The following is a 144179-nucleotide window of genomic DNA, read 5'->3' as shown; positions in this document are numbered from 1 at the left end:
AACTGGAGAGCATTATGCTAAGCGAAATAAGCCAGGGGTGAAAGACAAATGGCATATGATCTGCCTGTGTTCTCCTCTAGGACTTTCATGGTGTTGTGACTTATAAGTGGAACCTAATCAACAAAACAAACAAGCAAGAAAAATAAAACCAGCAACACTGAAAGAAAAAAGAAACTGACAGTAACGAGAGGGAAGGAGGGAGGGGGGTAACGGGAAAAGAAGGGGAAGGGTCAAATCAAGGAACACGTATAAAGGACCCATGGACAAAGCCAAAGTAGGGAAGGATTGTGGGTGGGAGGTGGAGGTGGGTGGGGCAGGGGAAAGTGGTGGTGGGAAAATGGAGATAAACGTATTTGAACAATTTAAAAAAAGATAAATAATTAAAATCTTTAAGAAAATAAATAGACTCAGTGGTGGTCCTGAGGACAATGGACTTAAAAGATCACCATAAGCCGCACCTGACACCGGGTTCACTTAGAAGGCTCTGAGTAATTTCACACAGTATGCCAGATAGGGGCGCAGTTCCTCTTCCATGAAGTCCTCATAGCATTTTGTGTAGCAGTCCATGTAACAATCCATGAGCCAGTCTCCATGCCCTCCAGCCCAAGTCCAAGACTCTGAGACTCTCATTGGGTTGATGCAGGAGCCACTCTGGCTTAGAAATGTCATTCCCCACGGGAACAAATAGCCATTGTGACACTCCATAGACATAGCTCATAGAATTCCTGCAAAGGACAATTATAGGAACATACAGGGAATATACATACAGAGAAGCTCAAAGTTATGGTGCCTCCTTCAGATATTTATTCTTCATTTATACTTTTTCCTTATCCAGATGTGATTTTTTTCCATAGCAATCTTGCCTAGTAACATAGTTATCATACCATTTGTTTCAGGTTACCAGAGGACAGGGCTAGAAAGTTAACCCAAGGTCCAGTTGTCACGTAGAAGGGGAAAAGAGTTTTTACCTTTTATCCAGATAGCCAAAAAGCTATCAAAATAGGTAAATGGTTAAATAAACTAGGGTATGTCTATGTTGTAGAACATAATTCAGACATTTTACAGATCTATATGTTTTGACATGGAATAATTCTTAAGGCATTGTGTTAAGCGACAAAGGCAAGTCACATTGCAATGTGAATGGTATGATTCCATTTCTGTGAAGTGTATTTCAGTACACACATGAGAAAAAGTCTGGAAATACATGAAACTTTCAATAGTTATTTCTGGGTATTGAGATTAAAGGGAATTATTATTTTTCTGCTTTTTTTAAAATTACTTCTTTAGGCGACCTGTTTGACTTTTTATTTTATATTTTATTATAATGTTTTAAATGGGCTTCAGAGTTAGATAGGCTTAGACCCAATTTTCCAGCCCTTCACTTACCAAAAATTCTATTTTAGCAAATCACTCAGCCTAGCTGCACCTCAGATTCCTCAGCAGTAGAATGGAAGTAGTACTTTCTATTTTTCAGGATTGTTAGAGATTTAGAGGTCATATATGTAAAGCACCTCACACAGTGCCTGGCCTAACCCAGTGGGAACTCAGTAAATGACCACTGTTAATATCTTTCTTTTAAGTCACAAGCTGAAGATTCTCTTTCTCCTCCCCCTATAGAAGTATTTCACACGTTTCCAGCCTTAAAAGAACTGGAGCTTGCATTAAATGGCATCAAAACAGTCTATGTGAAATGTGGAGATTTTAAGTTGTTGGAAGTAAGTTGGAGGTAGGGAGTTTTTGGTGCCCACCTGCTTCCCTGTAAAGAATGGGTGTAGAGGTCACTCTCTACTGCTTATAACTGTTGAAAAGGGGCTCTCAGGGTCTTTACAGCCAGACCCCTGCTTCAAGGCAGTCCTCTGGGGAGGGTGGCAGGGTTGGGGGTAGTTATGGGAGTAATGGGGTCAGCGGTGGCAGCGGTGGTGGCCGCAGTGGCAAACAGAGGAGAATAAGTTATTCCTATGGCCGTGGTGCATGCTAGGGTGGGCAGCAATGCAGGATGTGAAAGAATTCAGAGAAGAAAGCCCAGAAAACAAACAAAAAAAAATTTTTATTTTTACTTTCCCAAGAGAGGGAAGGGCCGGTAGAGAGAAATGCACCAGCCTGAGGGTTGGGGGCTTTGCGCTTTGATTAGGTGATTGGGGTGGTTGTAGAGCAGGATGTTTCAGCTGGCCTCGTACAGGCCTCGGCCTGTCTCGATGTTATCTTTGGGGGCAGGGTCCAGGCCTTGCGGTCTGGCATGTTTTGAATCTGGCATGTCCTGTTTCGTAAGTTCCTGGAGCCTCTGTGCCTTCAGGGCACTTCCAGTAATTTTCTAGTCCTGAGGATAAAGGTTCAGAAAACAATTAGGGTTAGTCATGCCTTATGGGGCCCAGCTAGTTTTGGCAAAGAGGGCCTGAAAAGGGGGCTTTTGTCCTACTAGTGCATGGTCCAGGGAAAAAAATGCCAAAGTTCATGTCCAAAGGAGTCTATGTAGAAAAGTGAATTTAAACAGAGTATTAAAGGAAGGAGAGCTTGAGGGGAGACCTGGTTCAGGTGGGAGCTGAGGAACCATGGAAGTTAAGCACTAGGTACAGCAGATTGGACCAGCGGAACTAGACATTATGGACGGATTCCTGAGACCCATCCTGGTCTGAGTGAGCCAGATTGGTTGCATCGGGCTTGGATAAAGCAGGGTAAGGCCTAGACCATAGGCCCAGAGATGAGTGTGAAATAAAATAGGACTCCTGTGAGTTCTATAGCAGACTCTTGACATTTGAACATCTGCAGCTGTTCTCTAAACCCCTGATTCAAAAATACAGAAAAATTAGTTTACATTCTTGGCTTTCTTCTAAATTAAATTTCCTGTAGTTATGTATTTTTTTACACATGCTCTTGTACTTCGAGTTATTCATCTCTTCAACTTCCATGAAAACTTTAGTGCCATTTTCCATAAAGAAACAGAGCTTCTGTCACTACCTGAGAGTCACTGTTTACTTGCAGAGTAGAGGACAACACAGCTGGAGCCAGGTGTGGGTTTGGGCATTGGACCAGGCTTCCTTGCTGAGCAATCTCTTCCCCACACATTGGCATTATAGCAGAAGTGTTTTTGATTCAAACCTTGGGGTTGACCCCAAAGAGTTGGTAACTTAGATTATTTAATCTGCAAACATTAGTAGTCAGCCATTCTTCACAAAAGCCCCACTTAATATGGTCTTGCCAGAGAGAGAGAGAGAGAGAGGCCTTACACAGAGTTAATTTTTTAGAAATTTGATGTCCTGTATATGCCAAAGTTTTAAGAAGTTTTAACTGCTTGCTTGGGCCCTGGTCAGGTGGCTCAGTTGTAGCATTTTTCCATACACCAAAATGTTATGGGTTTGATTACCGGTCAGGGCACATACCTAGGTTGTGGGTTCAATCCCCAGTCAGGGTACATGCGAGAAGGCAAACAATTGATGTTTCTCACACCGATGTTTCTTTCTCTCTCTCTCCCTCTTCTCCTCCCCCTCTCTCCCTTCCTCTCTAGAATCAATGAAATATATTCTTGGGTAAAGATTGAAAAGAAAAAAAATTTAACTGCTTGGAAAGGCAAGCTAATAGAAGGCAATCCTCCTATAATGGATTATGTATCCTTGCATTTTTAAAAAATATTTTTACATCCTCACCCGAGAACGTACTTAGACAGGGGAAGGGAGGGAGGGAGGGAGGGAGAGAAACATCGATGTGAGAGGGAAACATTAATCACTTGCCCCTCTCATATACCTCAACCAGGGACCAAACCCACAACCTAGGCATGTGCCCTGACCAGAAATCAAATCCATGACCTTTCAGTCTATGGGGTGATGCTCCAGCCAACTGAGCCACTCTGGCCAGGGCTATCCTTGCATTCTTAAAGTATGCTATACTGAATGTAATGGGATCTTCTCTCTGTGTTTTCAAGTTATATTGAGGATAATAGGGATTTCTATGATTTGGAACAGGAGTGGTCCTCAGAGTTGTCCAGGAAGTATACCTCCTAAAAGTCCAATAAAACAGAGAGAGTAAATTTACAACAACTGATGCAATTTTGTGCTATGTTAAAAACACTTTATACTAGATTTTAGTATAGATAGTGGGAAACAGGTTCCAGATGCTTTAGAGAATCAGGGAGTCATTACCCTGACCTACAGATCTGGGAGCTTTTTACGACCTTCCATTTATTCATTACTTTACTTTTTAAAAAGTAGTTATTGAGCTCCTTTGTGTCATGCCTGGTGCCAGGCATCTTGTCTTCCTTACACCTATTATTTTAAATCCCTATTTCAAGTGCCAGTGTGCTGTGGGGAGGGGACATGACTGTAGGTTCTTACCCCACAGATGACTAGATCGGATCTAGGGCTGATCATAATTGACTTCTTGGAGGCCCTACTTCATAATTTGATAGCTTGTGATGAATAGTATTTATCCAGCAGACTAAGCCTTACCCAATAATAGAGCAAACCCGCCCTAGCTGGTATGGCTCAGCTGGTTGGAGCATCGTTCCATAACCAAAAGATGTGGGTCTGATTCCCAGTCAGAGCACATACCTAGATTGCAGGTTCTATCCTTGATCCTGGGTCAGGTTGCATACAAAAGGCAACAATCGGTGCTTCTCTTTTCCATTAAAATTTCTGTCTCTCCCTTCTTCTCTCTCAAAAAGCAATGGAAAAAAATGTTTTTGAGTGAGAATAAAAAGAGAGAGCGAGCGAGCAGACCAAAGTCATAATGTAGAACATAAATAAGACCAAACGTTTTGGCCAGTCATTTGTTTTCATCTCTCTCTGATTTGCAAGGGCTTGCTAAGAAAAAGAATAAACCTATCACATGTCCTGAATTTGCAGCTCACAGTAATGAATATTTTGATTAGTGATAAAATTTTGATGTGACTCAGCAGATGCAGTAGCCAGGTTAGGAATCTTCTGCCCTTGTTTTCTGGAAAAGCTGCCACCCAGAGTAGATTTCTGTAGGAGCCAATTTAGATAAACTGATTTTTGCCATGATTTGATTCTCTGCAACCAGGTATGAAAAAGGGTCAGCTGGAGCCCTGTCCTGAAAGTCAGGAGAACTTGTTTCTAGTCTTGGTCCTGACACTACTTTGGTGTACCTCCTTAGCCAAATAACTTAGTCTCTCTGGGACTTAAGTTTCCCCCTCTGTATCTCCTGGGCCAGCTTTGAAATTCTGTGATCTGTGATTCTAAGACTATTCATGTCTTCGAGCTGCCCTTAATTCTATGAAAAGCAAATTTGGACCCAACATTAAAGAGCTAAAGCAGCTAGAATAGGGGTCAGCAAACTTTTTCTGTAGGAGGCCGGACAGGAAATATTTTAGGCTTTCTGGTCCATATGGTCATACCTAGTCAACTCTGCTGTTGTAGAAGGAAAGCAACCGTAGCCAATATGTAAACAAAGGAGCAGGGCTGTGTTCCACTAAAACTTCATGATGCTGAAATTTTAATTTCACATAATTTTCATACAATGTTATTCTTGTTTTGATTTTTTCCAACGATTTAAAAATATAAAAAGTATTCTTAGCTCACAGGTCAAACAAAATATGCGGCAGGTTGGATTTGGCTCACAGACCTTCGTTTGCCATCACCTGAGCTAGGTCAGTGGTGAAGCGGCTCAGTAAGGTTGGAATGGAGAGTGAAATACAGTTGAGCGTAGATAGATGAGCCTGGAGAGGTAACAGAAGAGAAACCATGGAGAACCTTAGAAGTCTTGCTAAGGTGTTTGAGACTTATCCTATGGACAATAGGGATCCATTGAAGGCTTTGAAACAGAGGAGTAATAGGGAACTGTACTGTAGAAAAATTCACTGTGGCTGCTGTATGAAAAATGGGTTGGAGGGAACAAGTATAAGAGACATAAAGGAGGTAGGATCCATTTTCTGTTGACTACCCACATATAGGCATGAGGGAGAGAATTTTCCCCACCTTTTCCCATGTTTATCCAAGCCAGCTTTCCAGGTCTTCCTCTGTGAAGGCTTGCTTCTGTCTTTGCCCCTGCCAAGTAGGATCACCCTTTGTGTGAACTCTCAAACCTTGAAATGTGCTGCTGCTGGCAGCATAAACTTGGTACTCATTAGGTGCTTGGCACCTCTCATGGCCTATCCAGTCTTATCAAGCTTTCTCTTAATAACATGGACTCTAATTATAGCCAGACCATTTATAGTTACCAGAACAAGCAAGGCTGCCTCCTGGCTTCTATACATACCACTTGCTGCACTGCATGTTTTTTCGCTCTTAACAGTTTGGTGAATACAGACTAGTCTCTGAGGACAGCTGCTCTGTGAAGCTTGTCTGGACCCCTGGTAGAGCTGACCATTCCTCCTTTTGTGCTTCCATTGGTCTGTGCTCAATATCTATCCCAGCAGCATTGCTGCTTGACAGACACTTATGTATCTAGTTGCCTGACTAGGCGGTGAACTTACAGAGGGCAGGAACTGGCTCAAAGTAAACCTTCAGTATAGGGGGGCCAAGAATGAAGGGATGGTAATGCTGATGACAGCCAACATCAGCTATGCACTTACTGTGTACTAGACTCCATGGTAAAGGCTTTACCTACCTAATTCCTCATAAGAGCCCATTAGTATTTCCACTTCATACATAAGGAAGCTCAGGTTAGATAATTGGCCCAAGGTCACACTATTAGCCAGGACTTAAATCCAGGTCTATAGAGCCCATCAATTAATTACTACAGTGGAATCAGACCAAACCCAGTCCTCATCTGGCAGTTACCTGCAGTCAGTTGTATATGTCTGGCCATGTACTATACTTAAGTGGCTGACCAAATACCTTGCTCCTGTACCAGTTGCATAAGATGCTGAAACTGGCCCTGTTCAACAGGCTACAATGGATGTGTGTAGGTGGAGAGGAAGGGAAGGGAGTGGACTTGTACATAAGAGCTAAAGTGTGTGTTTAGGGAGGCTCAGAAGAGAGTAAACGAAGACTGTGCCCATTTCGTTGATCTCAATTGCCCTTTTCTTTGTAGAGAAAAACTCAGTTTCCTGACTGGTCTCTGACCCAAGTCACTTCTCTGATAGACTTTTTTTTTTTATGATGGGGTGAGAGGTTGGGTCATTATCCTCATAAGCCATTTAATTTCAGCTGATTTTTCACGTGCACTTACTTAGTACCAGGTCCTAAGCTAGGTTACAAGGATACAGAGACATCGTGGCATGGCCCTTGACCTCAGAGGGTTGATGGTCTCATCCACCACTGTCTGCCAGGACTCTGCGAGGCACATCCATGTGCCACCATCCTTATTCCTCAGACATGTATCCAGCTATTGCAGATAACTGGCCTACTGGGAGAAAGACCCCCAGAGCAGTCTAGATAAAGCACTCAAAGTCAGAGGAGAAATTCCATCTAGCTGGAGAATTAGTAAAGTTTTTGTAAGGAGGCAGCTTTTGCGCTGGTCTTTGGGGGCTTAGATGGAGATACATGGAGAAAGGCATTCCTGGTTGAATGAAAAACTCAAGCAAAAATCTCTAGGTAAGGTGAGGCAAGGAATGGAGAAGAGTCACTTTGGCCAGCACTAAAGGATAAAGATTTGCAATAGGAGCCTAGGTTGGCAAATAGGTTGGGAACTGACTCTAGTAGACCTTAAATGTTAGTACAGAGAGTCAGGTTTGTTTTAGCCTGCGGGTGATTGGCTGCCCAGAAGGTTAAAAAAAAAAAAAAAAAAATCTCCTGCCACCTCTCACCTCATGAGTGAAAATCATTGTCACGCATAGTACTTATGTTCCCCCAACTTGTACAATATCTTTGCACCATAGTTCCTGGACCTTTCCTTCAACAGCCTGACTGCGGAGGCCATCTGTGAGCTGGGGATTCTGCCACACCTCCGTGTCCTGCTCCTCACAGGCAACGGGCTCACCTCCCTGCCACCGAATTTGGCTGTCACAGAGCAGTAAGTTCTACATTCCAGAGTCCATCCCATGCGTTCCCTTGTGAACCTTCATCTGGATGTAAGCACCCAAGGAAATAGTCCAAAGCAGTTCAGAAGTGCATTAAGGACAGGCTGTGAGTGCTCAAAGCAGGGAGAATGCCATTGACCAAAGCTCCCAGTAAAGGCAACCATGGGAGCAGAGCCCTGAAGGATAGGAAGGCTTCAGATGGGTTTCCCCTACTCCTCTGTGCTATTAGGAGAGACACAGGTGTCTGGCAAGTTGCTTTACCTGCCTCTTATGGGTGACTGGTAAATTGTGGATATTACTCTCGCCAAACATTCTTCATGAACCCTCTTTACATATTCCCATTCTGCACATTTGCTGAGGCCATGCCTCCTGGCCAGAATGTACTGGTTCTTCCTCTCTTAGTAATAATAACACATATGTAGTGCTCACTGTGTGCCCAACACTGTACCAAGCACTTAACACATACTAACTCATTTAATCCTCGCAACAACCCTACAAGGTAGGTATCATATTATTCCTATCTTACAGACCAGGAAATTGAAACACAGCTAGGTTAAATAACTCTCACAGGGTTACAGACCTAGTGAGGGGCAGAGCCAGGATTTGAACAAAACCCATCTGGCTCCAGAGATCACCATTACATTCTCTTCTTACCTAGATTCTGTATATATCCTAAGGGCCTCAGACCCTCCTCTTTCCTTATCAGAAGCCTTTTCATCTCAACATTTTTAAGTATACACGTCAATGGCTTAAGCATATTCACATTGTTGTGCAACCAACACCACCATCCCTCTCTAGAACTCTTTTATCTTGCAAAAATTCCATTAACTTTGATGACTGAACCTGGCCCTTCTGCGAAGAATGCCAGATAATTCTCTGAATTCCAATCATATTCCTTTTTGCCCTCAGGGTATAACAGCAGTGTCAGTCACCCAGCCAATACGGGTAAACTTAAGGAACCCAAGTGGCCAGTAGCAAACTCAACCTCCAGTTAAGTAAAACTATTCCTTTTGTCCTTTGTAAAAGTGTTCCTACTTAGGAAACTAAGACCTCTGACTCAGCAGAGCTCAGCGTTGAAGGATGAGAAGCAGAAATGCTGCCAGTAGGTTGTTAGGTACACTGGTAAGAGGAGCTACTCTCATTTTCATTCATTAATTCCTAGAGCCTTCATTCTGGTTGTGAGGCTTTCTCAGCCTCTCTGCCACACAGCCCTAGTGGAAAAATGGCCCCAAATATTACCCTCATATTTGACCCTCATATATATGAAGTCCTTTGCATCTCTTCCAGATAGTGACCCCTCCACCACCACCATTGCAATTTTTCACAGCTGGTTAGTTCCCAGAAGCCTTAAAGAAGATTGTTTTATATATAGAGAATATATATATACTGTATTTTCTAATTTATTCTCAGGAAGGTTGGCCCACATTATTTAGTCTACAGTGCCATGAAAATTTCCATTTATTTTGGCCCGGTTCCTAGGGGTCTCAAGTATGGAACCAGTTTACACTAAACTAAACTAGCTGGATATTTTCTGAATCATTCTGATGATACATAGTTGGACTACAGTTTTGTGAGAGTACCCTCACTCAAAAGGGGGAGTGTCTGCGCTCCCCACTCCCCTTTGCTGTTCACTCCAAGGCCATCTTCCCCTGGCCCTGGGATGAGGAAATGGGTGTAGGTCTGGCTCACTCTCTCCTGAGGTACATCCCTCTAGGATCCCAGATTCATATAGGGGGTCTCCAGTTACAGGGCCCTCCTTCTGTTTCAACAAGCAAATGTCCTCAAAGCAAAAATGACTTCTTGTGCTTAGTTCCTGTCTCTGGATTTTTAGGTTTTGGCATAATACTCCCCTTACTCTCTTCACATCTCCTACATGTTTTTAAATGATAGATTTTTTTTGTTTGTTTTTTACTTTATTCATTATTCCAGTTGTTTTCAAGACTTTATGTAACACCGCCTCACTACTATGTTCTGAGCTATCAACCCATGTTTTCTGCATATCATACTGGAGGACAGTCTTGTCACATAAAGTAAGGCAAGTCTCTACAACACTACGCTTCTATTTCCTTTGCATATAAGATAAGGAGAATAAATGCACTCTTCCTTTCATCCAGATTATCATTTGAAATAATTGTGCTTTGAAGACTATGAGGCTCCAGACAAATATTGTTGTCATTTTCTTCCCATTCATCTGTCCACACTCCATATGCTCTATGGATTCCTCATCCTCTTCCAACCTCTTAAATGTTGGTAATTCTCAGTTGTCCTCTTTCAACCCACTGTTTTTCTTCATCTTTATACTCTCTTAGTGGTCTCATCTTGTCCAAAGTCTGCCTCTGTAGCACAGGACCCCCAAACCAGGGAGCTGCTTAAGTGTTCATGATATTCTGAAAAAAAACTGGAGGACTAGCAGATATGGACATGCCGTTTATTCCTCACATTACAGGGGAGTGCACCAATGGTGGCGGAGGGTCAGTGTGAGAGAGACCGCACCCCCCAAGTCTGAGGCTCTTTGTAAGGGGTTCCAGACAAAGGCAGCACAAGTCCAGGTTGCACAACCTTCATGAGGCCCGGAGCTACATTACATCAGTGTGGACGTGCAGAAGGAAAAGGTCAAGGAGCAGTCACAGGACTAGAAGGCGCTCCCAAAAGGAGATAAGGAAGGAATTAGGTACAATCCATTCCCAAAACAACACACATTCCCTCTGGCCAGAGACCCTCTGACTAGCCCTCATCACCAGAGGGGGAAGGGCCACGTAGTGACTCCACAGCCTCACTTCTATCTTCTGAGCTATGAACTCATATTTCCTGCATATCATACCAAACTCGTCACACACGTGCCCATGCCATGTGGGCTTCAGTGGTGGAAACTGCTCTCCACTCACTGTGCTGTTGTCCAGGCTAGAAACATGGGCATAGGCCTGAGTTCTTCCCTCCCTTGCCTCACATATCCATTCAGTTATCAGAGGCTGTGAACTGTACTTCCTAAATTTTTCTCCAACTTGCCCATTTCTGTCATCCTCCTGTTTGGTCTCAGTCTCCAGTTTCTTCCCAACTCATCCTCCTTACCATCAGCCAAAGTGGTGTTTCTGAAATGCACTTGTCATTCTACCACCTGCCTGCTTAAAGTCCTTTAGCAGCTCCTCAGTGTGCTAAAGATAAACTCCCATTAACATTGATTCCGAGGCTTTTCATGAACTGGCTCTGCCTACTTCTCCGTCCTTTCTCTTCACCTTTTTTCATTTCACGATATACATCTGAACTATTTGCATCTCCATTTCTCCATAGATCACACTATTCTCTGTCTGGGTGAGTGAGGGGAATCATATTTGGCCTATTGCATCTTTAGAGTGCTCTCATACTTGTTTTGACTGACTGCTGATACTTGAGCTTTCCCAATAGGCCTATTCCCTTTTCCCCTTGAACCACACAAGTTGGCTGTCTTTGCCTTGATCAGCACAGGGCAGAGAGGGATTGTTACCTCCTTTTTTCTAATCCCTGTGTTCCTAACGCCACCTAAAAAAAGCACTAGCTTTTTAGCAGCCATATCATAAGTCCTATTTTATACAAGCAAACTGTTCATTGATGTCTCCCTCATCCTGTGTTTGGCCTGGTGGGTTTTCTGTATCTTACCACATTTGAACAGACCTTTGAGCTTGCTAAATTTTATCTTGTTTGCTGCAGCCCTTGGTTCAGTCTGTTGAGCAAAATTGTTAACCAAAGTCTTAAAATGTAAAATAAAGGAAATCCCCCCTTCACCTTAGAGATAAAGGAACTGACCAGGCCCAGAGACGCTCAATACTAGCTGGAAATAAATGCAGGCAAGGCAGCAGCAGCCGCAGAACCAGAGCCCAGGGCTCCTGATCCCCATTCCCATGCTTCTTCTAAAATGACGCATGAATGCCCGATTCCTGAATTCAGCCCTGGGGGAATACTCTTAGCTTCTAAAGAAGTTGAATCCATCAGATTTTAAATGGTAATAATTCCCTTGGCCAAGAGAAAGTATAATAAAAAGTAGCACCATTCTGAACAGCTGGAAACCTTGGCCTCTCCCGCCACTTCTAAGAGCTCTTCTCCCAAAATTGCCATGGGAAGGGCTTAGTGGGAGAGCCTGATAGTCTCCTCTGAAATCTTGCATCCTGTCCTCCTCACCCACCTATTGACTGCTTCCTGTATTTTAAGACCTCTGTTTTAGGGACAAAATGAAACTTTTCTATGTTTCTATGTTATAATTAGGATGAAAATTTTAAGAGGCAAAGCACTGTAACTTGTCACAGAGACAGGACAGAGCCAGCTTCTCTATTATGCGGTATAAGAGGAATTTTTTTAAAGGCTTGTATCTTAGCTGTTTGATATCTCACTGGAATAGAATAAAGGTTGGCCAACTAATTATAAATCAACAGAGCTGCTGTGCACCCACCTGTAATTGCTCTCAGGTAGAAACTAAAAATTCAGTCTATGAAAATTGGTCCTTTCAAGAAGAAAGGTCATCTGTGACCTTGATGACCATGAAAAAAGGCTTCTTTCCTTCTCTGTTGAGTGTCTCTGGTCCTTGGACATCAAGCCCATTCCACTTTATACTGCCAGGGCTCTTTCTGAAACCTCCTTTTTTAGTAGAGCGGTCATGGTTATAACTAGAACACTGGGGAATCTCACAGCCATGCCTTAGGGACACGTCCTAGGCATTACTGGAAGAGCCAGGAAGTTCTGTCTCAGCTTTCGCATCTGCTCCTCTCTGTGACTCACCTTGTTTTCCTGTACAGGTGAGTTGCCTCTGTCTCCCTGGACCCCGTGATGGGAAACATGACTGTCCAGGGCTTCTAAATATGTTACAGTTCAGCCACAAAGAGATTGCTTTTCTCCCTGACTCTCCCTCTCTCACTGTGACTAAGAGCACAGTATATTCCTTTTCCATGCTTCATGGTTTAGTTAAACATCGCCTTCCCAGGCTCCTCCTCGCCAGAGTCAGTGATTCCCACAAGTGTTGCACCCACTACATGCAATGTGCCCACCTCCTCCACAAGACTAAGCGACTTGCTTTTTGTTCTCTTCGTATTCCCAGTACCCAGCTCCATAAATGTCTGCTAAAGAAATCTGTATCAATGGATGAGTGAATGACTGTTATACGCTCTTTGAATTCACCTTCAAGATATATCTGACTTTATACGTATACTGTTAGAGTTCTTTTCAACTTTTGAACTCATTGCCTACCTTTGTCAAGCTCTCTCTGGCCCAGGGAACAGCTACCCTTCCATCTCCCCACCCTTTAATCCACGTGGGGCTTGAAGATGTGATGTGAGAGGTGGGTCCTCCAAGGAAGGGCCTGGGGTTTCCAGTCAAGTTTGAGCTCTTCCACTTTCTAGCTATGGGACTTTTGGGCAAGTCACTCAGAGTTTGAGTTTCCTCACCTGGAAAGGAAACACCTGTCCTCCATAGTGCTGTTCTAAGATGAAACCTAACACAATGCCAGGCATGCAGTAAGCTCTAAAGAAACATTACTTTCTTTTCCTCTTGTTTTTTGTGGTTTATATGTATATACAGGGTCTGGCACAAATAATGCCCCCTTTTTATTATAAAATCTTTTATTACAAAATCATAAGCATGTAATTCTGCAACAACAGTATCACACTCAAGCACACCATATGACATTTTAGGTGAAATGTACAAGTTAAAACTATAAATTATTATATCCATACTATTACCCTACCAACCACACTCAAGCAGGCCTTACTTCTGCTGGACCCTGCATATGCATTTGTGACTAAATGTGTGCATGTTTATTTGAGTGTATGGAGGAGTTGGAATGAAAACACGATTTGAGTCATCTGCCTGTGTGTACTTAAGAAGAATTACCTGGGCTTCATCCACCTGGGGACAAAAATGAGGTCACATTAATGGTAATACCTAAAATGCCACTTCCTCCAGCCTCACCTGTGTGACTCAGGACCTCAGCCTAGTAAATCTCACTCTTGGGTATTTCTGGGAATCCTCAAAGAATTTAAGTTGAAAAAGAGACTTCTCAATTTTTTACTGATATGTGCATTTTTTGAAGTCACTCTAGCCTCACTGCAGCCCACCTGCCTTGCCCGCCTCGCTCAGTGGCAAAGCTGCAGTCCATTGTGCCAAGGGCATGGTCTCCTGGTGCTCTCTTGAGAGCAAGAGTAACCATCCTTGGGGTGATACAGCATAACTGGTTGTCTTCCCTGACCCCAAAATCGGCAGGGTTCTCCCTGCAGAATGCTTCCCCCAACTTGGTCATGCCTCATTCGCTCTGGTATTTTCCATGAGCGCTACAGGTGCCTAACCCCACATTCTGCCCCAACCCAGTCTCACAGAGCCCATCAGTGAATGCGTGGAACCTTTCTCCATACAGAGGACTGTATGTATGAATAGGGTTGGGGGAGGAAACTACATGTTCTGGTCCTTCTCTAAGGGACCCTTCTTGGCCTCTAGAGAAGTTTCCAAGCTGATCAGACCTCTTGATTGATTCCTTATGATCCCATTCTTCCTGGGGTTGGAGTTTGTCCTCTGCTCATTAAGCAAGATCTTTGCACTCATAGGGAGGCATCTGTAACATCACTGACAAGCAAGAAGTACATCCTGAGGTTCCCAGCACTGGAGACATTGATGCTGGATGACAACAAACTCTCCAACCCCAGTTGCTTTGCCAGCCTGGCCGGGCTTAGCAGGTAAAACCACAAGCCTCTCTCTGCAGGGCTCTGTATAACCCCCAGCCTAGCTTACACAATGAGTTCTGCTCTGGAAGCCAAAAGACCTGGGTTTAAATTCTGGCTCCGCCACTTATATCTGCTATGTGGCCATGTGTAAGCCCTTACTCCCCTCTGAGCTTTAGCTCAGCCATAAAAGTAGGGCATGAGTAAAGACATTTTTGGTCATGTGACTGGATTAGAAGCCGCAAAGAAAAAGCCAGGATAGGAGGAGATATTACCAGAGACAGGATCCTGACCCTGAGAGAGGAGGGAGGAAAACAAGAAAAAAGAGAATCAGAAAGATAAGTTTAACTGAGTTTGGGTTGAGGTAATAAAAATGCTGTCACTTAAATGGATAAACTTTAGCCCTGGCTGGTGTGGTTCAGTGGATTGAGTGCTGGCCTGTGAATCAAAGAGTTGCTAGTTCGATTCCCAGTCAGGGCACATGCCTGGGTTGCGGGCCAGGTCCCCAGTAGGGGGCTCTTAAGAGGCAACCACACATTGATGTTTGTCTTCCTCTCTTTCTCCCTCCCTTCCCCTCTCTCTAAAAATAAATAAATAAAATCTTTAAATAGTTAAGCTTTAGATCCCTGGAAAATTTACTTTAGATTCAGCTACCATTTATTGAACAGTACTTTGTGCCAAGCCATTTACATTGTCTCATTTAATCTTCACAAGATCCTTGAAAGGTTAATAAATAATTATCCCCATTTTTGAGATAGGATATTGAGGCCCAGAGAGGATAGGTCACTGGCTCAAGGTCACACAAGAGGAGTAAGTGTCCAAGACCGATTCCATGTTCCTTCCCTAAAGTTGCTTGATAAGTGTCCCTGAGGTATAATCATTGCTGTGATTTTGTATTCACTTTCCTTAACTGAAGACTGAAGAAGTTAAGCCTGGACCAAAACAAGATTTTCCGGATCCCATACCTACAGCAGGTTCAGCTCCGTGACGGGTCAGGGGATTGGGTTGAACACAGGGGGAGTCCACGGAAAGGGCCCCAATCCATGCTGCAGCCCAAGTCATGGGTGTTTGAGGCCTCCGATGAGCACCCGGATTATACTGTACTGCCCATGAAAAAGGATGATGACCGGACAGGTGAGTGATGCCCCTTGTTCCAAAGACTCTAGCCCCATAGTGGGAGTGCGCTTCTAAGAGTTTATTCTGAAAGTCTGTGGCTCCCTGGGGAGCTGCTGCACTTAAGCTATTGGGCCTGGGGAGGTAGAGCTCTCATAGGAATTATTTCAGTGACTCCCGAACTAGTTCTCAGTTAAGATGCTTTTAAAATCCAATTAAAAGGTGATTTTTTTTAAAAAAAATCTCAACAAGAAACTCAGAGGTAAGACTTCCCAGAGATGGTTAATTCTGGGTGCACCCAGGTTCTGTCACTCCTTTCTCCTGCCATCCTTGGCCTGCTTGCTTGTCCTTGTAGACTGGTTCCCACTGAGGTCTCAAGGTGGCCACCGCAGTGCCAAGAATCACAGCCAGATAGCCACATTCAGAGGCAGAAAAGTGCAGAAATGTCACCTTCATTATATATACTGCTCCACTGTCCTAGTTCTCTATTACTGTGCCATTACCACTCTGGATTTTTTTAAACATTTATTTCTAGAAATAACTTACATAGAGTAAAATGCACAAATGTTGTGTATAACTTGAACTTTTACAAATATACACTTCTTAAACCATGACTCACTCATATTATAGAACATTTCCAGCAGCCCATGCGTTACCCTTCCAATCAATACCTCCTCCAAGAATAACCCCCATTGTGACAATCACGATAAATGAGTTTTGCCTGATTTGAAATTCATGTACAGTTGATTCTTGAACAACAGGTTTGGCTTAATGAACAGAAATTTACATTCTCACAGTTCTGGAGGCTAGAAGTCTAAGATCAAGGTGTCGGCAGGTTTGGTTTCCTCTGCGGTCTCTCTCCTTGGGGTATAGATGGCCACATTCTTGCTTCGTCCTCACATGGTCATCCTCCTGTCTGTATTTTCTGTGTCCTAATCTCCTTTTTTATTTTTTATAGAAAGACCATTCATACTGGATTAGGACTTTGCCTATCCTAATGACCTCATTTAACGTTAATTAACTCTTTTAAAGGCTCTATCTCAAATACAGTCACATTGTGAGGTCCTGGGGTTAGGGTTTCAACATACGAATTTGGCAGGGGTACAGTTGATCCCATAACAAGAAATCTACCCAATTTTACCTTATGGTTTATGCCTTTGGGTTTATACCTTAGGATTCATGTCTTTGGGTTCTTACTTAAGAAGTCGCTTGATTTTCTCACAGTCACAAAGATAGTTTCCTTTGTACATTGCTTTTCATTTACATGTAGCAGATTTTTCTGAGTTTCTAAAATATCCGATATCATTTTAATTTTGATATTATACTTGAATGCTAGTTTGGTTGATTAGAGAATTCTGGCTTTAAAATAATTTTCTCTTAAAAGTTTTGACAATATTTCTCCATTGCCTGCTAGATCTGTTGTTGCCAATGAGAAGTCTGTCTCTCTGTTGGAAGGCAATTTTTGCTCTCTGGAATTTAATATATCCCTTTTATCCTTTGGAAACTTCACTAAGATGCATCTACATGTACAACTCTTTTTGTTTATCCTGTGAGGCACTTTAAAGGTTTTTTCAACCAAAGATATATGGTTCTCTTCATCTTGGGGAAATTTTCATTTTCCCCTTTCCATTATCTTTGTCATCTCCATCTCAAATTCCATCATATGGACCTACCTTGTAGTCCTCTTTTCTGTTGTGCTTGATATTCCTTTGCCTTTTTGCACTGTATTCTGAAGGAGTGTCTCAGCTTAGTCTTTTACTTTATGAATTAGCTCTTCACCTGGGTCTGTTCATTCACCCAGCACATTTATTGTCATCTATTTGATTATCATATTTTAAATTCACAAAACTGTTAATAGCTTCTCTCCCCTGCTTTTGATTTAGGAATGAAATCACTTTTGAATTCCTCAGAGAATACAATTATTCCATTTTAAAGCTTTTATATTTTTTGTTAACTAAACTCTGTTGAGGTTTTTATTCAGATGTTAGTTCTTCTATTTCTCATATTAAATGACTTTGTTTCATAGTGTTAATTCTCCTCAAATATCAGGAGATTCTTAGTGGCGCATGTTTTGTTGAACAATCCCCATGCAGAGCCTTAGGCTGCAGGTTCTGATAGCTGGGGCAGCTTCCTGGGAGTGTGGGGAAGGGCAGAACATGCATTCAGGCAGCGTGTGCGGCAGCTCATCTCTCTGGATGAGGAGTCTGTCAGCCTCCCCAGACGATCACTCCTCAGCACCCGCACCTGCAGCCATGGCCCATCCTTCTGCTAATTCTTAATTTGTTTCTTACACAAACCTTTCCCAAACTCCTTTCCAGACCCTCGTCACAGGTGGTATTCCACCCATATTATTGTTTACTTCATTTCATGTCACCTTTTTCAGTATAACATCCTTACCATGTGGAAGGGGTCTTGTTAGCTGGAGCAAAGGTGAGCAGTGCCTGCACAGGATGTAGTCCCAGCCAGTGCTCTGATTTATTAGGTTGAACCCAGCTGTTTATTGGCTCATCTCATTCTGATGGTCCCAAGAATAAAACCAGCCTGCAGCCTCTTCCCTACTGCTGTGCTGCTGATTACTCTTAGTCTTTCTCCTAAATTCACTGTCTTAACACATTCTATTTCCACTAACATAACAAATAGTACTTTCAAATTCTCTGACAGAATATCTTTTATCTACATTTCTCTCTTCTAAGACACATTGGTTTGTCTTCTGATCAGTAATGCTGACTGCCCAGTAGTTCTGAGGCTAGAAAGAGCTTGCATGTTGCAAAGTGAAAAAGAAGGTCAGTATGGCTGAAATATAGTAAAGGAGGGGTGCAGGGTAGCATGAGATAAGATTGGAAAAGTAGGCAGGGGTCAGGTCAGGCAGGACCTCAGAGGACTTGACAAGGAGTTTGGACTTTATTTTGAGGCAACAGGCTTATTACCTGACAGGTCACAGCCAGCTCCTCTTCCCAGTTAGCATTGGAGCTGAAGACCAGTGAGGACTCTTATAGGAGGCACCCTGCTCTACACAGTGGGTGACAGAGCCAGACCCTGGCCCTTCTGGAGTCACTCCACCCTCTCACCAACCTTTGTTCTGTGTCTCCTTTGTTTCAGAGGTTGTGTTCTCATCATACCCTGGATTTTCTACCTCGCAGGTAGGATCCATGTGTTTTATGTTTGTGTCTTTGAGTTAGAACATTAATTTTAATGAACAGAAATAAGCTAATGGAACCATGAAAGACATTTGTATATGTCACATTGAGGAAGCTGATTCATTGAACAAATATTTCCCAAGTACCTATCACATGCTGAGCACTGCGCTGGCCTGTGGGATGCAACTGTTGGACTAGATAGGCAGGTTCTCTGATCTCACGCAGCCCACAGACTGGCTTTCACTGTGTCCTGCTGCTATGCAGTAGGTTGACGTTGCTGCCTCAACTGATCAAGCTGGGATTGAAGTGAGGCTGCCACCAGGATGAATTTCATTAGCTCCTAACAAGAGTCCCCTAAAGCAAGTGATCCTTGCCAAATATACCACCATCCAAGGTCTAATCCTTGGTGCCATTGGCTTAGACATCTTATTTTTGTTAGCCCAGAATACTGATTTTTCTCTCAATGTAGACACTTACTACCCAAGCTCACAAAGATTGATGCACTAACTTAATGTTGATTTAGTCTTTTACAATATGCAGTATTGTACAGGACACATTAGTTAACCGAGCTTGGAACAGAATCTAGTTCATTTGAACCCAGTCATTAGCCCAACATCTAAATTCCTATGGTTCCATCTAACTCAAGGAATCAGTGAGTGAACTGAGTTAGGCACAGTTAATCCAGCAATTTCAATTTCCTTTTGATCAAACATGTTGACCCCGAGGCAAGCTGGGTTGTACTGAGAGACCATGACGCTGTAAGTTACGCAGACACACATTGTGCCACATTCAGACCCCACGGCCTGCCTGAAGTAATCCAGGACGTAGCTGTTGTTCCATCCTGGGAAGACAAACCTGCACTGTAGGACGTGAGCTAACGCATCAGACCAGGTGTTCAAGGCTCAGGTTACTCCTCTATTTCTCTGCTAGGAAAAGTCCCCTTAATGATGCAAGAGCCTTCCCCTTTGTCCTCTGGAGAAATTTTAGTCCCACTGTATAGAAGGAGGATCCAGTTCAGGATAAGCTGCTGTAGGACAGAGTGTGGGAGATGGGGGGCAAAGAACCTCTGATGTCTACACTTGTGCTGTGTCATCCTTTGGCCTCAGAGAGCTCGAAACTAGAACTTTGGGTGCTGGAGAATTAGCTCACATGTGACCTCAGAGAACTTGGAGCCAGAACTCTGAGCTATCAGAGACATTGTCCTTTATGATCCCACATGTCTCTTTTGGCTGAGCCTCCCTGCAGTGATCATTCTTTCCACCACATGCCATAGGAAAGGTCAGTTGGCCCTGGGCAGCTTTCAACTTCTTAATCATCAAGGCACTCTGACTTTGATTTTTTTTTTTTTCCTACTAAGACAACCAAGGTATGTGCACTTCCTCCCATATTTGAGATTCTTCCTGTGAAGTCACTGAAGGCCAGGAACCAGACGCTGGCCCCACCCTTCCCAGAGCTGAGGTATCTTAGCCTGGCCTACAACAAGGTGACTCTCTGCTTCTCTATCTATTCCCTCAGGGGCCCAGATGGGAGGGTGGGATGCCAGCTGCTCTGGCCTAAAGGCCAGCCCTCTAATTCCCTGCATTACAGGTATGAGGGCTCAATTCTCAGTGTAGGGGGAAGTGGAGGGAGTGCAAGCTAAGACAGGAGTCCCTCCATTCAGTCACAGATATTTAGCACTTAAACCGTGTGTCAGGCTCTGTCTTAGGCACTGGGTATACAGCTGTATGAAGAAAGATCAGGCCTCTGCCCTTATGGAGCTTGTCACCCATAGGAAAGACTGATACTGGACAAATAATCACAGTATAAGCATGTTTGGTGTTATGAAGAAATTCACAGTGCTAAGAAGTATATCATGGGGGTGGGGAGGTGTCTAACCTAATATTTGGGATTAGGGAAGGTTCTAGAGAGAGTAGTGTTTAAGCTAAGACCTGAATCAATGAAGTTAGTGAGTTGAAGAGTAAGGGTAGAATGTAGAAAAATGTCCTAGCCCTAAGGGTATAGCAGATGTAAAGACCATAGGACAGATTTAACATGTTTTTTCTTAACATGTTTTACATTAATATATTTCCCCAATATCAATGTCCTGTTAGAATTCCTGTACACCCCACTAGATGAGCCATCCTCAAGTCTGGCATGTGGGCCTCTTGTAAGGTACTCTGCTTACTTTCCTTCTAAGACAAGCAGTTGGTACAGCTAAACTCCCCAAGTGTTTTCTTCTAAGAGTTTTGTAATTTTAGCTTTGACATTTAGGTCTTTGATCTATTTTGAGTTAATCTTTATGTGCAGTATGAAATGGGGGTTTTCTCAATACCATTTATTGAAAAGACTGTTCTTTCCCCATTGAATGATCTTCGCACCCTGTACAAAGTAGACCATAGATATATTCTTTCATTCTTGAAATTGGCAATTTTTGTCTTTTCTCATATTTTATTGATCCAAAATAATTAGAAGTTATCCCTTTGATTGAATTTTTTATTAAACTAGCTGCTGGTTTCACTGAATTTCTCTATTATTTGTCTCTTTTCCATTTTACTGATTTCTGCTCAACCCTTTATTTTTTGCCTACTCACAATGAATTTAACTTGCTCCTCTTTATCTAATTTCCCAAGTAGTGTAATTTTAGGCCATTGATTTAGACCTTTCTTCTTTTTAATATAAGCATATAAAACTAAATTTCTTTCTAAGCACTCTTTTAACTGCATCCTACAAATTGTGATTTGTGTTTTTATTTTCATTCAATTAAAATATTTAAAATTTTTATTGTGATTTCTTCTTTGACCTCTGGGTTGTTTAGAAATGAGTTAATTTCCAAATATATGGAACTCTTTTACATGTCTTATATTTGTTGATTTCTAATTTAATTCTGTTGTGCTCAGATAACATAAGCTGTTAGGTTTTATTCTTCTGAAATCTGTTTAAGTTTGCTTTATGGTCCACCCTATATTCTATCTTTGTGAACATTCCATGTGCATTTAAAAAATGTGTATTCTGCAGTTTGCGGGGATAGTGTTCTATAAATATCAATTAAGTTCAGGTGGTTGGTAGTGTTACTCAGGTCTTTTCTGTACCGTTGTTTTGTCTAGTTGTTCTATCAGTTATTGAGAGCTGTGTGTTAAAATCTTCAGTCACAATTGTGGATTTTTTTTCTCCCTTTAGTTTTGTCAGTTTTGGCTGCATGTGTTTTCAAGCTCTACTATCAGGTACATATACATTTAGAATTTTTTATCTACCTTATGTGTTGATACTTTCATTATTATGACTGTCATCCTTTGCCTCTAATAATACTCCTTTCTTAATGTTTATTTTGTCTGATTTTAATAGAGATACAGAACATACTCTTACTATCTATTGGCATGGTATGTCTCTTTCTATCCTTTTACTTTCAACTGATTTGTAGCTTTATATTTAAAGCACTTCTCTTTGAGACAGCATATGGTTGGTTCTTGCTGGGGTGTCAGAGCATATATCTGTGCTTCTGCTCTAGCCTCAGCTTGCAGTCTTCCCTGGGTTCCTACACCTGAGGGTTTTATCTCCACACTCTTGTTCTTTCCCCATCAATAGGCTGTTTTTGCCTGTTACTTAGTGCTGGCTAGTCTGCTGGTAGCAAGGCCAAAGGGAGGGTACAACCCTAGTCTTTAGCAGGCTCTGGGTTCCTGTATCTCGAGAATGAGCCTTTCTCAGTGATCCTACCCCTCTCCCAGCAGTAGAATATCTCTAATGTAGTGGACCCCAGTTGGTTTCCTGTCCACTATCCCAAGAGTAGTAAGTTTTAATTTTTTTATCTCTTCCCTCTCCACCACTCCCGCACCCTACCCTCCATGCAGGGCTCTGGGCCCAACAAAGATTGCTGACTTTCCTCAGCAACTTAAGCCTTTTGTTTACTAGGGAGAAGGGTTGGCAAGAATTCCTGCCTTTCCTGCAGAGGCAGCTGCTGAACTCCTCCGGGCCTACAGCCCAAGGAAGCTGTTCTCCAGCCTCCCTTCCTGTGTCCAGTCTTTCACATACAAGTGGGTGTGAATTCTCCTTACGTCTGCAGCCTGTTCTCTTACTCTAGCCCACACTTGGCCTTTTGCAATTATTTAAAACTTTTAGTTGATTTCTTCTTAAATGCTCGTGTGGCACTTGCCATCTCTTCTTCCCACATTCTGCCATAGAAGAGCCAGTGTCTGTGTCCCATGTCTCCTTCAACATGCCCATCCAACTTTAGCTTTCAGGCCATTTGATTGCCCTGAGACCTTAGCTCTCTGTTATACTCAAGAAAAGTGATGATGTAAGTTATTCAGTTTTTTAAATTATATTTTATTGATTATGCAATTACAGTTGTCCTGATTTTTCTTCCTTTGCCCCCCTCCACCCAGCAACCCCAACTCCCTCAGGCAATCCCTCCACCATTGTTCATGACCATGGGTCATGTGTATAAGTTCTTTGGCTACTCCATTTTCAGTACTGTACTTAACATCCCAATGGCTATTCTGTAACCACTTATTTGTTCTTAATTCCCCCACCTCCTCACCCATTACCCCACACCCCCCTGCCATCTGGCAACCATCACAACACTCTCTGTAACCAGGATTCTGACTCTGTTCTTGTTTGCTTAGTTTGTTTTTTAGATTCAATTGTTGATAGGTATGTGTTTATTGCCATTTTATTATTCATAATTTTGATCTAATTAAATAAGTCCCTTTAACATTTCATATAATAATGGTCTGGCAATGATGAACTCCTTTAGTTTTTTCTTGTCTGGGAAGTTCTTTGTCCACCCTTTGATTCTAAATGATAGTTTTGCTGGGTAAAGCAATCTTGGCTATACATCTCTGCTTTTCATGACTTTGAATATTTCTTGCCCATCCCTTCTAGCCTGCAAAGTTTCTTTTGAGAAATCAGTTGACAGTCTTGTGGGAACTCTCCTGTAGGTAACTAACTGTTTTCCTCTTGCTGCTTTTAAGATTCTCTCTTTATCTTTAACCTTTGGCATTTTAATTATAGTGTGTCTTGGAGTGGGCCTGTTTGTGTCCATCTTGTTTGGGATTCTCTGTGCTTCCTGGACTTGCATGTCTACTTCCTCCACCAAATTAGGGAAGATTTCTTTCATTATTTTTTCAAATAGATTTCCAATTTCTTCTTCTTTCTCTTCTCCTTCTGGCACCCCAATGATGCGAATGTTGGGCTTTTTGAAATTGTCCCAGAGGCTGCTTATACTATCCTCATTTTTTTGGATTCTTTTTTTCTTCTTGCTGTTCTGATTGGTTGTTTTTGCTTCCTTGTGTTCCAAATCATTTATTTGATCTCAGTTTCATCCACTCTACTGTTGTTTCACTGTAAATTGTTATTTATTTCAATTAGCATATCCTTCATTTCTGACTGGGTCTCTTTTAAGCTTCTGAGGTCCTCACTAAGCTCCTTGAGCATCCTTATAACCAGTGTTTTGAACTCTGCTTCTGATAGATTGCTTATCTCCATTTTATTTGGCTTTTTCTGAAGTTTTGATCTGTTCTTTCACTTGGGCCATGTTTCTTTGTCTGCTTCTTTTGGCAGCCTTCCTGTGTTTGTTTCTATGTATTAGGAAGAGCTTCTTTGACTCCGTGTCTTGGTAGTATGGCCTAATGTACTGGGTGTCCTGTAAGGTCCAATGGCACATCCTTCCAGGTCACCTGAGCTAGGTGCTTCAGGTACACTCCCTGTGTGGGCTGTGTACACTCTCCTGTTGTAGTTGATCCTTGATTGATGTTGGTACATCAGTGGGAGATATTTAGCCCCAGGTTCACTGGCTGAGAGAACTGGCTGTGACCACTGTGGAGGATCAGCTGTGCAGAGGCTGACCCCACAAAGCAGGACTTATTTCAGCAGAGCTCTGGTGCCTGCTGAGCCCACCCCTTGAGTGTGTCACTTGTGGAGGCAGTTGGGTGGTGCTTCAATGTGGTCTGAAGTTATCCACTGGGTTCACTGGCTCTGTAACCTTCCAGGAGGTGCAGGCTAAGGTCAGCTGCCACCTGTGCCCTGCCCACCCACCATAAACTACCAAGTGATCTATAGATGGCAGCTTCTTGTGCTTGGCTTAGAGGTATCCAGGAGAGGCCAAGCGGCAAACTAAGGCTGGCTGCTGCTAATGCTGAACCTGGGGCCACTTAGTGAGAAGCACAGGGCACACACTAAGGCCAGATGCTGCTTATTTAAGAGGTTTTAAAAAAGTCAGAAGCATAAGCCAAGAGAGGCCATTTGTATGGATAAGCCACTGGAAACAGCTTGGGTGGACCCACAAATTGGCTAAGGCAAGGTCTCAGGGAATTATCAGGGTGGGACAAACAGTGTGAGCCAGGTTGATGGAGACTCAGATATGGTTCCTGCCTGTCAGCGCTGTGTAGGGAGGGGTCAGCAAAGGATCATTGCCTCTGCTTGCACTTCTATCAGAGAGAAAGCTGCCCTCCTAGCTCTCACCTTGAAGCCAGACAATGCAATTCCTTCTGGTATGTCCCTGGTGCATTTTGAGCTGCTTCCCCAGCACTGGAGTTCAGAGCAAGTCCATCAGCATCCAGACCCCTTAAAAGGAATTCCTGGGACTCTAGAGGCCCTCTCTCTCACTCAGCCACAATCCCCACTGGCTTTTATAACCAGAAGTTAAAGGGACTTCTCTTCCTGGCGCTGGAACCCTGGGCTGGGAGGCCTTGTGTGGGGCTGGGACCTTTCGCTCTTCAAGGGGGACCTCCGCACCTGAGATATGCCTCCCAATTTTTATTTGCCAAAATTGGATGTGGGACCAGCCATTTGATGTCTCTACCCATCCTACCTCGTGACTTTTTCTTTATATCCTTAGTTGTAGGAGTTCTTTCTGTTCAGCCAGATTTCAGGTCTACTGAATGATGGCTGTCCCGTAATTTAGCTGTAATTTTGATGCAGTTGCGGGAGGATTAGAGTGCCATATTTCCCTAAGTCACCATCTTGACTGATACCACCACTTTCACTCACCTTTAATACTATTTACTTAGTTCATAAATTTGATATATTAAGTTATAGTCCCTTAACCCAATGAAATTGGGTAGAAATTTCAAGTTGTCATTGCTACCTGAATTTATTTCCAGGGGCACTCAACTTACCCTATAGCGAACAAGCTAGCCTGATGGCCAAATTCTTCTTACATCAGCCAGAGTCTTAAGGCATATCTTTCAGGTGGGACTTAATTTCACAGAAAATTTGATACATGTTCCCTGGGTATCTTTCAACTCTTTACTAGTTTTAATTGTAACTTTTTTCAGTTTTTTAGCCATCTGACTTGGATGGATGGAATTTTGCATCCTGACAAAATTAAATTTTCCATCCCCCATTCTGTTTGACAGCTTCTGGATGACCTGATTTGCGTATAAGAGCTGCACCCTATTTAACCACCATTATATAGTCATTTATCAACACAAATTAGGCATCTTTGTAGTTTCGTCCTCCCTCCCTCCTTTTCTAGTGTCTAGATAAGAATTGAGCAAACTTCTTCTGTAAAGGGCCAAAAATTAAATGTATTACTCTCTTGCAGCTACTCAACTCTGCTCTTGTAGCACAAAAGGTAATATGGAAATGAATGAGCATGACAGTGTCCTAATGGAACTTTACTAAATAGATGGGGACCTAGACTTAGCCCATGGGCTGTATCTGCTGACCCTGGTTTTTGTACAGCCTCCAAGCTGAGTGTGATTCTTACATTTTTAAATGGTTGTAAAAAACCAAAGAAGGATAATACTTCATGACACATTAAAATTCTATGAAACTCAAATTTCAGAGTACATAAGTAAACTTTTGTTGGAACAGAGCCAGCATACTTATTTGCTTATGAATTGTCTATGGCTGCTTTTGTGCTACAACAGCAAAGTTGAATATTTACGACAGAGACTGTATGGCCTGGAAAGCATAAAATATTTATTACCTGGCCCTTGACCAAAAAATTTTGCCAAGCCCTGGTCTAGATGATCAAAGCCCACTCCTAGTTCCTTTTCTTCTCTCACTCTGTACTCTCTCCCTAGGGATGGCTTCACATACCCACTGGCCCATGAACAGTGACTCACAAATTTTCCTCCGGTACAGGCCACTCCCCTCTGCTCCAGTGTACCCGCTGTCTATATGATTCTGTGCTTGGAGGTTTCAAAGGTACCTCCAAAGTACATGTATCCAAAGTGAATTAATGATCTTTCCCTTCAAACCTGATGGCCTTTCATTGTTCCATACCTTAGGGAATAACTCCATCACTCATCCAGGTACTCAAACCAAAGCGTGGTTGTCACCCTTGATACTTTTCTCTCCCTTACATTGCTCTTTCCCACCCACATGTCCTCCATTACCAAATCTAATCAAATTTAGGTCCTCATATTTGTAAAAATTCATCTAATAGGTTCCCCATGGACCTGTTAACTAAAACCTTTGACTAGCTTTAGTCTGGCCCATTCTTGCATCACTAGCCTCATTTTGCAAGAAGCCCCCTTTTTCTCAGCTCTAGTCATACTATTCTTTAAATCCCTCCAGCAGGCTTTTCTCCTCATGGTTAGGACTTTCACACATTGTTCTCTTTGCATGGAACACTTCCTCTGTGCGTTAATTAGAGTAGTAATACTAGCTACTGCAACACACTTTAAAATCTCAATGACTTGACACAATAAAAGGTTATTTCTTCCTTTTACAAAATTCACTGTGGATATTTCTGATTGGCCAGTGGCCTTTCACATGACCATTCAGGGACCCAGGTCCCTTCTGGCTCTGGCATAGTGTCTTAAGAGTATGGTATTGGATCCCGTGCATCTGGTGGATAGGTGGTTGAGAGATGAAGAGGATCATGCAGTGGGTTTTGAATGGGCTATGGCTGGAAATGGCATTTCTCACTTCCACTGAGATTGCATTGGCTAGAACTGAGTCATATAACCACATCTGGCTGCCTGGAAGGCAAGAAGATGAACAGTCTATCTGTGTGCCCAGCAAGTAAAGGAAAGGGTTTTGGTTAATACAGAGGTTTGTCTGCTTCATACTGTATCCTCCACTGCATTCACTAATTACCTTCCACCCATCCTTCAGATCTCAGGAACGCCTTATCTCCCTAACTAGGTCAAATCACCCCAGTGCTTCATGTGCTTCTCTTTCATGGCACTAATCAAAGCAGTAAATCGACTGTCCTTTATGCTACAGTTTCTTCCTTGCTAGGCAGTGCTCTGTGAGGACAGGAGTAATATCTGTTTTACTCAGCTCCAACCCAGTGCTTGTCACATGCAGACATTCAGTAGATATTTGATTGGATGAACAAACATGAAAGACAATGACTAGGTTAATTGCCCATTGGACATGTTATCCAGTGAATCTCCAGAGGAAACCAAGCTGAAGTGCCCTCCTCCTTCCAGCCCTCAGACCTCAGCACTAGAGGGTCTGACCCAACAGCTTTCATGTTTCCAGGCATCTAAAAAGTCACTGCCCCCACTCCTGGCCTCTGTGATACTGATATCTCTGACATTGTCCTGTTGCTAATAGACACCCTCCCTAAGGTTGTCCCCAGATGTTCCAGCCACTCTGCTCAACACAGATGGTGTGTTTTTTGCCCTTCAGAGGCTGTGCTCACAGGGGTGGAGCCGCCTCCAGGCCCCAGACAGCCATGCGGTCTCCCTTACGATGGGCTCTGCCTTTCCCTTAGATAGTTGGGTCCCCCTGACCTCCTGTCCCTGTCCCTCCCCAGATCAGTGCCCAGGACAGGCCCAGTGAAAGAGACTATCAGGAGAGCTGTTGATAGACTGATGGGGTGTGTAGAGGTTGCAGTGAGGAAGGTGAAGTATCAGACAAACTGTATCCTGAAGCCAAAGTCAATGCCCTGCCTCCCTTTCAGACTCATTGCAAGACAAGTGCTATATGTGTTTGTTATTTTTTGTTGTTGTTGTTACCAACATCCTTAAAACATGGGATAGGCTACATAACCAGTATGGAGAAGGGAGAAAAATTTGTAATTCTCAAGCATTCAACAGTGATGTTAGAATTTTGAACAGGAGGGGCAAGGTGTTCTGGGGGTGAGCAGGTGACATTTCAAGGATACGAGGCGGCCCAGCATGAGTCCCGTCCACAGCAGCACCACATCCCCAGCCCCTCCCCAGCCTAGCAAGCATGTAGCCCTGCAGAGGTGAGCAGCACTGTTAACCGATGCTCTCTCCTGCATGCTCACAGATTGCGAAGGAAGACGCCATCCTGCCCGTAGCCCTCTTCCCATCTCTCTGTGAGCTCATCTTTCATAACAACCCTCTGGTGGCCCACAGAAAAGGTATGGTTCCTGCGAAGCTGCCCACCCCCACCCCAGTGCCCAGGAAGCAGTGTGGGGACCCTCATCCCCACTTCCTCGATGCCAAGCCCTGGGCTCTGCTCTCCATCATGGGTGGACAAGGGGGATGGAGGAGACACTGCAGAGCACCTGCTCTACACCCACTCATCCCGACAGCAGCCCCGTGAGGCAGGCGTTACCGGCCCTGTGCACAGGGAGGTCCGTGGTCTACCCAAAGTCACACAGCAAGAAAGAGGCATAGCTGAGGATGGAATACAGGATTATCTAGATCCTGCATGGACTATTTAAGCAATACCCTGCTTGGTGGAACAAGTCTGTCGTGACCTCATTTACCAGTTGGGAGGGTGCAGGGCTGTTCTGTCCCAAAACATACTGAATGCAGTGGCTGCTGTGTCAGCAGCAGAATCCACTGTCCAACATGAGGCGGCAGAAGGCATTTGAGAGTCCTGGGCCCTGGAGGGACACCAGCAAAGTTCTAATCCTTGCTCCACACTATCCTTGTTGCTTTGGGCAAATTCCTTAACCTCTCTCTGTGTCAGTTTCTTCATCTATTGCATGGGATTATGGGTACCTACTTCCTAGGGTTGGTGTGAGAATTAAGTGAGTTAATACGTGTACAGCAATTTGGAAAGTGTCTGGCTCATAGTAAACCCCTCATAAGTCTTAACTAACCATAATCTTATTTTCCCATCATGGCTCCAGGGGTCCCTCCACTGCTAAAGAGCTTCCTCCAGGAGCGGCTGGGGATCCACTTAGTTCGAAGGAGGATAGTGAAGGCTAAACATCGTATTTTGATACCTCGGAAAGCCTCAAGGAAGGTGAGGCTTCCAAGGTGGGACCTCTAAGCCCAGAGGCAGTGGAGCGGATGTCAGCGTACATGGACCAGCCTGGCAATCGAGCTGCATCCCTCCCTGCGCTCCCCGCCCTCCGCCCCCGCGGCAGTGCAGTAGTGTCTTCTCCTCTCCCTGCTCTTTTAATACAGAGAAACCCAGGAGGGATGAGGCAGTCAGAGAGACCCAAAAGGCAGTGTCCGCAGCAGGCTTGCAGGTCATTGCGTCCAACCCCCTAATTTTATGGAGAAACTGAGGCCCAGAGAAGGAGCTGTGAAGATGCGGGGAGAGTCAGAAGACCCCAGCATGAGCCGGGCCCCTTCGTTTTCCACAGCTGCCTGAACTTGGGCACGACTTTCCCTCTCTGAGCTTCAGCTTCTCAACTCTAAAACCTCTCCAAGATGCTGAGAGGCTCGGATGGAGCAACAGATATGGAAGTACGTGATAAACTCCCAAACCCATGCAAGTGCAAGTCATAGTCACCTGTGCAAGCACGGGGGCTGGGTCAGGCCTGGAACACACACCTCCTGCCTGAAGCTTAAGAAGCATTTCCTCAGGCTGAGAGCAGTCGGCTCCCTCTGGGCCCTCCCCAGCCAGTGGTCTTAGACTTGCCTTCTGGGATGCCATAAAATAAGTTAAATCCCTCCTTCATCTGATGAATTTCAGAAATTCCTGTGAAATGCTTCTCCCTCCTGAACTTTAGTCTTCCTATAGCCAAAAGCTGGACTGAGCGCTGCTGGCCCCAAAAGTTAAGTAGTTTCTTCCTTGCCACCTGCTCCACAGTCTGCCTCAGCCCAGCCTAGTTCTTTCTTGTCTGGAGCCCTTATAGGACCAGAGCAGCATTTAAAACCAGAAAAAGACAGACATTCAAAGGGTTTTCATCATCTTCCTCTTGTCTGTTGCCTCCTCCCCGTCTCTTCCCATCAGCAGCTGGGGAGGGCAGAAGTAGAGTGAGCCGGATGCTAAGCCCGTAATCCTCTCTCCTATGCACATAGCACCCCTGCCCAGTGCACAGCTGAGCACATGTGCTATCCCATAATCCTCACAACAGACAAGGAAGAGGCTCACATAGGTAAAATGACATACTTGTTAAAAATTAGCATTCAGGTCCAAAAGAGCCTTTAAGGTTCTGACTGATAGAGGATAAATACAAATCCAGTGGCCAAATGAGAAACAAATCAATGCTTTATAAATCTAGGCAAACACCATCTAACCTCCAATGTAGAGTAGACTGGAGAATGTGGCTAGGCCTTTAGCTAGACTGGAGATGCCAATACGTCCCAGCGGACTCACAGAGATGGCCTGGTGTACGCAGCAGACTCTGGGTCTTTTACTTAGCCAGTTACATGGACAAAGACTGCTGGCCCTCCCTCAGGCCTAGGCCTGGACAGAACTGGGGGAAATGGAAAACCTGCCAGAGCAGGCCCGGCCCCACCCAACGTGCAACCTCAACAAGAAGCTGGGTGAGCCCTCTGCATGAAGAACACAAATGGAAGATCAAACAGGCTGCCCTTGGTGCTGGCCAGTCCAGCTCACCGGGGACATAGGGCCCAGTGCCTGTTAACCTCTAGCCAATTAGCTATCCAGTCTTTCCTTGAGAAGGAGCTAGAAAAGTGGTGGAGGACCAGACAAAGAGCCTCTCTCCCCTCCCCACACTCCACTCCACCCCCCCCATCAGCCACCCCTTCCCCTACCCCCACCCTTACGCCGCTCCAGCCCAGACCTGTGAGAGGCAGGGATAAGGAACTGTTGCCCCTTCCCCACCAGCAGCAAATGATAACACTTGGTGTTTCTTCTGACCTTCTGAAAAAAGACTCTGGGTCCCTAAGCTCCAAGTGTAAACACTAAAGTTTTACATATTTTTGAGAAGGAAACATTGTTTATAAAACAGCCATCCTTCACACTTTTTAGTTTGTTAGGAAGGTTTGCGCACATCGTCTCATTCGGGAGAACACAGGCAGGACAGGGACTACGCTCCCATTTCACGAGAAAGACATGGGAGCTCGAAGATAGAACTGCGTTCCCGCCCATATTTTTCTAACAACAGTGCGTAGGTTCTTTCCACTCACTGCATTGTCTGTCAAAGTGTAGATATAAGTAGACCAAATACCTTTGACGAAGAATAAAATCAACCTACCATGTGACTTGGGAGGGAAGGAAGAGCTGAGCCCAGCTGAGGGAAACGGTGCAACGGCTGTGGCGCATGGCTCCCTCCTGGCAGCTGAGGCAAAGGAAGAGGGTGGAAGGGTAACAGGCTTTTGCTAATTTAAGGAAGCTGAGCAGTTCCAACAGGAAAGAAGTAATTTCCTTGGTCCTGAGCCCTGAGAGAGATTGAGCTTATTGATCTTTATATAAGGTGCGAGGACCCCCTGGCGCTGCTGCCTTCCAGAAAATGCAGGACCATCGCCCCCGTGCCCTCCTGGGCATCCCTGAGGGCATCAAGGGCACTGGGTTAAACCCTGAACAGAGGAATAAGGCTACTGAGGGCCAGAGTGATGTGGTCAGGGGATTAGAGTGAGGCCTGGAGCCCAGAACAAGAGTTAGGTAGTCTAAGCTCTGCCACTGAATAACTCTGTGACGTTGGACAAGTCATTTTACCTCTCTGAGCCCATTTCCTCATTATAAAATGAAGATAATTATTCACTGGGTAGTTCTGAGGTGTAAACAAAACAACGTATGTCATGCGTCGTGCACATCGTAGGTGCCCAGTTAAGTGTCATTTTGCTCCTTTCCTCCTCCTGTGAGTCCTTACCCAGTGCTCTGATCACTATACTAAGTGGCCTTCGGTGGGTGATTCTTAGGAGGAGAGATTCCAATTAGGAAGCAAAACACTTCAGCCCTTCTCCCATGACAGGTGAAAACCCAAGTCCCAAAAGTACCAAAGCAGCCTCTGCTTCTCCATCACCTCCCTGCCACTACGATCAAGTCTCCGTCAAAGGAAATGTCGGAGTCACGGGTGGCTGAAGGGCTGTCCACCACCAAAGACACTTCTCGGAAGCCAGAGATGCTCATCGAGGGCCTGGAAGGGCCTTCCCTGCACCACCGGACCTTTGTGCCACTTCCTCCCATCCGCTCCACCTCCTCTGTGCCTAGTGAGGAGACCACATCTCGCCGGAGCGACACCGCTGTTCACCTCAGCCCGGAGCACCCGTCAGATGAGGACAGCAAGAGCACAGAGTCCATCTTCTTGACACAGGTGCCTGGATCCACCTGCCCCTGCCCGCTCGTTCCCAGCTCCCCCAGATGGCGCAGCCCTTGGACGGCTGGCCTGCTGTCAGCCCCTGGAAGCCAGCACATGGCAGGTCTGGAAGTCCCTTCCAGGAGACCCATGGCTACTGGTAGGGACATCTGTGGGGGCACAGACAACACCTGGGGTCTGGCTGGGGTGTGGTTCTGACCAGTGTTTAGGAAGGGTTGCTGCTGCCTCTGCCTATCTGCCTAATGTCACCTCACTTCTGATGCTGCCTCCGAATCCTGGGAATACAAATGGATGGGACATGGTCCTGCCCTTGAGATGTCCTTCGTCTAATGGGCAAGATGGACGGGAACAGTGCACACAGTCAGTGCTGAGAACGAGAAACCCAGGAGCTGGAAGCCTGGAGGAAGGGGGAATGCCTCTGCCACAGGCCAGGAGGGCAAGCTTCCTGGAGAGGTTCCGATGAGATGAGCTTTGCAGGCTGCGTAGCGGTTAAGAAGGTGAGGGCGGGCATTCTGGGCAGGGTGAACAGCGTTACACGAGATACAGGGGAAGGAGTTAAAATGGCCTGTGCAGGAGCCACGATCGGTAGGTGTCAGTGCAACGGACAGGTAACTTGTAGGAAAAGGGAAATATAAGGCTGGAGGAGTTGGCAGGGTTCCCTTAAACTTTATAATGGTGCCATTTCCCTCCTTGATCTCCCCACCTCCAGTCCTGCCCCTCCAACTGCCAGATCTTTCCAGACTGTACATTCATCCACACGTTTAGGTCTAATATTCTATCCATCTATTTTTCACTCCACAGAGGACTTACAGTGACATTCATATTCATACAGCATTAGAGTATCTTTATGAAAGATAACAGAACATTTTTGGAGTAGAGTGTAAACAAATAAGCATTAATACATAAACAATTTAGAGCATTGTATGAAAGGAAAATAGGGACAGGAAAAGAATGAGTCCGAAGGTAATTCTGTCACTGAAACATGCACATCATGCACTTCTGCTCACAATAGAGGCCTATTGCCTAAAGCAAGCCTGAGCTTCCTAGCAACCAAAGCAATACAGCGGAGTCACCATGACAAAAAAAATCTTTTTTTCCTTGACTAATTGCCAAGGTTTTAACTTCCAGTACAATGATGAGTAGAAGTGGCAAGAGCGGACATCCTTGTCTCACTCCTGATCTTAGTGGGAAAGCTTTCAGTCTTTCACCATTAATTATAAAGTTTGTTGGGGGGTTTTCATAAGTGTCTTTTATCGGGTTGAGAATTTATTTCTATTCCGAGTTTGTTGAGTGTTTGTTTTTGTTTTTGTTTTTTTTTAATCTTGAAAGGGTATTAGATTTGATTACATTTGATTTCCAGGTATTAAACCAGCCTTCCATAAATGGGATAAATCCCACCTGGTCACAGCATATAATCCTTTTTGTGTGTTGCTCATTCAGTGTGCTAGTCGTTTTTTTTTTTTTTTTTTTTTTTTTTTTTTTTTAGGATTTTTGTGTTTATATTCATAGGGATATGACCCTGTAGTTTTCCTTTCTTGTGATGTCTTTCCTTAGTTTAGGTTTCAGGGTAAAACTGACTTCAGATAGTTGGTCGGGAGTGCTTCCTTTTCTGCTAATTTTTGGAAGAGTTTGCAAAGGATTGGTATTCTTTTTTTTTTCTTTTTTCACTCCTATACCAAAAAAATCTTCCCTGAACACACTTGGCTTTTTTTTTATTAAACTCCTCATCTCTGCTGTAGAAAATTTATTTATTTATTTTATTTTTTAATCCTCACTGGAGAACTTGCTTATTGATTTTAGAGAGATGAGAAAGGATGGGAGGAGGGAGGGGGAGAGCGGAAGTGCAGGGGGAGGGAAGGAGGGAAGGAGGGAAGGATAGGTAGATGTGAGAGGGAAGCATCGATCAGTTGCCTCCTGTATACACCCTGACCAGGGACCAAATCTGCAACCTAGGCTCATGCCCTGACTGGGAATCGAACCCACAACCTTTTGGTATATGGGATGACTCTCCAACCAAATGAACCAGACTAGCCAGGGCTATTTTTATTTTTAAATTACATTTTACTTTTAATAATATTTTGTATTAGTTTCAGGAGTACGGCATAGTGGTTAAACAATCATATACTTTACAAAGTGTTCTTCCTGATATTTCCAGAACCCGTCTGGCAACACACACAGTTATTACAAAATTATTGACTATATCCCCTCTGCTGTACTTTACATCCCCATGACTGTTCTGTAACTACCAATTTATGCTTCTTAATCCCATCAGCTCTTTCACCTAGTTCCTCAAACCCACCCCCCGCTGTCAGCCATCAATCCACTCTCTATGTCTGAGGCTGTTTCAGTTCTGTTTATTTTGCTCTTTAGATTCCACATATAAGTGAAGTTATATTGTATTTGTCTTTCTCTGACTTACTTATTTCACTTAGCATAATACCCTCTAGGTCTCGCAAATAGTGAGATTTCATTCTTTTTATGACTTAGTAATATTCCAATGTATATATGTAACATTTCTTCCTATCGAATTGTCTATTGATGGACACTTGGGCTGCTTCCATATATTGGCTACTGTAAATAACACTGCAATGAACAAAGGGGTGCACATATATTTTTTCAAATTAGTGTTTTAGGTTTCTTCAGATGCATACTCAGAAGTGGAATTTCTGGGTCATAAGGCAGTTCCATTTTTAATTTTTTGAAGAACCTCTAAACTGTTTCCTATAGTGGCTGCGCCAGCCTGCATTCCCACCGATGGTGCGTGAGGGTTCCCTTTTCTCCACACCCTCACAAACACTTGTCATTTGTGGATTTATTGATGATAGCCGTTCAGACAGGTGTACGGTGACATCTGATTGTGGTTTTCAATCAGGAAATTTGCATTTCCCTGATGATTAGTGACATTGAGCATCTTTTCATGAGCCTATTGGCCATTTGTATATCCTCTTTGGAGAAGTGTCTATTCACATCCTCTACCCATTTTTTTAAATTGGATTCTTTTAGTTTTATTTATTTATTTTTTTGGTGCTAAGTAGTATGAGTTATTTATAAATTTTGGATATTAATCCCTTACCAGATATATCATTAGTGAATATGTTCTCCCATTAAGTAGGATGTCTTTTTATTTTGTTGATGGTTTCCTTTCCTTTTGTTTGATATAGTCCCATTTATTGTTTCCCTTGCCCAAGAAAATATATCAGAAAAATATTGCTAAGAGAAATTTCAGAAATTTTATTGCCTATGTTTTCTTCTCAGAATTTTATGATTTTGAGCATTACATTTAACTGTTTAACCCATTTTGATTTTATTCTTGTGTATGGTGTAAGGAAGTGGTCTAGTTTCTTTTCTTTTTTCTTTTTGCATGTATCTGTCCAGTTTTCCCAGCACCATTTATTGACTAGACCATTTTTACCACATTTTGCGTTCTTACTTTATGTGTCAAATACTAATTGATCATATAGGTGTGGGTTTGTTTCTGTTTCATTGATCTGTGTATCTGTTTTTATGCTAATACCATGCTGTTTTGATTACTATGGCCTTCTAGTTTGGTATCAGATAGCATGATACCTCTAACTTTATTCTTCTTTCTTTCTCATTATGGCTGAGGCTGTTTTGGTGTTTTTGTGGTTCCACATAAATTTTTAGATTACTTGTTCTAGTTCTGTGAAAAACGCCATTGGTATTTTGATAGGAATTGTGTTGAATCTGTAGATTGCTTTGGGTAGTATGGACATTTTAAGGATGTTAATCCTTGCTGTCCATGAACACTGTATGTGCTTCCATTTATTTGTATCTTCTTCAGTTTCTCTCTCATTCAGTGGTTTATCATTTTCCAAGTACAGGGCTTTTACTTCCTTGGTTAAATTTATTCCTAGGTATTTTTTGATGCAATTATAAATGGGATTGTTTTCTTAGTTTTCCTTTCTGATAGTTAATTATTGATGTGTAAAAGTGCAACTGATTTCTGAATATTAACTTGTGTGCTGCCTCTTTACTGAATTCATTTCTTGGTTCTGGTAGTTTTTTGGTGGAGCCTTTAGGGTTCTCTATATACAGTATTGCCTTATCTGTATATAATGACAGTTGTACTTCTTCCTTTCCAATTTGGATGCCTTTTATTTCTTCTTCTTGTCTGATTGCTGTGCCTAAGACTTCCAGTACTACGTTGAATAAGAGTGGTGAAAGCAAACATCCCTGTCTTGTTTCTGATCTTAAAGGAAATGCTTTTAGTTGTTCCCCATTGAATATGATGTTGGCTGTGGGTTTGTCATATATGGCCTTTATTATATTGAGTCATGTTTCCTCTATTCCCATTTTGTTGAGAATCTTTATCATAAATGGGTGCTAGATTTTATCAAATGCTTTTTCTGCATCTATTGATAATGATTATGTGGTTTTTATCCTTCATTTTGTGTATGTGGTGAATCACATTAATCAATTTGCAGGCATTGTATCAACCTTGCATCCCAGGAATAAATCCCACTTGATCATGGTGTATGATCATTTAAAAAAATATTTTTTACTTATTTATGTTTAAAGAGAGAGGAAGGGAGAGAGAAAGAGAGGGAGAAAAACATCAATGTGAAAGAGAAATATCAATCGGTTTCCTCTCTTACAAGCCCCGACCATGAACTGAACCCACAGTCCAGGTCTGTGCTGTGACCAGGAATTGAACCAGTGACCCTTCATTTTGCAGAATGACACCCAACCAACTGAGCCACACTGGTCATGGCAGTGCACAATCTTTTTAATGTATTGCTGACTGCTGGATTTGGTTTGTTAATATTTTGTTGAGGATTTTTGCACCTATATTCATCAGAGATATCAGCCTATAATTTTCTTTCTTTGTAGTGTTTCTATCTAGTTTTGGAATTGAGATAATGCTGGTCTTATAAAATGAGGTTGAGGGGTCTCCCTCCTCTTGAATATTTTGGAATAGTTTGAGTAGGATAAGTGTTAGTTCTTCTTTGAATGTTTGGTAAAATTAAATTGTGAAGCCATCTGGTCCAGAACTTTTGTGTGTTGGGAGTTTTTTAAATTGATTTTTAGAGAGAGAAAGAAAGAAAGGCTTTGTTGTTCCACTCATTTATGCACTCATTGATTGATAGTTGTATGTGCCCTGACTGTGGATCATACCTGCAACCTTGATGTATAGGGACGATACTCTAACCAACTGAGCTACTCTGCCAGGCCTGTTAGGAATTTTTTGATTACTGTTTCAATTTTATTTGTAATTGGTCTGTTCAGATTTTCTGTTTCTTCTTGTTTCAGTTTTGGAAGATTGTAATTTTCTAGGAATTTATCCATTTCTTCCATATTGTCCAATTTGTTGGCACATAGGTGTTCATAGCTCTTTCTTATAATCCTTCATATGTCTGTAGTGTCAGTTATTACTTCTTTCCTTTCATTTGTTATTTATTTGGGTCCCCTCTCTTTGTCTCTTGATGAGTCTGGTTAAAAGTTTATCAGTCTTGTTTATCTTTTCAAGGACCCAGTTTTTTTATTTCATTGACCTTTTATATTGTTTTGGCCTCTATTTTCTTTATTTCTATTCTAATCTTTATTATTTCCTTCCTTCTACTCACTTTGCGCTTTGTTTGTTGTTCTTTTTCTAGTTCCTTTAGGTGTAAAGTTAGATTATTTGAGATTTTTCTTGATTCTTGAGGTAGGCCTGATTGCTATGAATTTCTCTCTTAGGACTGCTTTCACTGTGTCCCATAGATTTTGGGTTGTTGTGTATTCATCTTTATTTGTTTCAAAGTAACTTTTAATTTCTTCATTGATCTCATTGTTAACCAATTGTTTGGTAAATGTTTTTTAGCCACCATGTGTTTATTTGTTTTTCGGTATTTTTCTTGTAATTGATTTCTAGTTTCATATCATTGTGGTTGGAAAAGATGCTTGATATGACTTCATTCTTCTTAAATTTACTGAGACTCGTTTTGTGTCCTAACATGGTCGATCTACAAAATTCACTTGAAAAGAATGTATATTCTGCTATTTTGGTGTAAAGTGTTCTGAAAATACAGGGTGGCGTAAAAATAGGTTTACAGTTGTGAGTATGCAGAAGACTATTCTTGTTTTATGATTCATTAATATCTTATTTTCCATATGAACAACTGTAAACCTACTTTGCCACACCCTGTATCAATTAAATCCATGTGGTCTAGTATGGCATTTAAGGCACTATTTCCTTGTTGATTTTTTGTCTGGCAGATCTATTTATGAATGTCAGTGGAATGTTAAAATCTCCTACACTGACTGTATTACTGTCGCTCTCTCCCTTTATGTCCATCAAGATTTGCTTTATATATTTCGGTGTGCCTATTTTGGGTATATAAATGTTTACAAGTGTTATATCCTCTGTTGGATTGATCCCATTACCATTATGTAGTGTCCTTCTTTGTCTCTTTCACTAGCCTTTGTTTTAAAGTCTATTTTGCCTGATGTAAAGATTGCTACCCCATCTTTTTTCATTTCCATTTGCATGAAATAATCTTTGTTTAATCCCTTTATTTTCCATTAGTGTGTATCTTTTGTTCTGAAATGGATCTCTTGTAGATAGCATACACATGGGTCCTGTTTTCTTACTCATTCGGCTACCCTATGTCTTATCATTGGAGCATTTAAGCCGTTTCCATTTCAGGTGATTATTGATAGATATGTGTTCATTTCCATTTATTCTGTATACATGTGTTTCTCTTTTTTTTTTCCTTCCTTCTCCTTAAAGAAGACCCTTTGACCTTTCTTGTAATAGTGTTTTGATGGTAATGAACTCCTTTAGCTTTTTCTTGTCTTGGAAGCTCTTTATTTCACCTTTAATTTTAAATGACAGCCTGCTGGGTAGGATAGCCTTGGTTGTAGACACTTGTTATCGTCACATTGGATATATCATGCCAATTTCTTCTACTCTGAAATATTTCTGTTGAGAAATCAGGCTACAGTCTTATGGGAGATCCCTTGTGGGTAACTGTCTTTTCTTGCTGCTTCTAAGATTCTTTGTCTTTAACCTTTGCCATTTTAATTATGACATGTGTTGGTGAGGGCCTCTTTGGGTTCATCTTATTTAGGACTCTCTGTGCTTCCTGGACATGTGTGTCCTTTTCCTTCACCAGGTTAGGGAAGTTATCAGTCATGATTTCTTCAAATAGGTTCTCAATTCCTTGTTCTCTATCTCCTTCTTCTGGGACCCCTATGATGCAGATGTTGTGTTTCATGTTACCCCAGAGGTCCCTCAGACTATCCTCATTTTTTTAAATTCTTTTTTCTTTTTGCTGCTCTGATTGGGTGTTTTCTGCTACCTTGTCCATTCTTCTTTAAATGTTTGGTAGAGCTCACTACTGAAGCCATCTGATCCTTGGCTTTTCTTTGTAGGAAGTTTTTAAATTCCTAAATCAATCTCTTAACTTGTTATAGGTCTATTCAGATTTTCTATTTCTTTTTAGTCAGTCACAAGTTTTAATAATGCTTATAACTATATCCCCACATGAAATACAGGTTTCATAAGGTTATTTCTTATAAAACCAATTGGGGTAGGCTAAAAATGTGAATTCAGAAAATTCACTCACCCCCCTAAACTCCTTGCCATCCATCACAGGGAGGAAAAGAAAATACAAAGAGAAAATAAACACCCTCAGCTTGGCTTTTTTAAAAAACGAGTTTCTTAAATTTTTTAAATTTTCTTTGGGGGAGGGAAGGGTGGGAGAAAGAGAGGGAGAGAAACATCGATGTGAGAGAAACATCAATCGATTGCCTCACACATGCACCCAAACCAGGGACCTAACCAACAACCCAGGCATGTTCCCTGACTGGGAATTGTACCCACAGCCTTTCACTTTGGGGGATGATGCCCAACCAGTTGAGTCACACTGCCCAGGGTTTGGCATTTAAATGTGTTTCCTGATCTGGGGCCTGATTATTGCTCCAGCTGCCTATCTCTTCATGAAGTACAACTATACCAGTATTAAGTTTCCCCCAATACAGCTTGCTGTCTTACCTGTGCACCTTGCTATAATAGTATCATGCTATCCCTTGCTTGCAACAGTCCTCCTTTCTTACCTCTTGCAGCCCACACCTCTCCCTACCCCTGCCTGGTGATGGCTCTTCTGGTTCTTCAAGACTTAGTTCAGGCTAAGGCAGCACTTCTTCCTGGCACCCCAGGCTGGATTAGGGCTTCTTGTGGGCTCACCTAGAATGCTTGTGCTCTCTTCTGTTACCACATTTATCAGGGTATATGGTCATTGTCTATTTTCATGTCTGTCTCCTCTTACCCCAGTCTTGGTTCTTGCCCTTAACAGGGCCCAGCATGGGGACCCACACAGAGCTGATGATCAGAAGTGTGAGTGGACTGAACGAATGTGTTTTTCTTCCTGGGGACAGGTGAGTGGGCTGCCTTACTCCATCCTCCAGAGGGACGATTCAGAGGTGGAGAAAGACCAAAGACCACCGCCGCCACCACCTCCAGCACCCAGAGATGCGAAGAAGCCTCGGAGGAAGCTTCCACCTGCCTCAGTCTCCAGCAGGTACCTTGGCTATGAGGAGCTGCTGACAGCCAAGCCTGATCCCGCCTTCACTGAGCCAAAAGGTGTGTGAGGAGAACGCAGCCAAGGCAGGGGCCCTCCCTGCAGCTCAGACCAAGGCAGGGCAAAGCCAGTGCTGGTGCTAAGGCCCTTTCCCAGACCAGACTGCTATCTTCTCTCTGAACGTCTGTCAAAGGGCCCCTGAGGGTGTCCTGGTTTGGAGCCTTGCATGTCAGGACCCCTGGCCGGGGCCTTCATTGGCTCTGGGGAGTCACAGCTGTGCAGAGAATCCCGCCAGTCCGGGCCTCGTTCTGGCTGGAAAAGTCTCTCCAGGAACAAAGGCCCAGACTGGCCAGATTCTCAGTTAAGCCCCAAAACAAACATCCAAAATCCTCCCTATTTGGTTTGAGGCAAGGGAAGCCGTGCCCTCTCCTCTGCAAGTCCCTTGCTTCAGACTGATAGGTTAACAGTGTCGGTTCTCTCAAGGGAACTGGCGCTCAGCCTGCTCTCTCGGGAGTCAGTCCCCGCAGTGTAACCCCTGAGGCTAACGGAGTTACTCGGGGCTCAGGCCCTCCCCCGACCCCAGCGCTCTTTTCCTATTGGGATCTTTGCTTATAGGGCCCTGGTGTTCACTGAATCAATGATGGAACTTCTGACACTGCAGCAGACCGGGCAGAGATGGGGGCTTCTCATCCTTTTACCCAGGGCCGCTCTTCTGTGGGGAATGAAGGAATTGGGAGTGGCATCTAGGAGGGGGAGGGGGAGGTGCCGGGACTCCCCCTCGCCTTCCTGCCCTAGGAATCCAGAAGAACGCGCAGGCGCTGCGGCACATGCTCAAGCACCCGGTCCTGTACTGCTCCTCCAAGCCCAAGCGGGACACTCTTCAGAAACACTATGTTCCCAAGGAGAAACGGGTAAACCTGCACCTCGCTGAGTATACAGATACCCCTGAGGACCCGCACAGGGACAGAGGCAGCTGTCACCTCCCGGCCTTCGGAGGCCGTGCTTTCCCAGAGCCCCCAGTTGCCTCCCTGCCTGTGGCTGTGACTGTGGGGAGGCCAGGCCAGCAGAGTCTGAGCGTGAGCCTGGGAAACACCCTCCTCTCTCGCCTCCTTCCCGTCAGGCCCAGAGGATCCCTGCTCCGCCCCCACGGAAGACTCGAGCCCAGCTGCTGGATGACATCCTCATTCGCATGCGGGACCCCCGGAACGTTACAGAGGCCCCACTAGGTATGGCTCTGGCCCCAACACCCCGGTGCCCGCTCCTCAGCTGTCAGAACCCGAGATGTAGCAGTTTCCGCTTCTGCTGGAACAGGGCAAAGGGCTTGTGTCAGAGCAGGAAGGGCCTTTAGGAGCATCTGCCCCAACCCTTCCCATGTCCGGATGAGAAACTGAGGCCTGAGTGAGGCAGGGAGTTGCCTGAAGTCACACCACGTGTTACCGACTGGAACCGAGGCTTGGGATAGAGTCAGGAGGGGGCACTGCTGGCTTCCTGATGCCCCTGAACGCCCTCCTCACCCCATCCCATTTTCTGCGGGGCTCTAGACCCAGCCCCCCACCGCCTTGGGCCGGTGAGGCCCTGAGCGAGCCCGCTGCCCTCCCGGCCCCTCTCCCCGCAGGGGCTGTGCTGCGCCGGCGCACCGAGCGGCGGCTGGTGAACCAGCAGCAGTACCTGGAAGCCAAGCGCCTGCTGAAGGAGTTCCGAGCGCGCTACCGGGAGCTGGTGCGGTGCTCGCTGCAGAAGGTGTTCAGGACCCCAGCGCCGCCCGCGACCCACCCGGCCCTGAGCGAGGGCCAGCCTCAGTTCGGCCGCTTCCTCCAGTTCATGGACGAGTTCTGCCAGGAGCCCACGGCCAGTGACTCAAAAAGCTAGAGCTGCACACAGGGCCATCGGCGCGCCCGGCCTGAGCCCCACACCCGCCCTGGGCGCTCCGCACCCTTGACTGAGCCTCTGGCCGACTCACTCGGGTGGGTACGGCTGGGTGCGGGTCTCAGAGCTCAGCTCAGCCTCGCTGGCTGGCCGCAGAGTGGGGAGCTCGTCAGGACCTCCCCTTCCCATGCCGGGCGGGACCCGGCGCCTGGCCCAGCAGCAATAAAGAGCGGGTGCACAGCGCAGGGTGGTCCACGTTCTTTCTTGGAGCCTGTGCCAGGCTGCCACACTGGGGCAATGTCCGCAGCTTGAGCCGTATCCCTAGAGTCCTGTGGGAAACCTGTCTGAGTCATACCTGTCCAGCAGGGCTGTGTTGACTCTAGAATAGAAAATAGGCTTGATGGAACAGAGAAGCCGCACAGAATCTAAGGCTCAGATAATAACTCTCCTACAGCCAATGAAGTGTGTGTATGTTGGGAGGGGGTGGCAAATGGAGGCCACCAAGGCCCAGAAATGGTGCTTTTTCTCTCGGGCAGCTTTTTCTGTTGTGAGGGTAAATGTAGACTAGGGAAAAGAGAGGATTGGGAATTCCCTTGTCAGATAACCATGGCCACAAAGTTGGGATTAGCTGAGGAGAGAGAGGGCTTCCATGCAGTTTCCCCAGGTACTCTAATCCAGGACACAAACTGAAATCCCATACGCAAACATGGTGGGCTGTGGCTCTAAATGAGCCTTGGGGCTGTGCAAGGTCAACCTGGGTCGCGAAGTAATTCGTCTGGCCAAGGCAGCCTGTGGGGTTGTCCATTCTTGTGCATGCCCAGTAGTCAGCACCTGCTACAGGGGAGGATATGGACAGGGCCACTGGGGCTGACTTCCCGAGATGTGCATCTGGGGACAGATACTGGGTGTGACCTAGTCACCCGGGCAACCCTTGCTCCTAAGGCTACCCTCCTGGAAGGTGCCTGCAGTTCCCAGGAACCAGGAAACAGTGAGTGGCACAAGAATTGAAGACCCTCAGCAAGACCCAAACTTCTACAACCTAAGTTGTATTTATGGCGATTATAGAAATACAGTCTTGTAGCCACTGACCTGCTAGGAGAAGCATGGAGTATATGCTAGATTCTATTAGGACACAGATTATTTGCATACCATCATACTCAACCTGTCTCACACGTGTGACCGGTTAAATATTTACCATACCAGACACAGTCTCATTTATACAGTCACACATACCAAGTGATAGTCATCCATATCTCACTCATTCACACGGACACCTGGAGAGGTACAGGCATGTTGCTGGCCCACCACCTTGGATCTCCTGGACCCCAAAACCACCCTTCTAATGTCAGGAGGGAGAATCCACCCCATCATTCACACTAAACCTTGCTACGTTCCAGTTCTGGAGAACTGGACGTCTCCCTTCAGCCAGAAACACCACCCAACTCTAGGCTTTCAGGTCTGAAAGGTTCCTGGGAACGTCCTATCCCAACCCGAAGGCAGGAAGCCTTTTGTAAACATGACAACAGCTTATCCAGCTCCTGCTTGCACATGTAGAGACAGGGAGTTCATTCCTCTCAAAGGGCGTCCCCTCTGTTGGGAAAACTATAGGACAGGTCTAGCCATTGGGCTGTCTACCTAAGTCCCTCAGTTGTCCTCTCTCTGCTTTTTGACCAAAAGTATATCTGCTCTCTGCCCAGCCTGGCCAACCCCTCACCAATGTGAAAACATCCTGAAAAGGCTGCATTTATCCAGGCCAAGCACTCAGCATGCTCAGTTATTTCACATAGATTGTCTCCCTTAGACTAAGTTCGGGGGTTTTCCCCTACTTGTGATAGCTAGATGCAATCCTTCAGCAGTGTTGCCCACTCCCTTCTCTGGGTAAGATATTTTAATACTCTTAAAACCAATGGCATTACCATTTTGGCTTTTATGAAGCCTTTATCCACAGGCTACTAATATCAGAACTGCTTTTCTCTTAAAATTGACCTTTGAATTTCTGATGCAGGATTTTTTTACATTTCTTCATTAGCCCAGAGTCGCAGGCTGCAAGGATCATTCTGCATTATTAGCTGTTTTATTAGGTTATTAGCTGCTTACAGAATGAGTGTAGAGTGTTGGTCCCTTTTCCCTCATGTGCAACCAAGTCACGTCAATGTGGAACTTCCAGGAAGGAAGCACTAGGAAGCTATACCGTGACTCTGCTATTCATCTGGGGAGAGAACTAGGTAAGACCATGTGAGAGCTAATATTCCCTATTCATCCTTTCAGCCTCAGCTCAAGTATGTCCTTGAACTCTCCTCCCAAACTGAACTGGTCTCTCCTTTTTTGTGGCCTACTATGACCTCATTGGGCATCACACTGCACTGTAGCTCCGGTGCTCAGTGTAGGGCCTGAATCCAGGAAATACTCAATAAGATTGAATTTGTGGGTGAAATGGGAAATAGCTCAGGCTGGCTATCTTAACAGGGTTACACGCAGCTATGGCTAAAATGCTCGAAGCCAGTGCTGGGCACATTCCCACAGGCACTGCCTCAGGACTCCCCTTAAAAGGACCATGTTTCTACCAAGAAAACACAGTGCTCCAACCTGCCTATTTTAAGGCAGGGTATCAGACTATTAACCTGCCCTCCCACACAGTGAATTGCTGCATCTCTGGAAATCATATGATCATTTACCACTTGTGTCCAACTCTTTTACTATCTCTGGAATAATCCAGACTCAGTCATATTACCAGGTTCAATAATTAACCTTCTGTGCTGTATGATATAGGGCAGCTCATTTAACCTTACCCATAGCAGCAATGGGGTTTTCAATCTCTATGGGTCCTCGGGGTGTGAAAAGCACTTTTGAGGGAAGGTTCTTCATTGAGCAACTTCAGTTTTGTGTTTGAAGAGATATGACCTAGTCCTTATCTCAGTGAGTAAAGCCTCAGACTACATTTGTTCAATGAACCGGTGTTTGTGGCCAATGAAGAAGGGCTTTTGGGTGGTGGTCACCCTCCCTATTGTCAGCGCGGTCGCTCTCCCCAGCTCATCTGATCCGTGAGGTGCTGCCTCCCGCTAGGCTCACTCTCACCCACAGCCTCCCCCCCTGCCCACCTCAAGCAGATGGGAAGCTTGCTGCCAGTCTTCTGAGCCTTTTCCAATCTTCTAACGAGCGAACCAGAATAGTTTCTCCCACCAAATTCTTCAAAATTAGGTAGGCCCATCTGTTTTCCTAATCACTTATCCGAGGTGCCAGTGAGCACCCAGGAGAGTTGATTGTGGCCACAGCAGAGAAAGCTGATTTAGATGCAGATTGTGCCTCACAGTACTTCCTGCCTCAGGGTACCTCCCACCCCCGTAGTGGGCAGAGGGGAGGGTCATCTCTCTAGCCCCACAAGGTCCAGTCCAGGAGGAAAGATGACCCAGTGAGCAACTGCAACGATACTGTTAGCCAAGGCCAGTGAAGGAGGATGGCACCTCCCTAAGGTCTTGATCCAGGGCAGCAGAAAGCGCAATCAGTGACTTTGGAGGTAGAGGCCCCAGCTTCCAGACTAGCTCTGGGCCGGTTGCCCGCCTGTAAATGAGGGCCACCCTTCTCACAGCACCAGGCTATAAGGTGATTGACGAGTGTGGATGCAGAGCATTTTCTGTTACTTTAGGAGCCAAGGGACGATCAAGTGCTGTCCTCACATCTCCAGCTAACTGCACTGCTCCTCGCAAATCATTTTAACAACACTCTTTGGAAGCGGTTGGGCCGGATGATTTCAAAGGTCCTTCTAGTGCTGGCTTACCATGTGTGGCACAGACTCTTACATCACTTCTTCAAATTGTTTTTACAAGTTTATAAGAAAGAGGGATACGTTTGTTCTCTGGTGGGTGAAAACCTTACAGCAGGGGTGTTTTGATGAGTTCCTGAGTGATGGTTCCAAGAGGGTATTTAAAAAAATGAGATGTTCCAAGTACAGGCCTAATGTGCGAGGGCAATGTCGCCCTGTACGTTTGTTCTTTACTCAAACTCTGTCTTGGTGCATTTATTAGAATGGCTGACTGTGAGAATGCAAGATGTAAACTGGAAATGACTTGGAGCTCTGAAGATGTAGCTGTACACCACAGAAACCCCCTCCTGCCTAATTTCTCCCATCACTCTGAACGCCAAAGCAAGGCATTCCAACGTGGGGCACCTCCCGGAGCAAAGAGAGCATCAAAATTCAAACATACAGTCTAATTTTTGCCCAGATTTCCCTGAGACTGCACCCTAGATATGAGTTTTGACTAGAAACAGATCATTCACTTTCATGAGTTTGCTTTACTACATACTCTCAACTCGCGCCTCTCCTCAAGCAGGTAAACATCACTGAAGAATTCACTTCGGTACTGTTTAAACAAATAACAATCATCCCATTTGATTTCATGCCATTTCCTTGTTGGCACAAGCATCCCCAGAAGGGCATGCCCTAAGCCCTGTGTCATTGTCAAAATGTTCTTTGAGTGGGAGAGGTGGCCGGCGGCAGCAGTCCGCAAGCAGCTAGGCCCCTTCTCCAACTTTAATGCACACAGCAGGCTGAATAAAACCAATATACAATCCACTTTATATTTCTAGGTGGGCGGGGGAAAGGCCCTAATGACAACTATGTATAAAAATTGAGAGTAAACCACATCAAGTGCTAAAAAAAAGTTGGCATTTATAATAACCATTTTTTCCCCTCTCACAGTTACCCATTCTCTCCTTAGGACTTTTGAGTGTTCGGCTGGAGGCTAAGGGCTGACCTCACCGAGGCAGAGCCCCTGCTCCCGTTGGTGGCACAGCCTGGAGCCTGCGCAGGGCAACAGGGACAATGTGACGGCTGCCTTTGGGCGGCTAGGGCCCGAAAGCCACCCTGGAGCTCTTCACAGCTTAATCTTCAAGGAGCGCGTTGCCTGTTTTTTACCCCTTATTAGAGGAAAGGAAAATAAGCAAGCTTGGCCTCACCTTGGCTTTGTCAAACAAGGTCTTGATTTAAGACACCAGAAAACAGAGAGAGGGAGCCTGCACAAGTTTGAGGTTGTCTCCCACACTTACTGACGAGACATTAAGGAAGAATTTACTCACAAAGTGTGTAAATATTTTTCTTAGGAAGAAAAAAATACTGGTAATACATAGAACAATGTGCACATACAGTCTTGGCACTTTTCCTTCATCCAATTTAACCAATCTCTAAACTGGTGATTTCTATATATATCTCAAAGTATCTTTTTCTGTAGCGCAATCTTCTTCAGAAAATTACAGTGATTAATAACCATGGGTAAAGATCCATTTCTAGATTCTCTTTGGAGGAAAATCTATTCAGCAGCCTCTTTGCCTAGAACCCCACTGCCCTCCCACACTCCAAAGAGCAGACCTGCTTCCTCATGGAGTCCCAAGAATTTATAAGCAGCTATATAATACTCAATTCTAAAAACCAGGCCAAAAGACCACTCTGTGGATTGAAGGAAAAGGCTGGCTGAGAAAGATTTGAGTCCCTAAGTTCTTGATTTTCAAAGAAACATGAAGGGTTGGCTGGGTTTTAACCCCTGGTAGTTAAAATGACTGTTCCAATAAAAATATAACATTTCTCAAGATCCCATATCCACATTACTCCCACCACGGGGGTTTTCCTTACCTGCATGTATATTCAGTGATATAGGTGTATTTTAATTCTAACTGAAAATATCAGGTAGAAAAGCTATTAAAACAGTCTCCTAAATCATTTGGATGTCCCCCTCATTATCAAATTGTGAGTGTGTGTGTGTGTGTGTGTGTAACTTAAGTGACTATTCAGACCCTAGAAAATTGTAATATAAAATAGGGCACAGGATAGTGGACATCAAGTTCCTAACTTCTTAAAAAAAGGAAGGTGGAAGGGGGAGAGTTTGACTTGGATGATTTCCATGCCCATTCCAGCTACATATTTTATGATTAGGATCCAGCCTTTAATTTTTCTCTCCTTCCTCCTGCTGGCCTTCCATCTCAGTGAAAAGCCAGGCAGGAAAAAGGAAAGAAATGCCAGTTGCTGCCAGCCCCAGTAGAGAGGTCTGACTGAGACGTTGGGAGGGTCCTAGGTGGAGATGTGGGCCTCTGACGGCATCAGTGATCCACAGCCTGCCTCACTTCTTGGGGCTTATACTAAGAGCAGCTTCTGAAGGGACCTTATTGTCCTAAAATCACTGGAGGGTAAAATGCATTCTCCTCTGGTAAAATTACTTAGGAAATGGAAAGCAGTGTTGCAATCAAATTCACAAATACTGATGGGCATATTTAAAATGTTCAAGGCAGCCTGCCTGGTGCTGGACAGTACCTTGAACAGGACCATCCAAAATCTTCGTTATGAAAGAAGTGGCCTTTCATAATACCATTAACAAACTCTCCAGCCACATATACATTCAAATATATTCCATTAGACATTGAGCTCCACGGAGCAGAAACTGTCCTTTCCGTCTCTGTAAATCCACGACCCAGCACAAAGTTGGCACAAGTTCGAAGCTCAGGAAATGTCTGTCAAACGGAACAGAAAGGATGAACAGCACAGCCTTCGGTCGTCAGCTTCACCAGTCAAGCACAGTGGCAGCTTCCCATTTTAGTCAGTTTGTCAGTTTGTCATCATACAGCAATTAATTAAGCAGCTTTGATCTCTTAAGGGCATTTTTCTTTTAGGAAAAGTGAACAACAACAACAACAAAAAACAGAGAAAAAGCATTCATCACCAGTGCTCCCCCCGGGCAAAAATTTTTAAATTAAATTTAAAAAAATAAATGAAGCCACTCACAAAAGGTTTTCCTGAGAAACCTCAGCCAAGAATTATTAATCTTTTAAAAAGGAAGCAATTACATGAAAGGGGTTGGGGGCTGGACACATACTCCCAAGATCGGACACCAAACAAACAGACCCAGGTGACTTCTTCCAACTGATAACAATCAACAGTCATGAACACATTCCCAAAGTGCCTTGCTCCCTCTTTGGAAATGGTGTGAGAGGCCCCTTCTCAGGGCAACCACATTTCTTAGATTTCCCCATCAGAATGACCTCCATCCTCCAGTCTCTCACAACTTCCCCTTGAATAACAAAAACAAAAACAAAATGCTTATACAGAAGGAACATAGTTAGTAGGACATGAGAAATTTGTTTGGTGAATCAGATACCAATGATTTATGAGAAATGTTTGCTTTGTGAAATAGTGTATATCTCATATTCTAGCTGAGAAACCCTCTCCATCAATTTTCCTACCTTGTCTTTCTCCCTTTTTTCCTCTAAAGAACTCATGTCAAGAATTCCATTTGTGACCAACTTTACAATCAAGCAACGAGAGGGAAACTTTTCAGAAAGAAAAAGTGTTCGCGTTTTAGTTATTAAGTATGGGAAACATCTTAAAATACAGAAAATACCTTAGTGGTTTTGCCTCTTCCAAAGTCAAGCAGATTAAAGATTAAGCCCCCTCCCTCCTTAACCTAAACCGCTTTGCCTACGTTTGAAGGACTACTGCTCAGCTGGAGTGTGGGAAACAGCTGTTGATACCACTGCATGCGCCACAGCAGGGCCAAGGGAAAAGTAAGCTCGATTCAGAGTTCGGAATATTCGCTTAACAGGAAGTAGCTTTCCACTCCAGATCAGAAGCTAAAACGTGTTGTTTCTACTAAGTAATTTCTTATTACTCTGGGGAAATATTTAAAATATATATCTTTTTCTATTAAAATATTTATCTTTTTTCCAAAAACAAAAATCAGTTCCAACTTAAAAGTATTCTTCGAATTACTGGAGATATAGAAAAAGGTGGCAAGTGGAAAAATAAGTGTCTTTGCTCCTACCAATGAGACTAGCCTCCCCGTGACGTTTACTAAGATCAAAAAGGAACTATCTGAAATGGCAGTAACTGGTGTTTTCTCTAAGGGCCTTTGGTAAGTCACCCTCTCTGTCTTCTGCAGACCAGTGCCAGCTTTTCTATCTTGGGTACCAATACCTTCAAGGTACCAGCAGCCTGTGGAGGGCATGTGTTGCTGGTAGGATATAGAAATGAAGTGGTGTGAATACAAAGGAATGAGACCAATGTATGTTTTCTAAACATACATCTGCACGTGTGCACGCACAGACACAGGGAACACAGAACACATACATTCGGGTGAGTGATACTTCCCACCAAAGTAGTCATTGAGGTTCCACATATCTCACTGATCATCAAAATGCTTAAGACATCTCTGAACTTCTTTCTGGGAACTGTTGATGAGCTGCCCAAGAAAATGGCTCTACTTTACAGCTGCACCTCGTTTATGACTCCAAACCCTCTTGTTAATCCACTTTTCTTCCAGAGGCTTCAAATAGCTTCTGACTGGTTCCAAACTTAACATTCTCTCTCCCATCACTCCAAATGAGTATAAAGATTTGCTCAGAGAAGGGAGGCAAATCTTCTGAGGAGCAAAATAAGGTGATATAGTAAATCCCTAGGGACCTTGATCAGAGAGTCACTGCTCTAGATCTTTGCTTCTGCCTGAGTAAGAGGAAGAAGTTGAAATAGATGGCCATTAAGGTCCCTTCCAGTTCTAACATTTTAGGAGGCTATGTTTCCAGATGTTTCTAGACTTGAAGGACAATCCCAGAAGTGTTTTCACCAATGGCAACGACATTGGGAAAACTATGCAGTACCCTTCTGGGGCCACTCGAGGGGGACAACATACATTGGGATCTAGAAGTTCTGAAAGGTTTGTTAAGTGCCAGTCACATGACTTTATAGTAACAGCTCATACATGCACAGGGAATGCCAGCCCGTTTGAGATTCCCTAAAATCCCATCTTAAATCCTATTCTCAATGAGCCCAGATGGGCAGAGAAGCACCAAGCACCACCAGGGATGCAAAAGACACATGGTGTCAGCTGTTAAGGAAAATAAATCCCAAAGGTCCATGGGACTGAATTTACCAGCTGCATCCAGCTAGATACCTTGTTTCCATAGTATGGAGTTTCAGCATTTTTCTTGCCTGACTTCTGGGCAAACTTTTTGGACTTTAGATCAACACTGCAGATAACCTTTGGCCATGTGGAGAGTAATGACATCCAACTGTCCTTTATCTCACAGGGTGGAACACTGGAAAAAAGAAGACTGTAAACTGTGGGGGTGGGGTTAACTGTACAGTATCTGTGTATAGTTCTAGTCCATCTCAATTGTCTGCATGTGGATTTTGCACAATGGGTACTCAAGGCCTAGCCAGCTTTCCCTAGGCTCCCCTGGCATGACCTTGGGTTGCAGTCCATTACGGCAACCTGTTAGTGTGGGAAATCCATGGGATTTGTGGTCAGGAGACCCAGCGGTCCGTCTGGGCCAGGCCACTTAGTTGAGGGAACTCAGAACACCTGCACTGCAGTTTCATCATCTAAAAAATGGGGTCAATCCCACTTACGTGTTAGGTCTCCTGTAAGACCAAGTTAAACAATGACTGTGAAATGGTCTGTCGACTACATAGAGCAGTAATCAAATGTTATTTTTTTAAACAAGGAATGTGAATTAGCTTTTGTAGAAGCATAAACTCAACTGATTTCATTAGAAATATTTACTTGCGACAGGGGTCAGGAGAAGGGCTAACAGAATCTTTTTGGATCTGCCCAGGAGCTATACTGTTCCACTTCCTTGAAAAACATGGAACTTATTTTTATCTGCAAAGCTGATTTAAAAATACACCCTGATAAAAGAAGTCAGGAGGTCTATCAGTTTGAGAAGGTATCCCTCTTTCCTCCGCCATTTCTATCTCTGGCCATTGTGCTCCTGAATCTCATTCCAAGTGGGTGCTGCCAGATTTGGCCCAGAAGCTCTCAGGCATGGGTCACTGAGGGGGGGTGGGGGTGGGCAGTGCTTCCGGCCTGGGTCACAGGGAGGCAAAGATGCAGTTTCCTTGGATATAGACTACAAAGGCCCTGGAACCTCTCAGAACCCACAGTGTTTTTGCCATTAAAAGAAACCCAAAGTGAGAACACACTGTTCTTGAGGATAAATGATCAAGTCCAAAGACCTCTTAAAAATAGGTAACGCTGTTCGTGAGGCGCTACTTGGCCCCGGCCATGTTGCTGGATCGTAAGAGATACTGGTCCACGGTTCCTTTTCGCCGACTCACAGTCCGTCTCTCATTGTCAAACATGCGCTGCAACTGCAGAGCCAGCTGTCGGTCCTCTTCCTCTTGCTGCAATTTCTGCTCCATCTCTCGCAGGACTGGGTCAGTTGGGGCCAGACCCACCTCACCACTGCTTTGTCTCATTTTCTTCAGGGATCCATTTTGTTCCAAGTGCTTCGTCTTACAGTGTCTTTTCCGGCCCCGACGCAAGGAAGGAAGTGGCTCCTCACCTACGTTGTCTGCCAGAACACCGTTAGGCAGATCAAAATGATTCACTGTCTTCAGCTGTTTCTTTGTTTTGAAGACCCCGCCCAAAACACTGTTTTTGGGTAGCACTGAATTAACTGCCGAGATGTTCACGGCTGTGCTTATACCAGCTTTGTCTGACTTGGCATCTGGGGTTGACCCTGATCCTTCAAACTGCTCTCTCTCCAAAGAAGTCCCACTGGCTCCCACTCTAAGTTCTGAAGAACAGCAGGTTTCCAATGGGATCTCAGTGTTCCTTTTACTGTCACTGCCCTGTTCTGCCTTTGTTTGGCTAACAGAGGGGGAACAGTCCAGGTCTGAAGGGGTGGGTCCAGGATACTCAGAGAAAGCATGTTCACTGGACAGTCTTGTATTTAAAGTCAGAAGTGGCTTCTCTTTGCTAGAATGGATAACGTCAGAGACTAGCAAGTCTTCCCCTGTTTCTGGAGCCATGGAGGTAAGGGTGGCTTTCGAGAGGGTTTTTTTGATCTGCCGCTCCTGAAAGATCTGTTCCCATTTTTTGAGGATCCGTGGACTGGCCTCGTAAGAGGTTTGCTTCTGCAGGCTTCTGTTTAGGTTGCGGGGTGTCGATTTGATGATGAGGGGACTTAGCACGCGGCCATCAGGGAGTCTCTTGGGAGGAGTACACGGTGAGCAGACAATGGGCTTGAAATGGTTGAGTTCTTCGGAGATGCTGTCATTGCTCTCAGGGCTGATGGAGCGCTCTGGCTTATGCAGGGAAGCCAAGGATGAGAGGGAGCTGAAGGGCAGACGCTTTTCAACGGTCAAGTCAGGGGCGGAGAGGCAGCGGTTGTTCTGTGTGGACAGGAGAACACCAATGACAGGGTTGGTGGTTGGGGTTACAGTTGTGACCTGAAAGAGATAAAAAAGATTATACATACATACATACATGCCTCGTATTTCCTTCACAATGGTAGAAGGATAAGGAGAGAAAGGGCATAAAAGGATAAAGAATGACCTGAGCCTAAGAAAATAGGGAAATTCCCTAACCTAGAGTGTACACTATTTACAGAAATTCATACAAACTTGAAACAATTAATAACATTGAAAATCTATAGAAAAAAGGTCACCTAGAACTTTTAAAAACATTATTCTCCTAACCCTTCCTTCACGCCTATTTCTAACATTCTCCAACATGGTTAGTATGCCCAGAGCCCATTCTGCCTCTTCTCAGCGAAGGTTTCTCTCGCGGCCACGGCAGGAGGCTACGGGACGGAACTCGAACGCCCCAGAGGCCTGGGTCGGAGGTGTACCTTGGCCTTGCTGGCTGCAGCTGCTCGGAGTCTGCTCTTTGTTTTGTCCTGGGCGGTGTCACTGCAGCTCTGACTCCTTTCCACCTTTAGGTTCCTAAAAAAGAATAAATAACAGAACAAATCGTGAAGAACAGCCAATAAGGCTAGCGAAGAAAACAGAAATAAAAATCTCTTCCGTGCTTTCAAAGCCACCCATTAAAACAATTCCCTTGGGCAACAGTAGAAAATGAGGTATTTTATTAACAAAACACATTCTAAGAACAAATCCTATCAAAAGAGAAAGAGTTCTCCAGAGAGGACAATTGGTTTAAGCCTTTGTTTCCAAACCAGACCTGCTTAATTGACACAAGACCAATGACGGTTTTGCTCCTGCTTTTGAGAGATATAGGGATACTTCACCTTCCTTAACAGGGTTTTCAGTCACCTTTGCAAACAACAGATTTTTTTTTTATCCTCACCTGAGGATATTTTTATTGATTTCAGAGAGAGAGGAAGGGAGAGAAAGAAACATCGATGTGAGAGATAAACATCAATCAGCTGCTTCCGGTATGTGCCCTCCACCAAGAACTGAACCCATCTCTTGGAGTACGGGATGATGTTCCAACCAACTGACCCACCCAGCCAGGGCAACAGCAGATTTTTTTTCCCTTCAAACGTCTCCACAATCTGATCCAGCCATGAAACAAATACTAAGTACCTACAAAATGCACAACAGAGCACTAGATTTTTATTAGGGAGTCAAAATTAAATGTAGTCTCTCTCTTAATCCATTACAGTTGAGCTTCCAAAGGCCTGAATCCTCGTGATGTAAGAGACTTCACAAACACATGATTTATTTTTCTTATGCATGTATCACATTATTACTTTACAACCCAAATCAAAACTCACAGTGCCTGTATTATAATATCAATCTTACTGTGTAAGAATTGCGTGTGATGACTGTCACCTACCCCATAGACTATCAGTAGGAATTCTTGATTTTCTTATTACTCATCTTTGTTCTCTACTCTTCAAGTCTTGCCTAACACATGTCTGGTGAGAATATTGCTTTTACAAAAGTTTGCAACTGATATATATCTGTGCTACAACTCTACTCAACAAGCATTTATCGTACCCTTTCTATATGCTACTCACTGATGAGCACTATCTAGGCACTGAAAATACAAAGAACAAGATCTAGCCTAGGTCTTCAAGGAATCAGAGTCTAGTGAGGCACACAAATAAGTAATTCAATACAATACAATAAAATGGTACAACAAAAAACTGTGCCTAAAAGACAGACTGGCAACAGAGGGAGTTATCAATTACCTGGGATGGAGTGAGAGCAGGGTTGGAAAACCAGAAGTCAAGGTGGACGCACAGCCATGCAGGTGATCCCAAACAGAAACTGTTCCCTGGTACAGCTTTGGAATGGAATACATCATACCTACTTTCTTGTAACAAAAGATTTAGTTTTACTATGCCAGGGAAATTTTATAAAGCTGGTAATAAGGGACACTCCCAGGTACCTCTCCTCTGCCTACATCTGTAGCAGAGGCCTGTCCTAGCTGTACACCATGGCTTCGGTTCCAGCATTTCTGTGTTATTCCTTCCATTCAAAACCCTCTCATCCTATATCTTATGGCGGCATTATCTTGCTAGATGGCATCAGTCTGATGAACTAATCTATGCTGTTATTAATAGGAGAAAGTGGTGGCCAACCTGCTTTACATGTCTGCACTTTACCAAGAAAATTTAACACTGAACCTAAACAAATAATGTGAGAGCTGTACTAACTCGCAGGAGATCTATTTTGAAACAGGTAGGAAACTTCAACATCACCCTACAAAGGCAGTTGCTTAGAAGTCAGCTTGGTTTGCATTTTACCTGGAAGAATATTGAAATTCATTCGCCTTCCCAGAACTTACACAAACTGTCAGTGCTGTAAGCCACCCAGAAGTAAATGGGATGGCAGATTAAAATGCTGGGGCGAATAACATATACTTGGGGTCAGGAGGAATGGATACAGAGCTGAAAGAGACAGTATTATTATTTCAAATATATGACTTGTTTGGCATGATTTCATTGGAGAAACAAGTAGACATTTAGACACTCATCGACCCAAGAAAGAGCTTCGTAACTTTAAATAGTGAGAGCAGTTTACTGATAGCCTTAAGAGGTACTGAGTGCCATGTCATTAGAGGTGTACAAACGGAGGCTAGACCCATACGTTCAAGTCCAAACATTCCATAATTAAGAATTAGCTTAAAATAATTTTAAAAAACTGGCGGTGAGGACATTTTGTCAGCAGTAACAGAGTCAAATTTAAAGACCCTGGCTACATGCCCAAGTTATCAGATGTGCAAATGACAACTACCTATTGCTGAGGAGAACCTCTTTACATACCCTCTAAATGTGATTTATAATAAAAGGAAAGGCCCAGGAAGGAATCCCACACTTGCACTCCAGCACACCACAAAAACATCCAAAGCAGTTTCTGACCACCTCAAATCTTTTTTTGAGCCTCAGTACGGCTGAAATTGTCACTGTCCCTTCAATTCATTTGGTCATCAGACTTTACTGAGCACCAACTCTGTATAAAGCACTAGAGGCAGATAGGTGAAAAGACAATCTCGACCTGCAGGAGCATCCAGCCGCTCAAGTGCACTACATAATAGCACCAAAGTGCTATAGGAGAACAGTACTTATACAGCTGAACTCTCCAAGAGTTATCTTCTAAGAGTTTTACAGTTTTAGCTCTTACATTTAGGGATCTGATCCAAATCTGACTTAAATTTTTGTATATGGTGTGAGGTTGGGGTCCAACTTTATTCTTTGGCATGTGGATAACCAGCCGTCCCAGCACCATATGTAAAGGGGACTCTTCTTTCCCCCATCAAGTGATCTTGGCATCCTTATTGAAAATCCACTGACCACAGACGTATGAGTTTATTTCTGGACTCTCAATTCTATTCCAAAGATTGATATATCTACCTTTATTTCAGTGCTACCCTCTTTTGATTACTGTAGCTTTGCAGTAAGTTTTGAAATCAGAAAAGTGTGAGTTCTCCACTTCTGTTCTTTTTCAAGATTGTTTTGGCTATTTGGCATCCTTTACAATTCCATACGTGAATTTTAGTGTCAGCTTTTTGTTTCCGCAAAAATGAGACTGGAATTTTAATAGATATTGCAATGAACCTGTAAAACAAGTTGGAATACATTGCCATCATAACAATATTAAGATTTCTAATCTATGAGCACAGCAGATAAAGAAGACCCTTTCTTTAGGTCTTCTTTAATTTCTTTCAACAACGTTGTATCATTTTCAGTGTTAAGTCTTACACCTCCTGGGTTACACTTATTCATAACTATTCTATTCTTGTTGATGCTATTGTAAATGGAATCACTTCCCTAATTATATTTGCAGATCATTCACTATTAGCACGTAGAAAGTCAACTGATTTTCATGTGGTGATCTTACATCCTACAACTTTGCTATGTTATGTAGTTCCAATGGTTTTTTCATGAAATCTTTAGGATTTCCTACAAATAACATCATGTCACCTGTAAATAGAGATAGTTTTGCTTCTTCCTTTGCAATCTGGATGTTTTTTCTTTTTTCCCAGCTTTACTGAGATATAACTGACATGTACAGGGTAGAGAAAAAGTAGGTTTACAGCTGTGAGTACATGAAACAGTTTATTTGTATTAGTACTTATTAATACCTACTTTTATTAAAACCTACTTTTGCCCCACCCTGTATTATAATATTCTATAAGGTTAAGTTATTTTCTTAGTGGCCACCCTAGGGATTACAGTTAATACCTTAATTTACAACAATGTATTTCAAATTGATCAACTCAGTTTCAATAGCATACAAAAACTTTGATCCTATATAATGCCATCCCCCCATTGTGTTGTTATAATCACACAAAGAAACACAAAAGTCATGAATTGAAAATACTGTATAAACAATATACATAATATACAGATATTATTACTGTAGTATATGGTCACCTTAAGAAGCTTCAAAATTCTGGCTGAGAATAGCCAAGAGCAGTAAACTTGATATTGTTCTTAGGACTGAAAGAGCTCAAACAACACCTTCACTAAAAACAGGGATGTAACTGCTCCTTCCACCTTTGTATACATCCATTTCTGTAACTCCAAACCCAAACACAGTGACTGGCACAGAGTAGATATATTCAATAAATTTGAATGTTTGTATAGAAATGTCTCTCTCTTCTTTAAGAAAACTTTAACATTCATTAGGAATCTATTATCTGTCAGGCACTGTGCTAAGTGTTTTAAATATAGTGTATCTCATTTAATCCATACAGAAACCCGATGAGATGCAAATCATCATCCTCAATTTATAAAGAACTGGGGGAAGTGATCTTTCCAACATTACACAGTTGAAGCCAAGATTTCACCCTGAATATCTATGATTCTAAAGCCTGTGCTCTTCCTACCACAACATACTGATCTCACATTCCACTCTACTCTGCTACAGAACAGACCCAGCATATCTAGAGAAGCTCTCACTTCCAAACACATCATGAAGTCATAAAGGAGAGAAAGCAGCATTGTCTGAAAGGCAATTGGTTTAAAATTTCCACTGCCAAGAGGCCAGATGGTTTCTGGGATGTCTAGTTAGGCTAAAAATACCCACAACCACAATGAGTCTGACTTACAAACAAAGAAAAGGAGGGACAGCCAGTATAAACATGCAGCTGGAAAGCTAGAAGATTTAATCCTTCTAAAACACTGCTTAAAGAGTTTTCAGATGTTAATACATGATATAAAACATTAGACAGCTCATGCTCTCAACTGCTCACTCATCACTCTCTCATACCCACACCACATTAGTTTCTTTTAATCATAAACTCAGGTCTGACAGAGATGAGTCCTACCAAGAAGCTAAAGGCTGAAGGAGACCCTCCTCCCAGCCCCTGGCCTGGGTGTGTGAGTACCCCTCACCTGCCTCCCCACATACATATATGAATGAAACCAAGTTCCCTTAGGCCTTGTTGTAGCTGCCAACCAGAACTGGATGAGATTTTGTTAAAATCCTTCCTTTGTGTGTTTATGATCTGGGTTATCTGTGTTGTCCACATCAGTATTCTTTTTTTTAAGTGTACAATTTAAGTTTTTAGTATAGTCACAGTTATTAACCTTCACCACAATCAATGTTAGAACATCTCCATCACCTCCTAAAGAAACCTCCTACCCTTTAGCTAATACTCCTACACCCTGCCCTTCTCTTCCTGCTCTAAGCAACCACTAAATCTATTTTCTATCTCCATATATTTGCCTATTCTGGACATACACTAGTATTCACTTGCAGGTGGACAGGAACACTGTTTCCACAGCATAATGCAAAAGTATTTGAGTCCCCTCAAACAGCATGATAACTGGACAGCTTCTCAGATCTCTGTAGCAACCTTGTATCTTTTTTGAACAAGGCAGGGTAAAAATTATCTGACAAAAGGATGAAAGCCAGCTTTCCGTTACAAATGGAGATCATTTCAAGGCAAAGGTCCAGGCACAGGGCCTTTTGTCGCAGGGTTCTGAGAATGGTTTGCTAGAAAGAGCATAGGTTTACAGTCAAGAGAGACCTGAGTTCCAACTCCATCTGTCGCTTTACAGAGGTGATAAGTTCTTGGGAGAGTTATTTAACCTCTTTGAATTGCATTTCCTTAGCTGTAAAATAAGAATATTATTATATATTGTATAGGCTTAATGTGAGAACTACATGAAATGAGGTACGTAAAGTACTGAACATGGCAAGGAGCACTGGAAAAAGGCTAGTTCCCTCACCATCTGGCCAGGAACCTCTGGAACCTACCAGGATATTCTATTCTAATATGTCAGAAATATTACTGACACCTCTAAAAACTGCCGTTCTTCTTACGTCCCACATCACATCTTAAGCTGTTTCATTTTCTAACCATATTCCATTACTTTCAACAGAGGCAGCACAGGGATCTACCAAGAAGCTCCTGGGGGACAATGGGTTTTGTGGAAAGAGCCAATAAACCTCAGTGTAACTCAATTTCCTACAGTCTAAGATTTGGCAAGCCATATTCTCTCTCTGGGCTTTAATCTTCTCATCCATAAAACAAAAGAACTAGATAAGACAACATTTAAGGTCTTTTTCGCTCTAGCAGTCTGTGGTTCTAACAGATAACAAAATAGCAGCAACAGTACTTTATCATGTATGTGCCAGCAATCCTGCTAGGCACCATTTACTTAAGATACAACTTTTCACGGAAAGGCAATACTAGCATTACTGCATCACTTTCTTTTCATTACATTAAACTGCAAAGAGGATAGATGGTTTGATTTTTTTATGGTTATTCTCTATTTACAAGAAGAATTTCAAGTTACTTACAATAAAAATATATAAAGACTGAGCCTTAAGGGAGAATAAAGACTACATTAAATAATAAATATGGGAGGATTATGTTAAAAATACTTTTAAAAAATTATTCGCCATGTGTAACTGCAGAACAACTCAAAAGGGTCCTAACCTACTTACTGAGATACTGAGCTGCTTTGCAGAGGCAGCTGACCAAAACCACAAGTCCTGCAGCTGAAGCATGCGCAGAGGACAGAGCTTTGACCTTCAGCTGCACCCGGCACCAAAGGACCAAGACGTAACCAGAACCTGAACACCGGAACCCTTTCAGAAGCAGAGGGTGGGTTGTCCAGGAAGATCCTGTGATGACACTCCTCGCCATAAACGGCCAAGCTCCAAGATCCTCCAATTGAAACCTACCCCGCCAACGCTTCCGCATACCTCTTGCAGTATATACACTTAAAAACCAACCCCGAACCCTGGATCGGGAAGTTCAGGTGTTCGAAGACTAGCTTCCCGTTCTCCTGAGTGGTGCCATTCATAACAAAAGAGCCCGTATTTCTCCACTGCAATTCTCGGTGTTGAGGGTTCGGCTCTGCCGGAACCAGGTAGGATGAACTCTTTCTGTTCTGTAACAAAAATGGCGGCCACGCAGGGACTTCGCGGGGAGCGGGCTTTCCACCGCGATGCGGTGACTCCGGGCAGTGGCAGCCGCGCCAGGTTCTAGCCGAGCGGCTGCTTGACTGGTTGTTCTAGGGACAGACCTGCAGTGCTGAGCGGGCATGGCTGACCTATAGCACTTCCATTTTGCAGCGAGAAAAACTGTGCACCTGTCTTGGAAGAGGTCTTTCGGTGAGTAAATTTGCGTGTAATGACACCAAAGAAACTTCCCGTGTGGTGGTTTCGCATTTCCCACTGGTTATATAACGGAACGTGCTTTGAGAAATTACCTTGGTAATTCTGATTGAAATTGTTTGGTTTATTTGAACCCCGCCTGGAATTTTGTTTTTAACCTGAAACGGGTTCTCACTTCGGTGTAGAGCTGGCAAATTAAATTTCAAGTTCTGTATGGGGAAGGGGTGTACGAATGTCTTGTTTGTTCCAAATGATTTGCCTTTTAGGAACTGAATTTCGAGGTGACCATAGCGAATGCCTCCGCGAGAACCTTCTCACGCCGTAGTAGGGGCACAGTGCTCTCTTCCTCTATCCCCATGGGAGTTCGCAGGGCAGTGACACTCTGGGTGGGCTTTCCTCGCACGGGGTCAAGCAGCGGGCAGCGGGGGCCTGCCTGCGACTCACTGGCCTGAACTGCATTGGTGCCAAGAGAAACCCATATGGCACCACGTCAGAGTTTAACCCACGACTCCTGCGTTCTAATGGTTAGGACTTGGTGCTCTTACCATTGTTGCCCCAGTTCAATTCCAGGGTTCATCCTTTGCCTTGTTCACTGTGGCCACCCTCAAAGGGAAAAAGCCCTCTTCTTTCTGTGGTTTGGCCCCATCAGGAGGACCAAACACGGGGGCATAAGGGCTGCTGAGGCTTGTTCCCCTCCCCCACCCCCTTCCTCTGCGGACGTGGGCAGCCGCCCTGTTGTGCTCAGGCTCCCGTGGGCGCCAGCAAACCACCCGCTTTTAACTCGCGGCCCCGCCCCCGCCCCCCCACCCTCGAAGCTGCGCTTTTTACCTTCAAGCTTTCCGACTAGATTGTGCGCACTCGCGTTTCATTTTGTGTTGTTTGTGTTTGTTGACAAGTCCATCTTAAGGGGCACCCTTGTAGGAGAGGACCTCAGGCCTCTTAGAGACAATGAAATTAATTCTATGATTGATTATAATTTTAAAACGGCTTTAAAGGAATTCTTAAAGCACATAAAGCTTTGGCCATCTGAGCAAAACTTTAACTTAGTCCATCTTGCCAAAATATTATTTGGATCAAGTTTTTCCTCTGAGCTCTGCATTGCACGTGGAAGACAATACTACTAGCATTTTATAATGAAAGCTATGAGACCTCTGTCTGTGTTTATATGTTTATATATGTCTCTGTTCTATCACTGGATGGAACTGCTAATTTGTAATATTAAATTGGCTTAAACAAACAAGCACTTATATGAGAATTCTCAAAAAAAAAAACAAAACAACTAACCCAAGTGCTTTTCAGAATCTTGTGATCTGGGAAAATATTTAATATTAAAGCTGATTTGAGTTTGGTTTGGTTAAATAAGCATATCTTTAGAATCATCAATGAAATAATACTTTTATTCTACTTGAGTTTATTAGTCCAATAAGTTCGTGTTATCTATGTTGCAAAATTTGTCAGCAAGAAAATTAACCTGGTATGATAAAATTTTCATAAGTAATCTAAATTTAATTGTTAGGAGCCAATAAATAACTAAGAGGGATACAAAGTTCCTTTTAGGTTAACTCTAGCAATAATTATATTGTATGTGTTCTTTAATGTTTTTCTAAATCTCTTCGGTAACTTGAAATTTTAGAGCTTTACTACGTAATAAAAATTACTCACTATCTAGATATTTCCAAATAACATGAAATGCTGAAATAGTAATTGCTAGGTAAGTCTGTTTACTTTTTGGCTTCTTATCAACAGAGAAACTAAAAGATAAATATGGACCTATCAGTAAATGTCTTGTCTTGAATTTTATTTTAAAAAGTTCCCCTCCAAAATAAATAATTGCCAACAAAAGCCTGTTGCTAGACATAAAAATGCATTCACATATTTGCAAATCTAAAGAATGCTAATTGACTACTCTTTTAGTTGTCACTAGAAATTAAGGTTTCTAAGGGTTAAGAACTGTAAGTTAATCTAAAAAAAATAATGTTTTCAATAAAAAAGGTGTAAGGTATGGCGATAGACATATGTGTATATATATGCATATACATATATATTCTTTTTTTGAGGGAAAGGAACTTTGATCTGAAGTAAGGCTAGTTGTTTGAGAATGGGAAAGGAAAAAAAGGACAAATTCTGTGAAAAGTAAAGTTGTAGAAGGTTTATGGAAAAGGAATTCTGAGAAAGGAAATATGAAAACTAAGCTGATGAAAAGTTAAGAGTTTTTTTTCTCTCTCTGCTAAAAAAGACAAAGTTGCTTGGACTGGTGGTCAGCTACAGATACTGCAAAAAAGTTATACACCTATAGAGCAAAGATTCTGTGTTTTATGTTGTCCTAATCAGGTCTTTGATTATGTAAGAAAACTGAATCTCCTCAATAATAGTAAGAACTAAATTTTGCTCACAATTATGTAAACTTCTGTGTTTGTCTTTCATCATCACTTTAGTTAAATGGGTAATTAAGTATTGCTCCATAATGACTTATGATCCTATGTAGTCAAATGTCCAAACCTTTGATATATTTTGACAAACTTTCCAGGGTTCCAGATTATTCCAGTGGACCCTGGAATGCTTCATAGATTTGTTCTTTCTCTGTTTATAAAAGAGAAAATTTAAACTAATCAGGCCTATTTGATACACTAAAATTACATGGCAAGTTTTGTCAAAGAAATAAATATGTTTTTATGAATATATTATTAATATATTATGAATGTTCTAGAGATTATAATCTCCAAGAATCTACAACGTCCTGATGTACTATTTTCATTTGGTATCTTAAAATGCTGTTACAGAAAAAAGCAAGTTTCTTTGTCCACTGCATCTTAATCAGATCTATAACCATGCCAGCTTAAGTTTTTTGTCATCTATAGGCAGTCCTTAGGTCTAATTTAAATAGTTATTCAAAAGCTTGCTCCTAGAAAGATGATGTACCTGATGTCCCTCTCCATCACATCAGTCGCAGAGATAGGTATTATTAAAATCATAGAAGAACCAGCCCTGACCAGTGTGGCTCTGTTGGGCGTTGTCCCACAAAGCAGAAGGTCCCAGTTTGGTTCCTGGTTAGGACACAGGCCTGTGTTCCAGGTTAGGTCCCTGGACCAGGTGCATGCAGGAAGCAGCCAATCACTGTTTCTCTCTCACATCAATGTTTCTCTCCATTTCTTTCTCCTTCCCTTCCCCTCTCTCTAAATAATAAATAATATCTAAGATAATAAAAAAATAAAGTAAATTCATGGAAGAACAAACATCCTGATAATCAGTTTGAGCCCAAGTGGATAGGGCCCTAACGAGGTTCTTTTAACAACCCATTCCTCTGTTCAGTTGATTCAACTCTTCTTAAGAACACCTAGGATGACCCCACCACCTACCAAAAAATCATTCAGAAGGCTTTCAGAAATCAGAGGGGAACATGCTGCTGTTCCAGCCATAGATATGCCCCAACAGTCAGCATAGTCAGGCAAACCCTTAACAAGATCTCAAGTTACTGATTAGAAGACAACTAAAATTAACAAAAGATAAGTAAGGCACAATTCACCTCTGTGCCTCCTTGTCTTTAATTTATTTGCCTGGGTTTATAATATTCCACTTGCTTTAAACCATCTCCTTTGTACGTATCAAATTTAATTAGCTTCCTTTAAATTTAGTCAACCAACTCAAAAGGGAAGCTCCCCAATATTCTATCTACTTACTATCTAGGACGATGGTCTTTGGCCAATGTTTAGCAGGGCCTTATCTCCCTAGTGGGGAGTGGGAGCCCATGAACATATGGTTAAAAATCTTTCAATAACTTTAGGAATTATTGCCAATAAGACAGCATATCGAAAGGAGGCCTTAGACTCTCTTGCCAAAGCTGTATTAGGTAATTGAATTACTTTGGATTACATCCTTTTGAACAGAGTGGTATCTATGCACTGGTCGACTGCTGCTCAAGAGCTGTAGACCCGGGCATCAAAATAGCAGTAATGCAAGAGAACAGTGCCTAACCAGGCACATGTAAATATTTGCAGTCAGGTACAAAGCAGTTCCATTCCTTAAGCCCCTAACGAGCAGCTGCGGGCTCTTTAATAATCTTCTACTGTGAGGTCAGTAGTGGCTCTCCCACCACCTGTGATAAGGGCTGGCCCTGGGGCCCCTGGCCAGGACTGTGTATTGTTTTGGGAAAGGATTGCAACTCCCTCCTTATCTCTTTTTGGGAGCGGTTTCTTGTTCTGTGACTACTTCTTGATCTTTTCCTTCTGCACGTCCACACTGATGTAATGTAGCTCCTGGCCACATGAAGGTTGTGCAACCTGGACCTGTGCTGCCTTTGTCTGGGACCCCTAATAACTAGTCTGAGGCTAGTTATTAGGGGGGCATGGTCTCTCTCGCAACCCACCTGCCACCATTGGTGCGCTTCCCTGTAATGTGAGGAATAAACAGCATGTCCACATCTGCCAGTCCTCCAGCTGTTTTTTTCTGAAATATTGTGAATACTTAAGCAGCTCCCTGGTTTGGGGCTACTGCACTATATATCTACCTTGCATGGGTGGGCAAAGGTTACAGTCTAGGCAGCTAGAAAATGAATTGGGTTGATAATAGTATGGTACTGATTCCTTACCAAGGCTTTGGAACTGCTGCAAAGGAAGTGTCTCTGGCCATGTCTGTTACAGGCTACGGTAGCCTGATGCCTGAGTGCCAGAGCTGACAAAGGGCCAACATCAGCTACTGTCCAGAGCTCCTCGAGATACTGAAATGTGGTGGGGACGACTTGAATGGGAGTTAGACTGGCAACTTCCCCCAAGTTGAATAGGATATATCTTGCTAGAGAGTGAGGTGTGTCCCTGCCAGCTAAAGTGGTCCCTGTTGATCCTGTTGAAGTCTGGGCTTAAATGTTTTGTGGACAGCAACCGACATCAAGACCACCTAAGGTCACTTATCATGGTCTTTTGTAACCCCACTCACATTGCAAATGATCCCAGCAACGTCATCTCTTGGACAATGTGCCTAATACTCACCATCTACACACAACTCACGAGGTGCATACAATGTTAACTGAGATAATGTCACTGCAGAAAAAATTAGAGGAAAAAACCTTTGGACACATTGAGGACCTCAAGAAGAGAGGAATTTGCCCCAACTATAGGTACTGTAGAGATCCTCTGATGCCAAGTCCTTCCCTTGGCTTTTCTGGCCTTGAGAGGCCTTTTCTTAAAATTCAGTCTAAAGGTTGCTTATTTAAAAAATTCAGCAAAGCAGAGTTAAAAGTGCCTATATGGTTGATTACTGTTCTTGCTGGACTTATACAAATAATCAGGCCAATTTGATTGAAACTAGACTTTATTTTGCAAATAAATTAGTCTTAATTTGGCTATCTTTGGTAAAAATGGGGGTGATTTTTAGAAAAATTATGTTTCAATAGAAGTGATGTTCATTGTCTTTTGACTTTTCTATTTGTAAACTGGACTGGGTCCTGAATTCTTCTAGTTTCCTCCAATATCTATGACTCTCCAAACATGTTTCCAATTTCTCTCCCATCCTTGGACTTGGAATTGTTGAGAACTAAAACCGCCCTTTCTCTGAGCCTTGTAATTATAAACTGCAGCTAGACTACATGCTCCCTAATGATCAAAATGATGATGACCATCATGGTTCAGATCCTGGGGCATATAATAATAAAAGTTACTCTTTATTCCTTATCTCATATTATGGTACAGGTGTCCTGACCTGCTGCTACCCCTACCATTGCTATGGTCTCTGCTTGTAAAGTGAACACCCAGAATACTCCCATTAAGTCTCAGGGACCATTGTGGATGAGGTGGGCATGTGAGCTAGTAAGAGCTGGGTAAGAGGGGCACAATGGGTAGACCAATCTGACTCTTTCTTGAAGCTAATCCTCCATCTTAATTGAATCTGGACCCAGTTGCCTAATTAACCTCAAGACTGAGGAAGGAACAAGAAAATGGGGGAATTCGTAACCACAGAACCAGCTCAAAACAGTCCTATCCTGTTTAATGAGATACTGAGCTGCTTTTCAGAGACAACAGATCAAAACTGCAAGTCAAAAGCTGAAGCATGCACAGAAGAGAGAACTTTGACTTCCAGTGGCATCTGAAACCAAAGGGCCAAGATATAACCAGAACCTGAACACCAGACCCCTTTCAGAAGCAGAGGGTCTGTTGTAATGACAACATTCTCTGACTAAAACTCCCCCTTCTAGTGTTTCCACATACCTGTCCCCCTTAACTCCTCAAAAACTCTCCCCAAGGTCGAGATCAGGGAGTTCAGGCATTTGAGCATTAGTTTCCCCTATTCTTAGTGGCACCATTCATAATAAAATAGCCAATCTTTCTTCACTGCAATTCTCAGTGTTTAGTGTTTGGCTCTGCTAGTGTCGGGGGACAAACTCTTTCTGTTCTGTAACACATGTTGACTGAAGCCATGATGACTGAATTGAAAACTCTGTCCTCATCTTAAATTCCCTGACAGCCAAAGCCGAGAGGAAAATGCACGTGGACATGTAGCTCTTAGAAAAGGCACTAGCTCAACAGAGAGTTTTTCCAGGCTTAGCTTTTTGAAAAATATGCAACCAGGTTTTTTGTTTCTAGTGGAGAAGAGGAGAATTAGGAGAAAGGGAAATATATTTTTAAAGGAAACAAACCAACCAGTTTTTCAGATATTTAAAATAAAATTTAACTTTACAGTTGTATATCAAGTTAATTTTTTCAATTAACATATTTTGTGATTAACTTAGAAATGAACTGGGGTTAACTATTTCTCTATCTGCCTATTCAGAATAAGTTTCATTTTTGAAGGGCTGCAAAACTTCATTGATAGTCTGCAAAGCCCACTTTGCGCTGAATTTCTTAAATAAAAATAGACTAAGCTGTTGGCAAGACTCATAGCCAGAATCCATTGATGGACTCCTTCCAAAATAACCATCCTATCAGGCCTACTCACTCTTTTATCTCCTTGCTTTTTGTCTTAAGAAAGAAAAGTTTATAAAGTAGATAAGTAAAACAAATGCAGATTAATTTGATTTAAAAACAGTTGTAAAAATGTTAAAAGCTTTTACATATGAACACTCTTCAGGGAAAGAACTTGCAGAGAAAATCTTTTGTTGCTGCTTAACAGAAAAAAAATGTATTTGAAATATCAAAAAACTATTAACAATGCTAATTCTTTTTCTTACTGTGGTACAATGTATGTAACATAAAAGTTACCATTTTAACCGCTTTAAGTTTACAGACACATTGTGTGCAACCATTATCATGCTATTGGGTTGGCCCAAAACTTTGTTACTCCCTCCTTCCCCCACTTCAGGATGGTTCTAGTAGCACTTAGCTGTCTTTAACTTCATTCGAAACTATTTAGTTAGATTGCATTGTGACAGCTGTCATATCAGCATGCATTTTAAAAAAACTTATCAGAACTGGTGAGTTTTCGTGTAGCCATTTTAATATAGAAGATGGAAGAAAATAACATTTTTGGCATATTATGCTTTATTTCAAGAAAGGTAAAAACTCAACTGAACTGCAAAAAAAGATTTGTGCAGTGTATGGAGAAGGTGCTGTGACTGATTGTCAAAAGTGGTTTGCGAAGTTTCTTGCTGGATATTTCTCTCTGGGTGATGCTTCAGTGTCAAGTAGACCAGTTGAGGTTGACAGCAATCAAATAGAGACAATCGTTATACCATGTAGGAGATAGCCAACACACTCAAAATACTCAAATCAATAGGTATTAGTGAAAATGAAAAAATGTGTCATTTATTTTATGGAAAAAACCATATGGACTTTTGGCCAACCCAATACTTCTTTTTCAACATATCCATATGCTAGATCTCATTGTCGGTACTAACAACTCCATATTGCTTTCCTAAAACATTTGCCACTGGACTTAATATTTTCTTATCTAATGGAAAAGCATGTTGAATAATAAAAGAGTATTATCATAATAGATTTTCTAATGTAAGGTTTCCACTGAGGCAGGAGATAGCCAGGAAGGAGAAACTCCAGAGGTACCCCAGGGCTAAGATAAAGAACATCGATAAACAGCGGAGACCCTGTTCTAAGACTAGTAGTTCCTGCTTTCTGGAAAAGCATTGAATCCTAGTGAATCAGGAATGCACCGGTGCAGAAGATGCTACCTGACCCCTGCTTCGTTATAATAGCATTATAATAAATTAGCATTGTGGGACCCCCTTTCCGGTAGCCAATCAAGAAAATCATGGGAGATCACATGCACAGTAACTTTAAAATAATAACAACTACTTGTACATGCGCAATAAAAACCCACCAAAACTAGCCAGGAGAGACCCACCCTAAAAGAATAAAAGCCCTCTAGCCCCTGAGGTCAGGGCTGTCAGGCTCTGCTCAGTTCTGCTCAGCTCAGCTCTGCTCTGCTCAGAGTTTGCCTGCTCCCATGTTCTGTGTGGCTTAATAAATCTGCTTTCTCTCGCTTTCTGCTATAAACTCTGTGCATTCGGTTCAATTTTTTGTCTGTGATCACCAAGAACCTGGTTACTTGTGTCCACCTGTGACACGAGGTCATCAGCAAACTATTTCCCACTAACCAAATCCAATAGTTTTAGTAACTATAATAATAACTGAACTCAGCCCACAAACTTGGATTTTTTTTTTAATGAATACTGAAATCCAGATATGTGTAATACTGATCACAAACTTTTCTTAAAAGTAAACTGTTAAGTGAATATTTTCCTATAAGTTAATCGCATTATGGCTCAATAATATAGGATAAGAGCAGGAATGGAGTGAAGAGTAGGAAAAAAAGATATATTACAGATATTCCAGAGCCACATATAATCAAAAGCACACCTCACCATACAGGCTTTATATTTCGCTCTTTAGAGAAGAATTTTCTAAGTTCCTTGAGAGGGATTTCTAGGTAATGACATATTGATCTGCAGCTAGCCTTAAACAAATAAATTACAAGGGTAGAGACTGGATTTGGTGATAAGTAACTGACCTGTTTAATATCCACTCCAACTAATTGGGGCAATTTGGCCTTGGCATCATATTTGGATTCTAATAAAAAATTTTTTCTTTTCCAAGTCATTCCAAATTATGAGATATTAATTAATCAGAGATTGCCTAAGGCAACATTTATTTGTTTCAGGAAGTATTTATTGTGGCTTGACTAGAAAAATGATAGGATCTTTATTCTTTTCAGTAGATCCCTCTAATAATCATTAAGATATGCCTACTATAAATTGGGGTGGAAGGTGATCCATACACACAACCAGCCGCTGACAATTCTTAGTCAAGTAATCTTTTTTAAGTTTAAAGGGCATCTATAGTTCAACTCATATACACAAACAAGACTTTCTTCATCATAAATGAACAGTACACTGGTACATCTTTCTTTCTGGGTCCTGATTTCATTAATCAAGCCTAAGTGGCTACAATACAGTGTTCAATCAACAAATAAATGAATGAATAAATATTCCAGGAAAGGGCCTTCCTGGAAGAGTTACCATTACCTAGAAAAGGGGAGGCATTTAAAGGATGGGGGGTGGGGAGAATAGTTAATTTTACTCTCAGAAATAAGAGGAAATCAGACTGCTCCAAAAGAATATATACAAAAAGGAGTAAAATACAAAAGCTACATCAGGGATCACAAAACTATATACTTCATAACATTCTTAAACTTAGTAGCTTTTTAAAAATCATATTTATTAGTGACTAGTAATAAAAAGCCTTCAAATAAAAAGGGTCTACGTTTATGTCCATAAGGGTAGCAAGAAAGCTCTACTTTACCGTCTTGCTGGGAAGGAAGAAAGGAAACCTAGAAATAAAGGTGAGTACTCTCAGCTTTAAAGAACAACAAAAAGATAACAAAATAGGGTAAAGATCGTCCTTACATCTTTATACTAAAACAGCATGGCACAAAGCTGCTCACAAAATGTCTGTTGAATGAATGATTCCTTCCTACCTTCTTCCTCCATTTCTTCTGCCCTTCATTTCCTTCCTTCCTCTATCCTTCCCCTCCCTCCCTCCCTACCTCCCTGTCCTTCATTATTCCCTAATCATCCAACATCCAATCCAAACACCCCCGTCCTCTCCTCCCCAAGGCCTGTAAAGTCTAAAGCATCAAGAGGTTCCTCTTGGCAAGGGTCTTAAAAACTTTTCAGTTTGCCCTCTTGAAACCTATCAAGATATATTTTAGTTCTAGGCATTGAAAATAAAATCAACTCTGATTTTCCTACTAAGAGGAAAAAAAGTCCTCAGAGAGAATCCACAGATACTGTCAGCTAAGGAAGGACTTATTGCTTTCTTCCAGAATGGTTAGCTCATACTTTGCGGTCAAGAGGTGGCATAGATTAAATGCAGTACTTTATTCTCCCACAACTGCATCAAAATGACAACTGAGCTACAGAACGATGATCTTTCAGAACAACCTGAAATGTAACTGAATGGAAGTCCTAGAAATAAGGATTTTTTTTTTAAAAGCCACATCTAGACTGGTAGGAGGACAGAGACACCAAAGGGCCTCCACCTATACCCCCATGTGGCAGATAAAAATCAGGAAGGGTATCTTGGCTACAGAGGTCGCTCGTGAGAAACAAGGGATCCCAGCCCCACACCAGGCCCCCCTAGCCCAGGGTTCCAGAGCCAGAAAGAAAAGCCCCCATAACCTCTGGGTGTAAAAACCAGTAAGGATTGTGGCTGTGTGAGATAGAGGGTTTCCAGCATCCCAAGGTGTTCCCTTTAAAGGGCCCATGCACAGACTTACTCGAACTCACCCTCTCTGAGCTCCAACATTGGGGCAGCAGCTCAAAGGGCACCAGGGACATACAGGGAGGAACTGAATTGTCTGGCTTCAGAGTGAGGACTGGAGGGACAGCTTCCTCCCAGACAGACGTGCTAGCATAGGCCACTGTTCATTTGATGAGCCCACCCCCTACTGAGACAGCATGTGGGGCACAGTATTCGAGTCTCCATCAACCTAACACTGTTCACCCCACCCTGGTGATTCCCTGAGACCACCAAAGTTGTTTCCAGTGGCTTTTCTATACAAGTGGCCTGTCTTGGCTCATGCTTCAGATTTTCCTAAAATCTCCCAAAAAAGCAGCATCTAGCCTCAGAGTGCCCCATACCTCTTGCTAAGTGGCCCCTGGCCCAGCACTAGTGGCAGCCAGACATGGTTCATAGCTTGGCCTTTCCTGGGCACCTCCAAGCCTAGCAGAAGAAGCTGCCATCTGTAGATCACTTTGTGACCCCAGGCAGAACACTGATGGTGGCTGACCTTGGTGTTCACCTACCAGGAGGCCCCAGAGTCATTGCTCCTGGTGGACAGCCTCAAACCACATTGAAGCATCACCCAAATACCTCCACAAGTGACACACTCAAGGGGTGGACTCACTGGGTACCAGAGCCCCACTGAAGTATGTCCCGCTCCATAGAGTGCACGCCTGCACAGCTGATCCTCCACAGTAGTCAGCAGTCAGTGGTTGAAGCCAATCCTTGCAGTTGATCGGCTTGGGGGTAAATGCCTCCCATTGACATGTCAACAGCATTCAAGGCTCAACTACAACAGGAGGGTATACACAGCCCACATGGTGGGTAAGGGGAGCCCAACTGGAGTGCCCAGCTCAGGTGAATAGGGAGGCTATGCCAGTGGACCCTACAGGACACCTACTACATTAGGGCATTCTACCAAGCACAGGAGACATAGCAGCTCTACCTAATGCATAAAAACAAACACAGGGACGCCGCCAAAATGAGGAGACAAAGACCATGTCCCAGATGACAGAACAGAACAAAACTCTAGAAAAAGAACTAAACAAAATGGAGACAAGGAATATACTAGATGCGGAGTTCAAAACAATGGTTATTATAAGGATGCTCAAGGAACTTAGTGAGAACTCCAACAGCATAGAAAAGGACATGGAAACCATAAAAAATAACCAGTTAGAAATCAAGGATGCACTAACTGAAATGAAGAACAATTTACAGAGATTCAATAGCACAGTATATGAAACCAAGAATCAAATCTGTGATTTAGAGTATAAAGAAGTAAAAAGCATCCAATCAGAACAACAAAAATAAAAAAGAATAAAAAAAAAAATGAGGATAGTGTAAGGAGCCTCTGGGACAACTTCAAGCACACCAACAAGCTGGAAACCTATATGAAAAAATAATGACAGAAAACTTCCATAACCTGGTGAAGGGAATAGACATACAAGTCCAAGAAGCACAGAGAATCCCTAGACATATCATAACTGAAATGTAAAAGGTTAAAGACAAAGAGAAAATCTTAAAAGCAGCAAGAAAAAAGCAGTTAGTTACCTACAAGGGAGCTCCCATAAGACTGTCAGTGATTTCTCAACAGAAACTTTGTAGGCCAGAAGGGACTGGCAAGAAACATTCAAAGTGATGAAAAAGCAAGTACCTACAACCAATATTGTTGTAACCACCAAAGCTATCATTTAGGATTGAAGGACAGATAAAGAGCTTCCCACAAGAAAAAACTAAAGGAGTTCATCACCACCAAACCATTATTATATGAAATGTTAAAGAATCTTCTTTAAGAAGAAAAATTATCAAAAACATGAACAATAAAATGGCAATAAATACTTATCTATTAAACAAATGAATCTAAAAAACAAAATGAAGAAGCAAAACAGATACAGACTCATAGATACAGAGAACATTTTGACAGTTGCCAGACGGGAGGGGGGTTGTGAGGAATGAGTGAAAAAGGTAGAGGGATTAAGAAGTACAAATTGATAGTTACAGAATAGTCACAGGAGTGTAAGATACAGCATAGGAAATATAGTCAATAATATTCCAATAACTATGTATGGTGTCAGATGGGTATGAGATATATCGGGATGATCACTTTGCAAGTTATATAATGTCTAATCACTGGGGTACACCTGAAACTAATATAATATTGTATGTCAACTTCAATTGAAAAATAAAAATGATTTAAAAATTTAAAGAAAAGAGTACACACTATGCAGGAGAGCAGTTAGCATAATCTTACCTTGAGGATACCAGAAATGGGTAGAGTATACTTTTCTTCAAATTTGGGTCAGCCCTTTGTCCCCCAACCATATTGGAAAACCAGTTCCCACCTTTTTTCCCTACTCCCACCTTCCCCAAAGTTGCTACAACAAATATATTTGCTTCCCCAGTCTCTTTTGTCTCATGCTTCAAAATGAAAGAACCCTGACTGAATTCAGTATCAGTCTCTTACCCTGCCAGGAAAGCCAAGGTGTAGGAGTTGTTCTTAGAAACAAATGCAGAGCGATGTGTCTGTGCCATCTTGCCTTGGGAGGGTTCTTCATTCTCTGAATCTGAGAGATGTGCAGGACACTGGCAGGAGAGAAGGGAGACAACACTGTCCATTTGGAGTTCCCATTGAATCTCCCATAACTGTTGTTTTAAATACTTTATTTATTTTTAGAGATGGGAAGGGAGGAAGAGGGAGAGAAACATCAATGTGCGGTTGCCTCTTGAGTGCCCCCTACTGGGGACACGGCCTGCAACCCATGCATGTGCCCTAGACTGGGAATCAAACTGGTGACCCTTTGATTTGCAGGCCGGTGCTCAATCCACTGAGCCACACCAGCTAGAGCCCGTAACTGTTTTAAATTTCACTATTATATGTCACTTCTATCTGAGCTCCAATCTATGTTTATATTTCCAGCTCCCTCCTGGAAATCCCTATCTGGATATCCCAACTGTAGCTCAAACTTAATATATCCAAAGTCAAACTCACTAGGTATCTTCTCTAAGCCTTACCAATACCAACCCAGCCAGATGCCTCAATGTCATCTATGACTCTTCTTTCCCTTACTTTGAAGTCATAATAACATTGTATAGAGATTTTGAGTACTCCAACACTAACAAATATTTTACTTCATTTACTGTTTATATTAGCTCTATTAGGAAGGGATTATTAGCTGTCTTTTATAGACGGAAAACTGAGACTCAGAGTAGTTAAATCTGTCTAGGATTGCAGAGTTAAGTAGCTGACACTGGTACTTAAATCTGCAACATCTGTCTCCAAACTGCCTCCATGGTACTTCTCTACTCCATTCTACTGATAAAATGTCTCTCAGATCTAACTCTACCCATGTATACTCAATTGTCATTGCCTTTCCTTACATTTTCATCATCTTCTGCCTGGAATATTGCAATAATTTACTTTCTACTCTCACTTTCTTCCGCCTTTTTTCCCCTCCAATCCCCTCCATACTATCAAGCACACACATAGAATCCTGCTTCACTATTGGCGACTTCCGGATAAAGTCTAAATACCTCAGCCTAATGCAATAAACTTCAAAACTAGACTCAACGTTCTTTTATAATTTTTCTCACACCAGTTCCCACACAGGGAACTCCATGAGCTCTAGTACAACCAAACTACTTTCTACTCTCCACGTGTAATTATAGTCTTTCAAAACCTCGTTTCTTTAGGACATGCTATTCCCTTTGCCTAATATTCCCCTTCCAAATTCTCTGCCTATAAAATATTCATTGGCCTTTCAGAGACATCTTAAATGTCACTTTCTCTGAAAGGGCTTCCAAATACCCCTAGAGTCAACTTTTTCCATTTTGTTGATACTCATTTACCATGATTTTATATGAGTTTCTTTTTGAGTCTTTCAGTTTACATTTGGTTTCTTTTCCATGTGCCTTTTGCGTACAACATACAGTGAGGATATGCCTCATGATTCAAAATGACAGTCTTCTTTTTAGAAAGAGCAACTAATCACACTGAACTATAGCTTCTTATTTAAGAGTCTGTCTGATGCTTTAGACAATAAACTCTGTGAGAACAAGTGACCATCTCTGCTTTAAGACTCCCAATACCATTATAAAGCCAGTAAATAAAAAATGTCTAATCATCTAATGATTAACCAGTTATCTAATGATCAAATTACTACCAAAGTGAGAGTTATAGATAGAGGCATGCAAAGTATCATCTTGTGGCTCAGAGTACACTGCATTCCTTAAATACTTTGTTGTTCTCTAGGCTGACAGGCACATACATACAGTAGGCTGTGTTTTTTAATAGTTAGCCTTTGAGACATAGTTGAAGAATTATAATTTATAGGGAAGCTTTTCAATTTTGTAGGGTACCATTCTTTAAAGAACCCTACTGTACCAATTGTTCACTGGAGAAGCTTTTTAACAGTACTAACCCATTATCAAATTTTACATAATATTCTCTTCTCAACTCTGAGAAAAAGGAAAAGGTTTGACACTTATAGATTTAACAGAGAATAAATAATGGCAATTTCTATTTAGGTGTTTCCACATAATCAATTCAGTGCCAAATAAAAGAATGTTCAAATTCAGCTCTCTTTAACTATCACAATCACTGTAGGTTAGTTCTTTTATCTTAATGAGCCTAAGTTTCTTCATCTATAAACTAAAGATTGCTCCATCTACCACAAAGATTGTAATAAACCATTAAAAGCACTTAGTACATTAACTAATAAGTAGTAAGTACCCAATAAAACATAGATTTTATTTTTATGCATTTAAATACTATTAATCTTCCAAGAAAAAAACTTCAGCATTATAGTAGATATACACTAGGTTCCTTGTAATTACTGAAAAATAAGTTTACATTATTATAATTATATAGATAGAAGGTACCCCCCCGCCCTCTATATTTCTGCCCATACGAAACCTAGCACTATGCATTCCTAAAATGGCATAAAACATGCATAATAAAATCCCCTAAGTGATAATTTTTTTAATTTACCTAAAAAATTTAAAAGAATAATATCCAGAGTTGGCAAGGGAGTGAGGAAATTAGTTTTTGATCTACTGGTGGGAGTATAACTATATACAATCTTTCAGGAGGTCAAATGAATAGTAAGTACCAATAGTCTCAAAAGGACACTCCCCTTGACCTGGTCATTCCACTTCTGGTAATTTATTTAAAGGAACTAATCTCAGGGGAGGTTTAAGATAGCAAGATATCAAAAGGAGATTCATTAATTTAACTAAATTAGTCCTACAGTAAAGAATGCTAAGAGACCACTGTATAATAATGTGGGATTCTTTATTTACATGGAATGACATCTACAGTTTAACCGTTTATTAAAAAAAAGTTTAAAACAGTATGTACACTGGGTTACATTTTCTAAAAAGAAAAAATACAGCATATATGAATTCAGAAAAAAAGTCTGGCAAAACATTTATTAAAATGTTTATAGGGGTTGTCTCTAGGTTGTGGGATGACAAGCAGTTTTTCACTTTCTGCTTTATAATATTTGGTATGACTGGAATTGTTATACCAAATTGTTTTCCAACAATTCTTATTATTATTGATATTAATGGTACCATAACAATTCATTAATCAAACACTGTGCCCATTTTATTTCCATTCTTAACAAGTAACAGATGATAATCTAATTCTGAAATAAGCACTTTCCTTCCTCTATTTGAATTCAACTGGATGAATATGTATCAAACACTTGTGATACATAAGGTACTGTAGAAAATTTTAAAACAGCTAAGACATTTCCTATACTCAAGAAACTTACAAATCTAGTAGAGAAATACAAACACACAAATAACCCCAACATAAGGGGGAATAAAATAAGTCCTGTAGCCCTGACCGGTGTGGCTCAGTTGGGTGGGTGTCACTGGTTCAATTCCCAGTCAGGGCACATGCCTAAGTTATGGGTTCAGTTCATGGCCAGGCACATATGAGAGACAACCAATCGATGTTTGTCTCTCACATAGATGTTTCTCTCCCTTCTCTTTCTCCCTCCTTTTCCCTTCCCACCCAAAAAAAGTCCTGTAAAACTTACAAAAAGGGAGAGGGAAGTTGAGAGGGGAGAGTGGCTGATGGGAGCAGAGAAACAAGTGAGGAATCCGTATAGGTTGCAGGGACGTGACAGCTTTAAACTGGACATGCAAAAATGAATAGCCTTTCAATAGGTAAATCAGGTGATATTTCAATGAGATGAAAATGCAAGATCAAAGACTCTAAGGAGGGAGAGTACAGAGTATATATTTGGGGGAAAGCAAGCATCTCCATAACCTAGAGTTTTGGGATGTAAGCAAGGACAGTAATAGAAGCTAGAATGGTAAAATAATACTAAGGATCTGAATGTTGGGGTGAAGAGTTCTCATTTAATTCCACAGGAAATGGAATTCCTGAGGTTTTGCAGGCAGAGAGTGAAATAATCAGCCCAGCTCTAATTATAACATTCTCTATATAAAATAGAATCCTTCATCTGGTTTCCCACTGAAGTCTACCTGAGCTTCTCTTCGGTCTCAATTTGAATGTCGCCTTGGCTAAACTAAATGAAATTATCTGTTCAACACCAAAAATTCTTAACACATATATAAAGCAAAATTAGAGCCATTTAAAAGTCCTCAAAAATAAAGAAGCAAATAGAAAAAAGGTAAAAAAAAAAAAATCACAAAAATCTAAAACTTGAAGCGTTCATAGATAGGATTTTATTCAATGTGTTTTTGTATAGAAAATTTTCATACCTGGCTATTACCAGTAAAAAAACGAGTCTGAGAATTTGTACTTACTGATTGCTTTTAAGATTAAAATTAGGCTGATGCAATTGATTTCTATTTCAAAGGTGGTAATTGCAAAAGAAAAAAAAATCATTAGAGCAGTCTTGACATGAATTAATACTAGAGATAATTTCCTGGAGAAAACCTGGATCTGGTAAGGCCAAAAACAGCAGGTTCTTTCTATTTAAAAAACTTGCAAAGGTAAGTGCACTTCTGGGCTGTTCTGCAAGACAGCCCTAACAGACAGTGCTGCTGAGGTGAAGTCACAGGCAGAATTTCAGTCTTGAGCGTAGATGGGGCTATTAGTCAGAAGACATAGGTGGGCCAAAAAGTCTGTTACATTTTTTCCATAAAATAAAAGACATGTTTTTCATTTTCACCAATAACTTTATTGGTTTGGATATTTTGAATATGTTGGTTATATCTCTCTATTGGCTTCTAAGGGATAGAGGCCAGGGGTGCTGCTAAATATCTTCCAATGCATAAGACAGCCCCCAGCAAATAATTATTTGGCCAAAATGTCATCACTGCCAAGAAACTTTGCAAACCACTTTTGACACATTTGATCAGTCACCCTCTCCATACACTGCACAAACCTTTTTTTGTGTTTAAGCTGCATTTTTTCCTTTCTTGAAATAAAGCACAGTATGCCAAAATGTTGCAATCTTCCTCCATATTCAATATTAAAATGGCTACCAACAAGTTCACCAATTTTGATAAGTTTTTTAAAAATGCATGTTGATATGACAGCTGTCACAAGGCAGTCTAACAAAATTGTTTCAAATGAAACTAAGCACTACTAGAGCCATAGTACAGAAAAAACTAAACAAACTTTTTGGCCAACCCAGTACTATATGCATAAAACTATCGTATATTTCATTCTTGCCTCCCTAGCCAAATATCTTCTCTGGCAGCAGCCTTTTTCCTTTTGTAGTTCCCAATGAACACAGCATTAAAAGTATACAAGCATTTTATGTTTGTTAAACTGAATCTTTTAGAAGGTTGACACCATGTATAAAATGCAAGTGGTCGTTTTTAATAATAATTAAATAATTAAAATTATTCTTATAACTGGATTCAAAAAGCCCCACATGCCTGTTGACAATCAGCAAATATGATCAATCCAAGAAAGCTTAAATAATTTAACTTTTTGAAATTTAGAAAAATGCCTTTGCAAAGAGTACATCAAAAACACAGAGAAATTATGTAATCTGGCCAAAGTTATACAGTCTGTTTTAATGCTGGGACCTATTTGAGACAGACTTCTGAACTAGAGATTTTCTTTTCTCTATTCTGCTACATTGTCTGTCTTTATATACAGTAAAGCTTTATTAATTCTGGTTAATTAGAAAGATAAATGAAATACTAACAAGACTGAATCACAAAATATTTTAAAAGATATGAATCTATAGTTAAGTGCATACAGCAAGCAATAAGAAGATGTACAATCCAGTAAGACTTACTAAAGAAAAAACCTCAGTGGTAATTACCCATTTGAGCTAATTAGTGGACCCGCAAAAGTGCTTTCTTATGTAAGATAAAATATACCACTTAATAACCTTTTCCAGTAATTTGCTTGGTAAATAAGTAATGAAAAAAATTCAGACAAGACCTGGCTCAATTAAGAGTCTAATTAGGTTAAGTTTAAGCAGCTATTATAATATAATCTAATACCTCATGTCTAGCACTGTGCTGCTTAGGGCATTATAAAGAATAAAGGGAAATTCAAGCTTTAAGGAAATCTAGTAGGGGATATAAGACACACAGAACTTAAATATTAAATAACACATAAGTCAAAATGACAATATACGTATAAAATTTACCACAAGTAGTATACTATCCTAGGTTTTCCTTTACCTTTTCCCCCCACTATTCCCTTAATCTTTCCACACAAGTCTTTTTGTCCCATTCATAAATTACTTCTCCAGCTCTCACCTGGATGCTAAGTTTCTCACTTCTCTTAAGCTTCAGTCAGTGATTATTTCTGGCCTCATAGTTTACCAACATAGGTTTTTCAGATGCATGTCACCTGGGCTAATTGCTGACTTTGAGGCAGTTGTCCATCAAAATAGTGATCTACTTACACTCTCCAGATCTGTTTTCGGCACTAATGGCTCATCTCTTTTTTTCTGTTCATCCATTTTCCTTTTCCCTGTTTCTGTATCCTCTGGCGACAGCTTGTGAATTTGATCTTCGGAGGTTTTCTCCTCTTGTAACTTTTCTTCTTTCATCTAAAAATACAAATCACACCAAGACAATAGAGTTTTAGGCAACTATTGACTTAAAAATATTTTTTCCTCAGTACTGTATTAGAACAAACATCACATGGCAGTTTTGAGACTATTTTCCTTATTGGATATAAAGCCCTCTTAATTTTTAATTAAGTCAGCTTTTATTTGACTCTTGCTAAGCATACGGTTCATGGCTTAAGATTTAACTGCTCTGCATTCTTGAGCAATATGAAACCATAAAAGCAAAGATAATACACAATCAAAAAATAAGGTTTATTCACTTAGCTGAGACAGGCTGAACCTAAAAACTTTCTTATTCCCATAAACCAGGTATAAATATACTAGACCAGGAGGAGAGCAGGGCTGTGGGCTGCAGAGGGCTGGAGAAGCTGGGCTAAACAAGGCAGATGGGTCTGTAGGCCTAGTAGCAACAGTTCTAAAAAAATGACTTTTTCACAGCTCTAATGTCCTACAATTTATGCTGTTATCCTGTGCTCCAGAGAATAGGTCAAGATACGTGATCTATGAAAAAATTTAAGGCAGAAGCATATGCTTCCTCAGTTATGGGAGGTGGCATGGCATTATGAAATTAAGACACACTTTGGCCCTGGCTGCATGGCTCAGTTGGTTGGAGCATTGTTCTTGCACCTAAACATTGCTGGTTCGATTCTGGTCAGGGCACATGCCTCGGTGTGATCCCTGGGGCGGGGGGCGGGGCATGTATGGGAGGCAACCAGTCGATGTTTCTCTCTCATTTTGATGTTTTCCTTTCTCTCTCCCCTTTTCATTCTCTTTAAAAAATCAATAAAACAGATCTGCCAGTGAGGATTAAGAAGAAAAAAAAGGGGTTATAGAATAAAAACTTGGGTTCTAGTGGTTCTGTCGCTTATTTACCAGTTAGATGACCTCTGGCAAATGAACCATCATATGCTCACCTACAAAACAGAGATAATTCTATGGAAACTTTGCAGATATTGTTATAAAAAGCAAGTAAGACAATAAAGTACTTAATGTTATGCCGTGCTGTGTACTTCCAGTACATCAAGAGTCTCCTTTCCTAATCTTTGTATTTTCTTTTCACTGACCAGGGTTTTAATAAAATTTAAATGACAATGTATATTAAAGTAGTTACAGGCTACTAATATTTTTAATCATACTTGCAAGGAAGTAAAGCTAAAGAACAAATATTTTTCATTGGCGGTTGCCTTAGGGTTAAAAAAACAAAAAAGCATAGTAACAACAACAGATTTAGCCTTATCTTTCTAAATTCTATAGGTCTGATTCCTATAAGCCTGAACTAGTCTTTAACATATTGAGTCTAATTCATGAGGTTATGAATATTTAAAGAACACTATACACAGTGCTGTATCAGGAAGATATTCAAATGAAATAATGTCCTCCCTACTCTTCTCAAATCAAACAAGAAAACAAAAGGGAAAAAGAGCAAATCCATATCCAGGGAGAAAGCAAACCTAAGTCTATGCTAGCTGCCTATGTGAAAGATCAATGCCTTCTGATGATCTTGTATGAGAAATTCTTGTTTTCAACAACTTAAACACCAGCTAAGGGGCATTTCACTTTTAGAGGATGGAGAGGCAGACCAGCACAAAAGAGAACAGGTTTTAGCATCATCATAATTATCACTGACTGAACTCTGTGTGTAAGGTGCTAAGCTAAGCACTATATATATATTATCTCACTTAAGAAAACTTAGGTTAAGAGTTAGGTAATATATTCAAGTTCACAAAGTTATAGTCCTAGAGCTGGAATTCAAATCTAGATTTACCTTAGTGGTTCTCAGCCAATGATTTTGCCTCTCAGGGCATATCTGACAATGTCTGGAGACACTTTTGGTTACAATTTAGGGGAGAAGTATGTGTGTTAATGGCATCTAGTGGCTAGAGTCCAAAGATTGCTACTAAATATCCTAAATGCAGAGGACAGCCCCCAATAACATATACATACACAGAAGTTACAATTTTTAAAAAACTAAATATTAAATTTTTTATATATTTTAGTGTTAATTTGTTTAGTGTTAATGATATTTACATACTATGCCCTGTGGCTTTTCTACATGTTTTAGAATGTATCCTTATGCCTCCTAATAATGTTTAGTGCTCTCTGAGTTTTTGGCAATGGGCCTGCATTGCTGGAAAAACCACCTTTTCATTACAGTGCTTAGTCTGCTAGCATACTATCTTAACAAAGCTAAAAATTTACAAAATTGAAAACCCATGTATCCATTTAAATCTTCACATGAATCATGTTGCTGTTTTCTCTATGCTGGGTTCTATAGAAGGTTTCTTTTTTCTTTTTTTTTCTTTTTTTTTCTTTTTTTTTTTTGCCCTTTTGGTGGTTATTTATAAGGACTTGAGGACCTGATCTCTAGGCAAGAATTTTTATACCCAGGGAAAATGCCTCTCTGAGAGTAGCATACAAATTTGAGTAAGAAATATCAATAGCTGCTGTTTATTAAACTGTTCTACATTCCAGGCATTAAGTTTATAGTTTACCTCATTTAATCCTTAAGTGCTCTATTTGTATCTCTCATTATCATTTTATATATACAAAAATTAACACTCAGTGGTTATTTTCCAGTCACAGAGGTTGAATTTTATAGCAAACCACTAGGTTCAGAGAGCAGGGTATCTCAACCTCAGCATTACTGACATTTTGGGCTTGGTAATTCTTTGTTATGGGGGAAGGGGGTTGGTCAGAGTCTAAAAACAAGGCTTCTGCATGAACACTGGTCCAATCATTGACTACCAAGGACAAAATAAGAAACTCCATGAAATGCATCTCAAGACAGTCTGAAGTGAGAAAAAGAGAATCAGGTATCTATTGACTCCTACGCCTCCCAATGACCAACATTTGCTCCACATTGGTGTTAAATGCCCCTCACATTGGTTTGTACAACTTGAGTAAATTCCCATGGTAGGTACTACAGCTGCAATAAGAGAGAAGTCCTAGAGCTAAATGTGAAAGGCAAGCAGTTGGCCCCTGAACAAGGAGATCCCAGGTTGTACCACGGTGAAGCAGCCCACTACTGTAAGTGGAATGATTTGTATTGCTTCCTTTTTCTGGATGTAATTACTAGAGAAAAACTATTGACTTCTGTACATTAATCTCATATTCAGTCATACTACCAGGAGTACCATGGAAATTTTCCTGAAAATATTTTTACTTGCCCTAATTTTTAAAAATGAACTTTTAAAAATCAAAGCATTATACACAGAAAAGTGTACAAATAATAAATGTAAGGTGTGGCAAATTACATAAAATAAGTATATCCATATAACCACTACTCAGGTCAAGAAATCATATCCCTTGTACCTAACTCCTCACCCAGAAGTAACCACAATGCCAGTTTCCAACACCTATTGTACCTATTTCTGAATTTTACGTAAGTGGAATCTTATATATACATTAAATCTGTCTTCATTCAGTGAACACTCTAGTTGTGAGATTCATCCATGTAGGTGCATATAGTTTGCTCTTTTTCACTGTGTCATAGTATTCTATTGTTTGACTACAAAACAATTTAACCATTCTATTGCTAATGGATATCTGAGTAATTACTAGTGGCTACTTACACATAAACTGCTATGACTATTTTTGAATATGTATCCTGGTACACATTTTGTTCTGTGGGATATATTCTAGAAGAGAAACTGTTTAGTCATAAGTATGGGTACATTGCCGTAGTTTTCCAAATTGGTACAAATCACACTCCCACCCACCAATCTAGCAGAATAACAGTTGCTCTCAGCCTGTTTGTCTATTTCAGACATGCCAGTAAGTATATATTGGTACTGCATTATGACTTCAATTTGCATTTCTCTTCTAAAGATGTAGCAGCTTTCCACATATTTACTACTTGGAAATCCTCTTTTATGAACTGCCTATTCACATTGTTGCCCTTTTTTCTTTTAGATATTTGAGTGCCCCTGCCCCCAGTAATTTGTGTAAGCTATTTATAGTTTTTTTAATATGAGGCAATTTTTAAGAAAAAGGTATGCAAACATATACATAGTCTCCTAGTATCTGTGGTTTCACTTTCTGCAGTGTCAGTTACCTGCAGTCAACAGTGGTCTGAAAACATTAAATGGAAAATTCCAGAAATAAACAATTGTAAGTTTTAAGTTTTGTGCGATTCTGAATAGCGTGATGAAATCTCGCACATTCCTACCCCAGGACATGACTCATCCCTTTGTCCGGCATATCCATGCTGTATGCGCTCCCCCCTGTGAAGTCACTTAGTAGCCATGTTGGTTATCAGGTCGACTGTCATGGTATCACAGTGCTTGTGTTCAAGTAATCCTTACTTTTTTTGTTATAATTGTTCTATTTTATTATCAGTTATTGTTAATCTCTTACTGTGCCCAATTTATAAATTAAACTTTTTCATAGGTGTGTATGTACAGGAAAAAGCATAGTATATACAGGGTTCAGTACTATCTGCAGCTTCAAGCATCCACTGGGGGGTCTTAGAATATCTCCCCCACAAATAAGGGGGGACACCTTTTGAAATATATACATACATATGTATGTGAGTGTACATTTTTCCCCCTCATACAGTAGCTTGCCCTTTTCACTCTTTTAGTGGTGTCTTTTGAAGGCAAGAAGTTCCAGGTTTTAATGCAGTTTAAACATCAGTGCTTTCATATCCTGTTTAAGAAATTCTCCCATGTTATTTTTAAGAAGCTTATTATTTGACCATTCACATTTAAATCTACAATCCACTTAGAATTAATTTAAAAATCAATCATGTTAGGGCATAATCTATATATGATAAAATTAACACTTATGGAATGTACTCACATATAGTTCAATGAATTCTGACAAATGCATATATCCATGTAACCATATCCCTAGTCAAAAAAGTTAGAGAACATTTTTACCACCCAACAAAGCCCCTTCAAGCCCACTAGCAATCAATCTCCCACCCGTCAGCCCTAAGCAACCCCTAACCTGATTACTGTGACTACAGATTAGTTTTGCCTACTATAAAATCATAGAGTATATATTCCTTTGAGTCAGGATTCATTCACTCAGCATATTTTTTGAGATTTATCCAAGATACTGTTAATATTAAGACATTCCTTTTATGGATGAGTTATATTCCATTGTATAAATGTACCACCATTTGTTTATCCATTCAAGTGCTGGACATGTGCGCTGTATTTAGTTTTGAGCTATCAAGAATAAAGCTGCTATGAACATTCATGTTTTCTGTAGACAGATGTTTTTATTTTGCTTGGCTAAATACAAGTGGAATTGCTGGATCATAGAGTAAATATACATTTAAATTTATAAATCAACTGCCAAAATGTTTCCGATCATGGTTGTACCATTTTACTGGCACACCTCATAGATATTGAGAGTTGGATTCCAGACCACCACAATAAAGCGAGTATCAGAATAAAGCGAGTTGTAATGATTTTTTCTGGTGGAGTCTTGCCATCTTTTTTTCTTTAATGTAACATTTGTGAAGCACAATAAAGCATAGTGTAATAAAATGAGATATGCCTGCTTACTGTCACTAGCAATGCATGAGAATTCTAGGTGATTCACATTCTCACATTCATTTTCAGAATTAGAATTGTTGGCCTTTTCATTTTAGCCACTCCAGAACATGTCAGGTGATAAGTATTTCCCTGCTGGCTATGGTAAACATCTTTACATGTGCTCATAGCACATTTTTTGCAAAGTATGTTCAAACATTTTATCCTATTTTTTTAACCTTATTATTGTGTGCAAGAGTTCTTTAAAAATGCTGGATACAAGTCCATTGTTAGATAGGTATTTTGAAAATATGTTCTCCCAGCCTTTGCTTTGCCTTTTTATTTCCATAATAAATAGAAGTTTTTATCTTTGATAAAATCCAATATATCAATTTTTTTCTTCTGTTATTTGGGTATTTTGTGTTCCTGTTTAGAAAATCTTTGCCTATCTCAGGGGCAAAATCTTTTCCTTCTATGTTTTCTTCTGCATAGCTGTAACTTTTACATTTAGCCAAAATGATCCATTATGAATTAATTTTTGCATACCATTATAAAGTAGAGTTCAAGATTCACTTGTACTTATTCATAGGATATTCAGTTTGTTCCAGCACCATTGTTGAAAAAACTATTCTTTTGCCATTTAATTATTTTTGTGCCTTTGTGAACATTATCTGACTATGAGTGGGTCTATTCCAGGACTATATTCTAGTCCATTGATTTATATGTCTTTTCCTATGCCAGTACCATACTCTTCTATATAATTCTAGAAATCTGGTAGTAAGTCCTCCAAAAATAACAGTCATAATTCACAGACAACATAATCCACGTAGAAAATCCACTAGAACCTACAAAAAGGTACTAGAACTACTAAATAAGTTTAGCAAGCCTGTAGGGTAGAATATAATATCAAAATATAAAAGTCAATTGTATTTTATATACTTGTATGAACAATTAGAAATTAAAGATTTTTAAGTGCCATTTATATAACATCAAAAATGTGCAATTACCTAAGATAAATCTGACAAAAGATACAGAAACTGAAAATCACAAAACATTGCTGAAATTAGAGACCTAAATAAATAGAAGGATATACCATGTTGATGGATCTGAAGACTTAATATTATTGAGACATCAGTCCTCCCCAAATTGATCCACCAATTTAGTGCAATTCCAATCAAAATCCCAGCAGGCTTTTTTTGGAGAAATTGACAAGCCAATACTAAAATTCAGATGAATATACAGAGAACCAAGAATGGCCAAAATATCCTTGAAAAAGAAGAAAAGCCCTGGCTGGTGTGGCTCAGCGGACTGAGTGCCAGCCTGAGAACCAAAGGGTTGCTGGTTCGATTCCCAGTCAGGGTACATGCCTGGGTTGTGGGCCAGGCTCCCGGTAGGGGGCTCTCGAGAGGCAACCACACATTGATGCTTCTCTCCCTTTTCTTTCTCCCTCCCTTCCCCTCTTTAAAAATAAATAAATAAAATCTTAAAAAAAAAAAAGAACAACGAAGATGGAGGGTTAACCCTACATTAGTCAAAAGAGCATGGTATTGGTGTAAAAACAAACAGTTCAATGGTACAGATAGAATATAGAGCCTAGAAATAAGTCCACTTATACAGGTAACTAATTTTAAACAAAGGTGCAAAGAAAATCAATGGAGTCTTTCAACAAATGGTGCTGGAACAACTTGGACATCCACACGCACTAAAAAAGAACTTGGATCTGTACCACACACCATATATAAGAATGAAATAAAATGAATCATAGACCTAAATGTAAAGCCTAAAACAATAAAACTCCTAGAGGAAAACAGGAGAAAATCTTTGTGATCTTGAGCTGGGCAAAGAATTCTTAGGAAAAAATTTATGAACTGTAGTTTTGAAAGTTAAAAACTTCTCTTCAAAAAAACTCCAATAGAATGAAAAGACTGACACAGACTGGGAGAAAAGTATTTGCAAAGCATACTACCTGTTACAAGACTCATAACCAGAATGTGGGGGGGGGGGTGCCCCAAACAAAGGAACTATCTTCGGGAGGGCAGGCTCATTATAGTACAGGTTTCCCCTGCTAGGTGAGTGTTCTCGGAACCCATCTACATCAGTGTACTGGCTGGACTGTTGTGAGAGGTTGCATTTTTTTGAAGAGGTATAGGCACTATTCAATAGCACATGAAAAGATGCTCACCATCACTGTTCATTAGGGAAACACAAATCAAAACTATAATGAGATACCCACAGGACAACTAGTGAAAAAAAAAGAAAAATTAACAAGTACCAGCAAGAATGTGGAGAAACTGGAATCCTCATACATTGCTGGCAGGAATATAAAATGGTGTAGTTGCTGTGGAAAACAGTTTGACAATTTCTCAAAAGTAAAATGAGCTGAACACAAAAGGATATATATTGTATGATTTCACTTATATATCTAGAATAGACAAATGTGGAGAAATAAAAAGTAGATTAGAAGTTACCAGGGGCTGGAGGGATAATGGAATGGGGAGATACTGACTCAAGGGTACAGAGTTTCTGTTTGGAGTCATCAAAAACTTTTGGAAAAAGATAGCAGTGATGGTTGCATAACATTGTGCGTGTACTTAAGGCCCCTGAATTTTACACTTAAAATGGTTAAAGTCACAAATTTTTTATAATCTAAACTTTTTTCTTTCACAGAATTTTACAATTCTGTTTACAAAAGTAAGCAGAAAAGTAAACAGGAAAAATAAAGTTATTTTTATTTACTAAAATCCTCACTAATCAAATGTTTTAACAAAAAATTTTTCTTCTGTAATAGAGACAGAAGAGTTGTGACTGCTTCTAGAAAATTCTTTAGTTTGGCTTTCAACTAGCACTGAAATGATTTTAAACTATTGTGTAAATCATAAAAGCTACTATATTAATAGAGTAATCTTAACTGATTCTCATAAATAAAAGAGACAAGGAAAGACAGCACATTGTAGAAATAGCCTTAATAACCTGTTATTCTAATTAAATTTGATCATGCTTTTAATTTCCCAGATGTGTTATTTTAATTGAAAAGCACATTATTTGATAAAGTTGTTTTTCTCTGCCTGGATAGTAGTAAGTAGCAAAAGGAGAAGACAATCATATTTAACATTTTTAGATTTTTGAGCATCCTATGAAATAACTATATTTCATGCAGTCAAAATTAAAACTTACTCTTTTGAGTTTTTCCTTCTTAGTACTATACAGCTTACCTGCTCTTAAAGATGTAAGAGATTATCTATTTTCTGGTTCCAGAGAGAGGCATTTCAGCACATGCCAAAAGTAAGCATTTCCTCAAAGATTACATAAGATTTCAGAGGAAGAAGAAAAAAAATGTAGCAAAAAGAACTCTAGAAATCTTAAAATACCACTAGTTCTATCCTGACCCAGCTATACATCCTTATACAAGTCATTTCTCTTAAAAGAAGTAGCTATGAAACTATATAATCAACAATTCAATTCAATAAGCATTTGATGATTACCTTATGTGCAAGATGTATTAGAAGCAATGAAGATCTTTCTGTCAAAGAGACTAAACCCATAGACCCATCTTTAAAGATTTTACAATCTAATAGAAAAAATATTTTAATTGAGCAAATAACCTGCTGCTTCTGTGGTATGACAGAACGTATTTTAGACTTATCAGGTAAATACGGGCTTCTTTTAAAATAAATAAATAAAAAAAACAAATGGAGGGATTGGGGATAAGGCCAGCTCAACATTCAGCTCATAATTTCTTTACACAGCCAAACAGATTTCAGTGAAATGCTCAAGTTTTAATAAAGTATGTTGTTATATTTTAGAGTTCATGGCAGATATATAATAAAAAGGGACTTTCAAGACCTTTAAGTTCAAAGATAATTAGATCCTAAAAGTTTACTTACCTTCAAAAAAATTCCTTTATAAAAGTTAGTATCTGCCTTATAGAGAGACATTATTCATGTCAGTAACTCATTGATCATATCTGATTACTCTGCACCAGATCTGGCTAAGGACTAAGAACTGTATGCTTACTACTTAAATAATTTAGCCAGCATTGGGGAGAAAATACCTCTCAAAATTGAACCAGTGGAGAGAGAGAAAAAAGAAAACAGAAAGGTCAGTAAACCAATTCAGAGAAAGCCTGAACCACTCATGTGATCCACAGAATTATTGAAAGCAGTTCATCTTTCCCACTACAGAGACCAGGGAGATAAGCAGTCTAGAAGCAAAGGCTGTTTTTGCCCCATAGCTTCAACTTTCAGAGTCCAATGATTCAAAGACAAACAAGAGCATGCTGGATCATATATTTCCCAACTCCAACATAAAGCAACTATTATTTAACCATGTGGTCAAAGTTAAGCACCTAACAAACTAAGCAGAAGAATAAGCAGAAGAAATAATGGTGTAAATAAGAATCTTAATCCAACAAATGAATAGAACTTAAAGATCAATTAGTTATTTTGAAAGACAAAAATGACTAATAATCTCATATAAAATGGAAACATAAAATGAAATCAATTTGAAATGATTTCTCCCTGAAAATTATTTTTCATTTCAACATATTTACTGCAAACAAGAATATAACAAGAGTATATGTGTGTATGTGTGTGTGTGTGTATATGTAGATATATATTTATATATAAATAGATACAGATATACACACACGTATACTTTTTTCAAGAATGAATAATTCCTTTGCCTGGCTGGTGTGGATCAGTTGGTTGGAGCGTCCTCCTGTAGACCAAAAGGTCACCAGTTCCATTCCCGGTCAGGGCACATATCTAGGTTTCAGGTTCAGTCCCCAACTAGGGGGTGTATGGGAGGCAATCAACTGATGTTTTTCTTTCCCTTCCTCTTTCTCTCTCTCTGGAATCAATAAATATATATTTTTAATTTTTTTTAAAGAATGAATAATTCATTAATGTAGGAAGATGAAGGAATGAGCACATGCTAATATTCTCCTACTTAAAATGTCAGAAAATGTCAGAAAACTTCTTTTTAATATCCTACATCTATAAAAGCTCAGAGAAGCACAAAAAAAAAAAAAAAAAAAAAAAAAGACATGTCATTAGCAGTCAAAATCACAAATACCCAAAAGATGGAATTGGTTTTCACATCTAAAGGTTATAAACAAGAAAAAAATATAAATGGCCGTCTAAAGGTTATAAACAGAAAAAATACAAATAGCCAGTAAGCATAAGATGTTCCTCCCCTCTAGTAATCAGGGAAATATAAATTAAAACAATGAGATCATTTAATCCAGCAGATTGGCAAAATATTAAAAATAATGATAATGGTTTAGAGCAAGGATTTGGAAAAACAAGGGACTCTCTTTTACTGCTGGTGAGAAAGTAAGCTGAAAAAGTCTTTTTAAAGGTAATTTGTTGATACCCACCAAAATACAAAGTGTATATACCCTTCAAATTTGCAGTTTCACTTCTAGGAATCTAAACTAAAGGAAATATTTGCTCACATATGTTCAAGCATGTTCAGTGCAGCATCTCTTAAATTGGGTGAAAAGGGAAACAATTTAAATGACCAATGATAGTGGAAAGGTTAAGTAAATTATGCCTCATCTACACTACAAAATATCATTCAGGATGAAGAAGTATATGAAAGCTCCTCCCACCCCCCCACCCCCCAAAAAAGCATACTCTTAGTGAAAAAGAAGCAAGTTACAGAATGGATATCCTAAATCCTAGGATATCAAAAATCCTAGCTGCTTTAGAGTATTTACAGGCTGACATACCCAAGACCCCTCTTTATGGTAGTCACCTACCTATCTCTGTCAAGTCCCCTAATTGACAGAGAAACTTATCTGAGTTTCTCTCCAGCTACTTCAGTGATCATTCTTGAAGGTTTCAGTATCAGTATACTCTCTATATTCTTTTATTTCCTTCTAAATAAATCTTTTCTTCCACCTTCAGTTATTTATTCCCATGATCATACCATAAACCTTGTCATGTTCAATAACTAATCCAGTCTCACTGTTAAGCCTCTCATGTTTTCAGCTGTATTTGTATGCTTGTAGCCCTACTTTTACAGTTCTTTTTTCTTTTTAGAGGGAAAAAAAAATTCTTTATTGATAAATAGGTTACAGTGAAATAAATAGAGTAATGGTTTTTCAGGGGAATAAAAATTCCAACAGAATTTTAGTCTCTTTCTACCCTGCCTCTAGCTTTTGGCTTCTGTCTTCTTACTGATCCCATTGGATGACAAAGCCTTAGTGGGCATGCCAGGCCTTCCTGGGCCCTTGGCGACCTCTGTCTTTCTGGCCAGTGGTACAGGTACAGTCTTGGACACACTGTCCTTAAGAGCAGCAGGTACCATCTTGGATACACAGTCCTTAGGAGCAGCAGCAGCCTTGGTTTTTGACCTTTGCCTGGCCCCCTGGGCAGTGGCCTCTTTGGGGACTGTGCTTTTGGTCTTATTTTTGGCTGGGAAAACTGCACCATTCTCGCCCTTGGTGACCACGGGTTTTGAGCTCTGAGTCCCAGCCTTGGTTTTCCTGTGGGCCTTGTCATCTGCTGGGCTGTTCTTTCTGCCTTTACCCTTTGACTTCCCACAGGGCCCAATGGCACCATGGGGGGCCTCTGTGGCCTTGTCTGGCTGTCGGGGGACCTTCCTGGCCTTGCCCACTCTTGCCTCTCCATCCTTGGTCTGGCCACCTTTATAGGAGGCCTCCTCTTTGGCCTCAGCAGGTCTCCTGGGGGCTGACGTGGTGGAAGTCTTCCTGGACTAGATTTTCTTTGTGTGCTTGGGAACTAATTTGAAACTGCCGGTGGCCCCCTTGGCCCTGGAGTTGGTGGGCCTGACGAGGAGGCCACATTGCATGCCAGTGTCCAGGGCCCACTTCAGCAGGTACTTGAGCCAGATGGCAACTACTGTAGGGTACTTCTGCAGGAGAGAAACCTTGACGGCCACCACCGAGGTGCCCCAGCGCTGCTCACCTGACAGTAGCGCCTCCAGTACCATGCGCAGCACGGGTGGGTGGCAGCATGGAGCTGGGACAGCGGTACAGCTCAGGCCTGGCTTTCCAGTCCCAGACCCCCTGGACGTGGAGCTCATGGAGGTTAGGGAGGCTGAGGAAGTCAAGGTGTCACTGGAGGCCAGGCTCCCAGGAGCCACTGCACAGGAAGACACAGACGCAGACGTGTGTCCAATTCTTTATCACCATTAGAACTTCCAGTCCATTGACAGTACAACTCTTTCACTGTCCATCATATACCTAATGATCTCAACTCCCTCCTAAATAACCATGATCCCAAAACTGTAAGAACTTCCTCGTACACACCTTCAAGTCCACTGCATCTCTCCCTCCAACATACTTCCATACAAAACCCTAACCCGGTTAAAACGCAACACATTGCCTATTCCAAAATTGTCCTAATTGGTCTTATTTCTATTCTTGATCCATGAGGCAAAGTCTGCTAGGTGCTTACCCAATATCCATTCTCTCCTTCCTTAATAAGAGAACAGCGATTTTACTTAGGGAGTTAATATACCCAGCCAAAACACTATGCCTCCAAGCCTCCCTGGCAGCTACAGAAGTCTGTGATACTGGAATGTAAAATAAAAGTGAAGTCACTGGGTGAGGCTTTGAAGAATGCTCTTTAAAAGGACCCAATTCAGCCGACATGTCCTTTTCTCCCTTCTGTCTAGATGTGATTCTACAGAAGGATCAGTTAGCTTATACCACAATGAGACAGGCACACTTGAAGATATCTAAACAGAAAGACAAAAGGAACATGAATCCCTGATGTCATGGAGCTACCATATCAGTCCTGGAATATCTACCTTCACGTTTTTGTTACTGGAGAAAAATAAAACTCCTAATTTGTTTGAGTCATTATTTCGGGGTCTTTACTGTTCACAGTAAATACAATTCCTAACTCCTAGGCCCAATACAGCTTATTTCCCACACAGCAAACAGAGACCTTTTAAAAGTATAAACCAGATCATCTTACTAGCTTCCCATCACATTTTAAATAAATTTAGGCTCCTTACTAGGTCAACTAGGCCTTCTTTGATCTGGCCCTTCTCTCTCTCTCAGCTCATCTCCTACCAAATCCCCACACCGTCCATCTGCTTATCACTTGCACACTCAGCTCCAGCCACACTGTTTCTTGACAAGCCAAACTTGTTTCTGTCTCGGGGCCTTTGCATTTGCTTCTTCCTTTGCCTGGAATGCTTTTTCCTTGTACCTTTACTTGGTTTTCTCCCTCACTTCTTTCAGGTTGCAATTTAAATGGTGCATTCTCTGAAAGACCTTCCTGATCACTCTTATCTAAATAAGTCTATTTGTGGCTCCTCATTTCCCTTCCACTCTCCTTAACTCTTCTTATCCTGCTTTATTAATATATATTAAGTAAGAGGGAGGAATAAAAAAAGCAATTTATTAAAAATTGAGTTTATTCTTCACATGTTTAAACTTCAGTCACCTTCAAAGTACTCTCCATTTGGTGCAGTACGCCTGTCGAGACAGGAAACATTTTTTTCCACTGCTCAATACAGTTTTTAACTTTTCTGTTTTGAGGCCTTTGAGGACTTTTATCCAAGGAAACAAAAAGACGTTACTTGGGGCCAGATCAGGTGAATAGGGAGGGTAAGGCACATATGCCATTTTTTGGGGTCAAAAACTGCTGAACACTCAGCACGGTGTGGGCAGGTGCGATAATAAATCACCCATGATGACATAGGCAAACACGTTTAAAGAGCCTTCAAAATAAATACACTGAGGCTGAACACAGACTCTCACAACGCCAGCTGGTGCACTAATACAGGTGGGTTCCCAGAACATTCACCTAATGGGGGAAGCCTGTACTACAAGGGGCCTGCCCTCCAGAAGATAATTCTGGTTTTTGGGGGTGGGAGGTCCCTCCTCATACATGTTTGCTTATTTACTATCTGTCTTCTCCACTAGAATGGAAATCTCCCTGAGGGAAGGAATTTGCATATCTTATTCAGCACTGAATGCCCAATACCTGGCACACAGTAGGGACACAATCAATAAAAGAATACATACCGTGATCTCATTTATACTAAAAAAGATTAAAGCATTTGTGCGTGTGTATGTGCGCGCGCGCACGTGTCTGTAAGTAGATAAAGGATCTAGGATATACACTAAACTTTTGACAACAGTTACCTCTGGGAAAGAGAGTGGGAAATAAGGAAAAAAGAAACTTTCACATTTGCTCTACATACTCCTGCATTATTTTTCTTATTTAAAAAGACAACTATAACATATGGCAGGAAGACAATTTTTAACATACTTAGAAATATAAACCTATTCATAGAATCATAAAGTTTAGAAATTCATAGTAACCTCAGTAAGCATAACACTACCCCAGGGGTAGGATAATCTATGATTATTAAGTAAACGTCTTTTAAGAGAACCAGATTTAGAGGAATAAAATTTCTCGTTAAATTTTTATAGCCCTTATAAAGGATTTTACTGCCCCTTATACAAAATAATAAAGTATACTAAATAAAAAGTATATTAGTAGTATGTTACACATCAAATTAGCAATGATGAGTTCTGTAGAGTTAATTTCCACTTACCATCCCTTGTTCAGTACCAACTTTTAAAGACCTTCCTCCCCCAGAGATTCATCCAATTACCTATTCACTTTATTTTGTTTCAGAAAACATGCACTCTGAGACATCTTTTTCTCTATCAAGTTCTCCATACAGAGTCTAGTGCCTTTTAATTTTTTACTAGTTTATTGAGGCATATTTTACGTATTATATAACTCATCCATTTCAAGTGACTTACAGTAAATTTATGAAGTTGTGGAACACAAATCAGTTTTAGAAATTTTCACTATAATAAAATCACTCATACCCATTTATTGTTAATTCACATTCCTACCCCCTATTCCAATTAACCATAAACCTACTATTTGTCTCTATATATTTGTCTATTCTAAACATTTTCTATAAATGGAATTTTATAATATATGGTTTCTCGTATCAGGCTTCTTTCATTTAGCATCATTTTGGGATTCATCCATGTGGTAGCATCTATCAGTGATTCATTTTTTTTTTTTTTTTTTTTGCTGAACAGTATTCCATTACATGAATGTGCCATTAGTGACTTTTGATTTTATGACTTGAATTTTCACTTTACAGGTTGAACAATAAATGCAGGATTATTTGGATTATTGGGGTGTGAGGGAGAAGAACCTATAGCTTTTATTTAACCCAAATGACAAAGGTTAGTGTTTTTCAAACACAATACTTTTTATATGATGAGGCTGCCTTAGTTTCCCTCAACAATATTATGCCATCGGTCCCTTTTAAAACCACCTTCTTGCTCCTCCCTCCTAACAAGAACAAAAGTATAATTCTCCAAGGTTTCCTCTTCCCACCAAGGCTTATAAAAATCTCTTTTACTACGCCTTCTGCTGTAACTCCTTTTTCTACATCCAAGTCCTTGTTTTCTCTTTATTTTCAAGCTGATAGCTTTAAAATTTTGATATTTTCCAAGTTTCTGAAAAGGTACGTTAGAACTAAGTATCTGCATATTCTGGAATTTTATTTAAGAGAAATCTGTGCTGCTTCTGATGTGGTCCCTGAGGATAATTTCTTACTATGAGGAAAAGCTTTGTAAGTGATTTTTTAAAAACCCCAAAACAAAGAAATCTCACAATACAAATATAAAAGGAGCACGAGGACTCAATATAACATATGCCCCCCTCATTTTAAAAAGGGTCAAAGAATGCAGAGTTTTCTATTATCTCTTCTCTTTAACATGACCTTGTTAATATATTACTGTCTCATCTCTGTTTAATGAGGATGTGTGATTCCGATTAAGTGGACTACTTGCCTTTATAAAATATTAAACATCCCCATGTAGAATGATTGTTTAGTCATTTATGAAGGTGGGTAAGAGATGGTGTTGGAGGAAGAGGGCCGGGGAAGGATGACACAAATCCTAAAGCATACTTCTTACTACCAGCCTTTCTGAAGTCTAAATTCTCTAAGTGATTCCCAGACAATTAACCTGAAAACATCCAAAGCAAGATAATGTGGATTCAGGTAAAAGCATTCCCAAGGGTAAACATTCTCTAGGAAATTATTCCATTACCCCCTTATAGGCTGAATTTACAGTTCTTCTGGTGGAGTACTTAACAGAGTGAAAACAACAAAAGGTAATACCAGTTACATGTAATTAGAAGAACCTTGCAAGATAAGGGAAAATGATACAAGCTATTATTATTAAAGCTTGAATGTTAGCTTTTAACTAACATTTAAATGCCAAGAATACTTCTCTCTTGGTAGCCAGTTATTACAGCAGGTATGTGACAGGCACTATGAGCTATATTTTCACCTTTGAAAGGACAGCTTAAAAGGGGCTCTTTGTTAAGGTTTACTCTACTTCCATTATAGCTACCATCTAACTATGCTGGTGTAAGGTAGTGTGGAGAAAGACAGACTCTGTATTATAAATTTTTAAAACTCCTAGGTAAATCAAAACTTCTTCAACACCATTATTTCAATTTACTCTAAGAAAATGACTGTCAAACACAGGTGAAACAAACAAAAACAGAAAGAAAATGAATGGTATGAAATATGTATACTATACCTTTCTCAGGCTTTCGTATTCCTCACGAAGTTCCCCTGGCTTGCTTAATTTGATTGGTGTTCTGAATATAAACTCTGGAAGAAAGGGAAAGAAGATGCTTTTTAATAAGACTTTCTAGGAAGGGACCAAGCACTACTTTGTCCTAATCTTGTCCACATTATGAACTACTTTAAAAATTGTTGTCATCTTAATTGGAATAGTCATTCATTCATTTAACAAATAATTATTAAAGGGTGTAAACCAGGCACAATTCTAAGCACTGGGAAGAAGCAGTGAACAAATAAAGTCCTTGCTGTCATGGAGTTTACAATGTTGTGAAGGGAAACAGACAATAAATAAGTGTGTATATATAATACAACTAGTGGTACTAAGTGCTATGGAGGAAAATAAATGTAAAATGGAAGAAAAAGATAATTTTATATAGAGTGGTATGGAAGGGTCTCACTTGGTATAGTAACATATTAAAAGACCTTAAGGAAAAACTATATTTAAAGCTCTTAATTCAATGTTACCAAGTAACATTTTAAATGTGCTGAAGTTTTCATAATATTATATTTTTCTAGTATTTCTGTTTCAACATTGACACCAGAGTATTTTCCTTTACACAATCTAAATATTTTCAGGATATAACCTGTTTTTTTATCTTCAAAAAGCCTTCAGTGGTTTTGATCTGCCTATAGAATAAAGTAAAAACTCTTCAACATGTCGTTTCAAAGTTCTCCAGCGACTGAGCATAACTATCTTTCTAAAATACTTTCTAAAAAACTGTATCTCTCAACCCTGCTTACAGTATATATGTCATATTTTAAAATCTTTTATGTTATTTTCTCAGCTAAAATTCAGAACCCAAGATATCCAGGCCCACCGGAAGCACACAATACATGTTGGTTATATAAATAGATGATAAAAATCCAAGTTAAGAACAGGAATACAAGGTAAATCCTAAATGCTATCAAAAAGGAGGGGGAAAATATACACTTCTACCTCCTTAAATGTACATGACCCTTCTATATACCCCTGTATATATTTAATGATTGAATCAGTGTTTATTTTGATGTCCTGACAACTCTACATCCCACTGAGATTGATAAATACTTGTTGTAGGAAAGTAGACTCCTCAAAAAGTTAACTGTCATTTTTCAGTTGTTTCAACTATTTTAGAAAGAATCTTACCTAGTACTCATGAGAAGAGTGGAAGATACTTAGCAACAGTACACCTAATGAAGATGTCTACCTAGTACACCTAATGAAGAAAGGTCTACCAAGTACTATAGAATTGTTAGACCCTAGGTTTGGAGATAAAACATTCCATCACCTTCATCCACTTAAAAGAAAAGGTTCTGATAACTATTTTAATCATATTCCTTAAGCACATTTCCAACTATAGGCAAAAATTACTTAAAATTAGATGTTTTAAAAGAAGGGGAGCCCCAACTGGTGTGGTTCAGTGGACTGAGCGCTGGCCTGTGAACAGAAGGGTCGCTGGTTCAGCTGGCAGTCAGGGCACACGCCTGGGTTGCGGGGCAGGTCCCCAGTTGGGGGCAAGCAAGCGGCAACCAATTGATGTTTCTCTTAGACATCAGTGTTTCTCTCCCTTTTTCTCCCTCCCTTCCCCCTTTCGAAAAATAAAATCTTTTTTTAAAAAATAAATAAATAAAAGAGAAGGGGAAAGAGGGATGGAAAAGTACAACCCTTAAGGCAAAAAAGTACTTTCAATTAATTTATGTTGAAAGTTACATTACGTGTAAGATACTTCATATGTATTTTCTCAGTGAAACTTCACTGAAACTTTTAGTAGTCATTATACACATTTTACAATATGGAAAATGAGAGGCTAATGACATGCTCAAGTCCACAGAACTAGGACATGGCAAAACCAAGAGAAAAGCATTAATAAGAATAAAGAGAAATTACATAATGATTTAAAAGGCAACCCATCAAGCCCTGACCCATGTGGCTCAATTGGTTGGACATTGTTCCGCAAAGCAAAAAGGTGGCTGGTTTGATTCCCCGGCAGGTTTGAACCCTGGTCGAGGCACATACAAGAGGCAACCAAATGATGTTTCTCTCTCACATTGGTTTTTCTCTCCCTCTCTTTCTTCCTCCCTACCCCTTTCTCAATCAATCAATCAATCAATCAAATAAAAATATAAAATACAACCCATCGAGAAGATATAATAATCATGAACTTATGAACATACATCACAGCAAAAATTAACATGACTATAAGACATTAATAAATCCAAAATAATTATAAGAAAATCTGACACACCATAATTAAAATCAGATCAAAAGTTAGTAAAAATATAGAATTGAACAATAAAATTAACAAACTGATAATATGTATTTATATATATGTATGCACCCAATGAACAGACTTATATATTCCTTAAAGCAAACAAAAAACTAAAAATATACTAGGTAACTAAGAAGTTTCAAAAAATTTCAAAGATCTTGTATTATATAGACTTTGCTCTTGGATCTTAGGTGCTATTTTTCAAGTCAAGGTTTCTGGCTACTTGGCTGACTATTTTGCTTTTCCCAATTTTCTTTCTCGATAAATTCTTTTTCTGCTTAAGTTCACCAGAGTAGGTTTCTGCTGATTAAAACTAACACTGTGGCTGATTCTATTTTTTACTATGAAATGACCAATAAACCAACTCCTAGTAAAACCGGTGAAGAAAAAAAAAAGAAGACAAATTAATACTAAGAATAAAGAGAAGAGCCAAAATAGAAATATTAAGGTAAGTTTAAATCTCCATAAGAGTATTAAAACAATGCTATAAGAAATGATCTTGCATATATATAATTTTGCATGCCTGGAAGTACACCCATAGATTAAATTGCTGCAATCAGATTGCTAAGGTCAAAGACAATGTGCTTTTTTGTAATTCTGACAGACAATACCAAACTGCCTTCCTTTATTAAGCCTGTACTGATTTATAGTTCCACCAAGCAATGAATGAAAGTGCCATTCTCCCACACCTTTTCCAACACAATCAATGTTGAAACTTTTTAGCGTTGCCAATCTAATAGGTGAAATTTTATAAATTATTATGAGTAAAGCTGAGTACTTTTCATGTTTTGAGTTACACTTCCTTTGACATGAAATATGTATGAATTTCCTTTACTCCTACGAACTTTTTCCTCTTGATTTGTTAAAGCTCTCCCTATATAAGAAAAATTAGTCTTATATCACACAAACAGCAATACTTTTCCTAGTCTATCATTTGTCTTGACTTTGCTTATAGTGGTTATTTTTATGTACTTATATTAAACTTCTCTTTAATGGCTTCTTCATTTTGCATCATATTTGGAAAGACCTTCTTTGGGCCAAGATAGAATAACAAATTCTATCATAGCTTCTTCGGGTATAAAGCATAAGATTCTTCTCACATCTACTTTTAAAAATTCAAAAGCTTTATTTTTGTTTGGGAAGCAACATAAGGAGCATAATCCTATTCAGGCTTAAAAATAAATAAGTCTACTATCCAACACAAGAAACCAAAAATATTTTAATGATAGCCTGGTAGAAATGATGTTAATTTTTACTTACTATTGAAAAAGTTGCTTTCTCTAAAATAGTTCTTGCTATTAGAACAAAATGTCCAAGGAGCTTAACATCATTTAGTGTAAACAATAAAAAGTTAAAAGCTCAATCCACAAATCAGAAGCTTCCAGAGCCTTGGATAAGTCAATCTCAACTTCCTCTTCTGTAAAATCAGGACAGACTATCATGAGTATCAAATGAGTATAGTGAGAGTGAAAAACACTTTGTAAACTATTTCAGCCAGTAGAGTGGCATGCAGTAGAACTTATAATAACTATAAAATTGTCTCTGGTTTTTATGAGATAAAGAAATTGTGGTTTTATCTGATTTATTTGCGAGTACAATTTATAAGAAACAAAGATAATGATCCAACTTCTTTGACACATACATGAAAAGCTAAATTCGCTTTGAAATACTTATTGAGAAATCACAAAGTTCAAGGCCAAATAGGTACTCCACATACTTACTGAAATCTGACTTATTTGAGAGAAAAAAGAAAAGAAAAAAATGGCAGGGGTAGGGGAAGAGTACCAATTTACATTCACCAAATACTGCCAGGGACAAAGGCGGGTGGACAACACACAAAGGATTCTTTGGGCAATGAAATACTCTGTATTATAATGATGGATATATGTCACTGTACATTTGTCAAAATCCACAATGTACAACACCAAGAGTGAATCCAAATATAAACTATGGACTTTGGATCCTTATATCATTGTAGGTTCATCCTTGATAACAAATCTACCATTCTGATATTGATAATATTGGAGGCTATGTATGTATGGGAGCAGGGAATATATATGAGAAGTCTCTGTACCTTTCTCTCAGTTTTGTTGTGAAACTAGAACTACTCTTAAAAAAAACCAAATTCTTTAAAAATAAAAATAATAAGCAGAGCAAAAAGATGCCAAAAGAACCAGAAAAAGAACACTACCCTCCTTACTCTTTTGTCCAGAGGAGTTAGTCCCAAACTCACTAACCCCTCCACCAGCTTCTATGGGGATTTTCAAATGTTTCTGTAGCACAGAAACAACCACTCACCTTTCCTTCACCGCATAGAAAAGAAATGCTAGCAACTACTTCAGATAGTACTGAGATGCTGAATATTTTGGTATTTGTAAATGAATCCAATGGTTCAAGTGCTTTCTTGATGTCTGTCCTCTGACTACTACTATGTTTAACAGGAAGAGAAACTCTAACAATATGATGCCTTAAGAATGACACACACCTGTGGCTAGTGACCTAAGCTGACTACTCCATTCAGTCTAGTGTCAATTGTAGGAGCGGCTAAACCCTTGAAGGTCCTTCCTAAAAAGGATTTTCTCTGGGGCATAGTGGCTAGTTATTAATAGAAGCAAACAAATAAAACAAACTACAAAACAAACATTTTGCTCATTGCACCAAACCCTCAGGAATTAAGTATCATTCATTGTCAAGGCATCCATACTCGATACAAAATTAGAAAATGAACCTCACTGAACTTTACTGGGGAAATGCTACCCTAACAACTCTGAAATCCAAAGGTAATCATCCCTTGGTACCTGGCTATGTGTGAGTTTTGCGTTTCACTTTGTAGGTTCAACTTATCAATGGAGCAGAATGAGAAACAATTTTGGACTTGAGTCCCAAGACCTAGACCCTTATCTGAATACTCCCACATACTAGCTATCTGTCTTTGGGCAAGTAAAAAAATCTCTTTGGCTTATTTCCATCTCTGTCACCACCAGCAGCAGCATTATGATGGCTGTAGCCATCATAATTTGTAGCACATTTGTAGCACATCGTATTATGTAGCACATTATGCCAATCACATTTTTAAGGATATTTCTTAGAATGTTCTTATACACATTTCTATGTATAAATAAATATACATATTTTTAAACTCACTTAATATCCACAGTGACTCAGTGTGAAGATACTATTATCCTCAGCTTACAAATGAGGAAGCTGAGGCACAGAATCTTTAATTTGCCCAAAGCTACACTGCTATAAGTGAAAGAGCTATGATTTAAACCCAGCCAATCTGGCTCTAGGATATGTGCTCTTACTATGTCTTACTACCTTTTTAGTAATTTCTTTAAAAAGCCTAATGATCCCATATAATAATGGGCAAAGTACATGAACAAGCAGTTAAAAGATAAATTTGTATGATATAAACATATTAAAATCTGTTCAACTTCACTCATTTCAAGATAGTAAAACCTTTTAAACCAAAATGCTTTTATGTATCAGGTAGGCAAAGATCAAAAAGTTTGATAAAGGGCATCCTTCATCTAAAAGATCAACATCATACACATGTACAAAGAGGTATGTACAAGAATGTTCACTGCAAATCACTCAATACTAAAGACTGGAAACAACCTAAATGTCCTTCAACTAGAGACTGAATAACTTATTAGATAACTAGGAATACCATGTATGTATTTCTATACTGTCTGTTTTTATTCCTGGCATGGTTTCTTGGTTTACCTGGTAATTTTTGTTAGAATGTCATTCATTGTGTACAAAAAAATGTAGAGGCTCTGGATGGCATTATATTCCTACAGAGGATTCACCATGTTCTCTGACACGCAGTTAGAATGAGGGCAGGCCATGAACTGATTTGAGGCAGGCTGTAATCTCTACAAAGCTTGTAAAGCTCATTCTACTATGGTTTATAGCCCTTCAGGGGTCCAACTGAGAGTCTGGGGGTGATTACCAAGCCTACCATCCTTAGAAGGTCCTGACGTTTTTCTCAACACTGAAGAACTGCTTAAAAAATGCTTTGCTTTTCAGTAGCTTTCTGTGAAGCCTCTTAGCCTTTTACTCTGCGTAGTTTAAGAATCGGAAGATGCCTCCAGAGAAAAGGCCGGGGGAGGGGAACACAGGGAGGGGGATGTACCTTCTTTCTCTCTGGTATCTGGCCTCTCAAGTTCTGGTTGCCTTGGCAGCCCTGAACTACAATTTTTTTTTTCATATATTTCTAGCTCCATGAAAAAAGCTCTGCTGGCTTCTCTGCCTCTTAATAGCTGCACTCTCCCTTTGCCAGGAATCCACAAATGTCTCAAGTCCTGGCTGCCTTGGCAACTTACCAATGCCTCCATATAGATTTTTTTCACAATCAGGCTTTTCTAGTTATTCTTAGCACTAGTTTTGGTCTGCTCCAGTCTATGCCATCACAGTCAGAAGCAAAAATCTACATTCTTTATAAGTAGTCGAGAATACAAGATTCTCATCATGAAAGCACGAACCATTACTAAGGAGGGACTGAGCAGTGATGGAGAAGACAAAAATAGAAAAAATTCCTTTGAGAAAATCAAGAAAGCTATATAATAAAGGTAGAATATGAGTGGTCCAAATCCTAAAGAAACTTACCATCTTACTAAGGAAAGAAAAACATATGTGAGTGAAACAACTATCGAATATCAAAGAGTTATAAAACTAAATACCTAAGTACTACATAGAACACCAAGAGGTAACAAGACATATGTTAAGTGCAGAGATACACAGGCAACAAGAGACATTATCCACGTTAATCTCAAGGTTACCTGCTTACACTACTCACTAAACTTCCGAACAACCACTGTCAAATGGAATATGCAAAAGGAGGAATTTTAATGTTAAATGAAGTATACCAGAATTAGGAAGGTAGAAACATAGGGAGTGAACCACAAATGTGTTCCAAAACCAAACTAAAGTAGTTTCTATTTTATCTACTATTTTTTTTTTTAGATGACAGCCAAATACCAACTGTCTTAAACTAATGCAATTGCTCATTTATCCGCTTACCCAAGACAAGAAATAACAATTTACAGCTGGTAATATAAAGAGTGTTTACCTGGGAAGAAAGGGAAGTACCCAAAGAAAAGCTAAACGCTAATAAAATATTAACATCAAATTTTAAGGCTGCTTACTTAAGTACCATAATTAACACCAGAGATTACTACTCTACATTCATTAACTTACACTATTTGTGTTTTATAACTATCCTTTGGCAAAGAACTAATCAAATCAAAATGTCACAACCCACATACAAAAAACATAAAATGTTTGTAACTTTTGATCTAATCATTTAATTTCTAGGAATCTAAGAAAATAACCTAAAATATAGAAAAACTTTTACATAAAAGGATTTTTATTGTAGCATTGCTCATAATTATAAAACAAAACCTGAGAATAACCTAAATGTTCAATATTGAGGGAACGATTAGGCTAATTATGGATAGTCCATACAATGTATTATTATTCTGCCATTAAAAGTATATAGAAAGATTTCTAAATAACATGACATTGCTTTAATAAGGTAGGAAACCATTTAAGTTAAATGAGAGATGCAGGTCCCCAGGCTGAAGTATGCCTTATAATTTCAAACATGAAAAAACATAAAACACAGAAATGACAATAACAAATGGAAAAAGGAACAGCAATATAATTATAGAAATCCTAAAGGGAAAAAAAGAAAATATTAATGATAACATATCAAGTTATTACCTAAAAGTGTATAAGAATAATGGAAATAGTTACCAGATATTAGAAAGTTAAAGAGGGAATGAGCAATGAGGAAGAAAGTAGTACTGTGGAAAGAGAAAATACATGCAAAATAAAGGTGTAAGACCCTTTCCTCAAATCTCTTATAGCTTATTAGGTAAGACAAATTCATAAAAAAAATTTCAAAAACAGATTAAAAAAACTACAGAGATAAGGACAGATGTAATGTCACAAAATAAACAATTATAAATGAATCTTACAAGCAAATGTTGCCATAGCCCCCTGTAGAAGTAAAAGAACAAAGCCTGGGGTAGAGAGGCAAGTTTTAAGACTGGGATAAAGTTGATTTCACCAGTAAAACTTAGATAAGTCAAAGAGATGAGGAAGAGCAATTCACATTAACAACAAAGCATGACCAAAAGTGTGGTAACACTACTGAACTGCACAATTAAAAGGTTAAGATGGTAAATTTTATATTATGTGTTTTACAATTTTAAAAAATACTTTTGGCCCTGGTCAGTGTGGCTCAGTTGGTTGGAGCATTGTCCCATGGACCAAAAGATCACAGGTTCAATTCCCAGTGAGGACATATACCCAGGTTGCGGGTTAGATCCCCAGTTTGGGGGCATGTACAAGAAGGCAACTAAGAGTTGTTTCTCTCCCCAACCCCCCGCCGCTTTCTCTAAAAGCAAAGAAAAAAAATGTCCTTGAATGAGGACTTGGAAATGAGGAAATGTCATTGGATGAGGAGTAAAAATTAAGCGTGGAGGCTGGATAGTGAATAAATAATGTTCTGCTAAAGCAGAAAGTATATACAGGAGAGTTGTATATGCCAGAAAGGTAGGTTGGGGCCAGAATATAGAGAACCTTCAACATTAAGCTAAGGAATCTGAACCTCATCTTGTCAGCAACAACAATAATACCGCATTTAATCTCATTATTATGGCAAGACTACTAATAAACAATAAAACCTCAGTTATTTAGCATGCTTGGGGACTAGTATATTCTTTAATTTGGTAACAATGCCAAATTTGGGCAGAATCTTCTCTGCATACTGTGTGAGGGAGCTACTTCAGGAACTCCTGAATGCCTGAGTTGATCATTCAATTAAACATTTTTTCTTAATATAAAGCACTTTACCAGCCACATGAGTATGCCTGGTAACTTCTGTAAGTTAAAAGGCCCTGGGCTGTGGAGACCAATCGGACTCCATCACTTATCAATATTGACTTTGGACACGCTATTTCACTAGCTCTTGATTTCCCCATGTCACAAAAGGATAATTATAATGTCCTCGAATGAACTGTTATAAATGACAAAATGATGGGATTTAATGTAGTGTCTGGTACAGAGTTTGGTATATAACAAATATTCATTAAACGTTAATTACTTCCCTATAAGGAAAAAGAAAAATTCTACTTAATATTTTCAGGGGGTAGAATGTCTCAGCATTGTAGGAAAGTATAAGGAATTCAATGAAAAAAAAAATGACGCTAGATACTTTTTTCTATATACTAGGGGGACAACTGGAAAGTGCTTAATTATTAAATTAGCTGCTAATAAAAATTAATAATAATATTCAAATCCCAAGTTGCATCTTGATCAAGAAAGAATAGTGAGGAGTCCTAAGCAGTCTGAGGCTGTGTAGACTCACAGCCAGATAGTAAATTATTTCCGGCTTTGCAGTCCATAAGGTCTCTGTCAACTCTGCTGTTGTGGCATGAAGACAGCTGGAAACAATATGAGTATGGCTATGTTCCAAATAAACTTTATTTACAAGAATAAGCAGCAGGCTGGATCTGGCCTGCCAATGGTAGTCTGCCGGGCCTTGGTACTAGAAATTGAATGTTTGTGTCTCCCCAAAATTCATGTTGAAATCTAATCCCCAATATGATGCTATTTGGAGGTGAGCCTTAGAAGCCCTCCTAAATGGAATTAGCGCCCTTATATATAGAAGACACCCCCCCACCCACCCACCAAGTGAGGACACAATAAGAAGACAGCTGTCCATGAACAAAGGGGTGGACCTTTTTGGTTCCACCAAATCCATCCAGCATCTTGATCTTTGACTTCCCAGCTTCCAGGACTGTGAGAAATGAATTTTTCTTGTTTATAAGCCACCCAGTTCATGGTGCTCTGTTATAGGAGCCCAAATTGACTAAAACCCCTGGGATAGAGAAGGACAGTAAGAGAGTGGAGAGCAACAGGATTTACAAAAACAGGTATTAAACAAGAGTAAATAAGATTCCTTGTTGAACCCAGAAATGGCCCAAATAAGGCACAATTAGGCAGCCCTCTCTGGATCAACATAGTCAAAGCAAAATGAGGCACACAGTAAGAGAGGTCACAGAAGCAAATACAGGTACAGGAATGCTGCAGAGGTGAAGGCCTTGCAGGCCTAGACAGACCAAAACCATGAGGCTGCACCCATCACTATATCCACCATCATCCCAGTACAAACTCCTTTGGTTGTGTTCCAATAAAACTTAATTTCTGCTTTGTTTGAGCCAAAGAATCATTCAAAATAGTACACAAGATGGAATGATACAAAAATTAGGAAGAATGCAAGACTTGAAACCATACCAACCTACATTCAAATCTACACCCACTGGCTTTATACTTACCAGTATTTATCCTTGCTAAGCCTCATTCTTCATCCATAAAATAGGAGGAACACCTACCTTAACAGGATTGTTTATATCATCTAACCTTCCAACACCTAACTGGTACAGAGTCTGTGTGTACTAAATGATAGCCTATCTGGCCTCTCTGTCTTAGACTCCGTCTTTCTATCTATTAACACTTTCGTCCTAGTTCTTTACAACAGAGACCTGATCCTGTTATCCTCCTACTTAATAATTTTCACTGGCTTCCATCTACCTCCAAGATTTATAAACAGGACCCAGTCTACCACTCCAGCTGCATTTTCTACCATTCCTTTAATACCTTTCCCCTCCCCAGCCTCCACATATCTCACTATTCTTATATATGCCATACCCTGTGTTTACTCTATGACTTTATATTATGCCACTTTATTTTCCCAGAATGTTTTTTTTTCCTTTTCACTATATGACACTAGTTCAAAACTCTGTTTACTGCCTTCTCCTTTGTTAAGCTTTACCCACCAACCCAGAGAATTAGTTTCCTGCAGGCCCTCACAACATTCTGCACTTATCTTATTTATAGTAGCATTTATTACCTGTATTACAATTACTTGTTTCTGCCTCTGACACCCCAAACGAGGAGATTTCCTTGAAGACAGGGATTACCTCTAGGTCTGTGTCTCAGTGTAAGACAGGGTATGCAGGTATTCCTGTACTTGCATTTGCTTCTGTGACCTCTCTTATTGTGTGCCTCATTTTGCTTTGATTGTATTGATCCAGTGAGGGCTGCCTAATTGTGCCTTATTTGGGGCCATTTCTGGGTTCAACAAGAAATCTTATTTACTCTCTTATACACTCTCTTACCGTCTTTCTCTATCCCAGCGTTTTTAGTCAATTTCAATAATTTTATGTTAAATGAACCAATGAGAAAGCACTTTAATACCAGCACCATTTTTTACTAAAGTCTTTGAGTTTGTTGTATGGTGGGAATTGAATTTAGTAAAGTTTTTCTTTACAATTAAGGCAAAAGTCCAAGTAAACTCCAAATTAATGGAGTCTAATCTTTTGAGGTTTTATTATAATAGTTTTACAGAACAAAACATTAAACAAAACATGAGAAATGACAAAATGGAAGGAAGTAAAAGAAAAGTAAGTCTGCTATTTCAGAAAAATAAAAACCAAAATTGGATATAAGTTGTCTTCAGGCTTACAAATTTAATTGTACATACATATCATGAGGAAGACTGGCTTAACAGCAGTTCATGAAAAAAACCCAAACCAGTTTTGTTGTCTACAAATTCAGTATGAGGAAGACTAATGCAATTTTTGGCAGTGTTAATAAGAATTTAGCATTCAGATGACAGAGACAGGAAACTTGAATACACTTTGCATTAATCAACCATTATTTAAAGTGTAAAAGTCAAAATAAAAAGGAAAAGAGAAAAAAACAAAATAAAGTGTAAGAGTCAGTTCTGAATGCCATATTTAAAGATGACCAGAAGGGTAAAGGAAAGGAATAATGACATGAGACCAAAAACATTTTTTAAGGAGTCTTTTCCCTTCATTAAACATTTACTGAGTATCTTATACATTCTAGGTACCATATCAAGTGCTGAATACACAAAGACATGATCCTTGACCTCAAAAAGTTTAGTGTAGTACCAGAGACAGACACCCAAACAAGGAACTGAAATCCAGTGACACAAGGAATGCACATACTCAAGTGGTGACACAGAGGAAGGTAAATGAATCTTCCTTGAGTGAGAAAAAAAATTTTACAGAGCACTTATTTCAACTGGGTTTAAAAGATGAATATAATCTGACAGGAGGATAAGAAGGAAGAATATCACAGGTAGAATAATCACAGGTGACAAAAGTTCAAAAGGTTTCAAAAAAATACTATATTCCAAGAACTCTAAGTAATATGGTATGACCAGGATCTTGAGAAAGGGAGGAAGAGGGCCAAAGAGATGAATTTGAGAATTTTAACTTAAAAATTTAGACAGAAATAATCATGGTCTTTAAATATTTGAATACTGAAACTAGGGAAGTATATTTTGATTCACTAGAAAACTTAACTTTTAAACAATTAAAATTGCCCAAAAATACAAGAGCAATGAATACCTGGTCACCAGAATCGGAGAAGTATTAAGTATCTCCTATTCAAGTACAGTGGTACCTCAGTCCTCGTCATTAATTCATCCTGAAACTCATGACAAGTGCTGAAACTAAGGAGTGCGGAAATCAACCACTGCCTAAACCAACAAGTACTGAAACCAACTCATACAAGTTCTAGCAAGTGCGACAAGTCCCGAGTGCTAAAAATTTTTCTTCATCAAAATGCAACACGTATAGGGTCTGACAAGTTCTGAAGCTGACCACTACAAAGGGGTAACTGTGTAAGATCAGTCTCCATACCCCACCGCCAGTGTTCCAGACCCCATCTTCTCTTGCCTCTCCATGAACGTAGCTCATTCAGTTTTCTCCAGTCTATCCAGTGCCATCAATTTCTCCTTCTCTGTTATGATAATATACAAATCTAACATACAAACATGACTTAATATCACCTATCTTTAAAAAAACCTCCTGAGCTCTTGTCCTCCAGCTGGTACTGACCCATTTTCTGCTCCACTCTGCACTTTATAGCAAACTCCTCCAAAGAGTAGTCGACATATTCACTGTTTTTCCTTTCTCACTTCTAACTTGAACCCATTCTGTTAGGGTCTTTTCTCCCCTACTATGCTACCAAGACCGCTTTTAATATGGTCACCAAGAAAGACCTCCAAGGAACCCCAGGGTTAGTTCAATGAGTGCGTATAATCTAATAAGCAGATTCTTTATCCTAAGAACTAAGGATTTTTAAAATCAAAGCAGCTAATACCAACTGTATTGAAGTTATCAATCTGGAATAAGCCTGCTCGGCTCTATCATTCAACTATCTTCACAGTAATATTATCCATTTCCTCTGGAAAACAAGAATAGTGAGATGCTGAAAACGAACAGCTTCACATCATCTTCATCAATATAAATAATTAGCAAATACTATTCATATTTCCATCACAACAGTCTAACGCTCATTTTAACCTATTCTTCTAAAACAGACTGAGGCACACTTATTGATGTGAAAGATTTTTTCCTTCAAGGTTCCTCCTTTTTATACATTCTTGCTCTTTTTAAGTTCATCCCTTTAAAAAATTTAATTCAATGCTTTACAAATAATAGGCACTCTATATCTAGTAAATAAACTATAAAACCTAACATGAAGGACCTAGTACAAAGTAAATTCCTTAAAAACTACCATATTTTGCCATGTATGATGCATATTTTGCCCAAATTTTTGAAGAAAAAATAAGGATGTACTTTTTACATGGATAGTACTAATTCTGTAACTATATAAATGTTTTTTAATTATTTTTTATGCTTATTCATTAAAAGCGTAAATCTAGAAAGCAATAATGATATCCATATGCAAAGTAATAGCCTGGGATACAATAATCGGTTTTGTTCATAAATATAAATAAATAATTGAATTTAAAAATTACAATGAAAAGATTTTTTGTGCCTGAAAATTTGGGCCAAAACATGGCTGTGCATTATACATGGGAGCACAATATGGTAATTCTCCGCTTTCCAAAACTATCCCTACTTTAAGAAACAATGCAAAAACTTAACAAATCCTTCATATCCTACATGAACAAGTTTACCTGTTTCTATTTCTCAGAAGTACCTGCATTTTAAGAGAACCCCAAGAATAAGGGGACCTAAAGAGAATATGTATTGAATATCAAATACAGGATGTAAGTGAGTGATATCCTGGAATCACTGAAACCACCTAAGTGGTTAAACATCAATCTGACCCTATATATGAGAAGTAAAAACATTTCTTTTATTAATTCTAATGAATAAAAAGCCTTCCATAATATTTAGACATAGAAAAAAGCTAGTAAAGTCTTGCAGTAAATATACAATCATCAACACTAGTTTTCTCTGGTGAGATAGACAATGCTTAGCTCAACCCTAATTTACCCCTTATCCCTTTTCCTACCAAGGAGAGCTATTACTAGTACTATAGTACTGTATAGTACTGTATTTCTCTAGTACTATAGTACTGTAGTGAGCATCATTTTTTATAACTCACAGTGTGGGGGGGGGAGGTGTTTCACTAGGACAGACACCTATTAATTACCACATGGCAAAGAATGTATCTCTTCAGCTTTACTAGGTATAGCCAAACTGCTCTCCAAAATACACCAGGACCTCTTGTCAAGATAGTGGCATCAGTAAACACGGCTTGTCTCTTCACACAACCAAATCATAATTACAACTAAAATATAGAACCATCACTCAGAACTGTTAGAAATCAAGTTGAATGGATGTCTGACAACTATAGAATTAAAGACACCACACCCATCCAAACTGATAGGAGGGGCAGAGATGCAAAACAGGCCGGTCCCACATCCACCTGTGGTGGATAAAAATTCCAGAGGGGTATCTCAGGAGTGAGGAGTTCCAGCCCCACACCAGGCACCCCAGCCCAGGGTTCCAGTGCCAGGAAGATAAGTCCCCACAACTTGCGGCTGCAAAAACCAGCAGGGATTGAATTGGTGGGAGAAACTTCTAGAGTCCCAGGCAGCTCCCCTTAAAGAACCCACATACATACTTACTCAGACTCACTCCCTCTGAGCTCCAGCACCAGGGTAACAGCTTAAAACGCACCAGTGGCACACAGGAGCTGAAGTGCCTGGCATCAATGTGGGAGCTGGGAAACTCACACACTTTCTCCCAGACAGAGAGGCAGGCAGAGGCCACTGTCCCTTTTCTGAGCCCTCCCCCCACAGAGCCACAGAGGAGGCAAGGGAGTGCCATATCTGAGACTCTATCAGCCTGGCTAACACTGTTGGTCCCGCCATGGAGATGCCCTGCACTCCATCCCACCCAATTTCTGGGCCCACCCAAGCTGTTAAGAGACTTTTCTATGTGAATGGCTGGTCTTGGCACATGCTTCACAACTTCCTAAATTCTCTCAAACAAGCAAAAGCCAGCCTCAATAAGCCCCCAGTCCCTGTAACTCTTGCTAAGTGACCTCAGGCCTGGAACTAGCAGCAGCCAGCCTAGATTCACAGCTAGGCTTTGCCTGGGCATCTCCAAGCCCAGAACAAGTAGCAGCCTTCTCAGATTGTTTTATAGCTCATGCAGGGTGGCCCAAGGAGAACACATGTAGGGGCTGACTTTGGCCTGCACCACCTGGGAAACCCTAGAGCCTGCACACCCAGTGGGCAGCTACAGATCATATAAGGGTATCACCACCCTGCCACTGCACAGCTACCCTCCACAGAGGGTGGAGGTTGGTGATCAGTGGTCACAGCCAGTCCTTGCAGCTAATTGACCTGGGTAAATACTTCCCATTGACCTGCCAACAGCAACCAAGGCTCAACTACAAGAGGAGGGTAGACTCATCCCACATGAAGGGCACACCTTGCATAGCCAGCTTGGGTAATAAGGAAGGTCCATTGTGCCACTGGAGCCTACAGGTCACCTCCTACATTAGCCCACACTACCAAAACACGGAGTCATAGCAGCTCTACCTAATACATAGAAACAAATACAGGAAGGCTGCCAAAACGAAGAGACAAAGAAATATGGCCCAGATGAAAGAACAGATCAAAACTCCAGAAAAAGAACTAAACAAAATGGAGATAATGCAAACTATCAGATGCAGAGTTCAAAACACTGGTTTATAAGGATGCTCAAGGAACTTGCTGAGGACCTCAACAGCATAAAAAAGATCCAGTCAGAAATTAAGGATACACTAACTGAAATAAAGAACAATTTATAGGGAAAGACACAGTAGCGTGGATGAAGCCAACAATCAAATAAATGATTTGGAACATAAGGATGCAAAAAACAACCCATCAGAACAAGAAGAAAAAAAAGAATCCAAAAAATGAGAGTAGTGTAAGTAGCTTCTGGGACAACTCAAACATTCTAACATTCACATCATGGGGGTGCCCAAAGAAGAAGAGAGACAGCAAGAAATTGGAAATTTATTGGAAAGAAAATAATGAAAGAAAATTTCCCTAGTTTGGTGAAGGAAATAGATAAGCATGTCCAGGAAGCACAGATCGTCCCAAACAAGATGTATGCAAAGAGGCCCACTCAAAGACACATCATAATGAAAATGCCAAAGATTAATGATAAAGAGGGAATCTTAAAAGCAGCAAGAGAAAAGCAGTTAGTTACGTATAAGACTGTCAGCTGATTTCTCAAAAGAAACTTTGCATGCTATAAGGGATCCACAAGAAATATTCAAAGTCATTAAAAGCAGGGACCTATAGGCTAGATTGCACTACCCAGCAAAGATATCATTTAGAAGTACAGATAAAGAGCTTCCCAGATAAGAAAAAAAACAAAGGAGTTCATCATTCACCAAACCATTATTATATGAAATATTAAAGGGGCTTATTTAATAAAAAGAATATCAAAACTCTGAACAATAAAATGGCAATAAGCCCTAGCAGGTGTGGGCTCAGTGGATTGAGCACTGGCCTTCCAAACAAAGGGTCGCCAGTTTGATTCCCAGTGTAACACACATGCCTGGGCTGCAGGCCAGGTGCCCAGCAGGGGCACATGAGATGCAACCACACAGTGACGTTTCTCTCCTTCTCTTTCTCCCTCCCTTCACCTCTCTAAAAAATTAATAAATCCTTTTTAAAAAATAAAAAATAAAATGTCAATAAATACATATCAACAACTGAAACTAAAAAACAAACTAAGCAAACAAGAAGAACAGAGACAGAATCATGGATACAGAGAGTTTTGATAGTTGCCCAAAGAGATGGAGGTATGGGGGAAAGGGTGAAGAAGTGAGGGGATTAAGACCTACAAATAGGTAGTTACAGAATAACCACGGGGATGTAAAGTACAAATAGGAAATGGAGAAGCTAAAGAACTTATACTCATGACCCATTCACATGAACAATGGTGTATGGATTACCAGAGAGAGTGAGGGGTACTCAGTGGAGGGGGCCAAAGAAAAATTGGCACAATGGTAATTGCATGATCAATAAAATATAATTTAAAAATACTTATACCAAGTTATCCTCCCCCAGCAGCATGCAAGTCTCACTATTATAAATTTTGTCAGTCTGACGGCTTCTTATTGGATTAATTTGCATTTCCCTGATTACTAATGATATTGAGCATCATTCCAAATGTTTAATGGCTTTTGGTTTTCCTCTTCTGTGAAATGTCTATTCAAATACCCTTACGATTTTTCTCAGGTGTCTGTCATAGTGATTTGTAGTTCACATATTCTGGATATTAATCTTTTGTTAGTTATTTCATTGCAAATATTTTCTCCCACCATATAGTTTTTCTTCTTACTTATCATCTGTTATCATACAGAAGTTTTTTTAATGTGGCCAGTGTATCAGTCTTTTCCTTTATGCCTTGTTTTTCTTGTTTATTCATATAAAGAATCCTTTACCCCATTTTCATAGACATACTCCTAGCATTTTCTAAGATTTACAGTTTGACCTTGAATCCATTTGCAATTAACTTTGTGCATGGAATGAAGATCTATCTTTTCCTGTTTTCTGTAAGTTAGCTAAGTATCAACAACAACTGAAAATGATAAGCTTTACCCCACAGTTTTATAATACCACCTGTCACCTACCAAAATCAAATATATGAGGGCATGGTACTGGACTCTATTTCTGAGGGGACTCTTTACTTATTCAACTATCCTGGCACCAATACCGTTTTAATTACTATTTATATTAGTTTAATATTTGATAAAGCAATGTGCTCCAAGATTGTCTTGACTGTTGTTAGCCACTAATCTCTTATTGACAAGTTCCACTTAAAAAAAAAAAGCTCCTTTCTAGTCCAAGTGTTCTAGCTTTTTAAATAAATGAATGGTAAATTTTGCAAATGCTCTTTTGATGATCTCTTGAGGTGATCATATGGTTTTACTATCCTTTAGTTTATTAATATGGAAATTACATTAGATTCTTATGAATTCCCATTCCCAGAATAAATGCTATTTATTGTGATTTTAAAAAAATACACTAGTAGATTAGTGCATAGTTCATTTGGGATTTTAAAAATCTACACTCCTGAGATTGGCCTGTATTTTTTCTTTCTTATACTGCCTTTGTGTGATTTTGAAAGAAATTTGTAAAAGCTCTCCAAATGAGTTTGGAAACTTTTTTTTTATTCCCAGGAACAGTCTGCATAAGGATCACCTGCAGTATCTGGATAACCTGGTCCTGGCCAGGTAGCTCCATTGGTTAGAGCATTGTCCTGATACACTAAGGTGGCATATACAAGTATCAACCAATGAATGCATAAATAAGTGGAAAACAAATAAATGTTTCTCTTTCTCTCCCCCTTACCCTCCTCTCTAAAATCAATTTAAAAAATAAATAAGTCCAGCTTTATCTTTTTAAAATTTGGATAAGCTATAAAACCATCTGTATGTGGTGCATCTTCAATAGATAGAATTTTCTGCTTTTTTATTATGGAAAAGTCTCAAACATTTAAAGACCAATATAATGAACCATAACATACCCATCACCCAGCTCCAATAATCAATTCATTGCCAATGTTATTACATCTATTCCCTTAATCGTTACCTGCCCCCTCTCCCTTTGAATGATTTTGAAGCAAATCCCAAATATTGTATCATCTTACCTATAAACATTTTAGCATCTCTCTCACAGATAAGGACTCTTTTAAAAATATGTAACCAAAAAACTACTGTCATACCAAAAACTTAATAACCTTAATACCAATAAATATCCAAACAGTATTCAACTCTTGTCAAATGTTTTTATAGTTTTGCAAAACAGAAACCAAGTAAGTTCATACACTTCAACTGCTTGTCTTCTAATCTACAAACTTGTCTTCTATCAACTTTTCTTCTTCACATATTTGTGAAAGAAAATGGGCCATCTGTCCTGTAGTTTCCATATTCTACGTTTAGCTCATTGCATCCACATGCTACTTAGTGGATAGATTTTACTGTTTACTCAAACCGGTTTTTTAGTTGATTTCTATTCACATTTTCTACTTATTTTTGAGTCAGCTGTGATGGCTTGCATTTTTTTGGAAAACTTATTTTTAATCAAAGCAGGGTTTATTTTTCTACCAAACCCCCAAACCATGTGTCAGCCCATGGGTGAAGGGTAAAACAAGCCCCACATAGACTCTTGGTAAACACAATTATAACTTTCTACAAGAAAAAAAAATGTTTTGCTTTTTTTTTTTTTAAAGTTCCTAGGCATTTGGGAGCAGATGAAAACATTTCACATATTGAATGGTCTGTGCTTTCTATCCTATACATTTTTTAATTCATGGACATGAAGTTTTCTATATTTCCATTTCCATATTTATGGGCTTTTAAAAACATCCTATCTATAATGTATTCCTTGTCATTCCTTACATTATCTATGCCTTTTTGCTTTTTCCTTGACCAATTCTGCCAGAGATTTGACTATAATATAGATCCTATGTTAATTCACCAATTAGATTTGGTTTTGATCCTCTTGTTTTCTATTCACTAATTTCTGTTATCTTTATTCTTTCCTATCTTCTACTTCCCTTAGCTTTAATCTACTGTTACTTTTTTAACTTCTTCAGTGGGCCACTTAACTCAATAGTTCTCAGCCTTTTTTCTATTTAAATGTCTTACAAATTCTAGGACACACATTTTTCCATATTAACATCTCTGAAATTGGAATGTTTCTTACAATTGGAATCTTATAATCACTGCCAGCCAAGCCAGGCGGCAGCGACGATGCCATTGTCATTGCTTACATATGTGTGAACACAGATAATTAAAGAACAGGCTTGCAAAAATAAATATGTAGTGATTCGGTGATTATCCTGGTGGCATGATTGGACAACTATAACCTCTCAGTGATAACAAAACTTACACAGACCATGTAAGGAAGAGCTAGGAGTCACATCTGAAAATCTGTCAATACCTTCTCACAAGCTCAGTAAAGCACCAGCATCAAAACTTTATGCGTGCCAACAGTTTGAAAGAAAAAGCTGAAGATAGCTGTGGAGCCCTCTTTCTCCAGAGGTTGTGGCTGTTCTGCGAGATACAAATTCTTTTCTTAAATATTGCTACATATATCAGGTGCATAGGTTCAAGGTCATGGCTAATGTTAAACCATAATCTTTAAGCCATCAGTTTGATTATAACACGTGTAGTATCTCTCAGATACACATGACCTCTGAAGGGTTAAGAAATGCTTTATCACCAATGCTCTCAAAGACATAATGAGTAATACTAAGTAGAAAAAGACAAATCTCTATGATTCAGTCAAAAAAATGATTTAAAAGAATCAGATTCTGAACATGAAGAAGTCACATGAAGAATCTGAAGGAATACAAGAATGTGAAGGAATATTCTACAAATTTATTACTTCACTTTTATAAATATATGCACAAGTGATATGCTAAATCTACATCTAAATACATTTATAAGAGCTCTTTCATAAGTATACAGTTAAAAAGTCTAAGTGGTAGGAAAGCATTGTATTTGGAAACTAATAGTGTATCTTATAAATCATGGCATTTTTAAATTCAATAAAATATGATACAGGCACTTAAATTTTCCTCTAAAGATTTTTTCAGCTGTATTCCACAGATTTTGACAGAGTGTTCCTACTGTAATTCAATTCTAAGTATTTTCCAATTTCCATGATTTTGTTCTCCATCTATACATTATTTAGAAATTTTTGGTTTTACTTTTTAATTTTAAAGCAAGGAATTGGAGGTGAGGGGAACTGGTTATATGTTATTAATTTCTAATTTTATTGTATTGAATCAGATAACATGGTTTATATATCAATCTTAGGTATTTGTTGAAACTCTTTGTGCCACATTATGCAAATATCCCACAACTGTTTAAAAAGAAGATATATTCTCCAATTTGGGAGGTATATGGTTTGATAAGATGTATACAGTAGGTCAAGTTATACATCATCATTATTTTCTTTTAGTAGTTACCCTTAAATTTTTACTGTGTATCTGACTGAAAACCTAAAGCCAATCAATCTCTATCCTCATCCTGAGCTATATATGGAAACTTAGAACTCTTTAACACTGATCAATTCCTCCCTCCCCCAGCTTACATTTTACCCTTGCCTGGTATTTCAGTCCCACTTTGGTTTTAGCCCCCACAAATTAGGTCATAATTATTTTTGTTTTATGCAGTTGATGTTGGCTAAGTTTACCTACCAATTTTTGTTCACCATGACTTCTTGTATCCTATTCTATCCCCTAAGTGACATTTCTTCCTTCCTGAAGTACATTTAGTAAATAACTTTCAGAAAGTGTGGTAAATTCTCTATATTTTTATTTTGCCCTCACTCTTGAATACCTTAGCTGAGTATGAAATTCATCTCTCTCAACACCTGGGAGATAGTATTCAATTTTCTTCTGGCCTCTCTTCTTAACAGAGGTCTGCTCTCAGTGTGATTGCTGCTCCTTCCCGGCTACTTTTAATAGTGTCTTTGGTTCATTGAAGTGTATTTAGTTGTGAGGTTTTGTTTTGTGCATTTAATTCCAACTAGAGAATCATGAGTCTTAAACCTAAAGATTCATGTCTTTTTATTAATTCCAAAATATCCTCAAGTCATCATCTCTTTAAATTCTACATTTCCCTCATTCTATTTTTCTCCTTCTGGAATTAATATTAGATGCTGGGTCTCCCTGATCTGTCTTTTATATCTTCGTTCATTTGTTTTGCATTCTCAGGACTTCCTCACGTCTAACTCCCAGCTTACTGATTTTCTCATCTATGTAGACTATTGCTTAACTTATTTACTGATTTTTTTACCCTTATTTTTCACTGTTTAATTTTTTTTCACTTGTGCCTGGTTCATAATGTCTTATTCATTTCTTTGGATGTCTATTAATTCTTTAATATCTTTAGTCACTTAAAATATACTCATTTAAATTACCTTTCAAACTGCCATTCTACTATCCCAATTCTTAGAGTTACAGTCCTCTTGCTTATCTTATCTGCTGACTCTCATTTGAGGTAGAAAACTGTTTCCTTGTGTGTAATTTTTTAAAGATTTTATTAATTTATTTATTTTTAGAAAGAGGGAAAGGGAGGGAGAGATGGAGAAGAAACATCACTATGAGAGAGGAACACTGATTGGGTTGCCTCTTGTACGCACTGAGTCTGGGGACCAAACCCACAACCTAGGAATGTGCCCTGACTGGGAGTCCAGTAGGTAACCTTTTATTTTGCAGAATGACCCCCAACCAACTGAGCCACACTAGTCAGGGCTGTAATTCTTTACTATAAACTCAAATTCAGTTAGGCTTATTTCTTCTATAAGAATCCCTTGTGGCCTGAGATATGGGAGTACCCCTTGGAGTCTTGCTTCTCCGTTCTCTGGTTACCCTGGGATGTCACTAGGTTAAAGCTAGCTTTTATATTAATTTCTCACCATGGGGATACCTGACCCATATACTACAAATTCATATTCCAAATATTAGCGAGGTATAGGTCTTATGCTTCAGTTTTTCCAGTAAGCCTTTTTCCATTTACTCTTTGCATAAAGCCCAGGCAAATCAAGACTAGATTTTTTATTGACTTGTGTCACTGGGAAGATTTTTCTCTAGCCCATCCTGTCACTTAGAATGCAGCACATCAAGATCCCAAGTTTATGCAGAAATTTTAGTTTTGTGTCCTTCTTCCACATGGTTAAAATGCAATCATCTAGAAATAGAAAACCAGAAATAACCCCTCAGTCCACCCCTTCACCCTGCTCCAGAACAACATGGCATGAGTTTAAGGGCTTACTTAACTTTTTGGTTTTAGTTCCATTTTTGTTTCTGGAACCTGGAGATTCCTGTCTTTCCTCCAAGACCAGAAATGCATTTAAAAGAATGTCGTTCAGTACTGCCCAGCTTTTCTGGATATTTGTAACAGAAGAGTCTTCAGTTTACCTCAGCCATCTTGCTAAGAGAATTTAGGCTCTCCAGTCCATTTGTTACATTACAGCCATAGCTGGGCGCTCTCAAAAATACAAAGATGAACTCCTCTAAAACCCTCAGTGGATTCTCACCTCCTTAATATGGCATCCGAAGTCCACTATTATCAGGTAACTGCTTATTTCCACCCATTCCACCTCCTTGTATGCTATGTACTCTATACTCCAATCGCTCCTATTTACAAACCCCTAGAGCCCCTTGTTCTTTCATATTCCTATACTTTGAAATGTACTGTTTTTCCACATCTTTATCTTGCCCTCATCCATTTACTGAATACTCATAATCAAGTGTCTGCCTTTCATTGACGCTGGGTTCTCTTTTTGCACAAATAGCTAACATTTATTGAACCATTTACTGAGTCAAACATTCTAATACAGTCTTAAAAATAACCTTTCAATTTTGCTATTACTGCCCCCATTTTCAAAATGAGGACACTAAGATATAGAGAGGTTAAGCAATGACACACCTATAAATGGCAGAGCTGGAATTCAAACACAGATAGTATGTCTCCAGAACTTTCTCTATACTATGTTGCCTTCTACATCTATATTTTGCATTACAATAATAGCATCTATTATGCCACATTTCAGTTGCATATATACCCATCTTTCCAACTACAATGACTTTAAGAAACAGAATCATGCTTTGTTTCTATTTGTAGCTCCAGGGCCTGGCACACAGAAGGCCCTCAAATGGTTACTAAGTGAATGAGTGACTGAAGGAACCGTCCCCACAGCCACTGCTTTCACCCAGCGCAGCCCCTCTTCATCTCTTGCCTGCACTACTTAAAATAACCCCCAAACTGGACTCCCTTCCTCCAGTTTCTACCCACATCTTTCCTTCACACTCCAACCAGGATTATCTTTCTAAAGCACATCATGACGATGTTAATTCCGATACTTAAAAGTCTTTTATGAGCCCTACACTGTCTATAGGATAAAGTCCCAAAGTCTTTCAGCATGACATACCATGCCCTTTATGATCTAACTTCTGCGGACTCTTCTCTTCTTCCCCATTCCAGCCCCACATTCCATCTACATTTAACTTCTTGTCAGTCCCTGAATATGCCAAGCACCTTATGCCTTCGTATGTGCAGCTTCTTTTGTCTGACATGGCAATTCCTTCATCCCTAACCTGGTGAATTCCTACTCTTTTTTCAACATTCAGCTCAAATGCCTTGCTCATATTTCATTCAGACAGTCAGTTGTCCCATTCCTATACTCCAGCGATTTTCAGCAGGTGCGCCACAAGAATTTTTAAAACATGCAATACCTAACTATTTAGTCTGGAGCACTGTCTCTTTTCCCTTAAGTTGTTAAATTTTAAAAAATGACAACAGCCAACACAATAGCCGTCTAGTATGAATGAATCAGAAGTCTCCCTATTCTTTTTTTGTCAGAGCACTATATTTATTTACTTACTTATTTATTTTTATTTTTTGGTGTGCTATTTGGTGTGCTACAGGATTTTACTAATTACTTTATGTGTGTCATGAGATGAGAAAGGTTGAAAATTGCTCTACACTCTGTTGGCATCATGTATTTACCTCACTTACCACTTCATATTGCTATTTGGTAAGGTGTGTTTCCCCAATCAGACTGCAGAATCTTAAAGAACAGGGACCATATCTTATTCACCTTTTTTATTGTATTATCTTATACAGCATGTGCCCCAAAATGCTGACTGAATTAGTGGAATGAAATTTGACAAACATATCCTACATCCTACGTACAAGCAAACTCAGATATAAATGAAGTCAAGGCAGGCAGTTCTTCCAAGATTAACTGGACATTAGACAAGAATTATGAATGAACAAAAATAGATACTTCATAAATTCCTGCTGCTCAATTCTGAATTCCATAGAATGAAACTATGCCTTCACAGGTGATTAATGCTTAGTTAGTGAGGTAATCTCTCCTGAGTTTTAAAAAGACACACAGGCACACAGCAAATATTTTCTGCATTAGAATAACACATAAGGACACTCTCAAATTCTGGCATATGTGTCATTAAGGATAAAAAGTTGGGTCATTTTATACATTTTAAAACAAATCCATACAGGTCAGGGAAATTCCTGTCCTTTTACACTACAATCTCATGATTTCATTATTCACTAGTCCTAAATGTAATTTAGGCTGCACACACAGCAAACATATTCTGCCAACTGAGGAATAAACCAGAACTACTTGATTTTCACAGAAAGGGGAAATTTCTTAAACGTATCAATGTTAATCCTAAGTTAACAGGGAGTTTGGGGTGGGATAAAGGGAAGGAATAAATGAGGCACTATTCAAGTTTTCTGATCTATTCCATTTTTTCTTTTAGATTTTATTTATTTATTTTTAGAGAGGGAGAGGAAGGGAGAAAGAGAGGGAGAAAAATCTCTATAGATTGCCTCTCACAGACCCCCAACTAGACACCTGGCCCATAACCCAGGCATGTGCCTCAACCAGGAATCAAAGCGGCGACCTTTTACTTTGCAGGACAACACCCAACCCACTGGGCTACATGGGCTGATCTATTCAATTTTTGAAATTCACTTTCAACACTACAAATAGATAAAAATTTTAAACTGCCAATTAAAAAAATTCGTCATCCTCTGTTGAGCTTTTTTCTTTAATTATTACCCATACAAGAAAAAGAACTGTCCTAAAAAGGACTTGGTTTCAAATTCAAAGGCAGCATAATTTAGAATGATCATACTTGATTTCAAATCATAAGGTTAAATGAATTCTTAACAGTCACTAATTATTAACAATAGGGCTAAGTGTTACTTTTGTACACAGTTGCAAACCTACCTATGTGGTAAATTTTAAAAAACCAATTGACTAGGACTGTCTCTAAATTTACAATATAAGCTCCAAAAGGGAGTGATTCTTTGAGTATTTCAATACTTGCTGTCTTCCAAAGACCTAGAACAGTGCCTGGCAAAGAGTAGGCATTCGTTACATATTTGCTGAATATTGCTCAAGACGGTTCAAATCCTTTGTATGTCAATACATACAATAGCTGCAGATGCAAAAAGAACATGAAGTTGAAATCTGAGTTCATCTTAAAATGATTACTGACTTAGATTTCACACACAGTGTTGCACAAGTCAACTGATACTATACCCAAAAGCAAATTGATAATGCATATAAGAATAAAATAAAATGTTTTACACAGGAATCATTAAGATTCTGAACTTTAAACTTTGCCAATAAGCTGACAAAACCAAAAATGTCACAAGCACAACTCTTCCACTTTTTTTTTTCTTTTTAATTATAGACAATGCAACTCCAAAAGAGCCATGGGGCTTCAACAAAATATTTAAAATTGTAAGAATTTCACTTCAACACCAGTGTATTTACTACAAAATTTCATTTACAGTATTATAAAACAGGCCTGACCTTTCTTCTATCAGTTGACCTAACTATGCTAAAAGAATACGAAATGCAGTACTTCTGAATATACCTAAAATTGCTAAATCTGTTTGTTTCCCACTTCTAAAACTACAATGTAAATATTTATGAAACTGGCATTTTTAGTTTTCTTTACTAAAAACCATCATGAGCACTTAATTGTGAATTAGGCTAAGTTTTAGCCTTTATTAATGGGTTACCCATTCTGCCCTTGTTTATCTGCTACTAACTGATGATGGCCTTTAGCTGGTCACTCTCTGTTCTGGGCCTCGTTTCTTTCTTCTGTAGAATGAGGGACCTGAGTTAAAGCAGTGGTTCTTTGTATTTTAAAAAAGATTATATCTATTTACCTTTAGAGAGAGGGGGGAGGGAGAGAGAAAAATAGGGAGAGAAACATCGATTGGCTGCCTCTTGTAGACCTCCAACTGGGGACCCAGCGCCTCAACCCAGGCATGTGCCCTGAGTGGGAATTGAACCAAAGACCCTTCAGTTTGCAGGCTGGCGCTCAACCCCCTGAGCCACACCAGCCAGCAAAGCAATGGTTCTTTTAATCTTTTCTTTGCAACTGTTTGAGAATCTGGTGAAAGCTACAGGTGACCTCTCCATAAAAAGGCACATTCGCACTCATATAAAAATTTTATAAACAATTAGTTATAATGGTAAAAGACTGGAAACAACCTTAATGCCTACCAACAGATGGTTAAGTAAACTATATTATATCCATTTAATGAAATTGTTTGCAACTGTGAGGAGAACGAAGAAAGCTATGTACTGACATAAAGAGATTTCCAGCATAGAAATGATGAAGACTGCCATCATTGTTACATGAAAAAAGTTACAGAACATTGTGCATAATATACAACCTTCTGTGTAAAAAAAAATTAAAAAATTAAATATATTTGAATTTTCATGTATAAGCATAAAAATACTATGGAAGAGTAAACAATCCTTGGTGGGAATGGGAAACAAAGAAAGAGGTAGAGGAAACTTTTTATTGTGTATTTTTATATTGTTTGATTTGAATTATGTGAGTACACTGCCTACTAATATTTATGAAACTGGCATTTTAAATTAAATTTTAAATTAAAAAATATCGTAGCCCTGGCAGGGTGGCTCAGTTGATTGGAACATTTTCCTGTACACCAAAAGGTTGCGGGTTTGATACCGGTCGGGGTGTATACAGGAGGCAACCGACTGAAGTTTCTCTCTCACATAGACAATTCTCTCCCTCTCCCTCTACCCTTTATAATCAATAAGCATATCCTTGGGTGAGGATTTTATACACATACACACATACACACACACGCGTACGTGTATACACCACATATATAATATATAAAATTATATATATATAAACCTAAAGAAGTCCAGCCCTGGCTAGGGTGGCTCAGTTGGTTGGGCGTTAGCTGCAAAGGAAAGGATCACCAGTTTGATTCAGTCAGGGCACGTGCCTGGTTGCAGGATCATACCCTGCCTGGAGTCTGTGCAAGGGGCAGTGGATCAGTGTTTCACTCCCTCTCTTTCTCCCTCCCTTCCCCTCTCTCTAAAAATAAATAAAAACTTTTAAAACATAAAAATAAAGAGGTCCAGACAACCCACTCACTGAAGGTAGAAGAAGATAATTCCCAAACCATGTCAGCAATATTCTTCTATAATGTATTAACTTCATAAGCATGTAATTATATACACTTAATGATCCATCAAGAATATTTAAGAAAAAATATTTTTCATAATGGCACTCATATAAACATTTAAAGTAATTGGACACTCAGTGGATACTCCATGACTCAATAGATACTAATTTGGAACCTCGTTTTAAATAATTTTCCTTAATCACTGATATACTTTATGATAAATTTCTTCAAGGGAAAGGGTTTTCACAATTCAACAAGCCATACTCCCTCTCATGATTCAAATTTCAGAGCAGATATTTCACAAGGGAGTCCAGAGTTTGGAAATAAAAATATTGGGTTGGCCAAAAAGTCCATATTTTTTTTCTGTAAAATAAGACACATTTTCACTTTCACCAATAACTTTATTGATTTGGATATTTTGACTATATAGGATATCTCCTGCTATTGACTTCTAGTGGATAGAGGCCAGGGGTGCTGCTAAACATTTTCCAATGCATAGGACAGCCCCACAGCAAACAATTATTTGGCCAAAATGTCAATACTATAAAAAAACTTCGCAAATCATTTTTGATTCATTCAATCAGTCACAGCACCTTCTCCATATACAACACAAATCTTTTTTTGTTTCTGTTGCGTTTTTACCTTTCTTGAAATAACAAAGCATAATACTCTGAAAATGTTGCATATCTTTTTCCATCTTCAATATTAAAACGGCTGCACAGAAATTCACCAATTTTGATAAGCTTAAATGCACACTGATATGACAGCTGTCACAATACAATCTAACAAAATTGTTTTGAATGAAGCCAAAGACAACTAAGCACTACTAGAGCCATCCTGTGGAGAAAACTAACTTTTTGGCCAACCCAATAGAAATTCCTATCCTATTTGACCATATAATTAAGAGTACTAATAAGGAGACTAGAAAAATACTGTCTTATTTTTTTAACATAATCTCAGAAAATAAAGCAAATTAAATAGCATGAGATCATCACATAGCATCCACAAATTAGATGATAGTTGAGGAACCCTTCATCCCTGATTTAAGCAGAAATCAGGTGGAACTGGATTTTCGTCCTTAGCTACTTAACCTCTCTGGACCTCAGTTTCATCTGTTAAGTGGAAATAAAACTACCTATTTCTTAAAGACGTTGTGAAGCTTAAAAGAGGAAACACAGAAAGGTAAGGCACAGAAATAAAAGATACCCTAGTACAATGGCAGGTGTCTGGCTGCTTGAATCAAAACAAGCTGCATTCTGGAACCTGTAGTTTCTAGCGACTGCACTTTCATACATAAGCCAATGCCTCCTTTACCCTACTGAAATTAATACAAGGCAGAATTCCCAACACAAATGGTGCAAATATCTGGCCTTTCCTGCTTATGTCTCTTGAAAACCTCCGAAGTAAGCATTTGTTATCAAAGCTGGAGATGTGTTGATTGGGTGTGTCTCAGAGTCCTAAAATAAGCTACAACAGTTTTGTGTTTTAAAGCGGGCACTTTCTGTGTCAAGCTCAATTCCAAAGAGTGGGAGGCTGGGAGAGGTAAGAAAGGCAAACAAAGTTGAAGGCAACAGTCCTGAAACTTTTCATTGCCAGGATGACAGCAGGAAACCTACACTGCCATGGATAAAAGCAGCCCCCGCAAGTCAATCTGTTTCGTCAACTTTTAAACCCCATGCAACCTTTTTTTTTCCTTTGAGCTTATTAGTAGTATTATAAATATAAACAGTAGTCATTTATTGTTTTCTCACTATGTGCCAGGCTGGGCCAAACATGCATTTTTTTAAAAATTTTGTGAAAGCTGCACTTGTGAGCTCATTCCTCAACCTACTCTCTCAAGTCTAAAAAGCTCCTGTCACATCCTCATATTCAACCTGTTCCCTAAACTCCTTATAGTCCACCTCTCTCTCTCTGATCCATTCAGGCCCATAAGCAACCTGCCTCAAGCTCTTCACCCAACACTAAACCAAACACTTCTCTGATCTTCCAGGGTCCCTGTGAAGTTCATTCCCCTCCTTCCACGCAGCAGTCCCAACCTGGCCCTAACTTGTTACAAGAATTCTATGGTTCCCTCCAAACTTCTGACTTACAAAAGGCGCAGGACCCTCTCAGTGCCCCCTCCAAATCCATCGGGCCCGTACTTCATTCCAAAGTTCACAATTGAGAAACAGATAATGCACTTGGGCAAAGCCCGGTTCCAACCCCACAAGAACTCTCCACACCCACTCCAGTAGGGCCTGGGACCCTCCATTCGTTAACCAGGCCGGGCTCGGCGCGCGCGGCCTCGCTCGGGACCCCAAGGGGAGGAGGGGAAGCTCCACCTGGCTCCGCCGGCGCGGCGCGCGGCTCCTGCTCCAGCCTGGGCCCCTCGGCGGCCGCGCCCCCATCCCGGCGCGGGCGGCAGCGCTCCGGCTGGCCGCGGCGGGCGCGCTCGCCCAACACCTCTGCGTTGGCCTGGCCGTCGTCGCGGGCCCGACGGCGGGCCCAACTCGGGCCGCGGGCGCGGCAGCGTCGGCAACCTGGGCCCGCTGCGTCGGCGGCGCGTTGGGCGCAGCCTCGGCAGAGCGAGTGGCCGCAAGGCAGGGCCGCCGCTTCCCCCGGGGTCTCCAGGCACCCGGCGCAGCCCGGCTCCTCCGGCCGCGGCGGTGGCTGCAGCAACGGCTGCGGCAACACGAGCAATGCGTGCCCGGAGGCCGGGCCCTGGGCCCCAGTCTTGGCTGCCGCCATCTCGTCACAGCGGCCCCGCCGGCTCCGCCGACTCAGAGCTGCCGCTGCCGCCGCGGAAGAGGCCCGAGTACTCGGACCTGCCGCCGCCATCTTGTTTCCCGTTTGAGGGGAGAGTCCGTTGCGAGGAGAAGAGTAGAAGGTGGGGCAGTGAGCGGCAGGCAGCGCTAGCTACATATTCATGAGGGGGCGGGGCCAAAGAAGGTTTTTCCCGGCTTGGTAGTAGGTGAAACTTCATTAATATTTGTTCGTTATACTTTATATATACGGTCTTCACACTCCTTTGGCAGTCATTACAATTTCCTTTTATTCAACCAAATGAAGTTGAGAACTGAGGGGCTCATTGGAACTTCTGAGCAGTATTAAAGTTATGAAGTAATTACACGTATTTATCCTGCAAGACCCAATAACTGAAGCTAAATTGTAAATTACCCAGGACCCCTTCTCCGTGCATCATTTCACGTGAGGGTAGCTTTTGTGACTGAGAGTAGGCCTACTGTCACCAGAAACCGCCAAAAATAACAGCTTGTCAGTCCTCATCTCCATATCCTTCTCTGTGTCCCTTCCTGAAACTCCCGCCTTTTGGCTGCAAAACCTTACTTTCTTGGGTGGTTTTCCCCCCCAATTTCTTCAGCTTTTTCTCAGACTCCTTCCCCCTTGGTTGGGGCTCCCATGTGGGTGTTCCTCTAAGGTCAGGCCCCAGGCCTCTTCTCACTCTGCCTGTTTCCCCCACCTCCTGCTCACACTTTTTCCAGCTGAAACTCCCTAATTGTTATCTGCCGTCAACACCTCCTGAGTCCAGCCCTGCACATTCCACTGCCTGATGGAGACATCATCTTGGATTTCTGCATCTCTGATGTGCAAAACTGGTCACTGTTTTCTACCCTCCTTTCAAAACAGCTCTTCTTATTTTCCTCATTCTGTTAAAGGTACTATCCTCCCAATTCCTCAAGCTCCAAGCCTAGTCATCTGTACTTCTCCGTCATCTCCCACATCTGTCAGCTGCTTAGTTCTGTCCATTCTCCCACCACAATGACTATTTTCCCACCTATCCTCTCCTCTTTATCCCCCTTCCACTGCTCAAGTCAGGTCTCATCATCTCTCACCCAGATTAGTGCGGTAGCTTCAAAAGATTGTCTCCTTGCCCACAGCCTCACTTCCTCCAATCCACCTTCCACAGCTCTTAGAGGTGCTTTCTAAAGGATAGCTCTGACCATGTCATCCCTGCCTGGGGGGGTCACTGGGTAAGGTCTCGGAATTTGGAATTTGATACGAGCCCCCTTTCTGGATGGAGAGAATATGAGAGTAAGAATGGCTCTCCTCTGCCCCAGTTCTGCTATAGCAATTCTCCCACCTTTTCTTCTTCTTCTTTGCGCTAAGGTAGATTTGGAGCAGGAAGGCATTAAGAAAACATTTCCTTTTGGGAATCTTTATAAGAAAACACAAGTTTTGTAAGAAGAGCAAAGTAAACACACACACACGCGCGCGCGCGCACACACACACACACACACAAAAAGCAACATAATGCAATGAAAGGCATCAGAGGCCCTGGGTTTCCATGAGATTGTCCGGAAACAGTGCCTGAGGTGGCGGTAAACCAATCCAAGGCAGAGAGCAGAAAAAAGAAAGAAGTGGATTCTCAAGATGAGAACCAGATGGCTACAGAACAGTCAAGAATTGAAAAAAGGTCAATGAGTAATTGAAACAAGCGCTTGTGTTTACAGAGGCCCAGACAGTCACAATCCTGCCAAACACAGAAGTATGGCCTCAGTTTGACTGTCCTTTGTCCAGAGGTCCTCCTCATTTCACTCCCCAGTTGTGGTTCTTGAGGACGGTTTGCCCAGATTCTGACAAAGGAGGCCCATGGTCCAGAGATCAAGCCAACTACCATTAGAAACAGGGCCCTTGGGGTGGACTGTTCACTCTTGACAGTTTGGGCCTCTTAATCTGAAACCTGTTTACTATGGGGGGAGCTGAAACACTTTTCAGCGTAACATGTTGTAATGAAGAAATGTAACATGTTTTCTTGGATACAAATAAAGACAGGAAGTGTTCTTTTGCGGAGGGGAAAAGCAAGAGGTCTAAATAGCACTGTACCAAAAACCAGGAGATCTGGGACTGGACGTGGCCCCGTTCCCCCTTTCATGAACTCACTGTGTGTGCTTTCAAACAGGTAACTTTTCTCCGGGCCTTCGTCTCCTCATCTTTAAAGTAAGGGTATTGGAACTCAGCAGTTGTCAACTTGGGATGCACCTCACAACGACACACACCCACCAACCCCCACCTACACACACACTATATTCACATATGCCAAAGCCCCACCTCAGATCTACTGAACCCAAAAACTGAGGGTGAGATGCCAGCGTGTGTTATTTTTTTAATGTCATGGGAATGCTGATGAACAATTCTAGATAAGACTACTACGATAGATTAATTCAAAGGTCTCTTCTAATTTTAATATTCTAGAAGTCTTACTCCCAATTTCCAGTCCCTTCTCTCCTTTGCTGTTGCCAAAGCAATCTTACTAAAGCAGGAGCAGTGACAGAAGGCAAAGCAAATCTAAGAAATCTGGAGAGTTATTCACTATGTGAGAAAATGAGGGAAATGAGGATGATTCTAAAGTGTCAAGCCTAGGAGCCTAAGGTTATGATCATAATAGACAACTGACAAAAACAGAGAAACTAGAAAGAAAAAACAGTCTAAAAGATGAGGACATGGTAGACATTTTTTTTGTTTACCATCAGCACCCAAACCTTCTCTCTATTTGGCGGAATGCCCCATTCTATACAGAATTGCTGGGTCTAGGGTAGCTGAAGCAAGGAGATATTCTTCTCCCTGTCCCCAGCAGCCAGAACATGATATATGATCTAGGCTTAGCCACCTGGCCACTCCTTTCTGAACTCTGAATCTTCAGAGAATGATACAAAGACATATTGACATACTCAGAATTATTTAGAGCAATGGAGACAGTAGGTGTCCAAATGCAGTGGGTCCTTCAGAGGTTGGAGGTTGACGTCCATACCATGGATGGTGACCACGTCAGATTGTTCCTGAGGAATGAACTTGGTTGCGGTGCCTGCTGCCTGGCCTTTCTAGATCACCACCCATTTTCCATATCCAACTCTCCAGCCTTCCTGTCAACAATTTGTGTTCTTTCAGTAAATTTCCCCTTTTCTTAAGTTACTCACAAATTCTGTTGTTTGCATCAAAGTACTCTGACTGAGGCATTGGTTTGTTGTTTTTGAAGTGTCATCTGATAATAGTTGTTTTGTAAGTTATAAAACAGTCTGAGATGCTTAGTCTGACGGCCTAGAATAGAACAAGCCCGAGTGTCATGTGTTCTTTTTTCTAAGCCATCACCTGTACCACAGACCACCAAGGGACGAGGGACTGCCAGCCAGACTCACTTTAATGCATCGTCCAGGATGCCAACTGGAGCAGATAGCAGTGCAGCCATGCCTGCCAGCGCTTCCTCTCCAGATGCTTTTGCTCTGCCTCTCCTGCTGAACTTTCTAAGAATTGCATTGCTGCCAAAATTCCCTGCCATCCCTCTTGTAGTGTGACTACCTAGGTGGCTCTCCATGGGCCATACCACCACTACCCATCCCTTCGGCACTCCTCACTCACATCACTGCAAACCTCCCCTCTTCCCTTTCCTCTTCTCTGCTTCTCCCTGCTGGATTGAAAAACTCCCCAGGTGAAGACAGTCTATTCTCCCTGCAGACCCAAGAACCCCTTTTTGCCAACCCAGACCCTGAGTCCATCCTGAGACCTCACAGAACTAGGGGGGAGAAGGCTTAATCTCTCAGGCCACACCAGTATCACCTCTCCTTTACCCTCCTCATGTCTTCTGGTGGAAACTTCTTCCTGTCCCTTCTTCCTCAAGCCATATTTCCCCTTGAAATTTGGCCCCTTCCCTTTGCTCTAAAAATTCTTGATATAGCCCTGGCCAGGTAGCCCAGTTGGCTAGAGCATCATCCTGATATGCCAAGGTTGAGGGTTCAATCCCCGGTCAGGGCACATACAAAAAAAAACAACCAATGAATACATAAGTAAGAGGAACAACAAATCAATGATTCATTCTTTCTCTCTCAAAAATAAATAAATTCTTGCTACATTATTACTCATCTTCAGTTCCTTCCCTTTTGTTTCTAAGGAGGAAGTAGTTCTTTCTGCAAAGCTAATCCTTCTTCTACCTGTCGTCTTTCCAACCTCCTCCGTATTCTTTCCAAACACTCTAAAAATACAGATAAGACTTGGTCACTGGACCCCTTAAAAGCAGAATCTAACAGAGAGGCAAAAGTATTACTAAATAATTATAGCAAAAAAAAAAGAAATAGAATTTCAAGCTCTATCGCTGAGACATATACAAGGTGCTATGGAAGTAGAGAGCAACGTTGGGGGGAGTGTTGGAAAGGTTTCATAGGTGCGAACATTTGAGCTATGTTTTGAAAGATGAGCAGGTAGACAAAGGAAGGCATTCCAGGCAGAGGGAAAACAAAAGCAGAGGCACAAAGGCATAAAAGTTCAGGATCTGTATGGAGCTAATAAAGAATTTGATGTGCTACCATGTTGGGCTGAACATGAGGCTGAAAAATTGGAGAGGAAAAGGAACTAGAACGTATTGAGCAACTGCCACACGCTAGGTGCCTGCTAAGCAATAATATATGTATCTCACTTAAACCAAAAGTACTCCTGTAAGGTTGATATATTGTCATTTCCATTTTACAGGGAAATAAACTCAAGATATTGGGGGGGATTGAAAGATTTAATATTTGGACCAAGGGAGTGTTACATATGAATTCAAATTTTTTAAGAATAATTCTCAACCCTATAATTATCAGTGAGGAATAAAAATAATCTAAGCAGACTTTATTCCACCCTATGGAGTTGAGATAGCATTGGAGAAAATATAATGCTGCTAACATTCCTTTATTCAACAACTATTTAATGAGTGCCTACTATGGGCAGGATAATATAGGTGCTGAGAATTCAACAGTGAACAAGGCAAGCAAGGTATGGATGCTGAGCCAATTTTGGTGGACAGTATTAGCCTTAGGAACAGTATTTGGCACATTCCAGATGCTGTGGAATAAATGAATGTTATCCCCTTAGTTATATCTTTAATACCTACAAAGTACAGTACATTGTAAAAAAGAAAAAATTGTTTAACAAACCCATTGGTGGAGAAAAATAGTTCTTTAATTTCTTTAAGTTTCCCCTCTGGATACCTCTATGTCCTAGAATCTGTCTCTCCTCATCTCCCTCCCATCCCCTTGGTCTTTCTTCCTGTCCTCCCTACCCTCAGAGTCCCCATCCTTCTTCCTCAAGGCTCTGGCCTAGGATTACAAGCAACCAATTTCTTCTTTTAGATTTAGTTGTTCCTTTTTTTTTTTTTTTTTAAGGGATGGGGGCAACTTTAAGAAGTTCTTTAAGTTCTCAAAGATCTTACTCATAAAAGAAAAAAAATGTCCTTTAAGTTCAACCTATAGAGAATGAGGAAATAAATTGGCAAATGGCTCTCCCCAAACCCATTTTGAGGCAGGAGATAGTCAGGAAGGAGGCAACTCTGGAGGCGCCTCAGGACTAAGATAAAGACCGTTGATATAGGACAGAGACCCTGTTCTAAGACTGGTTCCTCAGGAATGAGAAAACTCCAGAGATGCCTCAGGGCTAAGATAAAGAATGTCGATACGGGACAGAGACCCTGTTCTAAGACCTGTTGTCTCCACTTTCTGGAAATGCGCTGGATCATGGTGAATCATGACTGTGCCTGTACAGAAGATGCTACAAGACCCTGCTCTATTAAAATAGCATTAGAATAAATTAGCATTGTGGGACCCCCTTCCCTTGTGGCCAATCAAGGAAAATCATGGGAGACCACATGCGCAGTAGCTTAAAAATAATATAACTACTTGTATGCGCACAATAAAAGCCCACAAAAACTAGTCAGGAAATATCCACCCTATAAGAATAGAAACCCTCCAGCCACTGAGGGTCACTCTATATGTTCCGAGTTGGCCCACTCCCATGTTCTGTGGAGTTTACTATCACTTAATATATCTGCCCTCACTCTTTCTGCTATAAACTCTCTGTGCATTTGGTTGAATTCATTGTTCGCAATCATTAAGAACCTGGTTACCGGTGCCCACCTGCAACAATTTCAGAGTGAAACAGCCAAAAACCAAATCTTTCTCTGCTAATATTGACCACCTGTTACAATGTAAAGACCATGCATTATTCTAGTAGAATCTATCTCTTTTTTCCCATCTCACCAAAGAAATCCTTACCTTCCTTCACCTTATCTAGACTAAGTGCTCCAGAAGGAAAGGCTCATGGCTCTTCTCCAATAAATAGGGAGAGAAAACCCCCATTTTGTCATAAATAAATAGATAGTTATACTGACCAGAAAGGAGAATATGCCTCAGGTGAGAGCACTGTGATGGAATCAGAAGAAAAAGCCAGGGAGGGCTTCCCAAAGATGACTTCTTCTAGTTCGCAAATAAACAGGTATGAGGTGTGTTCTGTTGGAGGCTCAGATCGGAGATCAAGCTCTCCCAAGTTCCTTCGTCCTGAAGGAGGACAGGATTATATATCAACTGACCAGTGAGAAACCTGATTGGTTCTCTTCTAGAACGGTCATTTGTCCCACAGCTCTTTGTTTCCTGGGCCCTGAACTGGCTATCTCCAATCCTGACAAAAGCCTACAGCCGGCACCCAGGGCTGTAATGTCGCTGAGCGACCACCAGGGGGCAAACTGAGACTATTGAGCTCTCCCCACGGTGTCTTCCACCCAGTTTCGTTGGAGCCAAATTCAGAATGTCAGAGATGGAACTGGCTTTAGAAATCTTCCAAGGCTTCTTATCAAACCTCTTCATTTACAAAAAAACGAGGTCTAAAGAAGGGAAATAATTTATCAAAGGTACATAGTAGGAACCAGAAACCAAGTGTTCTGGCTTCTCCGCTCCTATACATGTTCTACCACACTTAGCTTCTCCTGTCTCGTATTTAATTCTAGAATACACTGGTTTTTAGTGGTTTCTTTTCTGTGTAAAAAACTTGTCTCCAAAATTAGCTTATAAGTCCTCAGGACCAGGGTCTGTATTTGACTTGTATTGTACATCTCCTCTAGCTCCTAACACATGGCTCTGCAGGTAGCCTATGCCCAATACCAGATGGAGGATTTCAACGAATATTGTGAAACTGCTATGCAGTGGGCCCATAAATGGTTCCAGGAGATACAGAGAAGAAAATCTACTGTCTCTGCCCTCAAGGAGTTTACCGTCTAGGGGAGAAGACATGTCAACATACAACTGTAATTCAGGAGATGAGTTTTTAACAGAGTGTAGGCAAAGCAGTATGGAAGCATAGAAGAGGAAGTGACTGACAACCTGGATACAAAATTGGGCCCAAAACTGAGAATTCAGCAAAGAAGAAATAGAAATTCCAAATAGAATGAGTAGCAGAATAAGTCAAAACACAGAGACTTGAGAATATGGTGTGTTAGGTGAAAATGATTGCTTCTGAGTAGCTGGAGCATAGCATGCACAAGAAGTTGGACTGGAAAGGGAGTAGTAAATAAGGAAGTTTGAGGTCAGCAATAAAGTTGATGTCCATTCATTCATTCATTCAACAGACAGTAAGAACCCCCAGACAGCACGTACCATGCAGCACTGTTGCTGATGATGGTTGTGAGATGAATAAAAATGAGGGTAATAGTAATAATGATGAAAATACTACTGCGGTTAGATTCCAAGGATTTGGAGTCTTGAGTTTAAGGTTCATTCCTTACATGAATCAGATAACCCAGATAAATAGTCCATCCTCCATTTACTTAAAAATATTCAGTAAGCTTCTACTATGTGTTAGGCACTATTCTAGCAACTAGCAATATAGCAGCGATCAAGAATTAAGGTCCAAGCTGTCATGGATGTTTCATGCTCCTGGTGGAGGTACATAATGTAGAAGTGAAGAAATACATTTCAGATAATGATAAGTGGCACTAAGGAAATAAAACAAGGCAATGTCATAGTAAATGACTGGATGGGGACATTATGAGAAAGGTTGAACTAGGGAAACCTCACCAAGGAAACAGCATCTGAGCTGAATGAAGCGTCAGACAGGAAAAAGGCTGAGGGAAGAACACTGTCAGCAGGAGAAATCTCAAGAGCAGAGACCCTGTGGAGGGTCCAGACAGCTTGGTATATGTCCCCAGGGACAGAAAGAAGACTAGTGTGTCAGAACAGAGCAGGCACAAGGGGAACGGCCAAAGTCAGGGGGTAGACGGAGGCCAGGCCACGGGGGGGTTTACAAAATGTGGTACAGGGTTTGGATTTTATTCTAGTACAGTTCAGGCTGTTTTAAGCAAGGAAGTGCCATGACCTGATTTACATTTTTAAACCTAACTCTGGTGTCTCTTCATTCCCACCTTTGGGTGGATATAGTGCCTGTCAACATCAGGCTGGGGGACCCCAGCTATTGGGCACTGTTCTCTGGCATCTGGCTACCTCTTCACAGACGTATGGAAAAAAAGTCTCTGGAGACTAATTGCTTTTTGGAAGTCTCCCTGAACGTGGAGGAGGCAGGAGCAGAAGGTTTATTCTTTCTAGGGCTTCGTTAGCGATGACACCTGTAGGACAGGACACCTCTGGATGGTGGCAGAGCTTAGGACCTGGATGAAGGGTGATCCCATTCCATGTCTTCCACTGAAGACACTTTGTTCACACTCAGTTTCCCCTCATAAGGGCTCTGTGAACTTAAGGGCTATGTGTTCCCCCATCCTGGTTTTCTGATACCATCTATCAGAATTTCTGGGTACAACTTGTTCTGGGAAGAGAAGGCCTATTGAGGGAGGAAAAAAGATGGGAATATTCACACAGCCACATAAGAAACCATGCAAATCAATACACAGATATGTATTGAGTACCCACACTTTACCAGACATTATTTGGGGGTGTTGAAGGATTTATTCACCCATTACACAGAGATTTATTTAGGCCAACCACATACACAATATCTGGAGATCCAAAGGAAGATGTACTAAAAATAATAGTAGGTTTTAAATAAATATTTGTTACATGGCTAAGTAACTCTGACCTCACTGAAGGGTGGGAGTAGAATGGGGATTGTTCACTTTACAAACAAATTAACTCTGACAACTCCTTTAAATAAGACTTTCCTCCTAATGTGTCAAAATTGGGCCCAGCTTTAAAGCGTCAGTTTGTTCCCCACTTTTGAGACATCATCAAGTAAAGACAGTGTATGGCAACTATAGTGAATAATACTCTATTACGTATTTGAACGTTGAAAAGAGAAAATTATCACAAGAAAAAAATTCTGTAACTGTGTGGTGATAAATGTTAAGTAGAATTATTGTGGTGATCATTTCGCAATATATACAATTATGTTGTACACCTGAAGTAATATAATATTGTATGTTGCTTATACCTCGATTTAAAAATAAATAAATAAGTAAATAAATAAATAAATAAATAACCAGAACTGGCTTGGAAGGACTCAGGACAACTGAATGTTAAATTTTCAGGAATTTTGCAAGCTGGTTGTTAAACACAAATATTACTAAATATTAAATTATATACACTTAAATAAGTTAAAGGAGTCAAACTCAATGCTTCCTAATTATTTTACTATCAATGTTCCTGATGTTATTTACATCCATTGTATCTGTATGATGGAAATACTACATAACAGTAGATTACTGTACATCTCTTCTCAACTTCACATTCAATGATGTCACATTGGTAACTTGAAATTGGCCATGGTGGGAGTATTTACACCATGGAAATTGGCAACTGCTATTAAAACAAGGGCTTTTTTCCCCTTGGAGAGCTGGTTGTTAAACATTTACAAGCACATCACTGGTAGAGAGTCTTTACTATGTAATCTTAGACTAAGTCTCTTATGGTGAATCTGCTTTTACAATCTTTCAGAATTAGGTGGGCTGGATTAAGTTTTCCCAAGACACTCAATTCCTTATTGTTATGCTAATTTTACATAAGCAGCCTGCAGCCCAGAAGGAGTCTTTTTACCTACAAATAACATGTCATAAGAGGACTATTTGAAGGAACAAGAATATTTTTTAACAAATATTTTTAACTTTTATTTAGCAGCTGCTATGTGCAAAACTGTGTCAAAGACTGGGGGAGAGAGTCAATAAATAGTCTATGTTTTCAAAGAACTCACTTTAGAGGAGGTGCCAGAAAACCTTTGATAATACAGTGTGGTAAATGCTATAATGGAGGTACAGTAGCATGGAGGAGGGAGAAGATAACTCAGAAGCCATGAAAGAGGCAGCAACAAGAACCTGGACTAGTCGCACCAGTGTCTCTCCTGTCCCTAGCACCCAGTACAGTGCTTGGCACAGAGTTGGCACTCAATAACTGCTCGATGAGTGAAAGAGGTAGCATTTACCTTGACTGTGGAAAAATAAGCTTGCTAGACAGACAGGAGTGGATAGAAACAGGATATTAGAAGAAACAGTCTGTGCAGAGGTGTGGTGGCAAAGAGCTGAGCACACTTGAAGAAAGAGAAAGTTTAATGTAGCATGAAGGGGCCAGGGACTGGGACGGGTAGGGATGAGAGTACGAAAGAAGGGTTCTCTGCCTCAAATCTCTGTAGAACTCTCAAAAGACAAAAGGAGTTGGCTTGCTGTGTGCAGCCCTGAGGGCAGAGCTAAGAGCAAATGCAGGGAGTCCAAGAGAATCAGGTTTCAGTTCAAGAACTTTCTGACAGAGCTGTCCAACAGTGCAATGGGCTGCCTTGGAAGGCAATGAACAAGTTCCCTAAGAGAGAAGCAGGCAGGTCCCAGACAAAAGTGGTGCAAAAAATTGTTATGCATAGATACGATTCCTTTCCTGACTGGATTTTGGGTGAATTTATCAAATCTCCTTGCTTAAAGGATATTCAGTAATAATGGACAACCATCCTTAACAGCAGTTCTACAGAAAACACAGAAACTTTCCTCAAGTGCTTTTTTCTTATATCAATCATTGATTAAAACAGAAGACAAGCCGCAGCCAGTATGGCTCAGTTGGTGGGAGCATGGTCCCATAACTGAAAGGTGCAGATTTGATCTTGGTCAAGGCACATACCAACTGTGTAGTTTTGATCCCCAGTCCAGACAGGTCTAGGTGGGTATGATCCCCATTCCTGGTGTGTACAGGGGGCGACCAATGGATGCTTCTCTCTTGCATCAATGTCTCTCTCTCTCTCTCCCTTCCTTCCTTTCTAAAAGCAATGGAAAAATGTCCTTGAGTGAGGGAAAAAAAACCCAACAACAACTACAAAAAGCTGAAGGCAATAGAGATACTGAAGGCTCTCCCATGAAATAATGTTTTTCAAATCACTGAGGTCTACACTTATTCATGAAGCAATTATTTATTCAGTCTCTTTGTGTGTCAGGGACTTTGCTAAGTGCTAGAAATGTAGATAGAAATGGAAAAACACCCCTGCCCTCACAGAGCAGGGTAGAAATGCAAATAAATATTTACACTCCAATAGCTACAAAACAAAGTGCTACCAAAAGTTCCCTTTGCTAAGGAGACTCAGGGAAGGCCTCAGAGAGGAAGTGATTCAGAGCTGACTTTTTTAATTATTGAATTTATTGCGATAGCATTGGTTAATAACAGATAAATTTCAGGTGTACAACTTTATAATACCACGTTAGTATACTCTATTATGTGCTCACTACCCCCAAGTCTAGTCTCTTTCTGTCACAATATATTTGACCCTCTTTACTAGAGCAGAAGAGGAGGGTGGGGGAAGATTAAGAGAGTTGACTTTTGAAGAGTGAAAAGAAATTCACTTAATAAAGGAAGAGAAAGTCCAGGCAAAAGGAAAACATATGGAAAGATATGGAGGCATGAAAATGCAATGCCAGTGTGGGGAGGTAAGTTGTTGGTAAAGGATAGGTAGGTGGTAATAGTAAAGAGAAGCCAAAATGTGCATGGTTTTGAATCCAATGCTAATGATTTTTTATTTTAATCTGTAAATGATAGGAAGCCAATGGTGTTTTATGTTCTGTTATTTATTTACTTAAAATTTTTATTTCAGAAGAATTTTAAATTGACAGAAAAGTTGCAAAGATAGTCCAGAGTTCTTATCCAGGAACCATACAAGGAGAGACAAAGGTACGTTTACAGTTGTGAGTAAGTGAAACACAGTTTATTCTTGTATTATTATTTATTAATCATTGTGCTATTTTCCATGAGAACAAGTATAAACCTACTTGTGCCCCACTCCGTATATCTTTCACCCTGTTTCCCCAGTGCTAACATCTTGCATAGCCATGGCACATGTGTCAAGATGAAGAAATCTACATTGGTCCATTACTATTAACTAAAATAGAGACTTTATTCACCAGTTTTCCCATTAATGTGCTTTCACTGTCCCAGAATCCGACCCAGGATACCACATTGCATTTAATGTTATTTACTTTTTATTTCCAAAGATGGGTTTTAAGTGGGAATGTGATGTGATCAGATTTGTCAGTAGAAACGATCAACATAATTCTTGCAGCAGGTATGAGGAACAGATTGGAGGGGCCCAGACTAGGGGCAGAAGACGTATTAAAAGGCTATTGGCAAAGGCCAGTAAGGGATGATGATGGCCTGAACTCTAGGACAGTCAGTTAGGATGGAGAGGAAGGTTGAGACCTTTTGGTCTCATGGTAGAGACCTTTCCTGAAGTAGAATGAGCAGGATTGGGGGCTGGGAGTTGGGAAGAGCCAATCTTAATCTACCTCTTACACCTAAGAAGTGCGTATATGTATATAGCAGATTGTAAACAAAGATGGAGAAAGGAAAGATCTCTGTCCCATGTCCTTGGGATGAGATTATTTCTGTAATTAAGCACTAAATTTAACTCTTGAGCTCCCTGAAAGCCAAGGCAAAAAGGGAAGCTTGATGACAAACAGAGCTCTCATTAAATTTTAAAATAAATTATACTCAGTGGAGAGGAAGAGACTGGCCAGATTGGAATGGGAGAAGTTAACCATGAAGGGTACCCTGAAAACAGATCATGTATGTCCCTGGTTCTGAGATCCCTGGGGAAGCTCTGTTTTGGGGATCACTGGTGGCTCCCAGGGCTCCCCATTGTGAAGGGGACAGACTGGCAGCACAGCGGAGTGGGGAACTTCCAGAGTGGGATGTGGCTCAACATCCCACATCATTTCTTGCTCCGCTCAATGTTCTGCCCTCCAGCTCTCACTGGAGTTTCCAGCAGGTTTGCAAGAAAAGCTGAGCAGGGAGTTGAGGTCCAAAGCAGGAATGGATGTACCAAAATGTCCCAGGAGTTTCAGAAGAGAGCCAGGATAAGAGCCTTCCGTTTTGATTTCCGAGTCTGGGTGTTCCTTGTCTGGACAAGGTTGGTTGCTCTCTTCCTAGGATCTTATTAATTCAAACATTCATTGAACGCAAGGTAAAAAGCACCATCCACAGGCTGGGGGTGGGAAGCTTCAGCGCCCAGCTTCAGGAAGCTGGTCTTCTGGTGGGCAAGACAACACTCCAACAACCAGCTCTTGTTGAAGAGAACTGAACATGTCCAGCACCCTCAGAGAGGTGCAGGCCTTAGGACCTGCCGAAGCAAGAGAGATTGCATCCTGCTTTGGGAATGGAATGGGGA

General features: G+C 40.5%; 3 protein-coding genes across 4 annotated transcripts in view; 1 reads left to right on the top strand and 2 right to left on the bottom strand.

Moving 5' to 3' along the window:
* The window catches only part of XRRA1 (X-ray radiation resistance associated 1), a 57358-nt gene extending 13820 nt beyond the window's left edge, over nt 1-43538 (top strand). The window contains exons 6-18 of the mRNA XM_054576179.1: nt 1618-1715; nt 7772-7905; nt 14473-14601; nt 15503-15720; nt 18799-18839; nt 20194-20319; nt 29007-29100; nt 29821-29936; nt 32803-33144; nt 41527-41731; nt 42465-42580; nt 42790-42895; nt 43285-43538. Of these exons, the coding sequence (XP_054432154.1) occupies nt 1618-1715; nt 7772-7905; nt 14473-14601; nt 15503-15720; nt 18799-18839; nt 20194-20319; nt 29007-29100; nt 29821-29936; nt 32803-33144; nt 41527-41731; nt 42465-42580; nt 42790-42895; nt 43285-43538 (1979 nt within the window). The remainder of the gene's footprint in view (nt 1-1617; nt 1716-7771; nt 7906-14472; nt 14602-15502; nt 15721-18798; nt 18840-20193; nt 20320-29006; nt 29101-29820; nt 29937-32802; nt 33145-41526; nt 41732-42464; nt 42581-42789; nt 42896-43284) is intronic.
* Nucleotides 43539-50229: 6691 nt separating this feature from the next.
* On the bottom strand, nt 50230-130647 carry RNF169 (ring finger protein 169). Of its 2 annotated transcripts, XR_008529375.1 has the most exons (7): nt 130136-130647; nt 99134-99207; nt 81914-82060; nt 75526-75644; nt 55146-55239; nt 52463-54744; nt 50230-51934 (listed from the first exon to the last, which is right to left on the bottom strand). XR_008529375.1 is itself a non-coding variant. In XM_054576269.1 (6 exons), exons 1-6 carry the CDS (start codon nt 130629-130631, stop codon nt 53560-53562), a joined length of 2115 nt encoding a protein of 704 aa, XP_054432244.1. In that variant the 5' UTR covers nt 130632-130647; the 3' UTR covers nt 50230-53559. The 2 variants fall into 2 exon arrangements, 1 of the variants encoding a protein (XP_054432244.1); XM_054576269.1 differs by having other exon boundaries at nt 50230-54744.
* Nucleotides 93721-96169, bottom strand: LOC129072661 (histone H1.8-like). Its single transcript, XM_054576173.1, is given in 2 exon segments — nt 93721-94673; nt 96124-96169. Coding segments are annotated over 2 exon segments (999 nt in total).
* Nucleotides 130648-144179: the final 13532 nt, after the last annotated feature.

This window comes from Pteronotus mesoamericanus, unplaced genomic scaffold (assembly GCF_021234165.1).
Source record: "Pteronotus mesoamericanus isolate MK-2021 breed Mesoamerican mustached bat unplaced genomic scaffold, CSHL_Meso_final contig_33, whole genome shotgun sequence".
Taxonomy (NCBI): Eukaryota; Metazoa; Chordata; class Mammalia; order Chiroptera; family Mormoopidae; genus Pteronotus; species Pteronotus mesoamericanus.
The sequence above is the reverse complement of the archived record's forward strand: the minus strand, read 5'-3'. Positions and strand labels throughout refer to the sequence as shown.

Coding starts and splice junctions, on each gene's coding strand:
- RNF169 (XM_054576269.1), bottom strand. CDS start 130,631: ATGGCGGCGGCAGGTCCGAGTACTCGGGCCTCTTCCGCGGCGGCAGCG. Junction 82,061..99,133: donor AATACGAAAGCCTGAGAAAG/GTATAGTATACA, acceptor TTGTATTTTTAG/ATGAAAGAAGAAAAGTTACA. Junction 54,745..55,145: donor CTGCAGCCAGCAAGGCCAAG/GTACACCTCCGA, acceptor TATCTCTTTCAG/GTCACAACTGTAACCCCAAC.